This window comes from Coregonus clupeaformis, chromosome 30, assembly GCF_020615455.1.
Source record: "Coregonus clupeaformis isolate EN_2021a chromosome 30, ASM2061545v1, whole genome shotgun sequence".
Classification (NCBI taxonomy): Eukaryota; Metazoa; Chordata; class Actinopteri; order Salmoniformes; family Salmonidae; genus Coregonus; species Coregonus clupeaformis.
In genome coordinates this window covers 9,970,547-10,111,510 of record NC_059221.1, presented here as the reverse complement: position 1 = coordinate 10,111,510, position 140,964 = coordinate 9,970,547, and the positions used below count along the sequence as shown (strand labels likewise).

Below are 140,964 nucleotides of genomic sequence, written 5' to 3'. Positions count from 1 at the left end.
AGGGAGGTTGAAGTCCCCCAGAACTGTGAGGGGTGAGCCATCCTCAGGAAAGGAACTTATCAAGGCATCAAGCTCATTGATGAACTCTCAAGGAACCTGGAGGGCGATAAATGACAAGGATGTTAAGCTTAAATGGGCTAGTGACTGTGACAGCATGGAATTCAAATGAGGAGATAGACAGATGGGTCAGGGGAAAAAATAGAGAATGTCCACTTGGGAGAGATGAGGATTCCTGTGCCACCACCCCGCTGACCAGATGCTCTCGGGTATGCGAGAACACATGGTCAGACGAGGAGAGAGCAGTAGGAGTAGCAGTGTTTTCAGTGGTAATCCATGTTTCCGTCAGCGCCAAGAAGTCGAGGGACTGGAGGGTAGCATAGGCTGAGATGAACTCTGCCTTGTTGGCAGCAGAACGGCAGTTCCAGAGGCTGCCTGAGACCTGGAATCCACGTGGGTGGTGCGTGCAGGGACCACCAGGTTAGAGAGGCAGCAGCCACGCGGTGTGAGGTGTTTGTATAGCCTGTGCGGAGAGGAGAGAACAGGGATAGACAGAGGCATAGTTGACAGGCTACAGAAAATAGCTACAATAATGCAAAGGAGATCGGAATGAAATGAACTAAACATCTGGGAAAGGAGAGCGGGGCCTCCCTCACCACAACACCCAAATATAACTCTCCCAACTTCCACCTCAGAAACTATAATTGTTGTAAACTACAGCAGTTCAATGTTTTCTAGGAATAGACTAACTTAGTTTATTCAGCTAGCTAACTTGGTACAGTTTTCTTCCGTGAAAATCGTCCAGGGCACCTAGCAATAAGACGCCACAGCCAGCTAGCATGCCGGACTCCAACAACACGGTTTAGCACCAATACTCAGCCACAACAAACCACCAGTGTGTCCAGTTGATTTCTTCAAACCAAGCTGCTTACCTATTCCAGATTCAGTCTTCCCAGCCTGGTGCAGGTCTACAATTGTGTTTCTGGTGTCCTTTGACAGCTCTTTGGTCTTGGCCATAGTGGAGTTTGGAGTGTGACTGTTTGAGGTTGTGGACAGGTGTCTTTTATACTGATAACAAGTTCAAACAGGTGCCATTAATACAGGTAACGAGTGGAGGACAGAGGAGCCTCTTAAAGAAGAAGTTACAGGTCTGTGAGAGCCAGAAATCTTGCTTGTTTGTAGGTGACAAAATACATATTTTCCACCATATTTTGCAAATAAATTCATTAAAAATCCTACAATGTGATTTTCTGGAAAAATAATTCTCAATTTGTCTGTCATAGTTGACGTGTACCTATGATGAAATTACAGGCCTCTCTCATCTTTTTAAGTGGGAGAACTTGCACAATTGGTGGCTGACTAAATACTTTTTTTCCCCACTGTAGTCATAAGACGCCACATCCAGCTAGCATGCCGGACTCCATAACACGGTTTAGCACCAATACTCGGCCACAACAAACCACCAGTGTGTCAACACGCCAAGCAGATCATTTGTGTCCGTGTCTAACGTTGTGGGTTAGTCCCGACAGCTTGAGCGAGTCCCAGGAGCTATCATTTGTTGACTTCTGTAACCGTAAAAGCCTTGGTTTTCTGCACGTTAACATCAGAAGTCTACTTCCTAAGTTTGAGTTATTCACTGCGTTAGCACACTCCGCCAACCCTGATGTTCTAGCAGTGTCTGAATCCTGGCTTAGGAAGGCCACCAAAAATTCTGACATTTCCATCCCCAACATTTTCCGTCTAGATAGAACTGCCAAAGGTGGAGTTGCAATCTACTGTATAGATAGCCTGCAGAGCTGTATCATACTATCCAAGTCTGTGCCCAAACAGTTTGAGCTTCTACTTCTAAATATCCACCTTTCCAGAAATAAGTCTCTCACTGTTGCCGCTTGCTACCGACCCCCTTCAGCCCCCAGCTGTGCCCTGGACACCATATGTGAATTGATTGCCCCCCATTTATCCTCAGAGTTCGTACTGCTTGGTGACCTAAATTGGGATATGCTTAACACCCCTGCCATCCTACAATCCAAACTAGATGCCCTCAATCCTACACAAATTATCAACGAATGTACCAGGTACAACCCTAAATCCGTAAACAGAACTACACGGGAGGATCTTGTCAATGATCTCAAAGCAGGGACCATAGTCACCAAGAAAACAATTGGTAACACACTACGCCGTGAAGGACTGAAATCCTGCAGCTCCCGCAAGGTCCCCTGCTCAAGAAAGCACATATACAGGCCCGTCTGAAGTTTGCCAATGAATGATTCAGAGGAGAACTGGGTGAAAGTGTTGTGGTCAGATGAGACCAAAATCGAGCTCTTTGGCATCAACTCAACTCGCCGTCTTTGGAGGAGGAGGAATGCTGCCTATGACCCCAAGAACACCATCCCCACCGTCAAACATGGAGGTGGAAACATTATGCTTTGGGGGTGTTTTTCTGCTAAGGGGACAGGACAACTTCACCGCATCAAAGGGACGATGGACGGGGCCATGTACCTCAAATCTTGGGTGAGAACCTCCTTTCCTCAGCCAGGGCATTGAAAATGGGTCGTAGATGGGTATTCCAGCATGACAATGACCCAAAACACACGGCCAAGGCAACAAAAGAGTGGCTCAAGAAGAAGCACATTAAGGTCCTGGAGTGGCCTAGCCAGTCTCCAGACCTTAATCCCATAGAAAATCTGTGGAGGGAGCTGAAGGTTCGAGTTGCCAAACGTCAGCCTCGAAACCTTAATGCAAAGAGGAGTGGAACAAAAACCCTCCTGAGATGTGTGCAAACCTGGTGGCCAACTACAAGAAACGTCTGACCTCTGTGATTGCCAAAAAGGGTTTTGCCACCAAGTACTAAGTCATGTTTTGCAGAGGGGTCAAATACTTACAGTATTTCCCTCATCAAAATACAACTCAATTTATAACATTTTTGACATGCGTTTTTCTGGATTTTTGTTGTTGTTATTCTGTCTCTCACTGTTCAAATAAACCTACCATGAAAATTAGACTGATCATGTCTTTGTCAGTTGGCAAACGTACAAAATCAGCAGTGGATCAAATACTTTTTTCCCCTCACTGTATTTGTGACACTTAACGCAGCTGCAAGTCCTGCCTCTCCCATCTCCTCATTGGTTTTTCGGAGCATCTACCCATGTGGTTGATTGAAAGATGAACTGAGGTTTATGCTCCAGTCTAGTAAGGTTCGTTGCCAACCGCTATATAAAGTCCAAAGAAGAAGAAGAAGCATGAAGGAGGAGAGATTACTAGAAAACAAACTTTTTACAGTTTTATCTGTGGATTAATTGTCAGAGTAGGTAAAATAACAACCCAATGTTTACATCCCAGGACAAATGAGCTAGCAACAGCAAGCTAGCTAGCTAAATTGCCATAAATGTTTAATGCTTTTCGACCTGTCCCCAAATTAATGTAATTGGTGCAGAGTTTATTTTGATATTTCAACCTGCGTGTCCTAATCGCGTCTGGTGTGGGGGGACAAAAGCAACTTGCAGATGCACGTTATGTAGTATACGGGCCACTCATAACAAAGCCACAGGGTGAGTCCATTTGAGATCGTCACAGGTCGACCCATGTCACTCCCAAGGCACGTTAGATTTGAGAAAGGCAAAAGTACTTCTTAGGTCACAGTTGCGGTCTGCCAATGCAAATGCAGCTGGGTCTGGACTGCTTAGTTTATTGACTGTCTATGAAAGAAACAAGAAAAAAACAAGTGAAACGTCTTGCTTATTGGGTCGTAGTTGTGCTGTGGTGTTAGGTGTGGATGGAATAGGGGTAGATATGCTATGGGTAGGCATAGCTGTAGAGGGAATGGGGTTAGATATGCTATGGATGGATTTAGCTGTAGAGGGAATGGGTGTGGGAACAGCTGTCACAGGGGTGGATGTTGGGTTGGGGTCAACTCCGATCGGATGTGAGTTGAGATTGGGATCAATATTCTCCAAATTCTCACTAAGGTCAGCATGCTTTTTAGATTCACGCCTATTAGTCAAAGAGAGCCTACTGGGTCGTTTAGGAGCCATTTTGAATAATCCCACTATAAACAAAAGCGTTTAGTTAAAGGGGCAATCAGCAGTTGCTACATCCATTTTTGGACTCATAAATTAATGATATGTACCCATTGATTCTTGAAGAATATAACTTAGTTGAGCTTAGTTCAACTGCCATACCCCAAACCCAAAATATAAGCTTATTTTACTCCAATGTTTGTAAAACAAAGCAAATGTAAACAAATACTATATAGCCTCAAAACATGTTTAAAACTATAATGTTGATATTATGGATGGTCAGTTCTTGCATCTATAGCTATGTCTATGCATCCCTCAGCTTTTTACCGAAACTGCTGCTTGCCACTTTAAGTAAAACATAAAATAAGAAGTAAATAGAAAGTCAAAAAAAAAAAAAAAAGACATCAAAGTAAAATACCTCCAAAGAAATGTCCATTAAAAATAACATAATAAAAGCAAACAATAATTGACAATATCAGAAATCAACCAAATGTACAACTATACACCTTGCCCAAATGTAATTTCCATTATCAGTAACCAGGTATTCTTCTCATGGTTATAGCACTAATACCAGTTTCAAATGCTACTGTGGGTGAAACACAGCCACCGGCACATTTGTTCTGGGAGTGGGAGTCGGTAACTCTAACGGCACTTATACTACAGAGGTGTCATTTTCACCAAGAAGACCCGCTATCGGTAGACTTCTGAAATAATAATAATAATATGCCACTTAGCAGACGCTTTTATCCAAAGCGACTTACAGGCATGCGTGCATATATTTTTGTGTATGGGTGGTCCCGGGGATCGAACCCACTACCCTGGCGTTACAAGCGCCGTGCTCTACCAGCTGAGCTACAGAGGACCACTTGAAACTGACATTTCAGAATTTGCTGTTAAAGATGGAATCACAGTCATGTCACTACCAGGCACGTTAGATTTGAGAAAGGCAGACGTGCACTAGTTTTGTCGCATCTAGACTACTGTTCAGTAGTGTGGTCAGGTGCCACAAAGAGGGACTTGGGAAAATTTCAGTTGGCTCAGAACAGGGCAGCACAGCTGGCCCTTAAAAGTACACGGAGAGCTAACATTAATGACATGCATGTCAATCTCTCATGGCTCAAAGTGGAAGAGAGATTGACTTCATCACTACTTGTTTTTGTAAGAGGTGTTTACAAGCTGAATGTACCGAGCAGTCTGTTTAAAATACAAGCACACAGCTCGGACACCCATGCATACCCCACAATACATGCCACCAGAGGTCTCTTCACAGTCCCCAAGTCCAGAACAGACTATGGAAGGTGCACAGTACTACATAGAGCCATGACTACATGGAACTATATTCCACATCAGGTAACTGATGCAAGCAGAATAATCAGATTTAAAAAACGGGTAAAAATACACCTTATGGAACAACGGGGACTGTGAAGAGACACACACAAAGGTACAGACACATGCATATGCACACATTGTGATATTGTTATATGGTGGTATTAAACATTTTATATTGTAGATATGTAGTGGTGTAATAATGTTATATGATGTACTGTTTTATATTTTGTTTTTGTTTGTTTGTAATGTAAGTGCTTTAATATGTTTGGACCCCAGGAAGAGTAGCTGCTGCCATGGCAAATACAAATACAAAAATGAGTGACACAATGCTTAACTATTGCATACAGCTTTCTAATGCAGTAGGGGAAGCAGACAGACAAGTAAAAGAGGCGTGGGGAATAACTCCCGAGGGGGACATGACGTAGTGCCAGGACAGTGGGAGATTGTAAAGAAATACGTAACAGACACATTAGGGGCCAAAATGGGAAGGTCCTTATCAAGTCCAGGGCAAATCACGATGGATACATGTCACTCATTGCAAGGTTGTCCATTTTGATGACAAAGCAAAGCCTGGAAATGAAAAGAACTGATTGATTAGCAGTCGGGGGCTGATCTTGGGTGAAGAAGCATAGTAAGATGATCAGAACCTGATAAGCTTCTATGTTGTACACCGCAGTTATCATATTAGGGCTATCTAGGTAAAATGTCAACTTCTTCCTGAAAATCGGGACCTGCTTACTTAGGGAGATCTAAGTGAAATATCAATTTCTCTTGAAACCAGGACATGTTTACTTTTTTTCCTCCGTTACAGGTTATGAGAAACTACCGTCTGAAGCTGCAGCAATATCCCCTGACCCAAGGCCTGTACCTGAAACGATACAAGATCACCAGTGAAGTGTTCATTAGAGACGTCCTTATCAACCAGTGGAACGGAAGAAGAATTCCTCACTACCGGCAGGCTGTCAGAACATGCTCTCTAATAGTTATCTATGTGGGACCGATACCGGTGTGGAACAGCTGGTCACTCTTAAAGGACTCTGTGAATGATTCCCTTGCCAATAGGACGATTGAATATTATTGTCTTGCAGACAATTCTTTTTCTTGTGAGTTTCCTGCTAATACAGGATGTGGTAGGAATCGTAAGGGTCATCATCATTGTAAACCTGTTAATACCTCTTTTCTATAACTTGTTTGAAATCTATTTCTTATTGCAAAGGCAAGTAAAATATGCCCCTTTGTGTTTTACAGAAATGTGTTTAATGTAAATTATTTTATGCTTACAGCTAATGTTTTTTATACTGACTATGTTTTCATGTTTTCTATTGTTCTCTAAAAATACATTTTAAGTATATTTATTTTTTAAATGGTCTAGGGTGGAGTGTAAGAATATTCTAAGATAAATACACAACGCAGGGAATTAACGATCAATGGAAATAGTGTTTTTTCTGTAATGGGGAACTGAAGATTAATGGGTCACGGACACAGGTTGTTTTTCAGTTCAACATCTGTTTAGAATCTGTGTAGGGGTTCCAGTCCAGGACTCATTGCTACATGTGGCAAGTCTCATTAGTCCAAATTGTCTATACATTGAGCCTGAAACAGGATACTTGGTTTTTGGCCAGTAGCCCAATTTTATTGCAAGGAATTATAATTAGTCAACCACAGGCTAGGCTTGGGTATAAACAACATCCAGTCTATTTGTCCAGTGGAAAAACACTGAGGACATCTACTTTCCAGCATAAAAACTATGATTTGTTCTGTTTGAATAAATATATTTGGAACCAACTAGGCCCAATATTAGATGAAGGGAGTGTATGTCTGGACTTGTAGCTGTAGGGGTGTATGCCTGGACATGTAGCTGTAGAACCTGTTTGTGGGGTCAGGGTTATTTGTTAATGAGGTGTCATGACTTGCCCTCATGGGTTGAGGATCAAACATGCCAGCTAGGCAAAGGTTTGAACACCCCCTTTCCTGGGGGCCAGTTTTTTGACCGGTCATTAATACCGTGCAGACATTCTCTTCCTTGCCATGTTAACAAAGGAAGTCTTCCCGCCAAGACTCCAACATCCAAAAGTGGATAATGAAACAATATTCCTACTTAAAAGAATGTGGGAAATTGTTGGTGGGAACTTAAAGAACAATCATGTCAAATTCGTTACTATATTGTGATGTCATTAAAGACATTGGAACAACATAACTGTATCTCTGGGGGGATACACTTCCCAGTTATGAGGTCTGCATCTAATTGTTGTATAAAACAAATGATTAAGTATAATAATACTTTTGTGAAGATAATGTGATTTTAGCATTCTAGATGAGATGATTGTTTTCCATATTGATTTGTTCTCAGTCAGTGGCCACGCCCAGATGAGCACAAACATGATGGAACGCCCCTTTTACCCCGAGTGCATAAAAAGCCTTGTGACGAAATTTACCTCAGACCTGCAGACGTAACAAGTGAGCTAAACATTGCAAATGGTTGAATTTCTACAAGACCAGCAGACGTGAAGCGTGAGCTAAACGTTGCAAATAGTTGAATTTCTACCAGACCAGGAAGCCCAGAAAAAGTGAGACGTTAGTCTACACGTTTGAAATGGAGAAACTCTGAAATTCTCAACCTCTACACGAGGTGAAGAAGAAGACAATGCACTAGACCTTATCATTTCAGTCTGCAGCTGATATGTACAGTCGTCTAGAGAACTTTCACTAAAGACACGAGAAGAGAGAACAATCCCTCTCAGACAACCGCTGGTACATCTGAAATATTCATTCTAACCACCACTATGACCAGAAACTCTACCAAGGACATTGAGATCTCTGGTGGGCAAACCAGAGTCCTACTGTGATGAGTGTGATGAATGGAGTCAGGCGCAGGAGAGTAATCACAGAATACAGAGTTTATTCCTTTGTTGACACACAAATGCGCTCAAATAGCAATCAACGAAACAGGCACAGGGGAAACTCTCATCCCTGGCAAATAAACTGTAACGGTAGAATCCAATAATGCATAGGCACAGGGGAAAATCTACCATGGCAACAAAATGTATGAGTAGCTCCACCGAGCTATACTACTCTCACAACTAACAATCACCCACAAGAACAAGGGGGCAGAGGGAACACTTATCCACGGACTAATGAGGGGATTAGAACCAGGTGTGTGTGATAAACAAGACAAGAAAAATGTGATGATGATTGGGGCGGCAGTGGTTAGTAAGCCGATGACGAAAACGCCGAAGCTTGCCCAAACAAGGAGGGAGGCAGCCTCGGCCGAAGTCGTGACAGTACCCCCCCTTGACGTGCAGCTCCAGCAGTGCTGGAAATCCCGCAAGAGGGAGGGATTGAGGTTGCCCTCACCGGGACCCAGCACCGTTTCTCCGGACCGTACCCCTCCCACTCCATGAGGTACTGAAGGCCCCCCACCCGACGCCTCGAAACCAGGATGGAGCAGACAGAGTACGCCGGGGGCCTCTCGATGTCTAGAGGAGGTGGAGGAACCTCCCGCACCTCACACTCCTGGAGCGGACCAACCACCACTGGCCTGAGGAGAGACATATGAAATGAGGGGTTAATACGGTAATCAGGGGGAAGTAATAACCTATACGTGACCTTGTTGATTCTCCTCTGGACTTTGAACGGCCCCACAAACCGCGGGCTCAGCTTCCGGCAGGACAGGCGGAGGGGCAGATTCCGGGTCGAGAGCCAGACCCGATCCCCCGGTACAAAGACGGGGGCCTCACTGCGGTGGCGGTCAGCGGTGGCCTTCTGACGACGCACAGCGCGTTGGAGGTGAACGTAGGCAGCGTTCCACGTCTCCTCCGCGTGCCGAAACCAGTCATCCACCGCAGGAGCCTTGGTCAGGCTCTGGTGCAACGGTGCCAGAACCGGTTGGTAACCTAGAATACACTGGAAAGGTGTTAGGTTAGTGGAGGAGTGGCTGAGAGAGTTCTGGGCATATTCTGCCCATGGCAAGAACACTGACCACTCACCCGACCGGTCCTGTCAGTAGGACCGCAGGAACCTACCCACATCCTGATTTACCCGTTCCTGCCCATTTCACTGGGTGGAACCCAGAGGTCAGGCTGACCGAGACCCCCAGACGTTCCATGAACGCCTTCCATGAACGTCTTCCAAACCGTGGACGTGAACTGGGGACCTCGGTTGGACACTATATCCTCTGGCACCCCGCAGTGCTGGAAGACGTGAGTAAACAGGGCCTCCGCAGTCTGCAGAGCCGTGGGGAGACTTGGAGAAGCGATCCACAACGACCAGGGTGGTGGTGTTACCTTGGGAGAAGGGAAGATCAGTCAAAAAATCAATACTAAGGTGAGACCATGGTCGTTGTGGAACTGGTCAAATTTGTCGCTTACCCGCTGGGAGATGCCTAGGTGCCTTACTCTGTGCGCACACCGAGCAGGAGGAGACGTACACCCTCACGTCCTTTGCCAAGGTAGGCCACCAGTACTTTCCAATCAAGCAGCGCACTGTACAACCGATACCTGGGTGACCAGAGGAGGGTGACGTGTGTGCCCAGAAGATCAGACGACCACGGATAAGAGCTGGCACGTACGCAGCCCAGCTGGACACTGCGGTGGAGATGGATCTGTGCGTAATGCCTGCTCTATATCCACGTCCATCGCCCATACTACCAACGCCACAATGCAGGAGGCCGGGAGTATGGGGGTGTTGTCTCTGGGCCTCTCCTCTGTGAGCCGGGACAGTGCGTCTGCCTTCACGTTCTTCGGACCCGGAATGTATGACAGTGTAAAATCAAACCGGGTAAAGAATAGGGCCCACCTGGCCTGGCGAGGATTCAGCCTCCTCACTGCCCGGATGTACTCCAGGTTACGGTGGTCCGTCCAGACGAGGAAAGGGTGTTTTGCCCCTTCGAGCCAATGCCTCCACACGGTCAAAGCTCGGACAACAGCCAACAGCTCCCGATCACCAACGTCATAGTTCTGCTCCGCCGGGCTGAGCTTCTTAGAGAAGAAGGCACAGGGGTGGAGTTTGGGTGGCGTGCCCGAGTGTTGGGACAGGACAGCGCCTATCCCTACCTCGGACGCATCCACCTCCACTACGAACGGTAGTGATGGATCGGGGTGGGCCAGTACCGAGCTGAGGTGAACATATCCCGCAGTCTCCTGAAGGCCAGGTCAGCCTCAGCAGGCCAGCGGAGCCGGGACGGCCCACCCTTCAACAGGGATGTAATGGGAGCTGCAACCTTGCCAAAGCCCCGGATAAACCTCTGATAGTAGTTGGCAAAGCCAAGGAAGCACTGCACCTCCTTAACCGTGGTTGGAGTCGGCCAATTACTCACAGCTGAAATGCGATCTCCCGCCATCTCCACACCTGAGGTGGTAATGCAGTATCTGAGGAAGGAGACGGACTGCTGGAAAAACATACACTTCTCTGCCTTGGCATAAAGGTCATTTTCCAACAGTCGGGCCAGCACTTTGCGAACCAGGGACACATTCTCGGCGCGAGTAGCGGAATACACCAGGATGTCATCGATGTAGACCACCACACCGCGACCAAGCATGTCCCGAATCACATTTCAATTTTAGTCATTTAGCAGACGCTCTTATCCAGAGCGACTTACAGTTAAGTGAGTGCATACATTATAAAAAAAAAAAATTCATACTGGCCCCCCGTGAGAAACGAACCCACAACTCTGGTGTTGCAAAGGCCATGCTCTACCAACATCCCTGCCGGCCATTCCCTCCCCTACCCTGGACGACGCTGGGCCAATTATACGCCGCCCCATGGGTCTCCCGGTCACGGCCGACTATGACAGAGCCTGGATTCGAACCAGGATCTCTAGTGGCACAGCTAGCACTGCAATGCAGTGCCTTAGACCACTGCGCCACTTGGGAGGCTACGCAGACGCCCGTTGACATGAGTGAGCAGTTTGGATTAAATTATTGAATAACATGCGCCACTCGGGAGTACACCTCTTTCACAAAGGACTGGAAGACGGGTGGAGCATTCATCAAACCGTAGGGCATTACCAGGTATTCATAATGCCCCGTGGTTGTGCTGAATGCTGTCTTCCACTCATCCCCCTTCCGAACACGCACCAGGTTGTATGCACTCCTGAGATCTAGCTTAGTGAAGAAGCGCGCCCCATGCATTGACTCAATCATCGAAGGAATGAGGGGGAGAGGATAACTAAATCTAATCGTCTCCTTATTCAGTGATCGATAATCAAGGCACGGGCGCAGACCGCCGTCTTTCTTCTTCACAAAGAAGAAACTTGAGGAGGCGGGTGAATTGGAGGGACGTATATACCCCTGGCCCAGGGACTCGGAGACGTATGTTTCCATAGCCTCCGTTTCAGCCTGCGACAGGAGGTACACATGACTCCTGGGAGGTACAGCGTCTACCCAAAGGTTTATCGCGCAATCCCCGCCTGATGGTGGTAATTTAGTTGCACGCGTGCGCCAAATCGAGGTATTCATGAGGAATGCGCACGGTGTAGGTACCGTCTGGACTTTCCACTGTTGTTGCACCAACGGAAACATCTAGACACCTACCCTGACACTCTCGCGACCACCCCGTGAGAGCCCTCTGCGGCCATGAGAAGGTGGGGTTGTGGAGTGCTAGCCAAGGGATACCTAATACCACAGGGAAAGCAGGAGACTCAATAATCGAAAAAATAACCTGCTCATAATGTGTGATCATGGTGACTGGTATAGTGACTTCCATAACAAGCCCGGACCCTAATGGTCCACTATCGAGTGCTCTGATGGGGAGTGGAATGGATAGGGGAACTCAATGAAATGCCTTGACGGCGCGCGAATGCCCATAAAGTTCCCAGCTGCGCCTGAATCGACTAGCGCCTTACACTGGGGAACTACCATATGATCGGGAAAGTGGATAGGTAGGGTACAGTGCTCAGCAGAGGGCTCTGAACAAGTGTGAGTGTTCGATACCTGGGGTGATGCGTGAGTGCCCTGCCTGCCACCTCCAGGCCCAAAAGAATGTTGACTACGACGTGTGGTGTAATGTTCCTTCGTGCCACCAGAGTGGCACTGTCGCTGTCCTCCTCCGCTCTCTCGACCGGCGGCTCCACCGGCTCAGGATCTGAGTCGTCCGGGGTGGAAACGGGCAGACCCCTACCAGGACGTCCTCTGGCTGCCAGCAGGTTGTCCAAACGAATGGCCATGTCCACCAGTTTATTGAAGGACAACATGGTGTCCCGGCAGGCTAGCTCCCGTCAGACGTCCTCCCGCAGATGGCACCGGAAACGGTCGATCAGGGCCCGCTCGTTCCACCCGGAACACAGGGGAAAATCTACCCTGGCAACAAAATGTACGAGTAGCTCCACCGAGCTATACTACTCTCACAACTAACAATTAGAACCAGGTGTGTGTGATAAACAAGACAAGACAAATGTGATGATGATTGGGGCGGCAGTGGTTAGTAAGCCGGTGACGACGAATGCCGAAAAGCTGCCCTTTTTAAGTGTTTATCTCACTTAAAGATGCCATTACACTAACTTCAAAAGTTGTATAAGATAAATGTATATGTTTTTATATATATTTAACCCCAAACGATATATTATATATATGTATAATCCCTTGAGGACTCTAAACTCTATCTATAGAACAGAAATTATTTCTGCAGGGCCTGGTTACCCCTAAAACTAGTTTTTACTACAAAAGCTTGTACAAAGCTTACATTACCCACACGTGTAAAAAATTGCTACTCAACTAGCAACTCACTTCTATGCAACAAGAAGGTTTTACACCCTTAATCATTTATGGCTTATTTGAACTGATAGGGCTTTAACAAAGGACTCTAACGCCTATACATCACAGATATGTATCACTCATTGCATGCACTTATATTAACCTGATTTGGTCCTTTTAGATGATATAGGTCTAGACTCACCCAGCAACATGCCGTCAATCAGGAGATTAAGAGCTGACTCCCCGAAGTGGGTTGCTCGGAGCCCTCTCTTTCCTCTGGATCAACACACAGTTGATTCGTTTTTTCTTGTTGGTCAAGACCAATTCATCCGGTCATGGTACCATGTGTTAGCAGTTAATGTTATTCTTCAATAACACAGACCCCAAAGCAAATAAGGGGAAGAAAAATATATTTATTCAAAGAGAACAAATCATAGTTGTTATGCTGGAAAGTATATGGTAGATGTTTATTCTCCCCTGTCCTCAGTGTTTTCTCCACTGAACAAAGAGACAGGATGTAGTTTATACCCAAGCTTAGCCTGTGGTTGACCAATTAGAATTCCTTGCAATAAAATTGGGCCAATGGCCAAATACCAAGTATCCTGATTCAGGCTCAATGTATAGACAATTTGGACCAATGAGAACTTGCCACATGTAGCTATGAGTCCTGATTGGAACCCCTACACAGATTCTAAACAGATGTTGAACAGAAAAACAACCTGCGTCCCTGACCCATTCATCTTCAGTTCCCCATTACAGAAAACTACTATTTCCATTGTGCATTGTGTATTTATCTTAGAATATTCTTACAGTACACACTTTCATTGAAATTATTCATACGTAATGGTATGTAGTACAGCATTGTGGGTGTTTTCATATAAACTATGAACTTATAATCTTTTTTCATTCACCCCATTGTTATCAGAACCTATCCTCTAGGTTTTAAAGTTTAATTTGTGCTATAATACTGATGTACAACCGTAATCCAGAAACGTGATTGTTTCACCCTCTACGCTCTAGAACCAATAAATTGTATTCTAAATAGCTTCTAAAGTTTTGAAATTGTGTGTTTGTTAAATGTCTAAAATATGGCATGTTTTCAATTTCCTGAAAAATGTCTGTTTTGAGATAAGAAAAAAGCATCACTATCCATCTACCTACACTCATAGCGTAAAGAGAGGTTACAGTTTCATATCAACAGGCGATATCAAATACGTTTTTTGGAGAGACATGGAAAATGGGGTCTCTAAATATCTCCCCATGAAATGTTAATGTTGGGTTGTTTGCTACCTGTGGTTTGGGGAGGACAGGGATGAGTTGGTATCTGACAGGGAGGCAGCAGTGGTTGAAGTTGCAGAGACAAGCAAGCTGCTACCAAGCCTCAGAGTCACTTTACCTGCTGATAGTTTGACAACTGAGCACCAACTTCTTCCTGCAGCTTTGACAACTAGTATTTTGGGACCCTTCTCTGAAATGAGATAGCAGTAGATTAGTACGGATCACACAAGGAAGGAAACAGCAGAGTATAGACAGCTCCCTTTGACTGAACACTCAATGCAGAGTCCTGTGTTTGAGTCACAATATGCTTCCGAAATGTTCACAGTAACATTACACTTCGGCATTGACAAGGGTGGCCAAACGCCCCAAGGATAAGTTCCATCCCTCCACTGATACAGTATTGTACTTTTTCCTGCCTTATTCTCATTTCCCTCTGGCTGTGTCCCAAATGGCACCCTATTCCCTACACCGTGCACTCCTTTTGACCAGGGCCCATTGGGGTGCCATTTGGGTCACAACCTCTGTCTGTAGGGTAGTGTCAGAGGTTCCTGGCCAGAGCTGCAAGATGAATTGATTTGCATGGCACCACTTTGTCATGTTGTCTTAGGAAGCGCTAATAGCATTGAGAGACTCCCCTAGTTATTTCAAAAGGATCTCAGTCTGCACTCCAATGTAGTCCTTGGAGAATGAGAATAATTTTCTCAAGGACCTTAGCCCCTCTGCTGTTTGCTCCTGTTTTATAAGTGTTTGTGTGTGTGTGTGTGTGTGTGTGTGTGTGTGTAAGCACCTGTGTGTGTGTAAAATCTATCAGCAGCTTCAATCTATCAAGTCTTAACCTTGTGTACCATAGAGTATACCGTTTGTGAGAGTGTGCGGATAGAAACCTACGAGCTAACAATTCAGTGTGATTTGTTTCTATAGATACAGTACATGAAGAGATGTGTTTGGTCTCAAAATCAGTTGATGTAGATAAACTACAGTGGCGTGCGAAAGTATTCACCCCCCTTGGCATTTTTCCTATTTTGTTGCCTTACAACATGGAATTAAAATTGATTTTTGGGGGGTTTGTATCATTTGATTTACACAACATGCCTACCACTTTGAACATGTAAAATATTTTTCATTGTGAAACAAACAAGAAATAAGACAAAAAAACAGAAAACTTGAGCGTGCATAACTATTCACCTCAATACTTTGTAGAGCCACATTTTGCAGCAATTACAGCTGGAAGTCTCTTGGGTATGTCTCTATAAGCTTGGCACATCTAGCCACTGGGATTTTTTCCCATTCTTTAAGGCAAAACTGCTCCAGCGCCTTCAAGTTGGATGGCTTCCGCTGGTGTACAGCAATCTTTAAGTCATACCACAGATTCTCAATTGGTTTGAGGTCTGGGCTTTGACTATTCCAAGACATTTAAATGTTTCCTCTTAAACCACTCGAGTGCTGCTTTAGCAGCATGCTTAAAGTCATTGTCCTGCTGGAAGGTGAACCCCCGTCCCAGTCTTAAATCTCTGGAAGACTGAAACAGGTTTCCCTCAAGAATTTCCCTGTATTTAGCGCCATCCATCATTCCTTCAATTCTGACCAGTTTCCCAGTCCCTTCCGATGAAAAACATGGTGTTCTCGGGGTGATGAGAGGTGTTGGGTTTGCGCCAGACATCGCGTTTTTCTTGATGGCCAAGAAGCTCAATTTTAGTCTCATCTGACCAGAGTACCTCCTTCCATATGTTTGGGGAGTCTCCCACATGGCTTTTGGCGAACACGAAACGTGTTTGCTTATTTTTTTCTTTAAGCAATGGCTTTTTTCTGGCCACTCTTCCGTAAAGCCTAGCTCTCTGGAGTGTACGGCTTAAAGTGGTCCTATGGACAGATTCTCCAATCTCCGCTGTGGAGCTTTGCAGCTCCTTCAGGGTTATCTTTGGTCCCTTTGTTGCCTCTCTGATTAATACCCTCCTTGCCTGGTCCGTGGGTTTTGGTGGGCGGCCCTCTCTTGGCAGGTTTGTTGTGGTGCCATATTATTTAAATTTTTTTAATAATGAATTTAATGGTGCTCCGTGGGATGTTCAAAGTTTCAGATATTTTTTTATAACCCAACCCTGATCTGTACTTCTCCACAACTTTGTCCCTGACCTGTTTGGAGAGCTCCTTGGTCTTCATGGTACCGCTTGCTTGGTGGGGCCCCTTGCTTAGTGGTGTTGCAGACTCTGGGGCCTTTCACAACAGGTGTATATATACTGAGATCATGTGACAGATAATGTGAGACTTAGATTGCACACAGGTAGACTTTATTTAACTAATTATGTGACTTCTGAATGTAATTGGTTGCACCAGATCTAATTAAGGGCTTCATATCAAAGGGGGTGAATACAGATGCACGCACCACTTTTCCGTTATTAATTTTTTTGAATTTTTGAAAGAATTTATTTTTTTCATTCCACTTCACCAATTTTGACTATTTTGTGTATGTCCATTACATGAAATCCAAATAAAAATCCATTAAAATTACAGGTTGTAATGCAACAAAATAGGAAGAACGCCAAGGGGGATGAATACTTTTGCGAGGCACTGTAAGTGCTGTTATTTTGAAGTGGAAACGTCTTGGAGCAAAATTGGCTCAGCCGCAAAGTGGTAGGCCACAGAACAGGACCGCTGAGTACTGAAGCGTGTAGCGCGTAAAAATTGTCTATCCTCGTTTGCAACACTCACTACAGAGTTCCAAACTGCCTTTGGAAGCAACGTCAGCACAACAACTGTTCATCAGGAGCTTCAAGAATTGGTTTTCCATGGCTGAGCAGCCGCACACAAGCCTAAGATCACCATGCGCAATGCCAAGCTTCAGCTGGAGTGGTGTAAAGCTCACCACCATTGGACTCTGGAGCAGTGGAAACGCGTTCTCTGGAGTGATGAATCTCGCTTCACCATCTGGCAGTCCGACGGACAAATCTGGGTTTGGCGGATGCCAGGAGAACGCTACCTCCCCCAATGCATAGTGCCAACTGTAACGTTTGGTGGAGGAGGAATAATGGCTGGGGCTGTTTTTCATGGTTCGGGCTAGGCCCCTTAGTCCCCCATGCTGTACACTCACTCACTCACTCACACACACACCCACACACTTTGCTTTAATAGACTAGCTAGCCAGATCACCAATTCAGGATTTATTTACTGAGCGGTTCTTCATAATTCATACCTTCCTGAATTAACAAATAAACAGATAACGAGATCGCCTGCTAGCTATTGCTAGTGTCCAACATTAGCTAGCTAGCTAGTGTGCTGATGTCGAAAGCACAGACTCGGCGTTGCAGGCCCCAATGGTCGAATTTAACATTAATCTGAAAGTAATTTGTTACTTTTTTTTACATAATTTGTTGAATAAATAAACCTTAGACTCACATTTCATTAAGTTGTTCTTTATTATTCTATCTAGAAAGAGTTCTCCAAAGAAATGGCTGAATGAAACACTTTGCTACTTTCACTCTGCGCATAACATAACACAAAGATTATCCCAATAAATGGAGATAGCCGACTCTCATCTGAAGCCACATGTGTGTATTGTAATTCACAGTGGCGTCAGTTCAGCTAAACCTAGACTATGGAAAACTGGGGGGTGGAACAGCGCATACAGTGCAACGTGAAACAGATGCATAATACATGCTATCAAGTCACAACAAGGCCGACTTCAAATACCGACATCCATAGGCGATGAGTGAGTTTCGAGTTTGGGAAGCTATTTTCCACCATAAAATTGCAACTTTATAATAAAGGATTGCATGCATCTATCATCGCATTTGCAGAATAATGTAAGACAACTACTATTCCTAATGTGATGAGTAGAATGCATAGTCATAATTTAGGCTAATAATATAACTAAACTCAATCACTGTTAGCAAAACAGACAGTTCTGAACAACGAATGCCGGAGCGCGTAGTGACACACAGTAGGCCATATCAGAGATGTTTCTTCTTCTTTCCTTGCACAGGACATTTTTTCCTTTTATAAAAAACATTTCATACAATTCTACTACACTTTATATGACTGGAGACATAAGCAACATAGTTTTTAATATGACACAAATCAAAAGCCTACTCTGCTGATTGACAAACAGATCAGTAAATCTAGGCCTATGAAAATGAGACAAAAAAACAGAAAACTTGAGCGTGCATAACTATTCACCCCCCACCCAAATCAATACTTTGTAGAGCCACCTCTTTCAGCAATTACAGCTGTAAGGCTCTTGGGGTATGTCTCTATAAGCTTGGAACATCTAGCCACTGGGATCTTTGCCCATTCTTCAAGGCAACACAGCTCCAGCTCCTTCAAGTTGGATGGGTTCCGCTGGTGTACAGCAATCTTTACAGTGAGGGAAAAAAGTATTTGATCACCTGCTGATTTTGTATAGTTGCCCACTGACAAATAAATGATCAGTCTATAATTTTAATGGTAGGTTTATTTGAACAGTGAGAGACAGAATAACAACAAAAAAATCCAGAAAAATGCATGTCAAAAATGTTATAAATTGATTTGCATTTTAATGAGGGAAATAAGTATTTGACCCCCTCTCAATCAGAAAGATTTCTGGCTCCCAGGTGTCTTTTATACAGGTAACGAGCTGAGATTAGGAGCACACTCTTAATCAGTTTGTTACCTGTATAAAAGACACCTGTCCACAGAAGCAATCAATCAATCAGATTCCAAACTCTCCACCGTGGCCAAGACCAAAGAGCTCTCTAAGGATGTCAGGGACAAGATTGTAGACCTACACAAGGCTGGAATGGGCTACAAGACCATCGCCAAGCAGCTTGGTGAGAAGGTGACAACAGTTGGTGCGATTATTCGCAAATGGAAGAAACACAAAAGAACTGTCAATCTCCCTCGGCCTGGGGCTCCATGCAAGATCTCACCTTGTGGAGTTGCAATGATCATGATAACTACACGGGAGGATCTTGTCAATGATCTCAAGGCAGCTGGGACCATAGTCACCAAGAAAACAATTGGTAACACACTACGCCGTGAAGGACTGAAATCCTGCAGCGCCCGCAAGGTCCCCCTGCTCAAGAAAGCATATATCCAGGCCCGTCTGAAGTTTGCCAATGAACATCTGAATGATTCAGAGGAGAACTGGGTGAAAGTGTTGTGGTCAGATGAGACCAAAATCGAGCTCTTTGGCATCAACTCAACTCGCCGTGTTTGGAGGAGGAGGAATGCTGCCTATGACCCCAAGAACACCATCCCCACCGTCAAACATGGAGGTGGAAACATTATGCTTTGGGGGGTGTTTTTCTGCTAAGGGGACAGGACAACTTCACTACATCAAAGGGACGAAGGACGTTGCCATGTACCGTCAAATCATGGGGTGAGAAACTTCCTTCCCTCAACCAGGGCATTGAAAATGGGTTGTGGATGGGTATTCCAGATTGACAATGACCCAAAACACACGGCCAGGGCAACAAAGGAGTGGCTCAAGAAGAGGCACATTAAGGTCCTGGAGTGGCCTAGCCAGTCTCCAGACCTTAATCCCATAGAAAATCTGTGGAGGGGAGCTGAAGGTTCGAGTTGCCAAACGTCAGCCTCGAAACCTTAATGACTTGGAGAAGATCTACAAAGAGGAGTGGGACAAAATCCCTCCTGAGATGTGTGCAAACCTGCTGGCCAACTACAAGAAATGTCTGACCTCTGCGATTGCCAACAAGGGTTTTGCCACCAAGTACTAAGTCATGTTTTGCAGAGGGGTCAAATACTTATTTCCCTCATTAAAATGCAAATCAATTTATAACATTTTTGACATGCGTTTTCATGGATTTTTTTGTTGTTATTCTGTCTCTCGCTGTTCAAATAAACCTACCATTAAAATTATAGACTGATCATGTCTTTGTCAGTGGGCAAACGTACAAAATCAGCAGGGGATCAAATACTTTTTTCCCCTCACTGTAAGTCATACCACAGATTCTCAATTGGAATGAGGTCTGGGCTTTGACTAGGCCACTCCAAGACATTTAAATGTTTCCCCTTAAACCACTTGAGTGTTGCTTTAGCAGTATGCTTAGGGTCATTGTCCTGCTGGAAGGTGAACCCCCGTCCCAGTCTCAAATCTCTGGAAGACTGAAACAGGTTTCCCTCAAGAATTTCCCTGCATTTAACGCCATCCATCATTCCTTCAATTCTGACCAGTTTCCCAGTCCCTGCTGATGAAAAACATCCCTACAGCATGATGCTGCCACCACCATGCTTCACTGTGTGGATGGTGTTCTCGGGGTGATGAGAGGTGTTGGGTTTGCGCCAGACGTAGCGTTTTCCTTGATGGCCCAAAAGCTCAATTTTTGTCTGACCAGAGTACCTTCTTCCATATGTTTGGGGAGTCTCCCACATGCCTTTTGGTGAACACCAAACGTGTTTGATTATTTTTTTCTTTAAGCAATGGCCTTTTTCTGGCCACTCTTCCGTAAAGCCCAGCTCTGTGGAGTGTATGGCTTAAAGTGGTCCTATGGACAGATACTCAAATCTCTGCTGTGGAGCTTTGCAGCTCCTTCAGGGTTATCTTTGGTCTCTTTGTTGCCTCTCTGATTAATACCCTCCTTGCCTAGTACGTGAGTTTTGGTGGGCGGCCCTCTCTTGGCAGGTTTGTTGTGGTGCCATATTCTTTCCATTTTTTTATAATGGATTTAAAATGGTGCTCCGTGGGATGTTCAAAGTTCCAGATATTTTTTTATAACCCAACCCTGATCTGTACTTCTCCACAACTTTGTCCCTGACCTGTTTGGAGAGCTCCTTGGTCTTCATGGTGCCGCTTGCTTGGTGGTGCCCCTTGCTTAGTGGTGTTGCAGACTCTGGGGCCTTTCAGAACAGGTGTATATATACTGAGGTCATGTGACAGATCATGTGACACTTAGATTGCACACAGGTAGACTTTATTGAACTAATTATGTGACTTCTGAAGGTAATTGGTTGCACCAGATCTTATTTAAGGGCTTCTTAGCTTTTTTTTGAAAAAAGTTATTTTTTTCATTTCACTTCACCAATTTTGACTATTTTGTGTATGTCCATTACTTGAAATCCAAATAAAAATCCATTTAAATTACAGGTTGTAATGCAACAAAATAGGAAGAACGCCAAGGGGGATGAATACTTTTGCAAGGCACTGTATAGGCACGAGTAATTATATAGCAGATTTTGGCAAATTTAATTCCATTTATTTTAGGGGAAGCAAAGCAAACTGGCACTGTCTTTGTGCTCTGCTTTCTTAAAGTGAGAGAAAGGTGTACAGGCTGGCAGATTCTCTCCCTGGCAGATTCTCTCCGAGCGATGCTCCGCATGGTACTGTCTATCTATCAATTGATACAACCTATCAATACGATAAACAGCCGTTGCATTTGAATCGGGATTGGAATGATTTTAGTCTACTTTATTGTAGCCTACCTTTACATTTTTGTACCCAACTGATGCCCCTGGTAATACATCAACAGGTGGAGAAATGTCTAAAAATTCTGTAAGCACAGAATACAGATCCACAAGCACTTTTTGAATGCACAAATGCATATTCAACAGTTGTAAATGTTAAGGATTTCTGAACATTTGCTCACAAATCATTCTACATTTGTTAAAATTGTAGTTTTATTTGTGAGGTATGTTGAACATATTTACAGATCATGTATTTATTTGTGATTTATGGTGAATTCACAGATTATGGTAAATTCAGGGATGGGCAACTAGCAGCTAGTGGGCCAGTTTTGTAGCCCCGCAGACAGAGAGGTGGAGGAAGAGAGAGGCACAACTTGGCGGAAAATCTGTCTCCCTCCCGCAGGTTGCGTATTTGTTGTTTCGCACACCAAGCAAGGAGTTTTTGTATGGAGGTCAATGAGAGAGCGTTGAATTTGGTCAACAACAAAGATGTATGGCTTATTTGCTACGTGATTTGCTCTAATGTAAGTTTTGTGGCGCAGTGGTCTAAGGCCACTAGAGATTCTGGTTCGAATCCAGGCTCTGTCGCAGCCGGCCGCGACCGGGAGACCCATGGGCGGCGCACAATTGGTCCAGCATCGTCCAAGGTAGGGGAGGGTTTGGCCGGCAGGGATGTGGGTTCGTTTCCCACGGGGGGTAAGTATAGAAAAAAAACTTTTAAAAATACATGTATGCATTCACTAACTGTAAGTCGCTCTGGATAAGAGCGTCTGCTAAATGACTAAAATGTACATGTAAATGTAATGCTTAAGTGGTAATGAGTGTACTGATATAAGTAGGACACGTAAAATCCCAGCAACTTTGAGAAAAAATACTTTATATCGAAGCGGTCTCGAGACGGCTATGCATATTTACGGATGAGGCTAGTAGCATAGCATCTTTCTCCATTGAACGCAGGCAGTTGATGTCAACAACCCTCATCAAATATTCAAAAAAGGATTACAATAATGAGATGTATACACCAATCCAAAGAAAGGATAGGCGGGACCTAGACAGCCTGCCTTGCCGCTTTGTGGACATCGACTCCCATTGTTTGGGCGGAGAAACATGTATCTTGTTAGTATATCCACAATCTTTGCCACTGAGGGGGAACTCAGTCAGGGTCTCAATTTACTGTTGAGAGTTAGAATAGCAGAATCCACAAGGTGCAATTTCGAAATTTGAATGTGCATCAGCAGTTTTCCTCTTTTTATGTCAGTCATTAACAAGGTTTCCATCTTTTATTTTTATGTGTGTAAAGGACGTTTGATAAAAAATGTCATGACAGGCCTGATGGAAACAGAAACATTTTTGGTAAACTTTCAAAATGTCAACAAAACAAAATACGCTAGACAAGGTGGGATCTTTTTGTATCTGGTCAAATGTATTATGTGAGAAATGTCAGTGGAAACGTTTTTATGCACAAATATTGATATAATAACCATCATATCGAGGTAAACTTGGAGTCACGCGATCACATATTGTGTGGTCCTCCCACTACGACTCGTCAGGAAAGCATGCAGTTTATTAGGCTACAGATATAATAAGTTATGATGAACTTCACAGGGTGGTGAAAGTGCAAGGTGATGAGCTTGATGATCATTTCCAATAAATATCGAGGGTCTTATTCTGATGCCATGATCATCGATGCTTGGCTGTCGTTTGACAAAGAAAAATAATCTTGCTATTTTGTCCATAATCATGTAGGCTTTACCCGCACTGTATCTGCGAGCTGTTGGCTAGTGCGCGATGCCAATACCAGTGGGCACACTAACTATAGACTGGTTGGTTGTTTAGCAACAAAACCGACGCGTACGCAACTAGGTGGCAAAACAGACATGTTTGGCCTAGATTGTTGACAACAACTAAACTATATTTCGTCTCCAATGTTTATTTAAAACATAAATACGTTTGCACAATGAGCACTTGCTGTCTCTCAAATACATCGTTACAGTTGTTGGTTAGCTAGCTAGCGGATTTTAGCCATATTAGCGTTGACATGAAATCAGTTAAAACTACTCAAAACAAGACATAGTATCAAGAACAAGATTAAACTAGCTGAAAGGAGTCACTTACGATTCCCCACATGGCAGTTTCTTGTCATTGTTGGTATCTATCTGGCCATCCAGAATCACAACAACTCACAGACTTCTGCCCTATTGAAGAGTGCGCATTGTTTTCGTGACGTTATCAGCTAACCCATCTATATAACACGTTTTTTTACTATGGAAAATAGGATGGAAACCCATTTAACTTGTATTTTTTATTCGAAACATGGGAATTTTACTGCAAAATGTATTTTTATGTGCACTAGGTCATCACACATCCGCAACAAGTGAATTTGATGGAAAAACATCTATTTTTTTAATGTGGATTTTAGCATATTCACATGAAAATCGGTAGGCAAATGGATGGAACCCTAGCTACTGACAGTCAATTAATTAGCCCATGAAGCCTAAAATGTTTCAGATTGGTAAATAGTCTAAGCAACTACAGTTGAAGTCGGAAGTTTACATACACCTTAGCCAAATACATTTAAACTCAGTTTTTCACAATACCTGACATTTAATCCTAGTAAAAATTCCCTGTCTTGGGTCAGTTAGGATCACCACTTTATTTTAAGAATGTGAAATGTCAGAATAATAGTAGAGAGAATGATTTATTTCAGATTTTATTTATTCCATCACATTCCCAGTGGGTCAGAAGTTTGCATACACTCAATTAGTATTTGGTAGCATTGCCTTTAAATTGTTTAACTTGGGTCAAACGTTTTGGGTAGCCTTCCACAAGCTTCCCACAATAAGTTGGGTGAATTTTGGCCCATTCCTCCTGACAGAGCTAGGGTAACTAAGTCAGGTTTGTAGGCCTCCTTGCTCGTACACACTTTTTCAGTTCTGCCCACAAATGTTCTATAGGATTGAGGTCAGGGCTTTGTGATGGCCACTCCAATACCTTGACTTTGTTGTCCTTAAGCCATTTTGCCACAACTTTGGAAGTATGCTTGGGGTCATTGTCCATTTGGAAGACCCATTTGTGACCAAGCTTTAACTTCCTGACTGATGTCTTGAGATGTTGCTTCAATATATCCACATAATTTTCCTTCCTCATGATGCCATCTATTTTGTGAAGTGCACCAGTCCCTCCTGCAGCAAAGCACCCCCACAGCATGATGCTGCCACCCCCATGCTTCACAGTTGGGATGGTGTTCTTCAGCTTGCAAGCAGTCCCCTTTTTCCTCCAAACAAAACAATGGTCATTATGGCCAAACAGTTATATTTTTGTTTCATCAGACCAGAGGACATTTCTCCAAAAACTACGATCTTTGTCCCCATGTGCAGTTGCAAACCGTTGTCTGGCTTTTTTATGGCGGTTTGGGAGCAGTGGCTTCTTCCTTGCTGAGCGGCATTTCAGGTTATGTCGATATAGGAATCGTTTTACTGTGGATAAAGATACTTTTGTACCTGTTTCCTCCAGCATCTTCACAAGGTCCTTTGCTGTTGTTCTGGGACTGATTTGCACTTTTCTCACCAAAGTACGTTCATCTCTAGGAGACAGAATGCGTCTCCTCCTGAGCGGTATGACGGCTGCGTGGTCCCATGGTGTTTATACTTGCGTACTATTGTTTCTACAGATGAACGTGGTACCTTCAGGCGTTTGGAAATTGCTCCCAAGGATGAACCAGACTTGTGGAGGTCTACAATTTTTTCTGAGGTCTTGGCTGATTTCTTTAGATTTTCCCATGATGTCAAACAAAGAGGCACTGAGTTTGAAGGTAGGCCTTGAAATACATCCACAGGTACACCGCCAATTGATTCAAATGATGTCAATTAGCCTATCAGAAGCTTCTAAAGCCATGACATCATTTTCTGGAATTTTCCAAGCTGTTTAAAGGCACAGTCAACTAAGTGTATGTAAACTTCTGACCCTCTGGAATTGTGATACAGTGAATTATAAGTTAAATAATCTGTCTGTAAACAATTGTTAGAAAAATGACTTGTGTCATACACAAAGTAGATGTCCTAACCGACTTGCCAAAACTATAGTTTGTTAACAAGAAATTTGTGGAGTGGTTGAAAAACAAGTTTTAATTACTCCAACCTAAGTGTATGTGTGATGCGTGTGATAGAAGTAGTCAGGCGCAGGAGAGTAATGTGCATCCAAAAAGTTTATTCCGTCGATAAACAGTTGCGCAAGCATGTGACAACAAAACTCAGGCACAGGGGAAATATCTACCCTGGCAACAACAAGGTAAGGGTAGCTCAACTGAGCTACACACATCTCACAACAAACAATCACCCACACAGACAAGGACGCAGAGGGAACACTTATACAATGACTAATTTGGGATAAGGACCAGGTGTGTGTGATTAATTAGACAAGACTAGTGGAGTGATGATAAATGGATCGGCAGCAGCTAGTAAGCCGGTGACGATGAACGCCGAAACCTGCCCGAACAAGGAAGGGAGGCAGCCTCGGCGGAAGTCGTGACAGTATGTAACCTTCCGACTTCAACTGTATATAAACTTGTATTAATCACAATCAAATTAATGACCACGAGGCCCCCATTGATTTTGTTTTCACTCTCACTCAGATATCATAATATGGCATGTCAGAGCAAAATGTGTAGAAATGCAGGAAATTAGCTTAAAAACTGGGGGGCAATAAAATGTCACTTAGGACCCCCAAAAGGCTATTGCCGGCTATGGCTGCATGTGGGTATACAGACCTGCGAGCCACTGAAGCCCCTCATGATGTGTTCAGATTTTTTGTGGCCATCAAAGTTGCCCATCCCATATACTGTAATTTGTGAAATATTTTTTACATATTCTCAGATGATGGTTTAATTTAGGAAATCTTTTTTTTTTTTTTTTTACATATTTATGTATTATGGTAATATATGTAACATACATAATTAATGGAGACCTGTATTTATGTACAGAATATTACGAAACGCTCTGAGACCAGGTTGCAGCGACTCATAGGCTTATAGCTGTTTTTACCATTGGGCAAAAACTGGTTGAATCAATGTTGTTTCCACTTATTTCAACAAAAAAATGTAAATGTGATGAAGTTGAATCAACCTGGAAATGTATTGGATTTGCAAGAACTAATCACCCAACTTCAACCAACTTTTAACATAAATCCAATAACATGGTGATTTTTGTTGGTTTATTTAACGTTGAATTCATGTTAGTTGACAACTCAACCAAACGTAAATCAAAACTAGACGTCGAACTGATGTCTGTGCCCAGTGGGAACACTTCGAAAGAGATGGAGACACCGATAGACTCGTTTTAATTATCAATCTTGGCCAAATAATTATAATAACTGACAAATGCGATATGCTTTTGTGAGTGTATAATACAAAACGAATCCAACAAAACAGCACTTTTATAAGCGGCCTTAACATGTTGATGTTTATTGCAGTCGCTTGCACGTCACAAGTTACCTTGCAGAAATGTATATCCTGTTTTGATTTTCACTAGCCTAACTTTCATTTTTATTGGGCTGAAAGAACAGTCAGTGGGTACAGGTTGCGTCGTCGTAGGCTATTCACGTTCAAGCGCAAAGTTGCTTACGATTCTTGCTGAGATCTTTGTGTTCGCCTCCGCGTCTTGCAGAAGGCTAATCTCTCCATCTGCAGTCCGTGGATGGATAAACCTGACGGTCTATATGGGATAAACCTGTAACCTCCACCGGGATTAATGGTAGGCTATTTCATATCGCTGATGTTTCATTAGAATTTTCTTCTGCATTTGAATGTATTTAGAAACTTGCCAAATTGACATCTCATTTTGATTAAACTTTGGACTATGATGCTTGTATCGGTGTTCCATTCCCTGCAAATCATTGACAGACAGTCACATAAGATGATAAAAGGGGCATTTTAACATAAGGGATCCTGTCAATCATAATATTTTGGATTTTCCTCCACTAATTTACGCCGCAAAATGGATGCCAACGATGGGCTATCACCACCTTAAAACCACATTAAAAGTAGGAATAAGGAGGGATACGTCGAGACTGGGGAGAACGGCTGCGGTCGGGAAAAGGGAATGAAGACGCTCTCAGCAGGTGGAGGAGCGTCACTCTGCTGTCTGCTGCTCCTGTGGGTCATCTACTCCCATCGCCTGAGAGAGGGTAAGTGCATAGCCTACATGATGCATGCCACGGTTACTATACTTACTGTACATTCTAATTAATGCAAGGAGACAGGACAGATGCAAATGGATCATTGTCTTGATACTCCTTGATCTCAGTGTATAATTATAGATACAGAATGTTGTTTTGCTTTGTTTTATTGCTTTTTTACATCAAAAATTACCCTCTGTTAGGGTTGGTATTGTAGCCAATCAGCATTCAGGGCTCGAACCACCCAGTTTATAATGTCTGATAAACCACGGCTTTTAGCCAATCAGCATCCAGGACCCAAACTACCGGGTTTATAATTGTTGTTAGGCTACTCAAAAGATGAATGCGGGAAGCACTGCTACTGTCATGTATGCTTTGGACTATCCCTGGCTGTGATGTAGCCTATTCATTTTGCTATTAGGCCTACTCTATTATTCGTCATCATGTGCCTTATGATTTCATACTGGTTTGTATTCATTCCTTGCTATGTCATGACAGTAGTAGCCTACCCTGTTGAATTATGTATGCGCTAGTGCAACTACACCTTCACTAGTCCACAGAATGGAAAGCAAAACCATGTTTCTCTCCGTTACATCGGCAACGATTTCTGTCTAACAGGGAAGGACACCAAAGCTTAGGAACTTGGTTATTCACTTATTACTACTGTGTTAATTTTCTTCTCTCTGGTTCACAAGGCAAATGCCTAATATGTCCTCCTCGGCTCCTCTTCTCTCAAACCAACAATATTTTATCCTTAAAAAGGATATTAATTTCTTTGACCCAAAATGATTGACAAAAGGATGCTGTGTTTGAGTCTGTTACAATCCTATTATTCATTCATTACCTTGTTACAGGCTGTAGAAACTAGCCGATCAATTGAGTTTCATCTTTCACAACCCACTCCCATGCTGTAAGTAATTGAGGCTACAGATAAAGCCCCTAGGGAATGTCTAAAGGCTTTATAAAACATAGGCCTACATAAAGTATGCATATACACTATTATAATAATATATGCCATTTAGCAGATGCTTTTATCCAAAGCAACTTACAGTCATGCGTGCATACATTTTACTTATGGGTGGCCCCAGCGGTAGTCGAACCCCCTTTGGCATTGCAAGCGTGCTCTATCAACTGAACCACACAAGAACACTACATCCTTCACAAATGATCTATATACTTTAGTCAGACTCTATAAAGCCCTGAACTATGGAATACTATGGCCTGCCCTCACGATGTTGATCAAACCTGCACCTTGACCTTTTCTCTATGTAGCCTACAGTAGTTCAGTTTTGGGATAAATTACTATTATTTTATTCTCAACCAAACAAGAAGGATCCATAGTCACAAAGATGAGGACATCCTTGGGCAGCCATGTTGATCTTTTGGAAACATTGTTGAGAATAAACGTAGACAAACATTTTATCCCCATTGACTTCTCTTTCCTTCGATCCCAAATCGATCACTTGCCCCTACCTCCTGTGCACTTGTGGAGATCTGAAAGGATTAGATATGATATGGTAGTAGCTCCCAGCCTGGCTGATGCTACTCACGTGGTACAGCGAGGAAGAGCTGGTCTGGACAGGAGTCTGTTTGTTGGTGCAATATTCCCACGCTGTTCTCAAACATTAATTTTTTCCTGGGTTGTTGAGACCTCTCGTTGTTTGGATTAGAAAATCCAACAGTTGTATTGGAAGGGGACGGCACTTGGGGGCTGTGTGTGGTTGTCCATGTGGGTGTTTGAATGAGAAAGACACAGAGGAGAATCAATCAGTAAAAAAGCACAGCCCCCTTCATTATTGACGCATTGTGCCTACAACATCAAGGAGCCTTTCCGGACTCTAAAGTCAGGAATACTTAGAGTTTGAAGTCAACCAGACTAAGTAGCTCCACCTTGCCCTCTGATTGACTAGATGGAATTCCATCCATATCGCTTACACCTGTCCAATCCTCTCAGATCTTCACACGTCCATAGAGGCTAGTATATGGCTCGATTTGATTTAGGATTGGGCGCTCCTCCAGCATTTTGAAGTCTTCTCAAGTTTCCCATCACTCAAGTCAGATACCTCTTAGATAGTATGGACATAAATTCACCTCAACTTCCCTATTGTATGAGTGTGCACATACACTACATGACCAAAGGTATGTGGACACCTGCTCGTCGAACATCTCATTCCAAAATCATGTGCATTAATATGGAGTTAGTCCTCCCTTTGCTGCTATAACAGTCTCTTTTGGGAAGGCTTTCCACTAGATGTTGGAACATTGCTGCAGGGACTTGCTTCCATTCAGCCAAAAGAGCATTAGTGAGGTCGGGCACTGATTTTAGGCGATTAGGCCTGGCTTGCAATCGGTGTTCCAATTCATCCCATAGATGTTTGAAGGGGTTGTCAGGGCTCTGTGTAGGCCAGTCAAGTTCTTCCACACGATCTCGACAAACCATTTCTGTATGGACCTCCCTTTGTGCACGGGGGCATTGTCATGCTGAAACAGGAAAGGGCCTTCCCCAAACTGTTGCCACAAAGTTGGAAGCACAGAATCGTCTAGAATGTCATTGTATGCTGTAGCGTTAAGATTTCCCTTCACTGGAACTAAGGGGCCTAGCCCGAACCATGAAAAACAGCCCCAGCCATTATTCCTCCTCCACCAAACTTTACAGTTGGCACTATGCATTGGGGGAGGTAGCGTTCTCCTGGCATCCACCAAACCCAGATTCGTCCGTCGGACTGCCAGATTGTGAAGCGTGATTCATCACTCTAGAGAACGCATTTCCACTGCTCCAGAGTCCGATGGCGGCAAGCTTTACACCACTCCAGCCGACTCTTGGCATTGCGCATGGTAATCTTAGGCTTGTGTGCGGCTGCTCGGCCATGGAATCCCATTTCATAAAGCTCCCGACGAACAGTTCTTGTCATGACGTTGCTTCCAGAGGCAGTTTGGAACTCGGTAGTGAGTGTTGCAACCGAGGACAGACAATTTTTATGCGCTGCATGCCTTAGCACTCGCTGGTCCCATTCTGTGAGCTTGTGTGGCCTACCACTTCGCGGCTGAGCCGTTGTTGCTCCTAGACATTTCCACTTCACAATAACAGCACTTACAGTTGACCAGGGCAGCTCTAGCAGGGCAGACATTTGACTGAAGGTGGCATCCTATGACGGTGCCACGTTGAAAGTCACTGAGCGCTTCAGGAAGCCATTCTACTGCCAATGTTTGTCTATGGAGATTGCATGGCTGTGTGCTCGATTTTATACACCTGTCAGCAATGGGTGTGGCTGAAATATCAGAATCCACTAATTTGAAAGCGTGTCCACATACTTTTGTATGTATAGTGTATCTCAACCACACCAGACCTTACACAGCTACTCAGTTCTCCTAGGGCCCATCTCCACCTCCACCTCCCCCAGAGGCCCCTGGAAGACCCTAGTTGCCTAACAAAAAGAGGTATTGGCGAGCCGGTCGTGAATCCCGCCATGACTGGCTGCATCGCCTCCCCTCTATAGCGGAGCCATCCGTCACAGCGGCAGCGACAGGAAATCAAAGTGCAGTAGCCTGTCCAGTTCACACCATTGGGCCCCAGCCCCACACAGATGGATGGCCTGTCAAGCCCCTCTCTACGCTCAGCAGTTTATTCAACGATAAATTTGGAAATGTCTGTATTTCCCTCCCCGGAGCCAATTCCTCCAGTTGTTCAGTGGACCAGTAGCTCCCCTCTCTTCACTTCAACCTCAGCACCTTTGTTTTGGATGTGGGTCAGAGGAGAGGGTGGAGAGAGAGAAATGTTCTCTTTGATTTATGAGGTGGAGGTAGGTGTTGTTTGGACTATATCGGCATCGTAAGGTGGTGATGATGGAATGGTAAGTTTGTCACTTTAGCTGTAGCCTGCTATGTCCAGCCTACTAAGTCCATTTGAAGCAGTCTTCTCCGGCAGCTCAATTCAGTGGTGACAAGTCACAGTGAGGACGATTTTGATCATAAATTGATGATAAATTGCAAGTAAACCACTACTCCTGTTTCGCAGGTAATGAAGCCATAAAACTATGGGGATGTTTATGGAAAAATGAAAATATTTTTACAGCAAAATCAATGTTGCTGCACTCAAAGGCCCATATTTTACAGCTCCCTGAATAGGAATTATATTTTGCATCAGCAGTTTGACTCACTTGCGGTTGAGTGTGTAGTTATTTTCTCTGTGGAGTGCATTGGAGTTTAAAATGCTTGATGTCAGGGAGAGTGTGGGTGGAAAGTGTAAATATTATCAGTAATTGTCCTAGTCCTTTTCCTTCCAGTCTTTTTAATCATTTTATTCCATGAAAGGTGCTCCTTCCTGCATTTTAAAGGTTTACCCAAATTACTTAATCACAAAAATGCCTCCTTACCTAAGAAAAGTAGTGTATTGCAATCCACAATCTGGGCTTGGACTACTTTTCAGAAACAAGCATTGATGACCAAAAACCAAAGAGAATGAATGGCCCCAGCATACTCTTGGGCATTATGAGTAGAGGTAAATCCCTTTGAATTCAATCACTTTTTGACAGCACCCCTTTTGATTTGAACAAAAACTTCCGTACATATTTGCCAATTGTAGAAGTGCTCAGAAAGTAACTTTTTGGACCTGAATGCCAAAACGTTCAAGAGATAAGTGTTCAAAATGGCTCCCTTTTGCATACCCTTCCATACCATGAGATATCCATGTCTTCTTCACTGGAAAATATTAACATTGAGATTTATATTATTTAAAAGCTTTCAAACAGGGTTGTCAAACTATCTTATAATTTCTTGAAATAAACATAGATGTTTTTCATATTTGCATATGTTGTAGCTTAGATCCTATTTTACATCATCTGAGGTTTTTGTGTTGTGCCCGCCATTGGTTGAGACATAACATGCTCTTGAATAAAGGGTTGGTGTCATGTTTTGGCTGATAAATGGGAATAAAAACATTCAACTTTAAAATGTACAAAGATGGTTGGAAGTCCAGGGAGGAGTAGGCAGGATGCAGTCACAGGTTTAGAACTACTGAATTTATTAAAGCACCATAGCTTAAAGCGGGACGAAACCCACAGTGCAAAATATAAAGTACTCAGGAAATAGTAAGTGCAATACCTCTCAGGAAAACAAGCAACATATACAATGACCGGCAAAGACAAATGACAGAGGGACCATATATACAGTGATAGAGTGGGGATTGGAACCAGGTGTGTGTAATGATGAAGAGACAAGTCCGGGGTTGATGAGTGAAGGGCATTTGCCAGCAGCAGGTTCTTCAGCAGCTAGAAGGCCGGCGACACCGAACGCCTGAGCTGGACAGGAGGGGGAGCCAAAGCGAAGGCTGATGTGACAGTATTACTTTAGTGCCTTGTTGCATACAAGATGCAAATTTTGGAATATTTATATTCTGTATATTTGTATTCTTCTTTTCACTCTGTCATTCATGTCATTATTTTGGAGTCATTACAACATTGATCCATCATCAGTTTTCTACAATCACAGACATAGAACTCTGTAGCTGTTTTAAATCACCAATGGCCTCATGGTAACATCTTCGAGCAGTTTCGTTCCTGTGCTGCAGCTCAGTTCAGAAGGGCGACTATCTTTGATATGTCTAGGTCGTTTAATATATAATCCACAGTACAGTTATTAACTTGACCATGCTTAAAGAGATATTCAATGTATGATTTGTTATTCTTACTCATCTACCAATCACTCCCACATAGAAAATACTACAGTTTACTATAGAATACTATAGTATTCTGTAGTAAACTGTAGTATACAATACTTCACTCACACTTCACTGTAGTGTCCCTCGATCATGTATAGTACTTACTATAGAGGTCTTGTAGTTGACGTAAGACGCCTCCTTGTGGCCATGTTGGAAGACCATCGCATTAATTCTTCTGACAAAAACAGCTGAGTGGCTACCCCAAACTGCATGATAACAGTGCCTAAAACTAGTTGATTCATCACTACTATCATTTTCTGTGGAATATTTGGCTGCTCTAACAAGGCAGGAAAGACAGTGGGAAAAAACATGATTCCCCGCAATCATGAAACACCTTTGTTGATACGAATGAGATAAGACTCAAGAACTGTAAGAAAAGCGAAGAAACCTTTTTGCCGGTCTAGACCTGAACCCAGACAGCTGTCATTACAGGGTATCCTATGATCATTTCATCACTGGTAAATCAAGTTTGATCGATTTCTAATTTAGTTTAGCTGTAACCAGGTGTTAACAACAACACTGTCTACAGTAAGTTAGCCAGAATTAGCTAGCTAGATAGCTTGTAGCTCTTAGCATGTGTCGCATGAGTTTCAAGTTTTGGGGAAGCAATATTTTCACCATAAAAATTCACCTTTATAACAAAGGATTGCATGCCTCTATCATCACATTTTCACACTAATGTAAGCCTACTATTCCTAATGTTATGAGTAGATTGGATAGTGATAATTTAGGGTTTTAATAAGCGCATAGTGGCATAGGCTTATAGGCTATATCAGAGACGTTTCTTTCCTTTGAAAAATGTGGCGTTTGATAAATATTTCATGGAATTCTACTCCACTTTATATGACTGGAGACATTAGCAGAATATGTTATAATACGATGGTAGCCAACTTTCAACAGATCAATAAAAAACAACCTTGTCTTGAATGCAACCATGTAATCTAGGTCGAAATTTGTTCCTGGCTAAAAGGGATCCAGCTTTTGTCAAAATAACTTCAAACATTGTTTTTTTTTTTGCATTTTAGCTAACCCTAACCTTTCTCCTAACCTGCTGCGTAAATTCTCCTAATCTGCAATGAAATGTCAAATATTATGTTAATTTGACAAAAGCTGGATTCCTTCTAGCCATGACCATGGAAATTGTATGATATGACGTCCATATACCCTGGAGGACATTATTGTCCAAAAAACTCCAGTGGTTATAATATATTCATATAATAACCCAATGATAATTTGTTGAGAACTTTATTAATAAGGAGGGAAAATGAATGGACATAGGACAAAGGCCTCAATGGTATAGGACAACTTGCTGTGTTGACTATTGGTTGTTCCAGCCCAACAATATACAGTGTCACGGTTTCGGCCGAGGCTGCCTCTCTCCCTTGTTCGGGCAGGCTTCGGCGTTCGTCGTCTCCGGAATTCTAGCTGCCACCGTTCTATGTTCTGTGTTTCCTGTTTGATTAGTTTTGTCTGTTAGCCACACCTGTTTTGTGTTAGGTCTCATTATGCACCCTATTTAGTTCCCTGTTTGTGTGTATAGTGTTGTGTGTAATTGTCGCTTGTCAGATGGTTGCGTAGCTGTGTTATTTTTCCAGTACGCCAGTATTCGTAGTGTCCTCCTCTGTTTAGGAGAGTTTTGCGCACTGTGTTTTCGTGCGATCGAGTGTTGACGCCTGTGCGCGTCTGTTTGGCCTCCTGCCGCTTGTGGATTATTTTGCTTAGTAAAGTCTTGTTGGACTGTACCTCTGCTTCTGCGCCTGATTCCCCACCACACCATCACTACATCGTTGACAGAATTACACACCTTAAACATGGAATCAGCGGGAGCCGAAGCAGCGCCGACGAGACTGGAGGTCCAGGTTCGGGAGCAACAGGAACAGATCCTCCAGATGGGAACCGCCCTGCAGGAGGTAATCACCACGCTCCGAGGCTGGGGCGCACCTCCAACACCTTCCTCACCGCCAGCCCAGCCAGCACCATCGGCCAGCCTGCCCATTCCAGCGCCAGAACACCGAGGGATCCGACTCGCTCTCCCGAGGGCCTACGACGGAACCGCGGCTGGGTGTCAGGGATTCCTCCTCCAGGTGGAGTTGTACCTGGCCACCGTACACCCGGCACCCTCGGGGCATGAGAGCGTGTCTGCCCTGATATCCTGCCTGTCCGGGAAGGCGTTGGAATGGGCCAACGCGGAGTGGAGGAAGATCGACGCCGCGAGTATCACCTACGACGAGTTCTCCCGCCGCTTTAGGGCGGTGTTCGACCATCCCCCGGAGGGGAAAGCGGCGGGGGAGCGTCTGGTCTTCCTCCGGCAGGGGAGGAGGAGTGCTCAGGAATTCGCGCTGGAATTCCGTACTCTAGCGGCTGATGCAGGGTGGAATGAGCGGGCCCTCGTAGATATATATCGATGTAGCCTAAGAGAGGACGTCCGTAGGGAGCTGGCCTGTAGGGACACCAGTCTCTCTTTCGACCAGCTGGTCGACATGTCAATCAGGTTAGATAACCTATTGGCCTCCCGCGGACGTCCTGAGGGGGGTCCGTCCATTTCACCCTCCAGCGCATCCGAGCCGTGTCCTATGGAGCTCGGGGGCGCTGGCGCTAGAGATAGGAGGAGTCGGCAGGTGAGGGGGTCCATCCACTGCACCAACTGTGGTCGGGGAGGACACACCGCGGCTAGGTGCTGGGGATGGCCTCCTCGGGGAGATGACGACAGGTCCCGCACTGGGGATTCCCTCCAGGTGAGTAGGCGCCCCACTCACCCAGAGCTCACTGTTGCCCATTTTTGTATGCCTGTGCGTTTTCCGCAGGTGGCACCTCATTCCCAGTATAAGGCGCTGGTAGATTCAGGCGCGGCTGGGAATTTTATTGATAAGAAGTTTTGTTTAGAGTTAGGGTTTCCCCTTCTCCCTGTTGATGTTCCTTTTCCCGTTCACGCCCTAGATAGTCGTCCGTTGGGTACGGGCTTAATCAGGGAGGTCACGGCGCCACTTAGGATGTGTGCGCAGGGGAGTCATCAGGAGATAATTCAACTGTTTCTGATTGACTCTCCTGCGTATCCGGTGGTGCTGGGCATGCCCTGGTTAAGTACCCATAACCCCGTTATTTCGTGGCAGGAGAGGGCTCTGATGGAGTGGTCTGCTCAGTGTGTGGGTAGATGTTTGGGCGTTTCCATAGGGGCTACCTCGGTGGAGAGTCCAAACCAGGTGCCCGCATTGCACATTCCACCTGAGTATGGGGATTTGGCTATTGCGTTTAGTAAGGCGAGGGCGACGCGGTTGCCACCCCATAGGCAGGGGGATTGTGCGATAGACCTTCAGGCAGGGAGCTGCGCTCCCACGGAGTCATGTGTATCCTCTGTCTCAGGAGGAGAAGAAAGCTATGGAGGTTTACATAGACGAATCACTGAGACAAGGATACATACGGCCGTCCACTTCCCCGCGTCCTCGAGTTTCTTTTTCGTGAAGAAGAAGGATGGTGGTTTGCGTCCGTGCATCGATTACCGTGGTCTCAATCAGATTACGGTGAAGTATAGTTATCCACTCCCGCTGATTGCGACCATGACTGAGTCGTTGCATGGGGCGCGTTTCTTCACGAAATTAGATCTCAGGAGCGCGTACAACTTGGTGCGCATCAGGAAGGATGATGAATGGAAAACAGCCTTTAGTACCACCTCGGGCCATTACGAGTATCTAGTCATGCCATACGGGTTGATGAATGCTCCGTCAGTTTTCCAATCATTCGTGGATGAGATCTTCAGGGACATGCAGGGACAGGGAGTCGTGGTGTACATAGATGACATTCTCGTGTACTCACCTACCCGTGTCGAGCATGTGGCCCTGGTGCGCAGGGTGTTGCGGAGGCTGGTGGAGCACGACCTGTATGTGAAGGCAGAGAAGTGTCTGTTTTTCCAGGAGTCGATTTCCTTTTTGGGGTATCAGTTGTCTGCGTCAGGGGTGAAGATGGAGGTAGACCGAGTGTCAGCCGTGCGTAATTGGCAAACACCAACTACTGTGAAAGAGGTGCAGCAGTTTTTGGGGTTTGCGAATTACTACCGGAGGTTTATCCGGGGTTTTGGGCAAGTGGCAGCTCCCATCACGTCTCTCTTAAAGGGGGGGCCCGGTGCGTCTGCAGTGGTCAGTCGAGGCGGACAGGGCGTTTGAGAAGCTGAAGGACCTGTTCACCTCGGCTCCGGTGCTGGCGCATCCGGATCCCTCTTTACCATTTCAGGTAGAGGTGGACGCGTCTGAGGCCGGTATTGGCGCCGTGCTTTCACAACGGTCAGGCGCGCCACCTAAACTCCGCCCCTGTGCCTTCTATTCCAAGAAGCTCAGCCCGGCGGAGCGTAATTATGACGTAGGGGACAGGGAGCTGTTAGCTGTGGTACAGGCCCTTAAGGTGTGGAGGCACTGGCTTGAGGGGGCTCAACACCCTTTCCTAATTTTGACGGACCACCGTAACCTGGAGTACATCCGGGCAGCGAGGAGGCTGAACCCTCGACAGGCTAGATGGAGTATGTTTTTGACCCGTTTCTCTTTTAAGATCACCTACATCCCTGGGTCACAAAACGGTAAGGCAGATGCGCTGTCTCGGCGGTATGACGGGGAGGAGAGGTCCGTGGAGCCCACTCCCATACTGCCGGAGTCGTGTCTAGTGGCACCGGTGGTGTGGGAGCTCGATTCTGAGCTCGAGCGGGCATTACGCACCGACCCTAGTCCACCACAATGCCCGGAGGGTCGGAAGTATGTTCCGCTCGAGTGTCGGGATCGATTGATCTATTGGGCTCACACGTCACCCTCCTCTGGACATCCGGGTATCGGCCGGACAGTGCACTGTCTTAGTGCCAAATATTGGTGGCCCACGTTGGCCAGGGATGTGAGGGTTTGTGTTTCCTCCTGCTCGGTGTGCGCCCAGTGTAAGGCGCCTAGACATCTGCCTAGGGGTAAGTTACTGCCCCTGCCCGTTCCACAACGACCATGGTCCCACCTCTCGGTGGATTTTATAACTGACCTTCCCCTCTCTCAAGGGAATACTACACTCCTGGTCGTTGTGGACCGGTTCTCTAAGGCCTGTCGTTTGCTCCCCATGCCGGGTCTTCCTACTGCCCTACAGACCGCCGAAGCACTATTCACTCATGTGTTCCGGCACTACGGGGTGCCCGAGGACATTGTGGCTGACCGGGGTCCCCAATTCACCTCCAGAGTCTGGAGAGCTTTTATGGAGCGGTTGGGGGTCTCGGTGAGCCTCACCTCGGGTTACCACCCGGAGAGTAATGGGCAGGTGGAACGCGTAAACCAGGATGTGGGCAGGTTTCTCAGAACATACTGCCGGGACCGGCCGGAGGAGTGGGCGAGATATGTGCCCTGGGCCGAGATGGCACAGAACTCTCTCCGCCACTCCTCCACCCAACTAACCCCTTTTCAGTGTGTTTTAGGGTACCAGCCGGTTCTGGCACCATGGCATGAGAGCCAGATCGAGGCCCCCGCTGTGGATGAGTGGGTGCGGCGCTCGGAGGAGACGTGGGAACGCTGCACACGTCCATCTGCAGCGTGCCATACGTCGACAGAAGACGAGCGCCGACCTACACCGCAGTGAGGGGCCTGTGTACGCACCTGGAGATCGAGTCTGGCTCTCTACCAGAAACCTGCCCCTCCGCCTGCCCTGTCGGAAACTGGGTCGGCGGTTTGTAGGGCCATTTAAAGTCCTGAGAAGGTTGAACGAGGTATGTTATAGATTACAGTTACCAGTGGAGTATAAGTGTATTAACCCCTCGTTCCATGTGTCCCTTCTCAGGCCGGTGGTAGCGGGCCCACTCCAAGAACATGAGATCTTGGAGACCCCTCCGCCCCCGTTGGACATCGAGGGGGCACCGGCGTACACCGTGAGATCCATCTTGGATTCTAGACGTCGGAGGGGGGGTCTTCAGTATCTAGTGGAGTGGGAGGGGTACGGTCCGGAGGAGCGGTGCTGGGTGCCGAGGAGAGACATTTTGGACCCGTCGCTCCTGACGGAATTCCATCGGGGGTATCCGACGCGCCCTGCGCCGCGGCCTCCGGGTCGTCCCCAAGGCCGGAGTCGGCGCGCGTCTGGAGCCGCGCGTCAAGGGGGGGGGTACTGTCACGGTTTCGGCCGAGGCTGCCTCTCTCCCTTGTTCGGGCAGGCTTCGGCGTTCGTCGTCTCCGGAATTCTAGCTGCCACCGTTCTATGTTCTGTGTTTCCTGTTTGATTAGTTTTGTCTGTTAGCCACACCTGTTTTGTGTTAGGTCTCATTATGCACCCTATTTAGTTCCCTGTTTGTGTGTATAGTGTTGTGTGTAATTGTCGCTTGTCAGATGGTTGCGTAGCTGTGTTATTTTTCCAGTACGCCAGTATTCGTAGTGTCCTCCTCTGTTTAGGAGAGTTTTGCGCACTGTGTTTTCGTGCGATCGAGTGTTGACGCCTGTGCGCGTCTGTTTGGCCTCCTGCCGCTTGTGGATTATTTTGCTTAGTAAAGTCTTGTTGGACTGTACCTCTGCTTCTGCGCCTGATTCCCCACCACACCATCACTACATCGTTGACATATAGTTGAAGTCTGAAGTTTACATACACCTTAGCCAAATACATTTAAACTCAGTTTTTCACAATACCTGACATTTAATCCTAGTAAAAATTCCCTGTCTTAGGTCAGTTAGGATCATCACTTTATTTTAAGAATGTGAAATGTCATAATAATAGTAGAGAGAATGATTTATTTCAGCTTTTATTTCTTTCATCACATTCCCAGTGGGTCTGAAGTTTAAATACAGTCAATTAGTATTTGGTAGCATTGCCTTTAAATTGTTTAACTTGGGTCAAAAGTTTTGGGTAGCCTTCCACAAGCTTCCCACAATAAGTTGGGTGAATTTTGGCCCATTCCTCCTGATAGAGCTGGTGTAACTGAGTCAGGTTTGTAGGCCTCCTTGCTCGCACACACTTTTTTAGTTCTGCCCACAAATGTTCTATTGGATTGAGGTCAGGGCTTTGTGATGGCCACTCCAATACCTTGACTTTGTTGTCCTTAAGCCATTTTGCCACAACTTTGGAAGTATGCTTGGGGTCATTGTCCATTTGGAAGACCCATTTGCAACCAAGCTTTAACTTCCTGACTGATGTCTTGAGATGTTGCTTCAATATATCCACATAGTTTTCCTTCCTCATGATGCCATCTATTTTGTGAAGTGCACCAGTCCCTCCTGCAGCAAAGCACCCCCACAGCATGATGCTGCCACCCCTGTGTTCTTCGGCTTGCAAGCAGTCCCCTTTTTCCTCCAAACATAACGATGGTCATTATGGCCACAGTTCTATTTTTGTTTCATCAGACCAGAGGACATTTCTCCAAAAAGTACGATCTTTGTCCCCATGTGCAGTTGCAAACCGTAGTCTGGCTTTTTTATGGCGGTTTTGGAGCAGTGGCTTCTTCCTTGCTGAGTGGCATTTCAGGTTATGTCGATATAGGACTCGTTTTACTGTGGATATAGATACTTTTGTCCCTGTTTCCAACAGCATCTTCACAAGGTCCTTTGCTGTTGTTCTGGGATTGATTTGCACGTTTCGCACCAAAGTACGTTCATCTCTAGGAGACAGAACGCGTCTCCTTCCTGAGCGGTATGACGGCTGCGTGGTCCCATGGTGTTTATACTTGCATACTATTGTTTGTACAGATGAACGTGGTACCTTCAGGCATTTGGAAATTGCTCCCAAGGATGAACCAGACTTTTAGAGGTTTACAATAATTTTTCTGAGGTCTTGGCTGATTTCTTTTGATTTTCCCATGAGGTCAAGCAAAGAGGCACTGAGTTTGAAGGTAGGCCTTGAAATACATCCACAGGTACACCTCCAATTGACTCAAATGATGTCAATTAGCCTATCAGAAGCTTCTAAAGCCATGACATCATTTTTTGGAATTTTCCAAGCTGTTTAAAGGCACAGTCAACTTAGTGTATGTAAACTTCTGACCCACTGGAATTGTGATACAGTGAATTATAAGTGAAATAATCTGTCTGTAAACAATTGTTGGAAAAATGACTTGTGTCATGCACAAAGTAGATGTCCTAACCGACTTTCCAAAACTGTAGTTTGTTAACAAGACATTTTTGGAGTGGTTGATAAACGAGTTTTAATGACTCCAACCTAAGTGTATGTAAACTTCCGACTTCAACTGTATGTAATCTTTATATTACACTAAAACACCTGACTGAATGAAACACAACCAAACACTTAAGTGCCCTGATGGTATAGGTGACCTGAAAAGTGATATTCTAACATCAGGAGTGCTTTTCATTTGTTTACGTGCTACTGTAGGTTCACCAGCTGACCTTTATCAAGACACCCATGTTGACTGGATTCCCACTGTGAAGATGAGCAATGCTACAGCAGCATCAGTTTCAACTTCTACTTTGTCCTTTTCCAGATATGAAAGGAGACGTCCCTCAGTTATACGAGATGGGTGTCATATGCTGTGCTTTGCCTATCTGAATGATTCTGTTGTGTCATTTTAGTAGAGAGCACCTTCACCTTGTCGTCATGACAAAAGTGCCCCCTTAAACCATATGCATATATAAAATATAATTTGAAAAGTGTAAAAGACTATTGTTAATGATATTGTAAACATACTGTACTTTAATAATAGGCTATATTGTTGTATGGGTGAAATGAAAAGTATTGTCATCTCTGCTTTGCCTAGCCCCATTGAATAAAAAATATTTCTTATAGCCCAACTATTTTCTTTCTTTTATAATTTAAACACATTTAGCATAGCATAGACAATGTAATTGTTTTGGTGGTCTTAGGCAAACCATCTTCATTATCACAGTAGCACCTCCAAGTGCCACTCAGACCTTCTGGGAGAAAAGTATCTGACATTGAACTTGGTGGTAGTAGTTGTGTGTAGGTTTTAATCTAAGGATCCCATCATCTCCTGCTTCCATACATTTCACCACCTAGATTACAAGGGTTGGATTTGCTTACAAGGCATGTACAAAATCCAGTATAATGATTAGCCTCATATATATATTGTCTACTGGTATCATTTTTAAATTGAGAACATAAAGCTGAACAATATGTTAACAATGTGTGAGTTAAGCTATTCTCTGCTTCAGATGCACAATGTCAAGGGCTGCATTGCAAATGCCCATAAGGCTAATGCCATCGTACTGTAGGCCAGTGGTTCCCAACTCCAGTCCTCCAGTACCCCCAACAGTACAATTTATTTTAGCCCCGGACAAACACACCTGATTCAACTAGTCAACTAATCATCAGGCCCTCTGAGTTGAATGAGGTATGTTTGTCCGGGGCTACAACAAAAATGTGTGCTGTTGGATGGTACTCAAGGACTGGAGTTAGGAACCACTGCTGTAGGCCTATGGCTGCATTGGCGTTGCATGCCATCGTCAGCTGCATAATGGTTTCACATGGCTGATATCCTGAAAAAATTGTGACAATCAAATAAAACTAATTGGAGAGCTTATGACTGAACAAAATGGTCATGTTCTTTTGAGAATACAACACAGAAACAGAAATTAGAGACAGATTCCCTTCCCTCTTTATTGCAGGATTCTGATCAACATCAACCCTAGTTCATCTTGAATAATAGTTAAGTTAAGAATGAAAACAAGTTTAAACTTAACTTCAAAGAATCAACACTATTTCATATAATTTCAAAGTGTACAAGTAAGCTAACTCATATGTAAAGGTTAGACATTTTAGTAACAAGTAGGCTATTATTACTAAAACATAATTTCAGGTGAACAACAAAAAGTAAATACCAGAGGTGGCCAACTTCGCTCCACTGATCCATGATCTACGGGGGGAGCAGACTTATGTTCCTGCCTAGCAATAGCACACTTGATTATTAACTCATTAGGTTTGGTACATTAAATCAGATGTGTTAGTGCTGGGCTGGAACAGAAGCCTGCACACCCAGCAGGGTTGGCATGCTCCAGTTGTAATAGGTTTATACATTGTGTGTGACTTTTAAACTGTTCACAAAATGTGCTAACATAGGTACACATATAATCCATGGTATACAAGGATGTACCCTTATTCTCTTGGGACATTCATTGGGACCTCTTCATCTGCAGACAGGGTTTTACGGATCTCTGTATCTGAGGACAGAAAACATCACAAAAGAAACAGGCTGCATTATACTGAAATTAGACAGCCCTGAATATTATGTTGCAATATCTCTCTGTCCTCAGTTTTTCTCACTAGGGACTGGAACTGGAGAATATTTTCATAATGTCCTCCCACAAAGGTACCTGCCCTATCCAGAGTAGCCTACTCTCCCTTCTGACAGATGGAACTGCTACCTAATCCTTTCACCATCTTCCATGGCTGTTAGCTAGCTACCTAGCTACAAATGCATTTAGAGTTACAACAATAAATACGTAAATCGCTAGCTAACTAGCTAATATGAAGTTAGCAAGCTGGTGAGCAGCTCATTTGAGTTAGCCTGTACACTAAGTTTCTGTAGCAAGCTAGCTAATAATACATCATTTTTTATCATTTTCAAAATATATTTACTTACTTGAATAGGTTCTTCCACTGCCTCCATTTTCTGGGTCCTTAGAAATATGAAATAATAGGCAATCTTCCCGACGTTTCCGGTGGTAGCAAAACACAGCCAGCCATGTGGACGATTGGGGAACTTTCAACAGACTGACTTTAGTCTTCCAAAATGGCGCCTGGTGTAGTTGCTAGATGATTTGTGACGCAACTGGAAGCCCTCTATAGAATTGTGTATGCTGTTGAATACTATACTACACACTGCAGTATCCCTCGATTGTGTAGTGCTTACTATGCCCATTCCCCTCCCCACTATCCTAATTTGTGCCACCCATGAGTGAGAAACCTACATGCTAAGTATATACCATATATTGTGTTCCCTACATGTTAGAGAAAAGAGCAGAAGCGCTGAACATAGCCGTTCAGATCCCAGTCCTAACAACTTACAGGTTATGTACAATTTGCGCTTTTAGTATTTGTCCAGTAGGTTTCCTCGATCAGAAAGCCCAACAATTGAACAAAAATATTATAATAAAAAAGATAATGAAACAAAAGATAAAAAAAAAAAAAACTATTAGTAAATACCAAGGGTGAAAGTAGATTTCATTTCTTGTGCACCGTAACATTGTATTGGCCTAATCATAGAATTACATATAGAATCCCTATTAGTTCAATAGGAGCTATGTGGGCCTAGTTTTAAAGATTTGTCATTTAACTTTTAAAATGTATTACTTTTTATTGTGGCATAAACACAATGAGTCATGGTGTTTTTTTATCTGATTGTCAAACAATCACTTCAAAGGCCTCCTTTACTAGGCTACCCATGCACATTCATCCACTCCCAACATATTTCGAGCCTCCAAACAGTGGTCAATGGAAAGAGATATCTGTTACACAAAACACCAAAAAGTGTAATGACATTTGGCAATTGTCATTAGGGCAGAATTGATGCATCCACTGCTGTCTGTGCGCGTCTCGGTGTCGGCCACTCATCTCTGCCTTGGTAAATGTCTGTGTTCTCCTCGACCCACATCGCATTTTGGAGCGTAGGCTATACCACCTGTTTTCAAGTCCTTTTTCAAGTCCGCTCATTTTTCATGCCTCTGACATGTGGTAATGATAAATAATGGTGTAATAGCCTACAGTTTTCTTGACATTTTGTTTTGATTATTGTAATAGGCTCATGTTTTACCGGTACGGCGTACCCCACTGTATATTTTGCCGGGACGCAGTACCAGACCGTATCATCTTACTTTCACCCCTGGTAAATACTAAAGTATATTATAGTAATGTTCGCAAAAACACTACAGTAAACACTACAGTATACTACAGTCATATATGCAAAAATACTACAGTAAATACTACAGTTGTCACGGATCCCCCCGGTACTGCTGCTCACCAGTTCCGGAGGTCTACGTCACCGGCTTTCTAGGCGTCACTGACATGGATCATTACCACCAACCCCGGACTGTCTTATCTCATTACGCACACCTGGTTCCCATTCCCCCTGATTAGTATGTGTATATATGTGCCCTCTGTTCCCCATTGTCCTTGTGTAGAGGTTACACCTCGCTCTTTGTTTGGGTTACATCCCTTTTGTGTGTATATATATATATATATATATATATATATATATATATATCAGTGGGGAGAACAAGTATTTGATACACTGCCGATTTTGCAGGTTTTCCTACTTACAAAGCATGTTGAGGTCTGTAATTTTTATCATAGGTACACTTCAACTGTGAGAGACTGAATCTAAAACAAAAATCCAGTAATTCCAGTAAATAAGTAATTAATTTGTATTTTATTGCATGACATAAGTATTTGATACATCAGAAAAGCTGAACTTAATATTTGGTACAGAAGCCTTTGTTTGCAATTACAGAGATCATACGTTTCCTGTAGGTCTTGACCAGGTTTGCACACACTGCAGCAGGGATTTTGGCCCACTCCTCCATACAGACCTTCTCCAGATCCTTCAGGTTTCGGGGCTGTCGCTGGGCAATACAGACTTTCAGCTCCCTCCAAAGATTTTCTATTGGGTTCAGGTCTGGAGACTGGCTAGGCCACTCCAGGACCTTGACATGCTTCTTACGGAGCCACTCCTTAGTTGCCCTGGCTGTGTGTTGTCATGCTGGAAGACCCAGCCACGACCCATCTTCAATGCTCTTACTGAGGGAAGGTTGTTGGCCAAGATCTCGCGACACATCGCCCCATCCATCCTCCCCTCAATACGGTGCAGTCGTCCTGTCCCCTTTGCAGAAAAGCATCCCTAAAGAATGATGTTTCCACCTCCATGCTTCACGGTTGGGATGGTGTTCTTGGGGTTGTACTCATCCTTCTTCTTCCTCCAAACACGGCGAGTGTTCAAATACTTGTTCTCCCCACTGTGTATTGTATATATATATATATATATATATATATATATATATATATATATATATATATATATATATATATATAACATGTGTTTGTGTTGGGTGGAGAAATAAACCCCTAATACGTATTCCTGCCCCTGTCTTCTAATCATTATACAATGTGACAGAATAATCAACCCATAAAAATGGAGACAGCGGGAAAGGCCCAGCTGGCGACCATTGTAGAGATAGTCCAGCATCACGAGGACTGTCTCTCCAGACTCGGCAGTGCCATGGACAGCGTGCTGGCAACCATCCTGCGGTTGGAGGGGAAAGTGCAGTGTAATCAGGGAAGTTAACGTGGATGGTGAAATGCGCAGCAGAGGGCTCTGAACGGGTGTGGGTTTGCGCTACCTGGGGTGACGTGAGAGTGCCCTGCCTGCCGCCTCCAGAACCAGAAGAACTCTGACGACATCGTGCAGCAGAATGTCCTCTCTTGCCACAAGAGTGACACTGGATCTGTCATCCTCCATTCTCCCGGAACGCTGACCACCCAGCTCCATCGGAACGTGATCCGGGTTGAGTGGGGGTGAAACGGGCTGGCCCCTTCCAGGACGTCCTCTCGAAGCCAGCAGGTTGTCCAACTGGATAGCCATGTCCACCAGTTGGTTGAAGGTCAACGTGGTATCCCGTCAGGCTAGCGCCCTTCGGACGTCCTCACGCAGGCTGCATCGGAAGTGGTCGATGAGGGCCCCCTCTTTCCACCCGGACCCAGCCGCTAGAGTTCTAAACTCCAGGGCAAATTCTTGCGCGGTCCTCGTCCACTGCCTCAGATGGACCAGACGCTCGCCCGCCTCTCTTCTTTGGGGGGGATGATCGAAGACTGCCCGGAAGAGGCGAGCGAACTCTCTGTAGTTATCCAAAGCGTCTCATCCTCCAGGGCTTTCCCCGAGAGGCAGGAGACGAGGGTCGGGCACCTTCTCCCGATCCGATGGAGCAGGGCTGATGGTGTTGAAATAGAGGTCCAGCTGCAGGAGGAAACCCTGGCAGCGGGCCGCTGTCCCGTTATACAGGTGAATACCTCTGGGTGCTGGTGTCAGGGTGGCTGGATCCGGTCGCTCAGCTGGTTCCGCAGGGTCGGGTCCTCTCCTCTCCAGGCGCTGGACGGCCTGAAGAACCCGATCCATCGCTTCGCCCAAGCTGGCTAATATGTTGGAATGCTCCCCGACCTGCTCAAAGACTCCAGGCATATTCCCTGCTCCTGTGCGATTCTGTAGAGGGTGATTTGGACGGAGTCAGGAGCAAGAGGTATAAATCACAGAATAATGGTTTATTCTGCCAATACAGCGGTTCGCAGCAATGCGTAAAACAACTACAGTGCGACTTCATGGCGCACTGGGAAAAACAAAACACACGGGTGAATATCCCGGCGATAAAGTACATAATGCTCCACCGAGCTATCGACACCTCCACATGGAAACAATCACACACAAAGACATGGGGGGCAGACGGAATACTTATACATGGAATGATGAGGGGATATGAACCAGGTGTGTGTAAAAAACTAAATGGTATGATGAGAAGAGGAGCATCAGTGGCCAGAAGGCCTGTGACGATGAATGCCGAAGCCTGCCCGAACAAGGAGAGGCGGCACCTTCGAAGGAAGTCGTGACACTATTGGCCAATGTACAGTCGCTTGATAATAAAGTGGACGAACTAGAAGCACGTATATCCTATCAAAGGGACATTAAAAACGTATGTTTCACCGAGTCATGGCTGAACGACGACATGAATAACATACAGCTGGCGGGTTATACACTGTATCGGCAGGATAGAACAGCAGCCTCTGGTAAGACAAGGGGTGGTGGTCTATGTATATTTGTAAACAACAGCTGGTGCACGATATCTAAGGAAGTCTCAAGGTTTTGCTGATCTGAGGTAGAGTATCTCATGATAAGCTGTAGACCACACTACCTACCAAGAGAGTTTTCATCTATATTCTTCGTAGCTGTCTATTTACCACCACAAATTGATGCTGGCACTAAGACCGCACTCAATGAACTGTATACGGCCATAAGCAAACAGGAAAACGCTCATCCAGAGGCGGCGCTCCTAGTGCCCGGGGACTTTAATGCAGGGAACTTAAATCCGTTTTACCTAATTTCTACCAGCATGTTAAATGTGCAACCAGAGGGAAAAAAACTCTAGACCACCTTTACTCCACACACAGAGACACGTACAAAGCTCTCCCTCGCCCTTCATTTGGCAAATCTGAACATAATTATATCCTCCTGATTCCTGCTTACAAGCAAAAACTAAAGCAGGAAGAACCAGTGACTCGGTCAATAAAACAGTGGTCAGATGATGCAGTTGCTAAACTACAGGACTGTTTTGCTAGCACAGACTGGAATATATTCCGGGATTATTCCGATGGCATTGAGGAGTACACATCAGTCATTGGTTTCATCAATAAGTGCATCGATGATGTCGTCCCCACAGTGACTGTATGTACATACCCCAACCAGAAGCCATGGATTACAGGCAACATCCGCACCGAGCTAAAGGGTAGAGCTGCCGCTTTCAAGGACGGGACTCTAACCCGGAAGCTTATAAGAAATCACTCATGACTGTTTGGCCAGGCACGACTCCAACACCATCATTAAGTTTGCCAATGACACAACAGTGGTTGGCCTGATCACTGACAACGACAAGACAGCCTATAGGGAGGAGGTCAGAGACCTGTCCGTGTGGTGCCAGGACAACAACCTCTCCCTCAACGTGATCAAGACAAAGGAGATCATTGTGGACTACAGGAAAATTAAGAGGACCGTGCACGCCCCCATTCTCATCAACAGGGCTGTAGTGGAGCAGGTTGAGAGCTTCAAGTTCCTTGGTGTCCACATCACCAACAAACTAACATGATCCAAGCACACCAAGACAGTCGTGAAGAGGGCACTACAAAACCTATTCCCCCTAAGGAGACTGAAAATATTTGGCATGGGTCCTCAGATACTCAAAATGTTCTACAGCTGCACCATCGAGAGCATTCTGACTGGTTGTATCACTGCCTGGTGTGGCAACTGCTCGGCCTCCGACCGAAAGGTGCCACAGAGGGTGGTGCGTACGGCCCAGTTCATCACTGGGGCCAAGCTTCCTGCCTTCCAGGACCTCTATACCAGGCGGTGTCAGAGGAAGGACCTAAAAATTGTCAGAGACTGTTCTCTCTGCTACCGCACGTCCAGCGATACCGGAGCGCCAAGTCTTGGTCCAAGAGGCTTCTAAACAGCTTCTACCCCCAAGCTATAAGACTCCTGAACATCTAATCATATGGCTACTCAGACTATTTTGCCACAACTTTGGAAGTATGCTTGGGGTCATTGTCCATTTGGAAGACTCATTTGCGACCAAGCTTTAACTTCCTGACTGATGTCTTGAGATGTTGCTTCAATATATCCAAATAATTTTCCTTCCTCATAATGCCATCTATTTTGTGAAGTGCACCAGTCCCTCCTGCAGCAAAGCACCCCCACAGCATGATGCTGCCACCCCCGTGCTTCACGGTTGGGATGGTGTTCTTCGGCTTGCAAATGACCCTCTTTTTCCTCCAAACATAACGATGGTCATTATGGCCAAACAGTTCTATTTTTGTTTCATCAGACCAGAGGACATTTCTCCAAAAAGTACAATCTTTGTCCACATGTGCAGTTGCAAACCGTAGTCTGACTACGGTTTGCAACTAGTCCGTAGTTTGGAGCAGTGGCTTCTTCCTTGCTGAGCGGCCTTTCAGGTTATGTCGATATAGGAGTTGTTTTACTGTGGATATAGATAATTTTGTACCTGTTTCCTCCAGCATCTTCACAAGGTCCTTTGCTGTTGTTCTGGGATTGATTTGCACTTTTTGCACCAAGGATGAACCAGACTTTTTGAGGTCTACAATTTCTTGGTTGATTTCTTTTGATTTTCCCATGATGTCAAGCAAAGAGGCTATGAGTTTGAAGGTAGGCCTTGAAATACATCCACAGGTACACCTCCAATTGACTCAAATGATGTCAATTAGCCTATCAGAAGCTTCTAAAGCCATTACATAATTTTCTGGAATTTTCCAAGCTGTTTAAAGACACAGTCAACTTAGTGTATGTAAACTTCTGACCCACTGGAATTGTGATACTGTGAATTACAAGTGAAATAATCTGTCTGTAAACAATTGTTGGAAAAATTACTTGTGTCATGCACAAAGTAGATGTCCTAACCGACTTGCCAAAACTATAGTTTGGTAACAAGAAATTTGTGGAGTGGTTGAAAAACGAGTTTTAATGACTCCAACCTAAGTGTATGTAAACTTCCGACTTCAAATGTACATACAGTGGGGAAAAAAAGTATTTAGTCAGCCACCAATTGTGCAAGTTCTCACACTTAAAAAGATGAGAGAGGCCTGTAAAAATCCAGAAAATCACATTGTAGGATTTTTAATGAATTTATTTGCAAATTATGGTGGAAAATAAGTATTTGGTCACCTACAAACAAGCAAGATTTCTGGCTCTCACAGACCTGTAACTTCTTCTTTAAGAGGCTCCTCTGTCCTCCACTCGTTACCTGTATTAATGGCACCTGTTTGAACTTGTTATCAGTATAAAAGACACCTGTCCACAACCTCAAACAGTCACACTCCAAACTCCACTATGGCCAAGACCAAAGAGCTGTCAAAGGACACCAGAAACAAAATTGTAGACCTGCACCAGGCTGGGAAGACTGAATCTGCAATAGGTAAGCAGCTTGGTTTGAAGAAATCAACTGTGGGAGCAATTATTAAGAAATGGAAGACATACAAGACCACTGATAATCTCCCTCGATCTGGGGCTCCACGCAAGATCTCACCCCGTGGGGTCAAAATGATCACAAGAACGGTGAGCAAAAATCCCAGAACCACACGGGGGGACCTAGTGAATGACCTGCAGAGAGCTGGGACCAAAGTAACAAAGCCTACCATCAGTAACACACTACGCCGCCAGGGACTCAAATCCTGCAGTGCCAGACGTGTCCCCCTGCTTAAGCATGTCCAGGCCCGTCTGAAGTTTGCTAGAGTGCATTTGGATGATCCAGAAGAGGATTGGGAGAATGTCAGATGAAACCAAAATAGAACTTTTTGGTCAAAACTCAACTCGTCGTGTTTGGAGGACAAAGAATGCTGAGTTGCATCCAAAGAACACCATACCTACTGTGAAGCATGGGGGTGGAAACATCATGCTTTGGGGCTGCAAAGGGACCAGGACGACTGATCCGTGTAAAGGAAAGAATGAATGGGGCCATGTATCGTGAGATTTTGAGTGAAAACCTCCTTCCATCAGCAAGGGCATTGAAGATGAAACGTAGCTGGGTCTTTCAGCATGACAATGATCCCAAACACACCGCCCGGGCAACGAAGGAGTGGCTTCGTAAGAAGCATTTCAAGGTCCTGGAGTGGCCTAGCCAGTCTCCAGATCTCAACCCCATAGAAAATCTTTGGAGGGAGTTGAAAGTCTGTGTTGCCCAGCGACAGCCCCAAAACATCACTGCTCTAGAGGTGATCTGCATGGAGGAATGGGCCAAAATACCAGCAACAGTGTGTGAAAACCTTGTGAAGACTTACAGAAAACGTTTGACCTGTGTCATTGCCAACAAAGGGTGTATAACAAAGTATTGAGAAACTTTTGTTATTGACCAAATACGTATTTTCCACCATAATTTGCAAATAAATTCATAAAAAATCCTACAATGTGATTTTCTGGATTTTTTTTCCTCATTTTGTTTGTCATAGTTGACGTGTACCTATGATGAAAGTTACAGGCCTCTCTCATCTTTTTAAGTGGGAGAACTTGCACAATTGGTGGCTGACTAAATACTATTTTTCCCCACTGTATTACCTCAATTACCTCGACTAACCTGTGCCCACGCACATTGACTCTGTACTGGTACCCCCTGTGTATAGCCTCGTTATTGTTATTTTACTGATGCTCTTTAAATATTTGTTTGTTTTATTTCTTAATTTTTTTTTGTTTAATGTGTTTTTGTTATTTTTTTGGTATTCTTTCTTAAAATGGCATTGTTGGTTAAGGGCTTGTAAAGTAAGCATTTCACCTGTTGTATTCGGCGCATGTGACAAATACTATTTTATTTTATTTGACAGTAGGTTAAACATTACAGGGACATAAATGTGTGTTAATCTACTGTAGGCGTCAAAGTTTAATGAGAGGTATTTTGAAAACTTACCAGACGACCAACTCCTACTGTTGCTGCCGTGTTAAGTTAGCAGAAAATGTGGAACATTAATAATAATGATAATAATAATATCATAATTTAAGCCATAGTTAAAACATGTTTTTGATCCCATAGCTTTTGCCTGGAGTATACAGTAAATACAGTATACTGAATTATTGAAACTTAAGTCACACATATAACCATAATTTCAATACGTTTACATGAAAATTGCACATTCGAAATCAAACTGCACACTGTGAATTCGCTTTGAGGTTTTGTGTGTGTGCATGTGTTTGCATGTGTGTGTGTGTATGTGTGTGGGTGTGTGTGTGTGTGTATCCATGCATCTCTGTAAATGGGCACGTGTGTGTGTGTGACTCAGTGATAAGATAATTTCCCCAGTGGAGCTAGTCTCTCTACTCGGTAGCGGGTGCCAGCGCCTGTAGATGTCATGTGTGATGGAAACCAGAGCGTGGGTGACCCCCCTGCCATCCCTCACTCTGTGCCCTGCCGTAAGTGCATTTCATAATCTGAAATAGAGGCGAGGCCAAGCGTCTCTGCGCCACCAAGTGACAGAAACACCCTGTCATATGAATTAACTCCTGCTCGGCGTGATGGAGTGGGCTGCAGTGGCTTAGGGCACATTTAGAAGCCTGTAATGTTCTGCACTGTCTCCCTCCATCTCTCTCTCTCTCCCTCCTCCCTCCCTCTCTCCTCTAGGCTTATCGCATGTGGTCCCATTCATCTGGTAGCTGTTGAAACATGGGGAGAGCATTGATATCTGATGGCAGAGCCGTAACCTCCAACAAACTGCCTGACAGAGTGGGGGGAGGGACGGGGATGTGCTGAATATGTAGTGGGGAGGGGGGGTGTGTGAGACTGTGTGAGACTGAGTGTGTGAGACTGGCGGTGTCCGAATACCCATACTTGCGTCCTAAATAGTAGGCCGTTTGAGTATGCAAAAAAAGAAAGTTTGATAGTATGTGACATTTAGAAAATGAAGTATACTTTAAATGCCCGGATGTCATACTCATTTAGGCTTTTCATCTAGTAGAATTCGCAGCAAAATTTCAGGAATTTCACAGCCACAATGCATTGGAAGAGGGGCTGCGAGTTTTGAAAGTTAGATCTCCAAGTAAACAACAAAACAACTTGGAAGATGGTGAATAGCGAAGCTTCTGTGGTGGTGGTGGTGTAAGTCGTTTTTTATTCATAACTATTATTTCTTTATTTTGTACTGTTTTTGGTCAAGTCATTTTTTAAAACCCAAACTGGACTTTTTTTTAAATGATATCGGTACATCTACTGTTGGGTGTTTGTATTTTACGTTCAACATTTTAAAAAATCACTCGCACATCTTGTTGCAGGTGCATGGTAACGATTATATACGTTGAAAGAAAAAAGATACCTGCTCTTGCTAGTATCACTTTTTTATTGAAGCTTACATGTCGGCCTATTGGCCTTCGTCAGTGTGATGAGGTGATGTCGAAGGAGTCAGGCGCAGGAGGGTAAATCACAGAATAACAGGCTTTATTCCGCAAATACAGAGTTACGCGTCAAAAACACTTCAGTATCTAGACCCGATCATCCGGTACCAAGACCGGGGCCTCACGGCAGTGGCGGTCAGCGCTGGCCTTCTGGCGACGCACGGCGCGCTGGAGGTAAACGTGAGCAGCATTCCACATCTCCTCCGCGTGCCGAAACCAGTCATCCACTGCAGGAGCTTCGGTCTGGCTCTGATGCCACGGTGCCAGAACCGGCTGATAACCTAAAACACATTGAAAGGGCGATAGGTTAGTGGAGGAGTGGGGGAGAGAGTTCTGAGCATATTCTGCCCATGGCAAGAAAACCGACCACTCCCCCAGCCGGTCCTGGCAGTAGGACCGCAGGAACCTACCCACATATTGATTTACCCGTTCCACCTGCCCATTACTGTCGGGGTAAAACCCAGAGGTCAGTGCGTCTGCCTTCACGTTCTTCGTACCCGGGATGTAAGATAGTGTAAAATCAAACCGGGTGAAGAATAGGGCCCACCTGGCCTGGCGAGGATTCAGCCTCCTTACTGCCCGGATGTACTCCAGGTTATGATGATCCGTCCAGACGAGGAAAGGGTGTTTCGCCCCTCGAGCCAGTGCCTCCACATGGTCAGGGCTTGGACAACAGCCAACAACGCCCGATCACCAACATTGTAGTTCTGCTCCACCGGGCTGAGCTTCTTGGAGAAGAAGGCACAGGGGCGGAGCTTGGGTGGTGTGCCAGAGCGTTGAGATAGGACAGTGCCTATCCCTACCTCGGACGCATCCACCTACACTACGAACGGTAGGGATGGATCAGGATTGTACAGGGGCTGAGGTGAACAGAACCCTCAGGTTACTGAAGGCCCTGTCAGCCTCAGCAGACCAGCGGAGCCGGGACGGCCCACCCTTCAACAGAGATGTGATGGGAGCTGCGACCTTGCCAAAGCCCCGGATAAACCTCTGATTGTAGTTGGCAAAGCCAATAAAGCACTGCACCTCCTTAACCATGGTTGGAGTCAGCCAATTACGCACGGCTGAAATGCGATCTCCCTCCATCTCCACACCTGAGGTGGTAATGCGGTATCCGAGGAAGGAGAGGACTGTTGGAAAAACAGACACTTTTCTGCCTTGGCATAAAGGTCATGTTCCAACAGTCGGGCCAGCACTTTGCGAACCAGGAACACATGCTCGGCACGCATAGCGAAATACACCACAGCATTCCTCTACTCTCAAGCTTCAGATGACTCTTCAATTGATACATGCTTAGGCCTTCGGTTAACTCAAGTTTACTCCAAATACGTTGTTCCAAATGCTAGCTATTTAGCTCCGCTGTAGTGAAAGGTGGGGCTACAGACGATCCTTTCAGGTTTATAATCGAAGCCGTAACTGATGGTACTTTCAATACAACAGGGAACTCTGAAAAACATACTTGGACAAGGAAAAACCATTTTGAACGGTCATCCAACTCGGAATAACAAGTCGGTATTTCCTAATTGACTTTAACAAGGCAGCTTAATTTTTTAACTTTTCTGCTACATTGGCATCATTCACTAATTGTTATATTTGGTGTTCAGCAGGGAAGACTGATGGAGACTGATTCAACTGTGTGTGATGAGATTATTTATTGACCAGCTACCAACAGTGGTCATACGTTTTGTTTCTGTTTGAATTCAGGGTGTGAAGTAGATTTTATTTATTCCTGGTACAGGACCTCCTACAGTTGAAGTCGGAAGTTTACATACACTTAGGTTGGAGTCATTAAAACTCGTTTTTCAACCACTCCACTAATTTCTTGTTATCAAACTATAGTTTTTGGATGTCGGTTAGGACATCTACTTTGTGCATGACACAAGTAATTTTTCCAACAATTGTTTACAGACAGATTATTTCACTTATAATTCACTGTATCACAATTCCAGTGGGTCAGAAGTTTACATACACTAAGTTGACTGTGCCTTTGAACAGCTTGGAAAATTCAGACCTTTATCCCATATAAATTCTGTGGAGGGAGCTGAAGGTTCGAGCCGCCAAACGTCAGCCTCGAAACCTTAATGACTTGGAGAAGATCTGCAAAGAGGAGTGGAACAAAATCCCTCCTGAGATGTGTGCAAACCTGGTGGCCAACTAAAAGAAACGTCTCTGTGATTGTCAACAAGGGTTTTGCCACCAAGTACTAAGTCATGTTTTGCAGAGGGGTCAAATACTTATTTCCCTCATTAAAATGCAAATCAATTTATAACATTTTTGACATGTGTTTTTATGGATTTTTTTGTTGTTGTAATGATGGCATGTCATAGTATTGTGGGGACAGAGATAGAGTTACTGGATAAGTGATTTGGTTCCACTGAGTCTACATTCCTTGTGTCAAAGTAGATTACTGATGTTTAGGGTAGTGTGATTGATGGACAGGATGTAGGGTAATAATAACAGAGACAGGGAAAGGCCGCTCAGCAAGGAAGAAGCCATTGCTCCAAAACCGCCATAAAAAAGCCAGACTACGGTTTGCAACTGCACATGTGGACAAAGATCTTACTTTTTGGAGAAATGTCCTCTGGTCTGATGAAACAAAAATATAACTTTTTGGCCATAATGACCATCGTTATGTTTGGAGGAAAAAGGGGACTGCTTGCAAGCCGAAGAACACCATCCCAACCGTGAAGCACGGGGGTGGCAGCATCATGCTGTGGGGGTGCTTTGCTGCAGGAGGGACTGGTGCACTTCACAAAATAGATGGCATCATGAGGAAGGAAAATGATGTGGATATATTGAAGCAACATCTCAAGACATCAGTCAGGAAATTAAAGAATGGGTCTTCCAAATGGACAATGACCCCAAGCATACTTCCAAAGTTGTAGCAAAATGGCTTAAGGACAACAAAGTCAAGGTATTGGAGTGGCCATCACAAAGCCCTGACCTCAATCCTATAGAACATTTGTGGGCAGAACTGAAAAAGCGTGTTCGAGCAAGGAGACCTACAAACCAGTTACACCAGCTCAGTGTCGGCCACTCATCTCTGCCTTTGCAAAATGTCTGCGTTCTCCTCGAACCACATTGCATTTTGGAGCGTAGGCTGTACCACCCGTTTTCAAGTCCATTCGCTCATTTTTCATGCCTCTGACATGCGGTATTGATAGATAATGGTGTACAGTTTTCTTGACATTTTGTTTGGCTCATGCTTTACCTGTACTGCGTACAACCACTACTTATTTTGCCGGGACGCCGTACCAGACCTTACTGTCTTATTTTCACCCCTGTTTGAACTGCATTGTGGGAATGAGGTGAAATAATGTCTCAAGCCAGGAAGTAGAGCTGAAAGTTAATTTTCATGGAGCAACCTTGTACGTCTTAATATTTAATTTCTGGCAAAGTCATAAAGAAGCACCTATGACCTAAAATTGAGCAAGGGACTATTCCATTGATTCCACTGTGCCAGGCAGCTCAATCAAGCGCAGCTGAAGCATTAGAAAGAAAATAAATGCTATTTGAATACTGGTCTGGATGAGAGCTTCTGCTGAATGACTGTAATGTAACATAGACTGTGTCTGAAATTGCATCTTATTTCATGTATAGTGCACTACATTTGGTTAAAAGTAGTGCGCTACATAGGGAATATAGGATGCCATTGGAGATACAGACAAAGGAATGGACTCTCCCTTTGTTGTCTCTGCAGGCCAGTTGGCTGTGGGCACCTGTGAGATTGTGATGCTCAACAGAGACAGCAGCGTGCCCAGATGCACCATCGCCCATCAGACTGCCCGCTGTGCCTGCAGGAGAGGCCAGATCGCTGGCACCACGAAGGCCAGGCCTGCCTGCGTCGATGGTGAGTGTCAACAATTTCAGTTAAGTTAAGGCTGTATCTAGTGTTATAAAATTCATCAGAGGATTTCGGATTTCATGCTTATTCCCTCCTGATTCTAGGAATCTTCCAACTGGGATTTCTGGAAAACTTGGGAATTTTCCAACCCAAGCTGTATCTCTCCATGTCACGTTCGTTGAGTAAAGGATGGGACCAAGGTGCAGCGTGGTATGCGTACATAGTCGTTTATTATACAAACACCGACAAAATCACAAAATCCAACAGAACGTGAAGTTCAAGAGGCTAAACATCAAACACACCAAACAGAAACAAGATCCCACAACATACGTAGGCAAAATGGCTACCTAAGTATGATCCCCAATCAGAGACAACGATCGACAGCTGCCTCTGATTGGGAACCACACCCGGCCAACATAGAAATACACATTCTAGATAATCACATAGATATTCACACCCTGACCAAACCAACTAGAGATCTCTATGTCAGGGCGTGACAGTACCCCCCTCCCCCAAAGGTGCGGACTCCGGCCGCAAAACCTGACTCATTAGGGGAGGGTCCAGGTGGGCATTTAGCCTCGGTGGCGGCTCCGGCTCCGGCGCGACGTCAACCTTACTGTCCTCTCCTTTTCTGGCTCCCCGTTGCACACCTGGTCCGGTCTGGACCCCGGCGCGATGCTTCCCCTCTCAGTCCTCCCACGATGCACCAAGCCCTGTCTGGACCCTGGTGTGGGAGGCCCCGACCCTGGAGAGGGGTTGACGTCTGGGCCTGGACCGGGAATCCTCCTGTGATGCACCAAGCCCTGTCTGGACCCTGGTGTGGGAGGCCCCGACCCTGAAGAGGGGTTGACGTCTGGTTCTGGCTCTGCAGTCCTCCCGCGATGTACCAAGTCCTGTCTGGACCCTGGTGTGGGAGAGTAGACGACCGGACCTGGACTAGGCACCGGTGGAGCGGACTGCACTGGCACTGGAGTGGAGCAGCTGACCGGAGCTAGACTAGGCACCGGTGGAGCGGACTGCTCTGGCACTGGAGTGGAGCAGCTGACCAGAGCTGGACTAGGCATCGGTGGAGCGGACTGCTCTGGCACTGGAGTGGAGCAGCTGACCGGAGCTGGACTAGGCACCAGTGGAGCGGACTGCTCTGACCCTGGACTGGACCGTACCGGGCTGGGGACACGCACCACTAGTCTGGTGCGAGGAGCAGGCACGGGCCGTACCTTGTTGCCTTCCTATGTTGTGGGATCTTGTTTCTGTTTGGCGTGTTTGATGTTTAGCCTCTTGAACTTCACGTACGGTCCTGTACGGACTGTACAGGACTGGAGACACGCACCACTGGTTTGGTGCGAGGAGCAGGAACGGGCCGTACCGGGCTGGAGACACGCACCACTGGTTTGGTGCGAGGAGCAGGCATGGAGTGCACCGGTCTGGAGACACGCAACACTGGTTTGGTGCGAGGAGCAGGCATGGGCCATACCGGTCTGTGAAGGCGCACTGGCGGCACAGTGCGTAAAGCCGGCGCATAGCCTGGTGCCTGCACGGTCACACGCTCCTCAAAGCGAGTGCGGGGAGTTGGCTCTGCTAAACCTGGCTCCGCCAGCCTCTGCTCTAAGGCCCGAGCTCTCTGCTGCTGGAGGGTTAACTCCTCTCTCAGCTCCTCATGTTGCCTGGCCAGCTCCTCTCTCCATGCATCCACTGACTCCTTCTCCCTGTGGGCCTCCTGCAGCGCCTCCTTCTGAAGGGAGAAAACCTGCTCCCTCTTCTCTATCAGCCCCCGTAAGGTGGTGGTCTCCTCTCTCAGAGTGCTGAGCTGCAGGTCTTCCAGGGCCTCCTGCTGCGTCGCCCACCACCCTGTGTGCCCTCCCCCCAAAATATTATTGGGGCTGCCTCTCTGGCTTCCTTAGCGGTCGGTACCGTCGGCGTCGCCGTTGATCCTCTCCTGCATGGGCTTCCTCCTTCGCCCAGGGTCCTTTACAGGCTAATATCTTCTCCAATGTCCAAAATGTCTTCTCCACCTGTGTCCAGGGTGTCTGCTCCTCCTGGCCATGCTGCTTGGTCCGTTGGTGGTGGGATCTTCTGTCACGTTTGTTGAGTAAAGGATCGGACCAAGGTGCAGCGTGGTATGCGTACATAGTCGTTTATTATACAAACACGGACAAAATAACAAAATCCAACAGAATGTGAAGTTCAAGAGGCTAAACATCAAACACGCCAAACAGAAACAAAATCCCACAACATAGGTAGGCAAAATGGCTACCTAAGTATGATCCCCAATCAGAGACAACGATCGACAGCTGCCTCTGATTGGGAACCACACCCGGCCAACATAGAAATACACATTCTAGATAATCACATAGATATTCACACCCTGACCAAACTAACTAGATATCTCTATGTCAGGGCGTGACACTCCTTGATCATCTTTATCTGACATGGAGATCAACCAAACTTGACTACCCCTGGCCCGCACTGCTCTGCAGTACATAAACAACAGGCCATATCTGGCGTAACGTGTGCCTATCTGGTACCACGCAGTCTTTGTAATACTGTCTCTGCAGACAGCTCCCCATATCGATCCGGCAATGCTAATTAAGTAAGAGAGAACTATGATTACAGCAGCAGGAAATTGATTATTATTGGCTGATAGGGTTGTAAGGGTTCCCCAAACCCACGGTTTGGTACGTATTGCGGTTTAGGGGTCACGGTTCGGTTTCAGTACAGCGGGAAAATGTAATTCCAATGTTCAGCATTCACAACGTTCCTTGCATTGTCTGTTGTGACCGGATTGTTATGTTGGGTCTCACAAGTTTCCACTCTGATGCTGCATTTGTAACAATGTGGGAGGTGGGAATTGACCAGTTGTGAAGTCTTAAATACCAGCGTGGCCACGCAGTCGTGGGCGAACAGGGAGTACAGGAGGGGACTAAGCACCCACCCCTATGGGGCCCCTGTGTTGAGCGTCCGAGTGGCCTCTCAAAGCACTTCATGATTACAGAAGTGAGTGCTACAGGGCGGTAGTCATTGTGCCATGAAGCCTTGGGGACAGGAATGATGGTGGTCATTTTGAAACGTGGGGATTACAGACTGGGAAAGGAGAGTTTTAAAATCACCATGAATATGCCTGCAAGCTGTTCTGCGCATGCTCTGAGAACGCGCCCTGGAATACCGTCGGGCCCCGCGGCCTTGCGGGTGTTGACCTGATTAAAGACCTTTCTCACGTCGGCCTCGGAGAGCGAGATCACCCAATCCTCTGGGTCGGTGACAGCCCTCACACCCGGCACAATGTTGTGGTTGTCAAAGCGTGCATAAAATGTGTTGAGTGCATCTGGTTGAGAGGCATTGTTGTGCAGATCACGGTTGGATCTTCCTTTGTAATCCATAATGGACTGTAGCCCCTGCCACATACAGGGTTTCTCACTGATAATTACCAGTTTTAGGACCATTCAAGGGGATTTTTCCCAGTCGTATGTGGTAAATTCCCACGTCCCACTTGGTTATGAACGCACCATGACACTGCCTCCTTTAGTGCCAGATGCTCACTTATGACTCTCATAAAGGGGGTGTGTCTGTAGAACGGTACATCTCCCACTCCGTTGTAATGTGATAGTCAGTGATTTCTGGGATCCTTGGGACATTCCTACCCTAACCCTAACCTTAACCATAACCCTTACGTAACCCTAACCCTTACATTAACCATTTTACATTTCAAGTTCAGTGGGGTAGGGACGTCCCAAGGAACCCGGATAGCACGGACCATAATGTGATGGGCTGTCACTGTTATTGAAAACTTCGGCTTTGGTTTGCTTATGTAAAGTGGGTACTACCTGTTTGCTGAAATGGATGCAAGAGGGAAGTTCCTAACGTGGCTCAAGCACTTTCGGGAGGTGCTGAAACCCCCTATTCTCAACCCCCGAGAATGGCCGCATTTCTTTGGCCCAGTCAGAATCAGCTGCCATCGTACAGAACTAGTTCCGGTTGCGCCTCACAAAAGGACAGTTTGAATTGAGGCTATTAAGATTAGAATGTGCGCATAATCTCTAGTTGTTTTAATGGAATAGCCTGAAAAAACAAAATTCAGCTCAGATTTACTCAAGAGGCATAGGCCTACAACACAGCATAGGGTTTTTATCTGGTAAATATTTATTTTATGTATTCCTTCAGGTTCCCAGTGCAGACTGAACCGAGGTCCCTGCACCGGACGGTTCGGTACAAATACTTATACTGTTACACCCCTACTGGCTGCCCGTCGCGGAACTCGCGCTCCGTTAATAGTCAGTCCATTAAAGACGGACCTGTTGCTCACTGGCTGCCACTATGGAGAATGGGAACGCTTTCTGTCATTACATCTCTTAATGGAATTACAGCATAGAGACATAGTGAAGACATTGGTGGTCAGTTGATTTGATTTGTGGCAACTGCAATTGATCACTACTTACCATAGTGGGTTTGGGAACTTTGCCTGTAAATATAACTGTGGAGGTAAATGGAAATGTAGAGGTCTTGATGGTTATTCAGCTTCTCTTTCTATCTTTTTCTCCCCCCCACAAGAGTGGCCATCATTACGTTACGTCTAGACTGATGACATTCAAAGGATCTAATCAAGAACCACTGATTGTGAAGTACCTCTCTTTCACTCTCTCTCTCTCTATCTAGATATATATCATCTCTCTCCCCCGTCTCTCTCCCCCCTCTCTCTCTCTCCTCGCTCTCTCACACTCTCCTTGCTCTCTGGTTTTTATTACTGTTGAAATGCACTAAAGTATGACTTAAAAGGTTGATACACAGTAGCTAAATCGAGCTTGGTTCTAACTCTTGGTCCCCCCCCTCTCTTTCTCTGTCTCTCTGTCTCTCTCTCTCTCTCTTCTCTCCCTTATTTCTGTCCCCTCAGTGCGTATTGTGAGGAGCAGACAGTGGTGTGAGATGGCGCCTTGCTTGGAGGGAGAGGTGTGTGGCCTCCTCTTCAACCGCTCTGGCTGGACCTGTACCAAAGGCAGTGGCCACATCAAGACAGTCACGGTAAGATGTAGCCTCAGAGAGTCATGTATGGAGTACATATTGAAACATGCAACTGCCATTAGCATTGTAACAGGGATGGAGAAAGGGGAATTTATATGGATTTTGAATAATGTGGATCTGTAACTGTGCAGTTATCATTGGTTGTACATTACTTTGATACACAATTATGATACACCAAGTGAGAGACATAGAGAAAGAGAGAGAGTGTGTGTGAGTAAGTGTGTATGTGCGTGTGCAATTGTGTGTGTGTGTGTGGGGGGGGGGTGACAGAGAGAGAGAGAGAGAGCTGGCATTTTTGTGGCCAGCCCAACAGCTTGCCAGGGTTGAGGACCTGAGGCGGCCCGGCAGCTGGAATGCCTTGGCCAACCATCGGCTTTGTGTTTCACCACGTTGGATTGTGCATACAATGTGTGTGTTAGTGGTGCGCGGGTAAGCTGTTTGTTCACCCGCACCTGCCCGCAATTGCTAATAACCCATCCGCAACTGCACGACAATATGTGATAAAGTGAAAATCTGAGGCCCGCACCCAACCCTAACCCGCAAATATAGAAAATGCGCTATAGGCTACAGTCAAAGACTGCAGAATGATTTTTTTGACAGTGGGTGTAGGATTTGGTTTTCCCTGATTTAGATATGTTTCTGCTTATAATTTACGACATCTTTGTAGGCTATTTGTTAGTCAACTTGCCTATAATTAGATAGTGTTTGTGTGCGTGTGTGTGTATTATAATTTCCCATCATAAGAATGTATCCCCATTTCCCAATCAAATATCTTCATCGATACCACAAAATCTGTCAACACTCATAAAACTCGACACAGGCTTGTATAAAATGCATCATTAAAGAAATGGTGTAATGTACACGAAAAAGTGGAGCCGTGTATTAAATGCATTATGAAGAACATTTTGTAATGTAGGCTCCACGAAATATTAAATGAGTTATGAAGAAAATTGTGTAGGCCTACTGTTGCCTACACGAAAAAAGGGCCTTTCTGACTACAAGTGCACCAGTATCCCAAAGTATTAAGCGAGTATTGTATTGGCATAAAACATTTTTTTTTAAACAACGTAATGCTACTATTATAAATATTTCGGTGACAACCTGATTGATTAACGATATTGGGTTGTTAACACGTTGTTGTTTTTTATATAAATACATGTGGGACACATAACAAATGCAGTAAGAGAAGATGGCTGCCGTTTTACAGCCCTCTAACCAATTGGACTATTATGTGTGTTTTTCCGCGTTATTTGTAATTTATTTTGTACATAATGTTTCTGCCATCGTCTCTTATAACCAAAAAGAGCTTCTGGATATCAGGACAGCGATTACTCACCTCGTATTGGACGAATAATTTTTCTTAAACGAGGTGGCCGCGAAGGATATCCTACAGACACCCGACAAGGCCCAAATCCCCGTCATTCGCATGAGGAAGAGACGGAGATATCGTGGACGCAGGTCGGGATGCCTTGTAAGGATCCGACGGCGAGCGAGTAAACTGCCGCTCACATCAATCCTATTAGCCAATCTTCAATCATTGGAAAATAAATTGGATGACCTAAGATTACGGTTATCCTACCAACGGGACATTAAAAACTGTAATATCTTAAGTTTCACCGAGTCGTGGCTGAACGACGACATGGATAACATACAGCTAGCGGGCTATGCGCTACATCGGCAGGATAGAACGGCTGAGTGCCAAGTCTAGGTCCAAAAGACTTCTCAACAGCTTCTACCCCCAAGCCATAAGACTCCTGAACAGCTAATCATGGCTACCCGGACTATTTGCACTACCCCCCCAACCCATCTTTTTACGCTGCTGCTACTCTGTTAATTATTTATGCATAGTCACTTTAACTCTACCCACATGTACATATTACTTCAACTACCTCAACTAGCCGGTGCCCCCGCACATTGACTCTGCACCGGTACCCCCCTGTATATATAGCCTCCCTACTGTTATTTTATTTTACTTCTGCTCTTTTTTTCTCAACACTTTTTTGTTGTTGTTTTATTTTACTTTTTTATTAAAAATAAATGCACTGTTGGTTAAGGGCTGTAAGTAAGCATTTCACTGTAATGTCTGCACCTGTTGTATTCGGCGCATGTGGCCAATAACATTTGATTTGATTTGATTTAGAACACCATTGCCCATCATGCATTGCTCTAATGACTTTCAAAAGATTGTTCCGAAGTTTGCCCCCCAAAAATGTATTTTCCTATGAATTAAGTCACACAAAAATTTTCCACCTGCCGGAATTCAGCCGACTTGGCCGGCATCTTACCAGAATCCCCCCAGCGGCCCGAAGTGGCCCGATGCAAATGTTTAGAAATGTATACAAAATTTCCCAATTTAGTAATTTTTTATATTGCTATTATACATTTTATACATACAAATTATACCCATCCATAAAGTTTTTAATTCTGATCAATTGCCTTACACAAAGTATCAAAATACTAAAATACTACTTAAACAGGAAAGACTGAAAGAATTTAATTTAAATGTTTATTTTATTTTCTGATCACAGAAACAATGAGAAGTAGTTTGATTTTGTCTATTTAAGCTTTCTTTCTATTTAAGCTCTGGTAGGCAAACAGTTTTCTCCATCACTCGTCCAAGGTCCGGTCACTTCTCACTTGCTCTCTCCTTTTTCTCCCTCCATCCATCGTTTTATGTATTTTTTATCTCCACATCAGGAACTCCAGAATGGCTGTGACGCACAAAAATATCAGAAAGAGAGAAAATAGAACACTTATTGAAATACTCCCTGAAATATGACTCATAGTTTATGCAAGTCCCCTATCCATACAAAATAGTTTTATCAACGGCTTTTTGTAAAATATTTCCAGTTCATTATATTCTTCCTGCCTTGAAAACTGTGTTGTAATAATGAACTTCCCTGCTGACAATCAAATTGACATGATGGCCTGTTTTATTTAATGAATCACTTCTGTGACAGTATGCCTCTCTGCCCAATGCAGTGGCCTTGAAAGCAAACTTACAGATAACAACACTTTTTAAGGCAAGAGGTTCAAAAGCCTGTTTCCCATTGGCCCCTCTCCAATTCATTTTCATGGCCAAACCATTTGTAAGGAGTTTTGAGAGGATTCTCCACACATTCTCCTTGGTGGTCATCCCTCCAGACAGTTCCAAATATATGGTCTGAAAAACAATGATTAATATAATACTAATTTGAAGAAAGCTGGAATGGTCCTCTGGGTCAGATTGTCACTTGGTTGATTACTTTTCAGCAATACATGTAATGATATAATGATATCTTGTCATACCAGGTTCTTTTTTAAGTCTGAAAGTTTACCCTCAACTCTCCTCAAGTCTTCCAGCGAGGACATTGGAAGTCGAAGGTCTGTCAAATCTGGAACCTCATCCAGGGTTGATCTGTTCGCCTGGAGCTTTTGCAGCTGCAGCAAAATCAGCTTTAGCTGTTGCTTAATCATTTCTATGGAGGTTAAGATCTCACGAAGAATTGCTGCAAAAATACAAAACAGAATACAGTTGTGTTTTATCCCTCACATAACATTTACATTTACATTTTACATTTACGTCATTTAGCAGACGCTCTTATCCAGAGCAACTTACAAATTGGTGCATTCACCTTATAGCCAGTGGGATTACCACTTTACAATATGTTGTTTTTTTTTTGTGGGGGGGTAGAAGGATTACTTTATCCTATCCCAGGAATTCCTTAAAGAGGTGGGGTTTCAAGTGTCTCCGGAAGGTGGTGAGTGACTCCGCTGTCCTGGCGTCGTGAGGGAGCTTGTTCCACCATTGGGGTGCCAGAGCAGCGAACAGTTTTGACTGGGCTGAGCGGGAACTGTGCTTCCGCAGAGGTAGGGGGGCCAGCAGGCCAGAGGTGGATGAACGCAATGCCCTCGTTTGGGTGTAGGGACTGATCAGAGCCTGAAGGTACGGAGGTGCCGTTCCCCTCACAGCTCTGTAGGCAAGCACCATGGTCTTGTAGCAGATGCGAGCTTCAACTGGAAGCCAGTGGAGTGTGCGGAGGAGTAGGGTGACGTGAGAGAACTTGGGAAGGTTGAACACCAGACGGGCTGCGACATTCTGGATGAGTTGTAGGGGTTTAATGGCACAGGCAGGGAGCCCAGCCAACAGCGAGTTGCAGTAATCCAGACGGGAGATGACAAGGGCCTGGATTAGGACCTGTGCCGCTTCCTGTGTAAGGCAGGGTCGTACTCTCCGAATGTTGTAGAGCATGAACCTACAGGATCGGGTCACCGCCTTGATGTTAGCGGAGAACGACAGGGTGTTGTCCAGGGTCACGCCAAGGCTCTTCGCACTCTGGGAGGAGGACACAATGAAGTTGTCAACCGTGATGGTGAGATCATGGAACGGGCAGTCCTTCCCCGGGAGGAAGAGCAGCTCCGTCTTGCCGAGGTTCAGCTTGAGGTGGTGATCCGTCATCCACACTGATATGTCTACCAGACATGCATAGATGCGATTCGCCACCTGGTTATCAGAAGGGGGAAAGGAGAAGATTAGTTGTGTGTCGTCTGCGTAGCAATGATAGGAGAGGCCATGTGAGGATATGACAGAGCCAAGTGACTTGGTGTATAGCAATAATAGGAGAGGACCTAGAACTGAGCCCTGGGGGACACCAGTGGTGAGAGCACGTGGTGCGGAGACAGATTCTCGCCACGCCACTTGGTAGGAGCGACCGGTCAGGTAGGACGCAATCCAAGAGTGAGCCGCGCCGGAGATGCCCAACTCGGAGAGGGTGGAGAGGAGGATCTGATGGTTCACAGTATCAAAGGCAGCAGACAGGTCTAGAAGGACAAGAGCAGAGGAGAGAGAGTTAGCTTTAGCAGTGCATAGAGCCTCCGTGACACAGAGAAGAGCAGTCTCAGTTGAATGACCAGTCTTGAAACCTGACTGGTTTGGATCAAGAAGGTCATTCTGAGAGAGATAGCAAGAGACGGCACGCTCAAGAGTTTTGGAGAGAAAAGAAAGAAGGGATACTGGTCTGTAGTTGTTGACATCAGAGGGATCGAGTGTTGGTTTTTCGAGAAGGGGTGCAACTCTCGAAGAGATGATAGGATGGAAGAGGAGAGAGTAGCGGGAGAGAGAGCGAAGGTTGCGACGGCGCATTACCGTCTGAGTAGGGGCAGAGTGAGTAGTGTTGGAGGAGAGCGAGAGAGAAAAGGATACAAAGTAGTGGTCGGAGACATGGAGGGGAGTTGCAGTGAGATTAGTAGAAGAACAGCATCTAGTAAAGATGAGGTCAAGCGTATTGCCTGCCTTGTGAGTAGGGGGGACGGTGAGAGGGTGAGGTCAAAAGAGGAGAGGAGTGGAAAGAAGGAGGCAGAGAGAAATTAGTCAAAGGTAGACGTAGGGAGGTTGAAGTCACCCAGAACTGTGAGGGGTGAGCCATCCTCAGGAAAGGAACTTATGAAGGCGTCAAGCTCATTGATGAACTCTCCAAGGGAACCTGGAGGGCGATAAATGACAAGGATGTTAAGCTTGAATGGGCTAATGACTGTGACAGCATGGAATTCAAATGAGGAGATAGACAGATGGGTCAGGGGAAAAAGAGAGAATGTCCACTTGGGAGAGATGAGGATTCCTGTGCCACCACCCCGCTGACCAGATGCTCTCGGGGTATGCGAGAACACATGGTCTGACGAGGAGAGAGCAGTAGGAGTAGCAGTGTTTTCAGTGGTAATCCATGTTTCCGTCAGCGCCAAGAAGTCGAGGGACTGGAGGGTAGCATAGGCTGAGATGAATTCTTTCAGTAGTTAAAGTTATAAAGGATAATAAAGATAACTATAAACAACATAATCAACGCAATCACATTATAGATCAGGGGTGGGCAACTTTGATGTTGGTGGGGGCCACAATATGTACCTTACATGTAACACTTACTATCACACACTGGCTGCTACGGTTGTTGAATGTTTGGCTCAAACCTTGTTGGCCTATCAGAATTCCCTTCTGTCCTCTGGAGGTCTGATAACTGGTGCAGGTGGCAAATCTTTAGAGGTGTTTAACTGGCCCTTGCGTGGAAACTTTTCCTTTGGCTCGTCATCCTCACTTTCAGTGGCACTAAATATTTGTGTATTTAAGGTTATATAAGGTTATTAAACTCATAAGAACGACCAGTGAAGTAAACATATGTTGGATATTTAGGCCATCCACTGAGAAATGTTTTTTTTTTTTTATCGTATGTGTTATAGTTGTTATACCTTCTTTTTCTCTTCATATATGCGGGGCGGTCATCCTCCTCCTCAGTCTAAAGATCAGATTGGACCACAGCCATAGGAAGCTTATGGCGAGCCTCTTCACATTTGTCTGTAAGGGAATATTAATGTATTGTGTTTAGATTGCAGAAACAGTGGCTTGCGAAAGTATTCACCCCCCTTGCCATTTTTCCTATTTTGTTGCCTTACAACCTGGAATTAAAATTGATATTCTTTTTAGGGTTTGTATCATTTCATTTACACAGCATGCCTATTACATTTACATCATTTACATTTACGTCATTTAGCAGACGCTCTTATCCAGAGCGACTTACAAATAGGTGCATTCACCTTATAGCCAGTGGGATAACCACTTTACATTATTTTTTTATATTTTTTGGGGGGGGGGTGGGGGTTGGAGTAAGGGGGGGTAGAAGGATTACTTTATCCTTTACTCCTATCACTTTGAAGATGCAAAATATATTTTTTTGTGAAACAAACAAGAAATATGACAAAAAAACAGAACTTGAGCGTGTATAACTATTCACCCCCCAAAGTCAATACTTTGTAGAGCCACCTTTTGCAGCAATTATAGCTGCAAGTCTCTTGGGGTATGTCTCTATAAGCTTGGCACATCTAGCCACTGGGAATTTTGCCCATTCTTCAAGGCAAAACTGCTCCAGCAGTTGGATGGGTTCCGCTGGTGTACAGCAATCTTTAAGTCATACCACAGATTCTCAATTGGATTGAGGTCTGGGCTTTGACTAGGCCATTCCAAGACATTTAAATGTTTCCCCTTAAACCACTCGAGCGTTGCTTTAGCAGTATGCTTAGGGTCATTGTCCTGCTGGAAGGTGAACCACCGTCCCAGTCGCAAATCTCTGGAAGACTGAAACAGGTTTCCCTCAAGAATTTCCCTGTATTTAGCGCCATCCATCATTCCTTCAATTCTGTCCAGTTTCTCAGTCCCTGATGATGAAAAACATCCCCACAGCATGATGCTGCCACCACCATGCTTCACTGTGGGGATGGTATTCTCGGGTTGATGAGAGGTGTTGGGTTTGCGCCAGACATAGCGTTTTCCTTGATGGCCAAAAAGCTCAATTTTAGACTGACCAGAGTACCTTCTTCCATATGTTTGGGGAGTCTCCCACATGCCTTTTGGTGAATTTCCTGAAACAAGTGATTTTTTTCATTTCACTTCACCAATTTTGACTATTTTGTGTATGTCCATTACATGAAATCCAAATAAAAATCCATTAAATTACAGGTTGTAATGCAACAAAATAGGAAAGACGCTAAGGGTGATGAATACTTTTGCAAGGCACTGTTCATATTGTTGTCTCAGGAGGTTGATGTCAGTTATAAATAGTTGACTGCAAATATAACATTAACTCACCTCTAGTGTACCTGATGTTAACATCAAACAAACCCCATGTTTCGTCAGGTGCTTCTTAACGTTTCACTGCCCTTGTGCAGCGTTCTGTGGATGTATAAGGGGGCCAGTAGCTCATGCCATCCTGGACCCATGATGAAGGCTCAACTTTGGTCTCCTTCTTCTTGTTATTTCATATTCAAGAGCCCAATTCACCAAGTAGCCTTTGAAACGGTCCGTTGGACTTTCGACCTCATCGTCAACCATCTCCTTTGACATCATTACCCTCATCATCAACGTTCTCCTCAGCATCAACAACCTCACCCTGACCTCCACCTTCTCCTACACCTGCAGTGTCCATCAAAGCATCCACAAACAGTTCATCCTCAAAGTCCTGACCACTGAACAACATTTCCTCAGCGGCCTCATTGGACATATAAAATGTCTGAGGAACAGCAGCATTTTCTACATTAAGTGTAGACTGCTCTTGTTGGATAGATGTCAGAAATCTTGACACGTTTGCAGTACACCTTCGCCGGTTGTTTGAAGTCACACTATACCCTGAATACTTCTCAGTCATTTCTGAAGGTGCCGGAGCTCTAAAACACACACTGATTAACTGAATTATTAAAGGGCATATATAGCGACTAGCATTAATTCTTAGGAACCGTAATCACCTTTGTTGGCTGAATGGCTGGCTGCAAGAGGAAGCTATTTTGTTTCCACCTTAACAAAAGGGGTCTACATACCATCTTGATGGTCGAGCTCTAGTGACAGTTTATGACAGTTGGAATAGCAAGCTCCTCATTAACTCGTGCGCTGGTAGACAGGAAGTATATCTGCTCGAGCACAGGTGGTGGTCCACCATGGATGTTTAAACTCAACGAGTAGCCATACTGAATATGGCAGCGCAAAATGACTTTCAAAGCAGAAATCAAATTTTTGTTTGTCTTCTGTATCAATTCTATTTGAACTACCATTTGATGGAAAAATAAATAAACATTGAAATGTTAATTATATAAAGCAGCCCGGGTAATCATCTGCCAGAGAGTAGCCACAATCGGCCTGAGCCCCAAGTAATACATTTGGGCCAGATGACTCACACTGGAATCGGCCCGAGCTCAGTCCCCGCATCCTAGCCATAAGTAATACTGCCGAAGGCGGCCCAGACTCGGGCCACATGACGTCGGCGGAGTCTGACTCTCAACCGAGTGCCCCCACTCTCAGCCGGAATCGGCCAAATCCACTGTGCTAGCTGGGACAGCACCTCTACAGATCGTATCTAACTGAGCATTGCATTCTCTCAAGATGCAGAAATAAATAAATCATATTTCTCCACTACTGTTCCCAAGTCCACATTTTTCCTACATTTGGTGTATAATTTTACTGCAAGAAATGCTTAATTCTGCAGGAGTCCAGGCGATAACAGGCTACACTGATAACTTGAGCTTGTTTCCCAAGTTTCTTAACCATAGCAAACTGTCTTTGGCATAATGTCGCCATAATATTTGAATTGAGAAAGTGTGATCATAATCATTAGGATATTTTAGCGATCCGCAGTAGAAGACGTCCTAAATGCCCCCCAACCTTCAGATGTGAGCTAAACAGCAAACTTGTAACTGATATGCGTTTTTAGGCTATGGATGAGAAAGTGAACTTGTTCCAAACGTTTAGCTCAGTTGTATGCTGCTTTGCGATCTATTGACAGCAAGGGTTGCATTAAATAGGCGCAATATTATTTGATGATGCATTTGGCGATATTCAATTCATTCGCACAAAACGTATAAACAAAAGCATTCACTGTTAACGTTGACACATGTAGGCCATTGTCAGGGTTGAGTGTAGAGGTAACGTGGAATCACACGCAGGACACACAGAGGTTCGAAACAGATGTCTTTAGTGAAGTCCAAGGAAACAAGCCAACCACGGCAACAGGCCACAGGCGAACAATTACGCACACTGGTAAGTACCAAAAATAAAAGCGCACAACGTGCGGGACTCTCTCTAACAAAACGAATACAGAGAGAACAGAACAGCGAACTAATACAACACGTGACATCGAACAATTACACACAACACCTGACCAAACACAAGAGAACTAAATAGGACGCATAATGAACACTAACAAGGAACAGGTGTAACAAACAGACAAAACCAATCAAACATAGAAACATAGAACGGTGGCAGCTAGTACTCCGGAGACGACGACCGCCGAACGAAACCGTGACAGTACCCCCCCCTTGACGCGCGGCTCCAGCCGTGCGCCGACCCCGGCCTCGGGGACGACCAGGAAGACGCGGAGCAGGGCGCGTAGGATGACCACGATGGAACTCGGTCAGAAGAGACGGGTCTAGGATGTCCCTCCTCGGCACCCAGCACCGCTCCTCCGGGCCGTACCCCTCCCACTCCACGAGATATTGGAGACCCCCCATCCGGCGTCTCGAATCTAGGATGGACCGAACAGTGTACGCCGGAGCCCCCTCGATGTCCAATGGGGGCGGAGGAGTCTCTTCTATCTCATAGTCCTGGAGTGGACCATCTACCACCGGCCTGAGGAGAGACACATGGAATGAGGGATTAATATTCCTGTAATCAATGGGCAATTGTAACCTGTAACACACCTCGTTCAATCTCCTCAGGACTTTAAAAGGCCCCACAAACCGCCGACCCAGCTTCCGGCAGGGCAGGCGGAGGGGCAGGTTTCTGGTTGAGAGCCAGACTCGATCTCCAGGTGCGTACACTGGCCCCTCACTGCGGTGGAGATCGGCGCTCGTCTTATGTCGACGGATGGCTCGCTGCAGATGGATGTGTGCAGCGTTCCACGTCTCCTCCGAGTGCCGCACCCACTCATCCACCGCAGGGGCCTCGATCTGGCTCTCATGCCAAGGTGCCAGAACCGGCTGGTACCCCAACACACACTGGAAAGGGGTTAGTTTAGTGGCGGAGAGAGTTCTGTGCCATCTCGGCCCAGGGAACATATCTCGCCCACTCCTCCGGCCGGCCCTGGCAATACGACCTCAGAAACCTACCCACATCCTGGTTGACACGTTCGACCTGACCATTACTCTCCGGGTGGTAACCCGAGGTAAGGCTCACCGAAACCCCCAATCGTTCCATAAACGCTCTCCAGACTCTGGAGGTAAACTGGGGGCCTCGATCAGACACTATATCCTCGGGTACCCCGTAATGCCGGAAGACGTGGGTAAATAAAGCCTCAGCGGTCTGTAGGGCAGTAGGCAGACCCGGCATGGGAAGGAGACGACAGGCCTTCGAGAACCGATCCACAACGACCAGGATGGTGGTATTCCCCTGTGAGGGGGGAAGGTCTGTAACAAAATCCACCGAGAGGTGAGACCAGGGTCGTTGTGGAATGGGCAGGGGTTGTAACTTACCCCTGGGCAAGTGTCTGGGCGCCTTACACTGGGCACACACCGAGCAGGAGGAGACATAAATCCTCACATCCCTGGCTAACGTTGGCCACCAGTACTTTGTGCTAAGGCAGTGCACTGTCCGGCCAATACCTGGATGCCCAGAGGAGGGTGACGTGTGAGCCCAATAAATGAGTCGATCCCGGACCTCGAGCGGGACGTACGTCCGACCCACCGGACACTGTGGAGGGCTAGGGTCGGTGCGTAACGCCCGCTCGATCTCCGTATCGACCTCCCATACCACCGGTGCAACCAGACAAGACTTAGGTAGTATGGGAGTGGGCTCAACGGACCTCTCCTCCGTGTCATACCGCCGAGACAGGGCATCTGCCTTCCCGTTCTGGGACCCAGGGATGTAAGTGATCTTAAACACGAACCGGGCTAGAAACATAGTCCACCGAGCCTGGCGAGGATTCAGTCTCCTAGCTGCCCGAATGTATTCCAGGTTACGGTGGTCAGTCAAAATGAGAAAAGGGTGTTGAGCCCCCTCAAGCCAATGCCTCCACACCTTTAGGGCTTGTACCACGGCTAACAGCTCCCTGTCCCCTACGTCATAATTACGCTCCGCCGGACTGGAGCTTTTTCGAATAAAAAGCACAGGGGCGGAGTTTAGGTGGTGTGCCGGACCGTTGTGAGAGAACGGCCCCGATACCGGCTTCAGACGCGTCCACCTCTACTTGGAATGGTAAAGCGGGATCCGGATGCGCCAGCACTGGAGCCGAGGTAAACAGGTCCTTCAGTCTCCCAAAAGCCCTGTCCGCCTCAGCTGACCACCGCAAGCGCACCGGACCCCCCTTCAGAAGGGACGTTATGGGAGCTGCCACCTGTCCAAAACCCCGGATAAACCTCCGGTAGTAATTCGCAAAACCCAAGAACTGCTGCACCTCTTTAACCGTGGTTGGGGTTTGCCAATTACGCACGGCTGATACACGGTCAACCTCCATCCTCACCCCTGACGCAGACAACTGATAACCCAAAAAGGAGACCGACTCCTGGAAGAACAGACATTTCTCTGCTTTGACATACAGGTCATGCTCCAACAGCCTCCTCAATACTCGGCGCACCAGGGCTACATGTTCGGCTCGGGTAGAACTGTACACCAGAATATCGTCTATGTACACGACTACTCCCTGCCCCTGCATGTCCCGGAAAATCTCATCTACAAAGGATTGGAAGACTGATGGAGCATTCATTAACCCGTATGGCATGACGAGATACTCGTAATGACCGGAGGTAGTACTAAATGCTGTCTTCCATTCATCGCCCTCTCTAATGCGCACCAAGTTATATGCGCTCCTGAGGTCCAATTTTGTGAAGAACCGTGCCCCGTGTAATGACTCCGTCATAGTCGCAATCAGAGGGAGTGGATAACTATATTTCACAGTAATCTGATTGAGACCGCGGTAATCAATACACGGGCGCAAACCTCCATCCTTTTTCTTCACAAAAAAGAAGCTCGAGGACGCGGGTGAAGTGGAGGGCCGTATGTATCCCTGTCTCAGAGACTCGGCAATGTATGTCTCCATCGCCCTCTTCTCCTCCTGTGACAAAGGATACACATGGCTCCGCAGGAGCGCAGCTCCTGCCTGGAGGTCTATCGCACAATCCCCCTGTCTATGAGGTGGCAACCGCGCCGCTCTCGTCTTGCTAAACACGAGTGCCAAATCCTCATACTCGGGGGGAATGTGCAGTTTGGTTCGGACTCTCCACCGAGGTCGCCCCTACGGAAACACCCAGACATAGCCCCTCACACTGAGCAGACCACACCTTAAGAGCCCTCTCTCGCCACGAAATAGTAGGATCATGTGTAATCAACCAGGGAAGCCCCAGCACCACCGGATACGCAGGAGAGTCGATCAGATAGAGCTGAATCGTCTCCTCATGACCCCCCTGCGTCTCCATCCTAAGTGGCACTGTGACCTCCCTAATCAACCCGGATCCTAATGGACGGCTATCTAGGGCATGTACAGGGAAAGGATTATTTACCGGAAGGAGGGGAATCCCTAACTCTACACAGAATTTGCGATCTACAAAATTCCCAGCTGCGCCTGAATCGACTAGCGCCTTATGCTGGGAACGAGGTGCAACCTGTGGAAAACAAACAGGTATAGTTATGTGAACGACAGAAAGCTCTGGGTAAGTGGGGCGCCTACTCACCTGGGAGGACTCCCCAATGTGTGGCCTGCCCTCTCCTCCACCAGGAGACCCTCCCCAGCACCTAGCCGCGGTGTGCCCTCCACGGCCACAGTTGGTGCAGGGGACGGCCCCCCTCGGGCTCCTTCTCCTCCTTCCTCTAGCGCCAGCACCTCCGAGCTCCAGAGGGCTCGGCTCGGAGTTGCTGGAGGGTGGAATGGGCGACCCCCATCTGGGACGCCCATGGGTAGCGAGCAAGGTGTCCAGCCGAATGGCCATGTCAACCAATTGGTCAAATGAAAGCGTGGTATCCCTGCACGCCAACTCTCTGCGGACGTCCTCCCGGAGGCTGCAGCAGAAGTGGTCTATGAGTGCCCGCTCATTCCACCCTGCATCTGCCGCTAGAGTCCGGAACTCCAGTGCAAACTCCTGAGCGCTCCTCATCCCCTGCCGGAGGTAGAATAGACGCTCCCCCGCCGCCTTCCCCTCTGGTGGATGGTCAAACACTGCACGGAAGCGGCGGGAGAACTCCGCATAGGTGATAGTTGCGGCGTCTATTCTCCTCCATTCGGGCGTTGGCCCACTCCAACGCCTTGCCGGTGAGACAGGAGATGAGGCGGAAACGCTCGTGTCCCGAGGGCGCCGGGTGTACGGTGGCGAGGTAGAGTTCGACTTGCAACAGGAACCCCTGACACCCGGCAGCGGTGCCGTCGTACGCCCTCGGGAGCGAGAGCCGAATCCCACTGGGTTCCGGAAGTTGGACAGGCGGGCTGACCGACGGTGAGGGTGTGGTAGGTGGGAGTGTGGGCACTCCGCTGGTCTCCCATCGATGGAGGGTGTTTATCACTCTGTCTAGGGCGTGCCCGATTTGGTTAATCCTGTCCTCCTGTCCACGAAGGCGCTCCTCGATGATCTCCGTGGGTGTGGTTGCTCCTGCTAATTCCATTGAGATGGTGTGTAATTATGTCAGGGTTGAGTGTAGAGGTAACGTGGAATCACACGCAGGACACACAGAGGTTCGAAACAGATGTCTTTAGTGAAGTCCAAGGAAACAAGCCAACCACGGCAACAGGCCACAGGCGAACAATTACGCACACTGGTAAGTACCAAAAATAAAAGCGCACAACGTGCGGGACTCTCTCTAACAAAACGAATACAGAGAGAACAGAACAGCGAACTAATACAACACGTGACATCGAACAATTACACACAACACCTGACCAAACACAAGAGAACTAAATAGGACGCATAATGAACACTAACAAGGAACAGGTGTAACAAACAGACAAAACCAATCAAACATAGAAACATAGAACGGTGGCAGCTAGTACTCCGGAGACGACGACCGCCGAAGCCTGCCCGAACAAGGAGAAGGAGCAGCCTCGGCCGAAACCGTGACAGCCATTCATATCTAGTTTATGCACAGCACTTAGTTCAATTTATCCAATCAGTTATTGTTTTCTTGCTCAAACCGTGAGCAACACCTGTAAAACTCAAGACATTTCCCTCAAAACATAGGGATGTTGATTCACACGGGACAAGTATTATCAGAGGTTTTGGAGTTGTCCAAAAAACAGTAGGTTTATTCTGGTTAGTTAGATTTCAGTTTCCATTTAACCCATCTAAACAGTAGGCTACAGTTATAGGCTCTAGGCCTATTTGAAGTCCCGTCTTGTGACTGTCGAATTTGTATGGCGCCTCACAATCATCACACATAACATAGCCGCAGTGGCGACCCCTCATTCAGTGCGACCCATCATGTTTTGAGCCCCACCTGTTTAGCTAAAAAAAATTGGGCATTAATATGTGTCACATATCAGTTTGCAAACAATGTTAAAAAAGTATTCAGTTAATAAAGCCGCATACAAACATGGTTTCTTTTTTGCTTTCTTGAGTAAGGCAGCTCCAAAATGCAGGTGTTTCAGCCTAGCTCAGTGCTTTCTGTGGTGGTGGGGAAGCCAGCGGAATATATGGAGGGTAGGGGTTGGTAATGTTCTCTAGTTGCGCCGTGATTGGCTCAGTGTTCTGTCACTCATGGGGACACTACATCACCGCAAAATCTACGGGGAGAGATCGAAAATTCAAGCCCCTTGGGTGCTGCCATAGAGTTACATTAGAAGTGCCCATCCAAGAAGGCTCAAGGTCATTGGCCACAGATAAAATGACGTCAAATCACGTTATATCCACCATAGCTTTGATTGGACTGATCATGTCAACATCATACTTTTAAAATCTTATCTAGCAAGCCAGCAGGCCCTTCTGCTCTTTTTTTTCTCAACACTTTTTTTTGTTGTTGTTTTATTTTATTTTTTTGTTTAAAATAAATGCACTGTTGGTTAAGGGCTGTAAGTAAGCATTTCACTGTAATGTCTGCACCTGTTGTATTCGGCGCATGTGACCAATAAATAAATTTGATTTGATTTGATGAAGAGAAATTATGAAGAGAAATTATAGATAAAACCTTTCGGTGCTCATCGACCATTGGACATAAACGTTACACAACAAGTTGGAAATGGAAAATTCAACAATGAGTGGTTTGGAAGGAATCAGTGGCTAACTGCAAGCATTGCAAAGCAATCACTAGCCTGCTTTCCAAGCTTAAAAGGATAAACATTCAACATTGGGGCCATGCTGTCAATCCAGCATGACTTCTTCCGCGTTCAAAACAACTTGAAACTCAGAACTGGGAAATCTCCGACTTCAGTGAGTTCAAGACAACAGGGAACTGAAAAAAAACGGTCATCCAACTCGCAATTCCAAGTCAGGAACTCTGGCCTCTTTCTAGAGCTCCGACCTGAAGACCACTGACGTCATGATTTGACGTTCCCAGTTGTCTTGAAAGCACCATAAATCCAGAGAATGCCAGACTGTGATGACAAAGTTTGATGACAAACTGCCGCGCCACCTTCCTGTTCATGTGAGCACAGCACAACAAGGTGAGTCCAAAAATGTATTGTATGCTGCTGCATAAATGTGACCGACCGGCTCGATTCGGTCTTATGCAAAATTTGAAATTGTGTTTTTTTTATTGGATAAAAGTAGAGACTCAGAGCTAGACATTTGTATATCATACACTACAGTTGAGGAACAATGGGTAAGTAATTCTGCTTTAAAAGTTGATAAACTTGTAACCTCAATTTTGAGAAAATGGCCTCAATGTTTTGGTACCTACTGGAGAGCTCTTCTTTGTCTACACCCATTCAGCATCGTTCACACCCTCTTAAGCTTTAGCCCCTCCCATCTCTTTAAGGGTTGATCCGAGCGCTCTGTCCTAACATCAGCAGTCAAGCACTCAAGCTAACTGGCTAACGTTGGCTAGCTACTTCCAGACACAAATGAGAGAACAGCTCACTGACCATTTTACTCGCCCTAGCAGAGCTGGTTAGGCAGTTTTTATGTTATCCAGAGCGTTGGTGACTGCAACTGTGCTGCTGGCAACAATTTAATTACGCTCTTTTTGCCAACGTTTACTGACATCGGCCATATTCAATCGTTCGTAAATGTGTCAGTTATTCTGCGTTCTGGCACACTCATACTCAGATTTCAGAGCACTCTCGTCTATAACCAGAGGGAATTTACCAGCTACATCTATCAACAGTTGTCACAGTGAATTTCTATTGAAATGGTTACTTGCATAGTGGCTAGCTAGCTAGCTAGGTAAACAATTAACCATAATCCCAACTCATGACGTTACTACCCTGCATGAATCTGCAGGTAGCTAACCAACCAAGTTCAATGTTAGCTAGCTAACATTAGGCTATAACTAGCAAAGCATATGGCTCTGAGATACGAATAATATTACTACACAAATCATACACGTGACGTTAGCTAGCGCGCCAGCCAGCTAACATTAGATAGCTAGCTAACAGTACACTTTAACTTTCTGACAAAATTAGAAAAGTGTAATATCTATAAATAAAATAAAATTGTATTTGCCACATGCGCCGAATACAACAGGTGTAGACATTACAGTGAAATGTTTACTTACAAGCCCTTAACCAACAAAATAAAAATAACAAATAATTAAAGAGCCGCAGTAAAATAAAATAACAGTAGGGAGGTTATATACAGGGGGTACCGGTACAGAGTCAATGTGCGGGGGCACCGGTTAGTCGAGGTAATTGAGGTAAAGTGACTATGCATAAATAATAAACAGAGTAACAGCAGCGTAAAAGAGGGGGTTGGGGGGGGGGAAATGCAAATAGTCCGGGTAGCCATGATTAGCTGTTCAGGAGTCTTATGGCTTGGGGGTAGAAACTGTTAAGAAGCCTTTTGGACCTAGACTTGGCGCTCCGGTACCGCTTGCCATGCGGTAGCAGAGAGCACAGTCTATGACTAGGGTTGCTGGAGTCTTTGATCATTTTTAGGGCCTTCCTCTGACACCGCCTGGTATAGAGGTCCAGGATGGCAGGAAGCTTGGCCCCAGTGATGTGCTGTGCCGTACGCACTACCCTCTGTAGTGCCTTGCGGTCGGAGGCCGAGCAGTTGCCATACCAGGCAGGGATGTAACCAGTCAGGATGCTCTCGATGGTGCAGTTGTAAAACGTTTTGAGGTCTGAGGACCCATGCCAAATCTTTTCAGTCTCCTGAGGGGGAATAGGCTTTGTCGTGCCCTCTTCACGACTGTATTGGTGTGTTTGGACCATAATAGTTTTTTGGTATGTGGACACCAAGGAACTTGAAGCTCTCAACCTGTTCCACTACAGCCCTGTAGATGAGAATGGGGGCGTGCTCAGTCCTCTTTTTTTCCCTGTAGTCCACAATCATCTCCTTTGTCTTGATCACGTTGAGGGAAAGGTTGTTATCCTGGCACCACATGGCCAGGTCTCTGACCTCCTCCCTATAGGCTGTCTCATAATTGTCGGTGATCAGGCCTACCACTGTTGTGTCGTCGGCAAACTTAATGATGGTGTTGGAGTCGTGCCTGGCCATGCAGTCATGGGTGAACAGGGAGTACAGGAGGGGACTGAGTTCACACCCCTGAGGGGCCCCCGTGTAGTAGCTAGCTAGACTATCTTACCCGTATACATGGATGGACGCTTCTTCCTCTCTGTCATAGATGCCATGGTTGCCCTTAGTTTGAAGAGACAGGTAATCCGGAGACAGGTGTTTTCTCCATCTCCTTAGCTATCATACTCTAATTCCACTGATTTCAAAGCTCGGTCCTCCAGAAAGTGGAGAGCAACACTTATGAAGTTCAACTACGCAATATATATATTTTTTTAAAGCTGCGTTAGACAGGATTACCTACACATACTGACCAGCTCAAATAGACATAAGCGTGCTACATGGCAGATCAATCCGAACTCATCACTCGGCATGTCCAGCCCACTCATTATCTCAGCCAATCATGGCTAGCGGGAAGGTTGCTGTCTTTTTCTGTGACTAAACCAACTAGGCTCGTAATTGAACCATTTTGTTCGTATATACAGATGGCATACAAGTTTGTTATTAAGGCACATGAAAGTTCACATGTTCCAGAAGACATTTCTGCCAAAAAAAAACGCATTTTGATCAAATATAGAAGTTTACGTTCAAATGGCTCTCCTGTGAAGTAGTGAAGCGCGACATATGCCTAGTTTCCTGAAACGAGTCACAAATGATGTAATATACCAGGGAGATATGTATACTGTAGCTAAGAAAGTAATACTAAGTGTATGTTGTATGATAAGCTGTTAGTAACCCATGTGTCTCACCCTAATAATTTGGTCCCTTTTCCCCTCATAACTTAGCCTACTGTTCTTACTTGGTGGTGCACATTTAGCCTATAGCCTGTTTTAGAGAAATGTCATCATCGAATATTGTAAGAGCTTTCATTGTCTGCTTATATGCCCCTTTATTTATCCTATGGTTCTGACTTGGTGTACAGAGAGAATACTGTAAGAATGGCCCATGTTCTGAATTCTGTCGCTGTACATTTCAAAAGTGCTGAACAAATAGTTATATTGAATATGTCCGTCCTAGCTCGCTCATTAATGTCTTAATCGAAATTATGGATTGCCTCTTGTCCGCTCATGGTCCCCTTATGCCATAGTTTGTACATCTCAATTGTCAGTAGAAACCACATTTGTTTAAGCAAGTCAGCCATATCAGCTATGTTTTTTTTAAAGGCAGTAAACTGTTTCGCTGCCAGACAAGGCTCCGCTGATAGCCAGGTGTAGCAGTGGTAAGGTGTTGGGACTGCTGTTGGAACTCTGCTGTTCGGACAGCTTTATGCAGGTCCAAAAAGTTTGTGGGCACAGTTTGTCACCATTATAGTGAAATTAATGTATTGTTTAGTGTTGTGTTGTGTAGTGGCTTTGCTGGCATGCATCCCCATCTTTTGGTTTCGTTTGCCCTACCAAGATTTACATGCTAAAATCTCCACTGCATAGCCGGCACTGCTATCATCCTCTTTTACCACTTCACCAAATATTTTCCAAACATGACTTTTCTGAAGCTTTTGTCTTATTAAATTAAACTTTGACAATGTCCTTTTTGCTTCCGTGGATTGATATTTAAAATGTTCTGCCCATTCACAGAAGCATTATTTGGCGATTGGCTGTGTAGGCAATTTGGCGTGCATACAGTTAAGCCCTAAAGCTTAGGTTTATGCACTAATACCAGATAGCCTAAAATAGTGGGAAAAAAAACTCAATGTAGACTATATAAATTGCACAATAATTATACATTTAATAATTGTTTAAGGTATTGTTTCTCTTTATTCAACCCGCCCTTCAGCCACACAATATTTAATGATCCTAAACCCATCCGCGGTGTCACGACTTCCTCCGAAGCTGCCTCCTTGTTCGGGTAGGCTTCGGCGTTCGTCGTCACCGGCCTTCTAGCCACTGCCGCTCCTCTTTTCATCATTCCATTTGTTTTGTCTTGTTTTTCACACACACCTGGTTCATATCCCCTCATCAGTCTCTGTATAAGTATTCCCTCTGCTCCCCCATGTCTTTGTGTGTTATTGTTCCATGTGGAGGTGTCGCTAGCTCGGTTGAGCATTATGTACTTTTATCGGCGGGATATTCACCCGTGTGTTTTCGTTTTCCTAGTACGCATTGAAGGCGCACTGTATTTGGTTTACGCATTGCTGCTAACTGCTGTATTGGACGAATAAACCATTTTCTGTGATTCACACCTCCTGCGCCTGACTCCGTCCGAATCACCCGCTACACGCGGGGACTGCAGGTTATGAGTCAACCTGCACATCAATAGGGTGTGTGTGTTCCTGTGTTTGCCTGTGCCTGCCTGCCTGTGTGCTTGTGCCTGTCAGAGAGACTGAGAGATGTAAGGTCATCCAGAGACTGCATCATGCATGCCTGATGGGTTTCAGTGTGTGTTATAGTCTCCTGTCAGGGAGCCACAGGCAGCTGCTGCACATTTCATGGTTCTGCACTCATCCCTACATCATTCACTCTGACAGATGAGCTGTGCTTGACTGTTTACTGTTTTTCATTGGCTGAAAATGCAGATTACATATAGCATGGTTTGTCAATTAGCTGTTGAAGGACCTTTTGGGGTTTTTGGGGTAAGAATATTGTGTATTGATGATGCCTTTGATGAAGAGCAGAGCCACTGACTGATAGACCACAATATGGAGGAAAGAATGTTCAAGATGGATGGAAATTAGAAATATGCTTAACGAGGGCTGAACAGACTAGGATGGAGAAAGAGGGACGAGAGAGCTAAGGAAATAGATGGAGTGACACAGACTGCAGTTGGGCATGCAGCCAGGCATAGTGTGTGTGTGTCTGCCAGTGTGCTAGTGTGTGTGTGTGTGTGTGTGTCTTTATATGTATGTAAATGTGTGTGTATCTCTGTGTGTGTGCGTGCCTGCGTGCATACTTGTGTGTGTACGTGTGTGTATGTGTGTTCTTACTTATGTGTGTGTTTCGGCTGTAGCATACACAACCCCTTGCACCTGCAACACTTTCTAAATGCAGCCTTCCCCCCTCTCCACCCCACCCCCAGAACCTGTAGCAGAGGCATTGTCAGGTCATACTCTCTGTTATAACCGACTAATGGAGTTTGCATATGCCGCATGCTCCACGCCAGCCAGCTATTAATATGAATCACTCACGAGGGGCCCGAAACAAGCTGGCAATTTGTCTCACTATCGAGCTGCTGAAAGGTTCAAATATGTTATTCTCTGGAGGGGATGCCCAGACATTGGTTGGGAAGAATATGCGGTGAACGTCGTGGCATGACAGCCGGGAGGTCTTGTCTAGCCATTCAGACAGGTGCTATGCATCAAGGAAGTATTTGAGTGTAACTGTCCAAGTCGCTGTTTATTAGCTGATGTTTTGAATCTGGGTCGTATTCATTAGTGCAAACAGTAGCAAAACATTTAGCAACGGATACATTTTGCAATGACAACGAGAGAGGACGGGAAAGGCAGGAGGGAAGAACTGTTAGCTGTCTTCTGTTGTATGAATGTAGCAGAGTGAGGTCACTTGCTAGCTAGTGATGACTGAGCTCTTTGTGCGTAGGCTACTGTACAGTATTTGAGGCCACTGTAATGTAATAAGCAATAAATCCAGGCTCTGCTGTAGCCGGCTGCAACCGGGAGACCAATGGGGCGGCGCACAATTGTCCCAGCGTCGTCCAGGGTAGGGGAGGGAATGGCCGGCAGGGAGGTAGCTCAGTTGGTAGAGCATGGCGTTTGCAACGCCAGGGTTGTGGGTTCGATTCCCACGGGGGGCCAGTATGAAAAAGAAAAAAGAATAATGTATGCACTCACTAACTGTAAGTCGCTCTGGATAAGAGCGTCTGCTAAATAATAAATAAAAAAAATAAAATAAAAAAAGTGTTATTTCATTTAAGGGAGAATATAAGAATGGATGCTGTATGAAATGTGTTTTGTGATGTTGCAAGGGCTAGAGGAAGCTGCAGTCATGCATTTTGGCTGAAATAGTTAGTGCTCTATAAACGGAACAGCACACGCAGGATGACCCAATGGGTCACAAAAATTGCATCACATCTTGAACATTTTTCTCCTGATGCCCTGATGGCTTTCTGCCAACTGTTCCCTCTCCCTCAAGTTGTTAGCCAACATTAAATTATTGTAGACTCTAAGGACCCATTTCCTGGACCCTGGAGTAAAAAGCACTTTCAATGAAGAATCTCCATTGAGCATGTTTTTTCGTCCAGCAGTTGACTTCATCTGGGTCTGCAAAACCCTGCCCTATTATGACAAACCTATGCATTGAAAAGCGTTGCTTTTGAATTTTGGCCTTCGATCAATTCGTCTGATTAATCTGACCAACTAAAATATGGAAGTGTTGATAACTCCATCTTGTAAAATGTATTTTAATGTCAGTATTACGAAACCAGAATGCATCATTTCTTAATGCCCAAAGTTCTTTTGATATCCCCTGCTCAATATTGGAGGAGACAGACTTCAAACGAGCCCAGTTCTCAAAGGAAGGAAAAAGCCCCTGGATATCCCTTTGGTTTTCATACAGGCTGTAATTTATGCTGTAGTGTATTGATTGTAATGTATTGATTGCCCCCCCCCCCAGTTGTATAATGGGGTAACTAATTATTTCATTATATATATTTTTTTAAGTATGCTTGAATGACACACAGAGAGCAGAGGAATATTGTGTGTTAACAAGAGGAAAGAGGGATATGTCACGGTTTCGGCCGAGGCTGCTCCTCCTCCTTGTTCGGGCAGGCTTCGGCGGTCGTCGTCCCCGGAGTACTAGCTGCCACCGTTCAATGTTTCATGTTTGTTTGGTTTTGTCTGTTTGTACACCTGTCCCTTGTTAGTGTTTGATTTGGTTGCCTATTTAGTTTTCGTGTGTGGGGGCAGGTGTTATGTGGTATTGTTTATTGTCAAGCTGTTGCTCTTTTGTATTACTCTCGTGTTTGTTGTTTTCCGAGAGTCCGCACTGTGTGCGCTATCTTCATTTTACGCACTGTGTGTGTTGTGCGTAATTTGTATTTTGCCTCCCGGTTCGGTTGGCTGTTCGCCTGTTTGGTGCTGCATTTTGTTAACTAAAGTCTGTTGACGAACGCCCGTGTTTCCTGCGCTTGATTTCCTCACCGCATCTACACTCAGCTACTGACAGGATAGGTGTGTAAAGTATGAAACAGTATGGATAGACGGAAACATATGTAGAAAGAAAGATTACATGTAGAAAGAAAGATGACTTAAAACCAAAGAATGAAAGCTGACTGCTGAAATATTTCAATATGATTCCCCTATTTGTTCCCTCTTCTCTTTGACGTTCCAATGGCCTTGATGTTTTAGCTCCATTTTAAGAGCCAGTGAATTTCATGACTTTATCCACAGCCCCTTGTAGGTATAAATAAAGTGGCTTCCAGTCTTTTTTTTTAACTTCTCTTGTGCTGCCACACTCTATTAATTCATCTATTTTTTTCCTTTTATTTTCTCCTCGGCGTATGTTACTCCTCTCTTGTTCCTGTCAGAGTCCCTGTCTGAACACAGTCCTTTCCCCTGTCACTTAGAGCACTTTTAGCCCGCTTCCCATGTCAACTTATGTCATTGCCTACTTTTTGAACTGACATTTTTGTTTTACTCAGCTCTGTTTTCTTTTCCACAGACTTTTGTCTGGTGTAAAAAAAGACCTGTGTTCTGTTGAGGTGTAACGTTCAGAATGCAGCAGATAGAAATTAAATGTAGAATGGCTCTGGTTGCTCTTGATTCCATGTGATGTAAAATAAGGTCTCTTCTATACACCTCATTTCTATCGGCCATGGTCTGGATTGTGCTCCCTACTAAATATGAAAGGATGCACATCAATTAGTTAATTAGTACGACCCAATGGTACGTCAATCATAGGTGGGTAACCGTCCAATCTACCCCGTTCATAGACACTGTCATGACTTGCCATCATGGGCTGAGGATCAAAGATGCCGGCTAGGCAAAGGTCTGAACACCCCCTTTCCTGGGGGACAGTTTTATGACCGGTCGTAACTTCCTTGCAGAAACGTACTTTTCCGTGCCATGCAGTATTGGGAGAGGGAATTTCCCTGTGAGACAAAGGAAGTCTTCCCGCCAAGACTCCAACATCCAAAAGTGGATAATGAAACAATATTCCTACTTAAAAGATTGTGGGAAATGGTTGGTGGGAACTTAAATAACAATCATGTCAAATGTGTTACTATGTTGTGATGTCATTAAAGACAGTGTAAAAACATAACTGTATCTCAGGGGGGGTACACTTGCAGCTGGCATGTATAGTCGTCTAGAGAACTTCACTAAAGACACGAGAGGAGAGGACAATCCCTCTCAGACAACCGCTGGTACAGCTGAAGTATCAATTATAACCACTACTACGACCAGAAACTCTACCTAGGACATTGGGATCTCTGGTGGGCAATCCAGAGTCCTACATCATCAACTCAACTATCGAGGACAGCTACACGTAAATACATGTTGCATTTCTAATCCGAATTAGCGTTATTAGGGTGCATAAGTATTCTGATTTTTGTGAGCGTAGTTTCCAAAGTAACCACGATAGTTTGAATCTCTGTCTCTCCCTTCCACTCTGACCCTTCTTCTACTCAAGCATTCATGCTATTGTTAGTCCAGTCCACTAGGTACCTGTTTTCATTGTATTATGTTAGTAATCAATAACCTATGTATGTGTTTGTATTGTGTTATTATTTAGTTAGTTAGTCAATAAATAATTAAGCCAATTTGTGTATTGCTGATTCATCAATAAGGTTAGGGTTCTTGCAGGTTAAGGATTATGTGACGTTCAGAATAAGACTGATAAGAGGTAATTATTTAATAATTGACTGTTATCGATATATATAACATATACAGTTGAAGTCGGAAGTTTACATACACTTAGGTTGGAGTCATTAAAACTCGTTTTTCAACCACTCCACAAATTTCTTGTTAACAAACTATAGTTATAGTTTTTGCATGACAAGTAATTTTTCCAACAATTGTTTACAGACAGATTATTTCACTTATAATTCACTGTATCACAATTCCAGTGGGTCAGAAGTTTACATACACTAAGTTGACTGTGCCTTTAAACAGCTTGGAAAATTCCAGAAAATGATGTCATGGCTTTAGAAGCTTCTGATAGGCTAATTGACATAATTTGAGTCAATTGGAGATGTATTTCAAGGCCTACCTTCAAACTCAGTGCCTCTTTGCTTGACATCATGGGAAAATCAAATGAAAGCAGCCAAGACCTCAGAAAATAAATTGTAGACGTCCACAAGTCTGGTTCATCCTTGAGAGCAATTTCCAAACACCTGAAGGTACCATGTTCATCTGTACAAACAATAGTACGCAAGTATTAACACTATGGGACCACGCAGCCGTCATACCGCTCAGGAAGGAGACGCGTTCTGTCACCTAGAGATGAACATACCTTGGTGAGAAAAGTGCAAATCAATCCCAGAACAACAGCAAAGGACCTTGTGAAGATGCTGGAGGAAACAGGGACAAAAGTATCTATATCCACAGTAAAACGAGTCCTATATCGACATAACCTGAAAGGCCGCTAAGCAAGGAAGAAGCCACTGCTCCAAAACCGCCATAAAAAAGCCAGACTATGGTTTGCAACTGCACATGGGGACAAAGATCGTACGTTTTGGAGAAATGTCCTCTTGTCTGATGAAACAAAAATAGAACCGCTTGGCCATAATGACCATCGTTATGTTTGGAGGAAAAAGGGGAACGCTTGCAAGCCGAAGAACACCATCCCAACCGTGAAGTACGGGGGTGGCATTATCATGCTGTGGTGGTGCTTTGCTGCAGGAGGTACTGGTGCACTTCACAAAATAGATGGCATCATGAGGAAGGCAAATATTGAAGCAACATCTCAAGACATCAGTCAGGAAGTTAAAGCTTGGTCGCAAATGGGTCTTCAACTTATTGTGGGAAGCTTGTGGAAGGCTACCTGAAACGTTTGACCCAAGTTAAACAATTTAAAGGCAAAGCTACCAAATACTAATTGAGAATATGTAAACTTCTGACCCACTGGGAATGTGGTGAAATAAATAAAAGCTGAATTAAATTATTCTCTCTACTATTATTCTGACATTTCACATTCTTAAAATAAAGTGGTGATCCTAACTGAACTAAGACAGGGAATTTTTTATAGGATTAAATGTCAGGAAGTGTGAAAAACTGAGTTTAAATGTATTTGGCTAAGGTGTATGTAAACTTCTGTATTCAGCTTGGGGATTGGAACTAGCGACCTTTCGGTTACTGGCCCAACGCTCTTTAATGCTAGGCTGTGTGACACAACCCCAATACACAACAACTCCTCCCCTCCTACATGAACTGTCGGGAGATTAAGTCTGTTTTCACAAGTCCAAGCATCTAGGTGCCCACCTATCTCTCGTAGGGTAACGGCGGTCAAGCTGACTCTCAACAATGTCTTTAGACTGTGGCGTTTGCACAGGTTTAGGCATGTGAGTAGCCTGTGTCAAAGTCTTTTCATACACTTGTGTCGGTGCGGCTGAGTTGGTGGCCTGAGAAGATGACTGTGAGCCCCTAGATGACGACTGCTGGGTCAGAGTGTCACCCAGTAACAGTTCTGGACCACTGACGACTGGTGGTTCTGTCGGTGTTGCTTTTCTCAACAGTAACTGATCTGTGTGCCCTTTCCAGATGACATCTTATGCAGTCTGGACAATGTAAAACAGGACCAGTCTGAGCTATGTCTGTAGTAGGAACCCACTTTGGTCTTTTGAGGTAGTTCCTAGCTAAGACAGTTTCTCCAGGATTGAAAGCTCTGTCCTTTGCTCTTAGTTCACAACATTTGACTTGGCTCTCTTGTTGACGTCTCCTTTGCGTTCGGAGGTTTGAGTAGGTCGAAGCTTGTGCGTAGCACTCGCTTCATGAGTGGCGATGCAGGCGATGCCTTGGTTGTTGCGTGAGAGGCGTGTTCTTGTAGGATAGCAGGAAGCTTTTTCAAGCGTGGTGTTGTGTCCCTTGACCTTGAGACGCTTCTAAGGCATGTTTCATGGTCTGTAAAAACCTCTCCGCCAGCCCGTTGGTTGATGGATGATATGGTGCAGACCTGATGTGCTCTACACCATTCACCTGTAGGAACGTGGTCATTTCCTGGGACACTAGTTGTCGTCCGTTGTTGCTAACGAGTTGGAGTGGCGATCCGAACTGACTAAACACTTCTCCAAGCTTCTCGATGGTCTTCTCTGCATTAGTAGAACTCATGATGGCAACCTCTAGCCAATTTCTATGAGTATCCATGACAACAAGAAACATTCTGTATTCGAATTGACCTGCGAAGTCGATATGTATGCGTTGCCATGCCGCCTCCGGGCAATCCCACGTAGGAAGAGGTGCAAGTTGAGGTGCAAGTTGAGAACCTTATGACATGAGGAACATGTTTTTGCTTTCCACCAGAAGTAGCTTTGTGCGATTTCCTTCATGCGAACCATTCCACAATGACCTGAGTTTAGCTGTTGCAATACTGGTTTCCTCAGTGAAGGCTGAATGATAACTCTCCTCCCCACAGCAGACAACCGGACTGTACTGGCAGCTCAGTTCTCCTGGAAATGTAAGGTTTCATTTCCGGATCATCTCCTGCGACTTTACATTTGATGACAATGCCCATCACTTCAGATCACTGGGTCGTTTCTGGTGTTTCTCCGCAATTGTGTTGAAGTGACTGGTGCGTTTTCCACTCGTCTGAAGTAGAAGATCTCAACTTGGCGTGACTCCGGCTTGACCACAATTAGTGACAACCTGGAAAGTCCATCTGTGTTGCAGTGCAGTTCTGACTTGTGGTACTTGATTTCATAAGTGTGTGCTGAAAATGCAATTGACGGAATCCCCCCCCCCCCCAAAAAAAAAAGAATCCCAGTATGCAGTCCAAAGATGCTCATCAGCGGACGTTGATCTGTAAGAAGGGTGAACTTCCTCCCGTACAGATACTGGTGAAACTTACGCACACCAAAAACGATGCCTATGGCTTCTCGTTCTATCTGTGCGTAGTTACTTTCTGCTTTGTTCAATATCCTCAATGTGAAAGTAATCGGCTTCTTTGCCTGGAAGCAATGATATGGGACACGACTGTTCCCACACCATAAAGAAGCATCACAAGCTAGTTGGATGAGCAATGACGATGATTTCAGGAGTTTCCTTGGTTTTCACGAATGCTTCCTCACATTATTCTGTTCATTTCCATGTTTTTTCCTGACAAAGCAACTGATGTAGCGGTTTCAGCTTCATTGCTAAGCACGGGATTAAGTGTCCATAGTAATTCAATAACCACAGGAAAGAACGTAGTTTGCTCACGTTCTGAGGAGCTTGGGCGTCCAAGATAGCCTTAACACTAGAACGGCTGGGTGTCAATGGACCCCCCTTTAAGCTAGTGAGCAGTAATTCTGACTGCAACATTCTAACAGTGTAATTCATATATTTAATATATGCTATAGCAAAAATAATCATTTGGTTGTGTTTATAAAGGCCTTGGGTAACATTAGAATACAATTTGTATTTTATTTCAAATAACACAATAACATTTTCATTAGTTTATGTTACTGTAGGCCAGGGTTCTTCAATTCCGGTCCTGGAGGGCCGAAACACTTCTGTTTTTTATTTCTACCTGGTAGTTAATTGCACTCACCTGGTGTCCCAGGTCTGAATTAGCCCCTGATTAGAAGGAGAGGATGAAAAACAGAGGTGTTTCGGCCCTCCAGGACCTGAATTGAAGAACCCTGCTGTAGGCTATATGGAAAAACAAAAAAAATGCCAAAATTCTAGTGTTCAATCAATTTTATTCATTGAGTGTCTTTGTTACAACTATGAAACAGAAAGCATGTGTTGGAACATGGTAACAGCTTATTTTTTTTATTTTTTAAATACCCTAACCACCAAGAATCACGGTCAAAAGAGGCACAGTCAAATTATGAAAACATTAGTAGCCTAAACATCATTATAAGCGCCAAGTGGCCTTGATAAATAGTAAACTCTGCACAAAAGCAATAATGGCATTATAATGAATATACTGTAAGTGTCGATATGACAGCAGTCAAAAATAGTCAATTATTGTCAGCTTGTGTGCATTTTCACGCACTGGCATCAGTTGGATTTAATTTAGCTCTTATCCCTTGTCCTAACAGTTTACAACATTTTTGTAGCTTGACACACTTTGAAATCCCATCTCACTTTGTTCATGGTGCCAGCCAGACTTGTTTTCTTTGCAAGCAACTTGTTCGCCAGTGATGTGAAGAAATTGTCCATGGTGACATTGCTCCCCTTGCCAAACGTGAAGTTCCACAAGCCTCATCATCACTGCAGTTTTACAGCCCTCTAACCAATTATACATTTATGTGTGTTTTTTCGCGTTATTTGTAATTTATTCTGTACATAATGTTTCTGCCACTGTCTCTTATGACCAAAAAGAGCTTCTGGATATCAGGACAGTGATTACTCAACTCGTATTGGATGAAGATTTTTTCTTCAACGAGTCGGATGCAAAGGATATTCTACAGACACCCGACAATGCCCAAATCCCCGTCATTCACATGAGAAAGAGACAGAGATATCGTGGACGTAGGATCCAACGGCGTGTGAGTAAACTGCCTCTTCCATCATTCCTATTAGCCAATGTTAAATCATTTGAAAATGAATTAGATGACCTAAGATTAAGGTTATCCTACCAATGGGACATTAATAACTGTAATATCTTATGTTTCACCGAGTCATGGCTGAACGACGACATGGATAACATACAGCTGGCGGGTTATACGCTACATCGGCAGGATAGAACGGCTGACTCCGGTAAGACAAGGGGTGGCGGTCTGTGTGTATTTGTAAACAACAGCTGGTGCATAAAGTCTAATACTAAGGAAGTCTCAAGGTTTTGCTCGCCCGAGGTAGAGTATCTCATGATAAGCTGTAGACCACACTATTTACCAAGAGAGTTTTCATCTATATTTTTCATAGCTGTCCATTTACCACCACAAACCAATGCTGGCACTAAGATTGCACTCAATGAGCTGTATAAGGCCATAAGTAAACAGAAAAAACGGTCATCCAGAGGCAGCGCTCCTAGTGGCTGGGGACTTTAATGCAGGGAAACTTAAATCGGTTCTACCTCATTTCTACCAGCATGTTAAACGTGCAACTAGAGGGAAAAAAACTCTAGACCACCTTTACTCCACACACAGAGACACGTACAAAGCTCTCGCTCGCCCTCCATTTGGCAAATCTGACCATAACTCTATCCACCTGATTCCTGCATATAAGCAAAAACTAAAGCAGGAAGCACCAGTGACTCGGTTAAAAAGGAAGTGGTCAGATGACGCAGATGTTAAGCTACCGGACTGTTTTGCTAGCACAGACTGGAAAATGTTCCGGGATTCTTCCAATAGCATTGAGGAGTACACCACATCAGTCACTGGCTTCATCAATAAGTAAATCGATGACGTCGTCCCCACAGTGACCGTACGTACCCCAACCAGAAGCCATGGATTACCGGCAACATCCGCACTGAGCTTATCGGTAGAGCTGCCGCTTTCAAGGAGCGAGACTCTAACCCGGATGCTTATACAGTGAGGGGAAAAAAGTATTTGATCCCCTGCTGATTTGTACGTTTTCCCACTGACAAAGACATGATCAGTCTATAATTTGAATGGTAGGTTTATTTGAAGAGTGAGAGACAGAATAACAACAACAAAAAATCCAGAAAAACGCATGTCAAAAATGTTATAAATTGATTTGCATTTTAATGAGGGAAATAAGTATTTGACCCCTCTGCAAAACATTACTTAGTACTTGGTGGCAAAACCCTTGTTGGCAAAGTTCTGGGCTGATTCCTCACCGTTCTCATGATCATTGCAACTCCACGAGGTGAGATCTTGCATGGAGCCCCAGGCCGAGGGAGATTAACAGTTATTTTGTGTTTCTTCCATTTGCAAATAATCGCACCAACAGTTGTCACCTTCTCACCAAGCTGCTTGGCGATGGTCTTGTAGCCTATTCCAGCCTTGTGTAGGTCTACAATCTTGTCCCTGACAGCCTTGGAGATCTCTTTGGTCTTGGCCATTGTGGAGAGTTTGGAATCTGATTGATTGATTGCTTCTGTGGACAGGTGTCTTTTAACAGGTAACAAGCTGAGATTAGGAGCACTCCCTTTATGAGTGTGCTCCTAATCTCAGCTCATTACCTGTATAAAAGACACCTGGGAGCCAGAAATCTTTCTGATTTAGAGGGGGTCAAATACTTATTTCCCTCATTAAAATGCAAATCAATTTATAACATTTTGACATGCGTTTTTCTGGATTTTTTGTTGTTGTTATTCTGTCTCTCACTGTTCAAATAAACCTACCATTAAAATTATAGACTGATAATTTCTTTGTCAGTGGGCAAACGTACAAAATCAGCAGGGGATCAAATACTTTTTTCCCTCACTGTAAGAAATCCCACTATGCCATCTGACGAACCATCAAATGGGCAAACAGTCAATACAGGACTAAGATTGAATCGTACTATACCGGCTCTGACGCTCGTCGGATGTGACAGGGCTTGAACACTATTACAGACTACAAAGGGAAGCACAGCCGCGAGCTGCCCAGTGACACAAGCCTACCAGACGAGCTAAATCACTTCTATGCTAAATCACTTCTATGCCCCCATAGCCAGACGGATTACCAGGACGTGTACTCCGAGAAGGACGTGTACGTCTTCACTGACATTTTCAACATGTCCCTGACTGAGTCTGTAATACCAACAAGTTTCAAGCAGAACACCACAGTCCCTGTGCCCAAGAACACTAAGATAACCTGCCTAAATGACTACCGATCTGTAGCACTCACGTCTGTAGCCATAAAGTGCTTTGAAAGGCTGGTCATGGCTCACATCAACACCATTATCTCAGAAACCCTAGACCCACTCCAATTTGCATACTGCCTCAACAGATCCACAGATGATGCAATCTCTATTGCACTCCACACTGCCCTTTCCCACCTGGACAAGAGGAACACCTACGTGAGAATGCTATTCATTGACTACAGCTCAGCGTTCAACATCATAGTGCCCTCAAAGCTCATCACTATGCTAAGGACCTGGGACTAAACACCTCCCTCTGCAACTGGATCCTGAACTTCCTGACAGGCCGCCCCCAGGTGGTAAGGGTAGGTAACAACACATCTGCCACGCTGATCCTCAACACGGGGGCCCCTCAGGGGTGCGTGCTCAGTCCCCTCCTGTACTCCCTGTTCATCCATGACTGCATAGCCAGGCATGACTCCAACACCATCATTAAGTTTGCCTACGACACAACAGTGGTAGGCCTGATCACCGACAACGATAAGACAGCCTATAGTGAGGAAGTCAGAGATATGGCTGTGTGGTGCCAGGATAACAACATCTCCCTCAACGTGAGATGATTGTGGACTACAGGATAAAAACAGAGGACTGTGCACGCCCCCATTCTCATTGACGGGGCTGTAGTGGAACAGGTTGAGAGCTTCAAGTTCCTTGGTGTCCACATCACCAACGAACTATCATGGTCCAAACACACCAAGACAGTCGTGAAGAGGGCACGACAAAGCCTATTCCCCCTCAGGAGACTAAAAAGATTTGGCATGGGTCCTCAGATCCTCAAAAAATTCTAAAGCTGCACCATCGAGAGCATCCTGACTGGTTGCATCACCGCCTGGTATGGCAACTGCTTGGCCTCCGACCGCAAGGCACTACAGAGGGTAGTGCGTACGGCCCAGTACATCACTGGGGCCAAGCTTCCTGCCATCCAGGACCTCTATACCAGGCGGTGTCATAGGAAGGCCCTAAAAACTGTCAAAGACTCCAGCCACCTTAGTCATAGACTGTTCTCTCTGCTACCGCACGGCAAGCGGCGCCGGAGCACCAAGTCGAGGTCCAAGTGGCTTCTAAACAGCTTCTACCCCCAAGCCATAAGACTCCTGAACAGCTAATCATGGCTACCCGGACTATTTGCATTGCCCCCCCCCCCCCCCCCCTCTTTTACGCTGCTGCCACTCTGTTTATTATTTATGCATAGTCACTTTATCTCTACCCACATGTACATATTACCTCAATTACCTCGACTAACCAGTGCCCCTGCACATTGACTCTGTACCGGTACCCCCTGTATATAGCCTTCCTACTGTTATTTTATTTTACTGCTGCTTTAATTATTTGCTATTTTCTATTTTTTACTTATATATTTGTTTATTTTTTATTTTCTTAAAAAACTGCATTGTTGGTTAAGGGCTTGTAAGCATTTCACTGTAAGTATTCGACACGTGGCAAATACAATTTTATTTTATTTTATTTGACACTCCCGCCTGCTGCCCGATGTGGATATTTTCCCAGAGATTGAAAGCCGTTCAGCATGTACAATTACTCACGCTCTCGCTGTGTAGCCTACTCCAAGTAGGTCAGAGTAGACTGATAAGACTGCTTTGATTTGGTGAACTGATATAGGGTACATAGCATTTTAAGATTAGGCCTATAATTAATATGGATCATTACAATAAAAGGGCCTGCCCTGTTCTTCATTCACAATTGGTGATTACATAATTATGCTTATTTTGCTTCCCGTCGCTCATCAACTCACCCATTCTCCCCCATCATACTTTACTTCATTTATTTCATCTGTTGTTATATGTGTGAAATTAGTTTCGGTCTAGTTTAGGTTCAGTTTGGAGGCAATTGCTAGGGGGATTATCAGCTGGGCACTGCACTTTCAACTGTTGGAAAAAGGAGCGGAGCAGGCCCTACTGTTTTTTTTATGACCTCCTAAAACTGGTTATAACTCCAGTTCTGTTTGTGATATTAAGACTCTAACAATGGCAGTGTGTTATATAGACTTAGGAACGGAGGGGGGCATGAGTTTAAAAAAGTCAGAGTAATAAAATAAATAAATCATGAGCAGTCAAGATGACTGCTTTAGCAGTTCTAGTGTTAACCTTGGACGGAGCCTTGTGAAGACCCGGGGCGTCGATGACGTGCCCGAGGTATTCAACCGATGATTGGAAGAATAATGCAATTGGCATGCTGACTGCAGGAATGTCCACCAGAGCGGTTGGCAGAGAATTACATTTTAATTTATCTACCTTAAGCCACCTCCTACGTAATTTTAGAGAATTTGGCAGTATGTCCAACCGGCCTCACAACTGCAGACCACGTGTGACCACGCCTACCCAGGACCTCCACATCTGGCTTCTTCACTTGCGGGATCGTCTGAACCAGCCACCCGGACAGCTGATGAAACTGTTAGTTTGCACAACCAAATAATTTCTGCACAAACCGTCACAGGGAAGCTCATCTACGTGCTCGTCGTCCTCACCAGGGTCTTGACCTGACTGCAGTTCGGCATCGTAACTGACTTCAGTGGGCAAATGCTCACCTTCGATGGACACTGTCACGCTGGAGAAGTGTGCTCTTCATGGATGAATCCCAGTTTCAACTGTACCGGGCAGATGGCAGACAGCGTGTATGGTGTCGTGTGGGCGAATGGTTTGCTGATGTCAACGTTGTGAACAGAGTGCCCTATGGTGGCGCTGGGGTAATGGTATTGGCAGGCATAAGCTAAGGACAACAAACACAATTGCATTTTATCGATGGAAATTTGAATGTACAGAGATACCGTGACGAGATCTTGAGGCCCATTGTCGTGCCATTCATCTGCTGCCATCACCTCATGTTTCAGCATGATAATGCACGGCCCCATGTCGCAAGGATCTGTACATAATTCTTGGAAGCTGAAAATGTCCTTCTACAATAGCCTGCATACTCACCAAACATGTCACCCATTGAGCGTGTTTGGGATGCTCTTGATCGACGTGTGCGACAGCGTGTTCCAGTACCCGCCAATATCCAGCAACTTCGCACAGCCATTGAAGAGGAGTGGGACAACATTCCACAGGCCACAATCAACAGCCTGATCATCTCTATGCGAAGGATATGTGTTGTGCTGCATGAGCAAATGGTGGTCAAAAGAGATACTGACTGATTTTCTGATCCACGCCCCTACCTTTTTTTTAAAGGTATCTGTGACCAACAGATGCATATCTGTATTCCCAGTCATGTGAAATCCATAGATTAGGGCCTAAGATTGTACACATTGATGGCCAGTTCAATGTGATTTTATCCAACCATGAATGTCCCAGTAGTGATGGATAGTCTCCTTTCACGATGTGGAGTGGCAGCTTTTCAATGTGTCCGTTTAACTGAACTGTGACCTCAGGGATGCCTCTCACGGCGACAGATTCACCTGTGTAAGTCTTTAACACGATGTGTGCTGGCTGAAGTGGAAGGTGTTGCAGTGTCTTTTTGTAGACTGTGTCTGACACGAGATACAGCTGCCCCTGTGTCAATCTCCATACGCACCGGCTGCTCTTCTAGCAAGGGAGAGACATAGTAGCCGTGCGGCTCCCTGTCACGGTTTCGGCCGAGGCTGCCTCTCTTCCTTGCTCGGGCAGGCTTCGGCGGTGGTCGTCTCCGGAGTACTAGCTGCCACCGTTGTATGTTTCGATGTTCGTTTGGTTTTGTCTTGATGTTGTACACCTGTTTTCGTTTAGCGTTCATTAGTGTCCTATAAGTTCTCGTTGTGTTTTGTCAGGTGTTGTGTGTGATTGTACTTGCTGTCGTGTTTGTGCGCTACTGTTGGTTGTCTGTGCTTCGTTGTTTTCCTCCTCTGTTAGGGAGGGTTCTCGCACATGTTAGTGCACATTTTGTTTTACGCCTGTGTGCGTATTTTCTCGCCTCCGGGCTTTTGGCTCGTGTTATGAGTGAGTGTTCACTAAAGTCTTTTGGACTAAGTTTCTGCGCCTGATTCCTGCACCACACCCACCTACAGCACCCGCTGACACTCCCCAGCAACAGTCAGTATATTCAGTGTGACTTCCTCGTCTGATGAGTCACTCACCTCAGTGTTCTCCTGCTCAACAGTGTGAACATCTCTTTTTCTTTCGTTGGAATGTCTCTTTCTTGTTTTCAGTCTTTAACATTTTCTCTGAGCTCTTTTTGTTTCTGCGGGCTTGTTTGATGTGGCCCTTTTTACCACAGGCTCAGCAATCCATGTCCTTACACCAGCATGTAGACACCTAATGTCCCGCCTTGCCACAGAGGAGCATGTGCCTTGATATCCCTGTCTCTGATTTTCAGTTGCAACTCTGCACTTGTCCTGATGAACTCAACTGCTGAGCCTTTTTAGTAGCTAGTTCCATGGACACACTGACTTCAATGGCCTTTGCCAAGGTCAGATTACTTTCAGTCAATAGTCTCTTTTGTGTAGCTTCACTCCGTAGCCCATGTCATCTAGAGCATCATTAAACTCAAAGTGCTCTGATAGTGTCTTTAATGCAGCAGCAAACATTGTCACTGATTCTCCCTCTTCCTGACATCCGTTTCGAATCCTTTTCTGCCGCCCATGACGATGCTAACTATCTCTCTTAGCTAGCTCGACAATGCACTTGCCTCTGCTAACAATACACTGTGCTAATATTAGCCTAGACTGTACCACGGAAAATAACATTTTAAAACGACTTCTTCAGGACAGAATAGTTCCTGTAGTTTCAGACTTACTTGTCGCCAATCTTTTGTTATGTCTCGTGGGTTTCATAACCAAGTCTTTATAACAATTCAATAATGATGAGACGGGAGACAGGAATCAGTTCAACCATTTATCTATATCATGCAACCCCCATGATGCTCTTGCGGCACAACCCCAATACACAACAGTAGCAATTCTAGCAATAGTCCTAAAGATAGAAGGTGCTATGGTATGTTTTGCTGCAGATCTCATCCAACAAATAATGTACAGAGAAATGGGACCAGCCCAGCTGTTAGATAGTGACTGTTTTTCATCTTCGTTAGCCATTAAAATGAATGACAATGTGTGTTGCCTGGATGAGTACACAAACTCCCCGCCCTGGTCTGATAGCATGCACTCTGGCATGTTGTGTATTTGGGGCTCTGACTGGAGGCAGAATAATAGCAATTCTAATGGTTGTTTGTGGCTCTGAGCTTGAGATGTTAACCCCACCCGGCAAAGGCCGGAAGCGAAGCCGTTAGCAGCACGGTGAAGCCGGTTACATAGAGACACATTCTCTTTTAGGGTTAGGTCAGCACTCCTACTCTGAGAAGCTTGACACATACAGTCCCTGGAGCTCAGAGTCAGGGTTTATGCCTTTCAATAAAACAAAGAATAGCTAATTAGTGTAACACTCATTACCTTTGTTGTATCCCTCTCTTTCTCCATCCCTCTCCCATTCTTTTTTTTCTGTCTTTCTCTTGGTAGCCTAAGGAGAGGACATAGTCTGCGATGTCCTTAGGTTTCTTTTCCTGTGAACACTAGGCATTGCCCAGCTGTTTGTTTGACTGGCAGTGGTACAGGCCACTATGTCTCTCCCACACCTCCTCTCCTGGACCCAACTCACCTTGTTAGCCTTTTAATTAGATTCTATTGTGGTCATATAAGCTTTTTTCCCCTCTCACTCTTTTCTTATTTTGATTTAAAGATGCAGTAGAAGTACTTAGCATTTAGATTACATGTTGTCGGAGAGGTGCGGTGGATCAGCGCTGCTCTGAGGAGTGTTTCTCTGATAGCGCTAGGTAGGGCACTCAGACAGACAGACTGACAGACAGACAGACAGACAGACAGACAGACAGACAGACAGACAGACAGACAGACACGACTGATCTATTGACTGAACTACCGACTGACCAACAGATGGGTGGGAAGTGGAATACCAACTGTGGCCGTTGTTGCTGCAGGAGCCCCGCACAGCAGAGAAGAGGCTCCTGGGAAAGCCAATGTGTTTACCACTCCCCACTGCACCATGGCCTCGATTGGCTCCACAGACCATTAGCTTCCTGATTATGATCAGCTTAGACATTAGCTCCTTGGAAGTATGTCATTCATTCCCCACAGCTAGAAAGCACTAGCAGTTGTTTCCGTCCCTCTGGGCAAAAGGCAAACAGTTGTTTTCGATGCCTTACCAGTTTAAATGCCCTCATGAGTTTCTTCGAAAATGTGAGGGAAACAACAGAAAGTGCTCTGGGAAATGAATGAGACACACAAAAATATTAGTGCTTATTCACAGAGAATAGATAATGAAGTGGAAAGAAAGAACTATTCCTTTACTATTAAACAACATGCAGCAAGCATGTAGTTTGATTTTCACTGGACACACAGCATATTCGAATTGTTCTATTGTGACACTGGAAGGTAATGCCTCAGGAACCATGGCTCAGGCGTCCATCTGGACCCATCTTACCTGCTAGTATTTCCTGGTAGTGTGTAGTTCAAAGGTCAGAAAAAGTGCAACATTTGACAAGTAAACCTAACCTTAAGTTTCCATCATCTAGCCTTAAATATAATTGAATGTCTTGCCATCTGTGCTTCGAAAGGGACATCTGTTATATGCTTCATGCTCCTTGCCATTTGGCAGGAATAAAGTATGATCGTGTACTTTGATAGAAGAGAGCTGTGGTGTGTCCTGAAGTTTCTCTGCCTTTCAATCTTTTATTTTATCTTCTTTCTAGCCTTTGCCTAAGGAGCCATCGTAAGGAGTTTAGAACACAGTGGGTAGGTGAGTCTGGCTCAATCGATTCTCTCAAAGTGTATGTTGTTTCTTTTATGCACTGCCAGCTATCTGGTCTGTAAGACGAGCAGAAGTGCAGATCTGAGACCATCTTACCGTCTACCAATGCTAACTTTAATCGTTGGAGTTTTAAAGGTAAAACTGGCCTCGGCACTTATATATAGTAAGGGCAACATCCACCTAATCATAGCAACGTTTTTGTCTTTTACACAGAAAATACATAATTGGTGGCTGCATTTTCCTCTGCGAAAATGGCTTTGATGCATGTAAAAAAAAGGGCAAAAGAAAAATCTAAGGGCGCTATAGTGCTAGAAAATAACCTAATGCAGAGGGTTACAAATTAATAAAGCCCAACGAGGCTACTTCAAAGGACCAGGCTACTTCAAATGGCTGCGTTGTTTAAGAAGACTAAGAGATTGCATTATTTTTGGACTGAGAAGGATATTTTTGGGCTGAGAAGGAAAGAAAACTAATAACCGTATTAAGTTAAACCCGGACCGCAGAAAATGCTGAACTGGGCAAAAATCCATAAACTCCTTTTTTGTTTAACCCGGTAAACATTGGCTACTGCAGTTTATCCAATTGCTTATTTAGTTAATTTATTCCATGTAAATACCTTTTATGTGAAGCAATAGGAATATTATTTGTCCATAGTGCAGGGCTGTGTGAATCCCAGCCTAGAAAAAGACTGACTGTCAAATTGGGCGATTTGCAGAATCTCAATGCCTATATGTCTCACAGCCAATAGTGTAAGATTGATTTTCCTTCTTCCACAGAGAAAACAAAATGAATCACAGACAATTACCAGAGACCGGGAGAAAAAGGGGGATTGAGGGTGTCGTAAATATTTATTTTCCGGGTGGCCTCAAATTCATGAATTTCTTTCCAGATTTGCAGACTCATATTTCAATGTATGAAAGATTCATATGGGCTGTCTAGGGTGTCTAATTTGACCATTGCTCATGGTGAATCATTTATATATGTAGACATTTTTTATATGGTTTTATTATTTTTGAACTCAATGAAATGTTAATAAAAAGTAGCTTTAGAATAGTACATAAAGTATGCAGAAAAATATATGGAGGATGAAAATAGTATGTTTTATTTAACCTTTATTTATACAGGTTATTCTCATTGTGATCAAATCTCTTTTACAAGAGAGACCTGTTCAAAGTAAGCTACAGTGGGGAAAAAAAGTATTTAGTCAGCCACCAATTGTGCAAGTTCTCCCACTTAAAAAGATGAGAGAGGCCTGTAATTTTCATCATAGGTACACGTGCCATTAATACAGGTAACGAGTGGAGGACAGAGGAGCCTCTTAAAGAAGAAGTTACAGGTCTGTGAGAGCCTTGCTTGTTTGTAGGTGACCAAATACTTATTTTCCACCATCATTTGCAAATAAATTCATTAAAAATCCTACAATGTGATTTTCTGGAAAGAAATGTCTCAATTTGTCTGTCATAGTTGACGTGTACCTATGATGAAAATTACAGGCCTCTCTCATCTTTTTAAGTGGGAGAACTTGCACAATTGGTGGCTGACTAAATACTTTTTTCCCCCACTGTACATCATCCTTAAGCCGTCATTATACACCACTTGTTGGAATATTATAAGTGTTTGTAAAGTCAGCTTACTTGGGAAGTTGATTTCTTTTTTTCCTATTAAAAAGTCCATTGTTCGCTCAAGATTAAGTCCCCAGTAGCTCAGTTGGTAGAGCATGGCGCTTGCAACGCCAGGGTTGTGGGTTCGTTTCCCACGGGGATGCCAGTATGAAAATGTATGCACTCACTAACTGTAAGTCGCTCTGGATAAGAGTGTCTGCTAAATATGTAAAATGTAATCCTGTATAAATGACAGTGAACAACCATGAGTAATGAAATACCTTTTTTTCTCAATTCTATTGTTTACCCCTCTTTCTCCCTCTCTCCAACACCCTACCCCCATTCCAGGTTTTTTATTGCCAATCATGGCAGAAGGGGAACCGAGGCCAATCACCAGGCAAACACATTTTGTGTCCATTCGCCAATTTTTTGCTCAAACCACTACACACCCCCACTCCACAAATCAGAGGAGCCCTACTATGTGACAGTGCACAGAGGTCTGGACCAGCCAATGAAAGCAACACACCACAGCATCGTCATTGGGACCCACATGCCACGTCACAAACTGAAATACAAAAACTACTGTATATAACCTGGGTTGTTTCAGCACGGCAAGCAGGATATCATTGGGAGTCTATGCATGTGTAAGGAAACAACCATTTCGCCACCTATCCCTATGGAAACAAATCTGAAGGCATTTTTTGTGTGTGTGTGTGTGTGTGGGAGGGGGGGGACTTTGCTTAGACTAGTCAAAAGATCCTTTGCCCCCCTTTTAGGATGAGTACCGATACAAGAACCATTCATGGACATTTCACCCAAGGAAATAGTCTGTTTGGTCAAGGTGTTGGTTTGTCCTGCTGAAGAGCCATGATGAGTTTGGTGGACACAGGAGTTTGTGGAAGTAGGATATGATACTAAATGGGTGCCAGTCTGAGGGTTGGGTCCCAAGAGAATTTGTGATGAAAATAAGAAAATCCTATGAGAGCATCATACTCTTCTGTTTTTGTCAACTTCTACAGTGAAAAAAGGATCAACTAACTATATGCTCTACATTTACAGCTTGGAGGAGAAACTCTTGGATGGATTTGTCAGTGACTATTTAACTTGACATTGACAAAGCATTGTTTATCTGGTGCATAGGACTGATGGGACTGTTGCGAGTAAGGATTCCCCAATACTGTCTGTCAATAAACCACCCACTTCACTGAGCTATAGGAGAGCTTCATGCGACACTTACTGATGTACTACACCTGCCTGGCCCTTTATCCTGTGTTCTAATTATTTGGTGTGTATGTGCGTGAGCATCTGGGTGTGTGTGTGTGCATGCCTCCTGATATACACTGTAAAATGGTAAACAGTTGACATAATCTTGTTCTTAAGTTTGACACATCCAGTACTGTACTTATGTCAGAACCTTGTCACTTTACATGAAGCTCACTTTCTTGCAAACTTGTATAATCATGTTTTAGGGGATGATCATTGATTTAAAGCATCATTACAACCGAATCAATGTTTTCAATACAGAAATAAATATATAGAAAGATCTATGTCACATAAGTTAAAAACAGTAAGTATGTCCATCAATGTGTAGTATCAATTCATTATTTCAAAGTTATGGTTTAAATTGCCTATGTTTTTATATGAAACACATTGATGTAGTATGGAGTTATGACACTTGCAAAGTGATGCTGTTTAAATTGGATATAATGTGTACATTCACCGTGTATACTGTACCGTGAATATTATTAACTTATTATTAAGTTAACCTTTATTTTACCTTTATTTTACTAGGCAAGTCAACTTGAATTTATGTTACAAGAATATGAGAGAGTGAGCGTTACAAAAGAGTGAGATCATAAGGATATTGTACGCATATCACTGAAATTGAGGTATTTTCCTTTGAGAAACATGAGGATAAAAAGACAGCCTCTCATCCCTGGGGCTAATTGAATTGCCTTCTTGTGTGTGTGTGTTTGTGTGTGTGTCTGTGTGTGTGCGTTTTCAGTGTGGCCGTGTGTGCGTTTGTGAATGTAGTTGTGTGCTTGATGCTTGCTTCATAGCGACAACGTTTACATGTGCAAAGTATTCCGGATAATAGCTCATATCCCGGTTAAGGTCTTATTCAGGATAAGATGTTTACGTGCACCTTTGATATCCCGCTCACGAGTATCCCTGTAACATGAATAAACAAAATATTAGTAATTTGTTTTTTTTGGTGGTTGCCTCATTTAGATATTTTTCTGCAAATAATTTCTGACATTAAGTAGGCTATTTGTTAGTCAACTTCTCCATAATTAGCTTCTCTTTTGTCATTACTTGATAATCTAGAATAATGTCATAATGTCATAAATCGATAGAATGATCATCAACAATCTAGTTGACATCTGTAAAGTATTCTCTTTCATTTCTGCTTCTCTTGCGGAGCGAAGACATTTGGGGAACGGGGAGATTTTCCTTGCAAAATGTCCAAATTACATCAGTTTGTTGACAGGTTTTAAAGGACATATTGTACATATTCATGAATTGGGTGTGGAAATTTCCACATGGAGTTCATAAACATCAACAAATAGGGCACTGACAACTGTCAGTGTAGCTAGCTAGTATACTAACCTTACTAGCCTGCAGAGCTCTATCATACTATCCAGGTCTGTGCCCAAACAGTTTGAGCTTCTACTTCTAAAAATCCACCTTTCCAGAAATAAGTCTCTCACTGTTGCCGCTTGCTACAGACCCCCCTCAGCCCCAGCTGTGCCCTGGACACCATATGTGAATTGATTGCCCCCCATTTATCCTCAGAGTTTGTACTGCTTGGTGACCTAAATTGGGATATGCTTAACACCCCGGTCATCCTACAATCCAAACTAGATGCCCTCAATCTCACACAAATTATCAACGAACCTACCAGGTACAACCCTAAATCCGTAAGCATGGGCACCCTCATAGATATCATCCTGACTAACTTACCCTCTAAATACACCTCCGCTGTCTTCAACCAGGATCTCAGCGATCACTGCCTTATTGCCTGCGTCCGTAACGGGTCCGTGGTCAAACGACCACCCCTCATCACTGTCAAACGCTCCCTAAAACACTTTAGCGAGCAGGCCTTCCTAATTGACCTGGCCCAGATATCCTGGATGGATATCGATCTCATTCCGTCAGTAGAGGATGCCTGGTTGTTCTTTAAAAGTAATTTCCTCTCAATCTTAAATAAATATGCCCCATTCAAAAAATACAGAACTAAGAACAGATATAGCCCCTGGTTCTCCTCAGACTTGACTGCCCTTGACCAGCACAAAAACATCCTGTGGTGTACTGCATTAGCATCAAATAGCCCCCGCGATATGCAACTTTTCAGGGAAGTTAGGAACCAGCAAGCATTTAGGAAAGCAAAGGCTACCTTTTTCAAACAGAAATCTGCATCCTTTTGGGACACTGTAAAGTCCATGGAGAATAAGAGCACCTCCTCCCAGCTGCCCACTGCACTGAGGCAAGGAAACACTATCACCACCGATAAATCTACAATAATCGAGAATTTCAACAAGCATTTTGCTACGGCTGGCCATGCTTTCCACCTGGCTACCACTACCCTGGCCACCAGCTCTGCACCCTCCGCTGCAACTTCCCCCCCGCTTCTCCTTCACACAAATTCAGACAGCTGATGTTCTGAAAAAGCTGCAAAGTCTGGACCCCTACAAATCATCTGGGCTAGTCAATCTGGACCCTTTCTTTCTAAAACTAGCCGCCGAAATTGTCGCAACCCTATTACTAGCCTGTTCAACCTCTCTTTCGTAACGTCTGAGATCCCCAGAGATTGGAAAGCTGCCGCGGTCATCCCCCTCTTCAAAGGGGGTGACACTCTAGATCCAAACTGTTACAGACCTATATCCATCCTGCCCTGCCTTTCAAAAGTTTTTGAAAGCCAAGTTAACAAACAGATCACCGACCATTTCGAATCCCACCGTACCTTCTCCGCTATGCAATCCGGTTTCCGAGCTGGTCATGGGTGCACCTCAGCCACGCTCAAGGTCCTAAACGATATTATAACCGCGATCGATAATAGACAGTACTGTGCAGCCGTCTTCATTGACCTGGCCAAGGCTTTCGACTCTGTCAACCACCGCATTCTTATTGGCAGACTAAATAGCCTTGGTTTCTCAAATGACTGCCTCGCCTGGTTCACCAACTACTTCTCAGATAGAGTTCAATGTGTCAAATCGGAGGGCCTGTTGTCTGGACCTATGGCAGTCTCTATGGGGGTGCCACAGGGTTCAATTCTTGGGCCGACTCTTTTCTCCGTGTATATCAATGATGTCGCTCTTCCTGCTGGTGACTCTCGGATCCACCTCTACGCAGACGACACCATTTTGTATACATCTGGCCCTTCATTGGACACTGTGTTAACAAACCTCCAAACGAGCTTCAATGCCATACAACACTCCTTCAGTAGCCTCCAACTGCTCTTAAACACTAGTAAAACTAAATGCATGCTCTTCAATCGAACGCTGCTGGCACCCGCCCACCCGACTAGAATCACCACTCTCGACGGGTCTGACCTAGAATATGTGGACAACTACAAATACCTAGGTGTCTGGTTAGACCATAAACTCTCCTTCCAGACTCACATTAAGCATCTCAAATCCAAAGTTAAATCTAGAATCGGCTTCCTATTTCGCAACAAAGCCTCCTTCGCTCATGCTGCCAAACATGCCCTCGTAAAACTGACTATCCTACCGATCCTTGACTTCGGCGATGTCATTAACAAAATAGCCTCCAACACTCTACTCAGCAAATTGGATGTAGTCTATCACAGTGCCATCCGTTTTGTCACCAAAGCCCCATATACTACCCACCACTGTGACCTGTACGCTCTTGTTGGCTGGTCCTCACTACATATTCGTCGCCAAACCCACTGGCTCCAGGCCACATATAAATCACTGCTAGGCAAATCCCCGCCTTATCTTAGCTCATTGGTCACCATAGCAACACCCACCCGTAGTATGCGCTCCAGCAGGTATATCTCACTGGTCATCCCCAAAGCCTACACCTCCTTTGGCCGCCATTCCTTCCAGTTCTCTGCTGCCAATGACTGGAACGAATTGCAAAAATCTCTGAAGCTGGAGACTCTTATCTCCCTCACTAACTTTAAGCATCAGTTGTCAGAGCACCTTACCGATCACTGCACCTGTACACAGCCCATCTGAAATTAGCCCACCCAACTACCTCATCCCCATATTGTTATTTATTTACCTCCATAACTTGCTACATTTGAACACACTGTATATATATTCTCTGTTGTTTATTAGACTTTATGTTTTGTTTTATCCCATATGTAACTCTGTGTTGTTGTTTTTATCGCGCTGCTTTTCTTTATCTTGGCCAGGTCCCAGTTATAAATGAGAACTTGTTCTCAACTGGCTTACCTGGTTAAATAAAGGTTAAATAAAAAATAAAAAATAAAAAAATACCTTATCTAACTAGCTAGCTAATAGTATATGTTGTTGCTGTTGATGCTGTTTTTTTTAAAACTACACCTTATTCAAAAGATTAGCCAGCTGGCTCGGTGGCTGGTTCTGGATCTGGATTTGTCATAAGCATTGATTTAGGGGAAAACAACCCCATAGATGGAAACCACTTTGACTTCGCCATCTATTGTTATCTCCAAAGTTTTGGCATCTTCCATAAATTGTGGCCGCGAATCCGCCATACAAATAGTTAGAAAGAATAAGATGAAGCTCCGGTAATATGGATAACTATTGAAATAAAACTATACGTTTCTTGATTTTTTTTCTGCAGGTGCCTTTTAATTATCTGGATAGACACTTGTGGTTTCTAGCTAACGTTACACCAATCAAAGCAGTGGAACGTGTAGCGAAGCTAAACTTGGGGCGACGGGGTGAGCAGGTATGCAAAATGCTATCATATCACACAATTATACCATTTATATAATGGTCATATATATACAATATATATATATATATATATATACATACTAGCTAAAAAAATAAGTGAACATTTACAAATTATCCAATGGATTATGAGAATCTTCAAAAAAATACAAATAAAGTGGAGGTGTCAGGCATCTTATTTGGATTTTTCAAAACCGGGATACAAGCTTATTCATGTTATTGTAAATGGGATATGATGTTTATATGAGTCAACTCAAAAACAGAATACTTGAGTATCCCGAATAATAATGGAATATTGGTTTGCATGTAAATGTCGTCAGTGGTATGTGTGAAAAGAACACCACAATTCTCACCTGATCACACTTAACTTTGATTACTCCCAGCTGTACCCATGTCATTTTCTTTCACTCCATTGTCTTGGTTTTTTTACCCAACACAAATAAAATGCTCTTGATTTAATCTAATTCCATGGATGAAGTTATGAATCCACATCAGACGTATGATAAAAGAAAAGTTCTATGTCGTCTTTGAAGAGAAGATATGAATGGTAGCAATCAAAGTTAGAGAACAAAGAAATGTAAGGAAGTCTTCAGTTTCTCTTTATATGTGGTCCTCTCTGTTATCATACTTTTAAAGGATTGCACTTTGAACAATACAATGGAAAAGGGGCATAAATGTCACGATCGTTGATGAACGGGTCAGACCAAGGCGCAGCGTGAAATGCATCCATGTTTATTGTACTGAATAAACATACAAAAACAACAAAAGGCAACGACACGTGACGTCGGAAGGCTAATCACTAACAAGCACAAACTCACCGAACACAAACAAGATCCCACAACACAGGCAGGAAAACTGGCTGCCTAAGTATGATCCCCAATCAGAGACAACGAGCAACAGCTGCCTCTGATTGGGAATCACACCCGGCCAAACATAGAAATAGAAACATAGAATATACAACATAGAAAAAGCACAACAAGGAATATACACACCCTGACTCAACATATAAGCGTCCCCTGAGTCAGGGCGTGACAATAAAGATGACATTCCCCATGTACTTGCCACTAATGGCTCGTTTGCTAAGTTCATCGCATTGCTCATTGCTCTGCGTTACTCCTTTTTTTGTATCAGCATTAGCGCAGTATACATGATCCCAATTCTAGCTCCAAGATGGCGGCAATTTGAAAACACTAAAAAGTATATTGTGCTGATTTACTGGCACATTGAACCATGTTGCACGCCGTAGTTTAAGAACTGTGTGGGTAGTGCTAAAAAACAATGACACAATATCTGAATTCCTTTATCTTTATGCATCTTCGCCATTGGGAAAACATTTAAAGTAAATACATTTGTATGTGGTCGAACTGTGACCTTTTGACTCAAATGCATATTTTTCCTGTGACTCTTCAAATAGCAAAACAGCTTTTTGAAGAGCTGAACATCTACAATCAGTGTGAGGTAAATGTTAGGTCACATTGGCCCCATTATCTTTAATGGCTGAATCCTGCCACAACACAGCTAATACGACAAACTGTTAGGCCTACTGCTGCTAGGTAGCTCTCTCTCTGCTCTCTCCCTCCCCTCTGTCTGTCCTTGATTGCAGGAGTGAAGTCTGGTGTGCGGGAGTCAGGGTTCCAGCTGCAGCTCATTCACCATAATCACCTCAGCCTTTAAGACCCGGTCAAACTTTCCACTCATCGTCAGATCATAGTCAAGACGACCATATATTTGGAACCTGACTCCTGCCTCCGCTTCACTCCTGCCACCACCATCCTGCTCTCCACTACCGGACCTCTCTTTTGGACTCACCACGGACACTAGGACATTACGGTACCACACCTGCCCTGACCTGGATCTGTTACCCTCCCTGTAACCTGGACTTGCTCTTCCCCTATTATTGGAAACCTGGACTATTGAACATTTTAAATAAACCTGTTAAACCTTCTCTGGCTTGGTGTACTTGTCTGCATTTGGGTTCTAATACTGGTAAATCATAACAGTATGATCTGACCATCATGAACCCAGCAGACAGTAGCTTGGATACCACCCCAGAGTGCACTCAAATTTGGACTGCCATAGCCAATCAGGGCATTTTACTTGGCCAACATGATACCCTGTTTAAGACGATTGCTGAGGACAGTCAGGTGCTGCTTAATCAGGTTCAATTACTCACCAATCAAGTGTCTGCCCTTACTACCCCTTCAGCCCAGATCAGAGAGCCTTTTGTTCCTGCTCCAGAGCGCTATGACGGGAACATGGGAACCTGTGGCGATTTTTTGACTCAATGCTCGTTAGTGTTTGAACAACAGCCCCTCACCTACGCCTCAGAAAGAGCCCGTATTGCCTACCTTATCAACTCTACTAGCGGTTCCGCTCGTGCCTGGGGATCCGCGGTCTGGGAGAGTCAGTCGGACATTTGCAACGCTTACGTTGCCTTCACCACTGAGATGAGGAAGGTTTTTGACCACCCCGTACGAGGCAAGGAGGCTGCGAAACGGTTGTTTTCTCTTCGGCAGGGGGCTCGCAGTGTGGCGGAGATGGCAGTGGAGTTTCGGACTTTAGCAGCAGTGAGTGGTTGGAATGACGAGGCATTACAAGGAGTGTTCATCAATGCTTTGTCTGAGACTTTAAAAGATGAATTGGTGTCATATGATGAATCGCCTACGCTGGATAATCTTATTTCACTCACCATCAGGTTGGATAATCGGATTCGGGAGCGCCGCCGGGAGAGGAGTGTTAGTTCCAAGCAACCTGTCTGTCATCAACAAACTCCTCCCGCATCTTCCCTACGGAGAAAGCCGTGTCTTCCCGAGTCGATACGAGGAGCACTGAACCCGAAGCCATGGAGGTGGGTCGTGCACGGTTGTCCTCAGAGGAGCGTGCACGTCGCATTCAGGCTCGGGTCTGCCTGTATTGTGGAGAAGCTGGTCATTTCGTTCCTTCCTGCCCAGTTCGTCCGGGAAAAGGGCCGGCTCATCATTAATGGGAGAAGTTTTGGTGAGCCGAGCAGCGGATTCTTCCTCTTCTCCCCGCATTCTGCTCCAGGCATCCCTCCAGTGGCAGTTCCAGAATCTCTCTGTTAGTGCGCTGATTGACTCTGGTGCAGACGAAAGCTTTTTGGATAGAGAGTGGGCTCAACAAATGGATTTGGAGACTGTTCCTATGGACTGTCCGCTGCAGGCTAAGGGTCTGAATGGACAATTGTTGACCCATATTACCCATCAGACTGTTCCTGTTTGTCTTAGAGTGTCGGGAAATCATCAGGAGAACATTCAATTCCATATTATCGACTGCCCACAGACCCCTCTGGTCCTTGGTATCCCCTGGCTCATAAGACACAATCCACACATTGATTGGGTGACAGGTAGAATTGTTTCATGGAGCACATTTTGTCATGTGAATTGTTTGTGTTCTGCTCTGACTCCTGCCAGTACTGTGCCTCGACCTCCACTGGAGTCCATGGATCTTTCTAATGTTCCTGACGTGTATCATGACCTGGCATCCGTTTTCTGCAAACACAGAGCTACTTCTCTTCCTCCTCACCGGCCTTACGACTGTGCCATTGACCTCCAGCCAGGAGCCCCGCTCCCCAGCAGTCGCCTGTACAATCTCTCCCGGCCGGAGACGGAGGCTATGGAGAACTACATTCGGGACTCCTTGGCGGCAGGTATTATGCGTCCTTCCTCGTCACCTGTAGGAGCGGGATTCTTTTTTTGTTGCTAAGAAGGATAAGACCCTCAGACCCTGTATTGATTACCGTGGACTTAACAACATCACCATTAAGAACAAGTATTCTCTGCCTTTGATTAATTCTGCTTTTCCCCTCCTTCATGGTGCTACCATCTTTACGAAACTGGATCTACGAAATGCGTATCACCTGGTGCGCATTCGTAAAGGTGATGAATGGAAGACTGCCTTCAACACACCCTTGGGACATTTTGAGTATCTGGTTATGCCTTTTGGGTTGTCTAATGCCCCTGCTGTTTTTCAGGCACTAGTCAATGATGTCCTTCGGGACATGTTGAATCGGTTTGTTTTTGTCTATCTGGATGATATCTTGATTTTCTCAGAGTCCTCCCAGGAACATGAACTGCATGTGCGCCAGGTGTTGCAAAGGTTGTTGGAGAACAAACTGTTTGTGAAGATGGAGAAATGTGAATTTCATGTGTCTGAGACCTCTTTTTGGGTTACATCATCGCTCAGGGGGAGTTGCGGATGGACCCAGCTAAGATCTCTGCTGTCACGGACTGGCCAGCCCCCTCTACCCGCAAACAACTTCAACGATTTCTGGGGTTTGCGAACTTCTATAGGAGGTTCATCAAGGACTACAGCCGCATTGCGGCGCCACTCACCGCTCTCACCTCCATCTCACGACCGTTCGCTTGGAATGAAGGGGCCGAATCAGCGTTCGAAGAACTGAAACATCGCTTCGCCTCGGCTCCCATTCTGATGCAGCCGGACCCCGACCGCCAGTTTGTCGTGGAGGTGGATGCATCCGACACTGGGGTAGGTGCGGTGTTGTCACAGCGTTCTCCTGAAGATAACAAACTGCATCCCTGTGCTTTTCTCTCAAGGAAACTTTCTCAGGCAGAGAGGAATTATGATGTTGGCAATCGTGAACTGCTTGCCGTTAAGCTGGCTCTCGAGGAGTGGCGACATTGGTTGGAGGGGGCGGAACAACCCTTCATCGTTTGGACGGATCATAAGAATCTGGCTTACCTCCAGTCAGCGAAGCAGCTCAACCCCCGTCAAGCCAGGTGGGCACTATTTTTTGGGAGATTCAATTTTTCTCTGTCATACCGTCCTGGGTCACGCAACGTCAAGCCTGACGCCCTGTCTCGTGTTCATTCGGCTGTTGATACTGGTAGTAACCCTGAACCCATTTTGCCTCCTACCTGCAGTATTGCGGTCGTCACATGTGACATCGAGGGGATTGTTAGACAGGCTCAACATCATCAAGCTGACCCTGGGAGGGGTCCTCCTAACCGGATGTTTGTCCCTGAGTCTGCTCGCTCCCAGGTACTTCAGTGGGCTCACTCGTCTCCCCCTTACCTGTCACCCTGGAGTTTCGCGGACCCTTGACTTTGTGCGACGGAAGTTCTGGTGGGCCACGATGGAGGCGGACACTCGAGCCTTCATTGCTGCTTGTACGGTATGTGCACGAAGTAAGAACTCCACCCAGGCCAGCGCTGGTCATCTACGACCTCTACCTATACCCAGCCGGCCCTGGTCGCATATCGCTATGGATTTTGTCACTGGACTTCCCCCTCGTCTGGAAAGACTGTAATTCTTACGGTGATTGATCGTTTTTCTAAGTTCGCTCATTTTTTGGCCCTACCTAAACTGCCCACTGCCAGAGAGACGGCTGATATTTTGGTTGAACATGTGTTCCGCTCTCATGGTCTACCCACGGATATTGTCTCTGACAGGGGTCCCCAGTTTGTCTCCCAGGTGTGGAAAGCTTTCTGTAAAGCTTTGGGCATTACATCCAGCCTGTCCTCTGGATATCACCCCCCAGACCAACGGGCAAGCCGAGAGAGCGAACCAGGAGATGGAGACCGCTCTTCGCTGTGTCACAGGGTCTAACCCTGGGTCATGGAGCTCCATGCTCCCCTGGGTGGAATATGCTCATAACACCTTGACTAACGCTTCCTCTGGTTTGTCTCCTTTTCTGTGTGCTCTGGGTTATCAACCTCCCCTGTTCCCTTCTCAAGAGAGGGAACTGGCGGTACCCTCGGTGCAGTCCCACATGCGCCGCTGCTTCAAGGTCTGGAGGAAGGCCAGGGTAGCTCTGTCCCGAGCTTCGGCGTACATGCAGAGGCAAGCCAACCGTCACCGGTCCCAGGCTCCCGGTTACTCTCCTGGTCAAGAGGTATGGCTGAAGTCACGGGACCTTCCATTGAAGGTGGAGTCTAAGAAGATGGCGCCTCGTTTTATAGGACCGTTCAAGATACTGTCTATTGTTAACCCCTGCGCGGTTAAGCTACAGCTTCCTGCCTCCCCTACGGGTTCATTCCACCTTTCATGTTTCCCAGATTAAGCCTGTGTCGGTTAGCCCTCTGTGCCCGCCCTCTCGTCCCCCTCCTCCGCCCAGGATCGTGGGTGGGGTCCGGTCTACACTGTCCGGCGACTTCTGGATGTTCGCCGCCGGGGTCGTGGTTTCCAGTACCTGGTGGATTGGGAGGGTTATGGTCCTGAGGAACGTTCCTGGGTGCCCAGGAGCTTCATTGTGGATCCTGCTCTGGTCCGAGAGTTTCATAGGTTACATCCCGATAAACCCCGTCGGCCGCCAGGTGGCGTCCGTAGAGGGGGGTACTGTTAGGCCTACTGCTGCTAGGTAGCTCTCTCTCTGCTCTCTCCCTCCCCTCTGTCTGTCCTTGATTGCAGGAGTGAAGTCTGGTGTGCGGGAGTCAGGGTTCCAGCTGCAGCTCATTCACCATAATCACCTCAGCCTTTAAGACCCGGTCAAACATTCCACTCATCGTCAGATCATAGTCAAGACGACCATATATTTGGAACCTGACTCCTGCCTCCGCTTCACTCCTGCCACCACCATCCTGCTCTCCACTACCGGACCTCTCTTTTGGACTCACCACGGACACTAGGACATTACGGTACCACACCTGCCCTGACCTGGATCTGTTACCCTCCCTGTAACCTGGACTTGCTCTTCCCCTATTATTGGAAACCTGGACTATTGAACATTTTAAATAAACCTGTTAAACCTTCTCTGGCTTGGTGTACTTGTCTGCATTTGGGTTCTAATACTGGTAAATCATAACACAAACACACTCCAGAGGCCTTGGACTCTCTAAACACAGCATCGTTAAAGAGTGCTGTGGCATAGCAAATTAACTTTATGCCTGCATAAAATACCATTTACTTACCCATTTATCTTAGCATTGCGCTAATGAGAAGCCAATGACGCGCTAGGGGCTTTAGCTAGCGCATCGTCATTATGGGCAGACACTTATGGGGCAACAGGCGTGTGTGTGTGTGTGTGTCTCTGCATGTGTCTCTGTGTGTGTCTGTGTGTGTGAGGAATGAAGAGCAGTGGTCTCGGTCTCATCTGATCCCCTGTGCCCCCACAGTCGAGTTGTGCTTTATTCGCTCTGATGCGGCACTGTGCAGTCACAGAGACTAAGCATTTAGTTCCCCTGCTCTCAGGCCAAACTGTTTTCTGCATGACGGGCCACATATCGCACACTCGCTCTCCCAGTCTCATTAATGTGCACTTGTTTCAAAAGATACAACGAACTGGTAAAAAAAGGCAATTAAGCCAACTGGGCATCAGTGACGCCTAAGGTCCACCACCAGCCTGTTCTAATGGGAAAGAAAGTAGAACCATTTGATTGAAGCAACGTCAGCGTTTCGTCACTTCAAAACATACAACCAGCCCCATTATAGCTATATAGCGGACTTTTCGGTGTGCAGTGAGACTGGGGGAATAGAGAGAAGATAACGGTCTGAAATTGTCGTTTGGCTTGAGCAACGCGGCTAATTTATAATTCTCCAGGGGTCAGGCGACACTCCTTGAGTTGTGAATTTTAATGGTGTTTTTTTATAGGTCTTAATAAAGTGCTGCGAGCATTTATGCATAGCACAACATCCTTCACTCCCCTCACTTAGTGAGGCAAGGAGGGGCTGAATTTAGCCATTGTACTGCAGCATCGCTGTCCTTTTGAGCATGACACACACACAAACACACACATTATGTAACTTTAAATTCAAAAACATGAACACACACACAAATTAATGATATGAGAATGGGATTAAAAAAGGTTCTCAACCAGAAGCGCTAGTCTAAAGTCCCACACACCAGTCATTTCAAGAATGAAAAGACCATATGTTCTCTTTCTGTTTGTAGGTTGCTCTCCATGTTCATCCATCCATTCTGTTGGTATACGTACCTCTGCCATCCCTGTTCCTCTAATGGTAAGTGTCTCATGCCACCAGAAGGATTTCCCCGCAGCAGTTTCAAGCTGTAACATATTGTAACATATTGGCAGATGTGCACCCATTCTCATTTCTTGGTTGTGTTGGGGGACCTTAAAGGGGCAATCCTGGATTGGTAGATCCAGTTTGGGACCCAAATCGGTTGCAGGATGACTGCTTTGTTATTCTTCGAATCCCGGATTGCTCAATGGAAAATCTCCAATGAAAGTGCTTTTTAAGTCCAGGACTAGGCATTCCTGTCCCTGTGGCCCAGACTGTAAAGGAACGCAGTGACATTGGCTTATGGAAGTGACTCTGATGATGTCTGAATCTCTGTGTTTGACTATTGACATCCGTATTGGATTTTAAATGTTGAGTGGCACCATTTAAAACTCAGGTCAAATGACATGGTTGTTTCTTCGTGTGTCTATCCATCAATCTTTCACAGACACCGACTGAACTGTTGTGAGTTTTTAAAATGATTAATAGACATCTTATTCCCTCAAGGTTGTCTTAAAGGTCCTGCACAGTCATCCTATTTCCCAAGTAAAAATAGCCTTTGAATTACCAAAACATGACCTATAATATTTTTACGCTATTAAAATGCTCTGAATTTCAGAAATTGTACCCTTTCTCTCAACTCTAACTATCAGGAACATGAAAGAACAGGCTGAGTGGGCGGGGAGCTTATATTAATGAGCTCGCCTTGACTGACAGCTCTTTGAAACACCCTTGTTGTCATTGCCAGGTAACAAGGTAAACAATGGGCCACATGTCATTCCGAGCCAAAATAGTATGCCTCAACCCATTTTCTCTGCAAAATGCTCTCATGGTCAACAGATCAGATCATGGACTGTTGGATATCAGACAAACAGCAGCAATACACAATTGCATTTCTATTGTTTTGTAACTAATTACAGAATACAGTTCACAGATACACTTCTTCACAATAATTAGTAACACCTGAGCGACATTAGAAGCTTAGACATAAGGGAATGTACATGACAACATCATGCAATAAGTGTACAGGACAATTTATTGGTGCCAAAATATTGATCAACATTAACACTCATGAGAAATAAAAGTGAGAAATAATGGTGAGAAAAAAAAACATATTAGCCATAAGCCTAATATAGGCACCCGGCCGCCTTACAGTGTGCAGGACCCATTGATGTGTACAATTTGTAACACTGGTCTCCCGTCCGAATGCTTGAAAAAAACAATACCAAATAAGTAACAAAATGTGATATCATAATTCATGACTTAAGCTTTAGGAAACCAACTACAGAGATTGATCCGGAGGTGAGTGGGAGAGGAGGGGCACCCATGTACCCCGCTTCAATCAAGCAGGCCAGTCACCCACTTGGCTTCAGTCACCCCCAAGATTGAAGTGGGAGATGAATCCAGCTATGGCCTTCTCCTTGTCAGGGCTCTGTCACTGGGCACGTGTGCACTTTTGTGAAACTTTTCAATGTTTGTATTTAGAATTTGTGTGTGCTTGAAATGCACAACTGATGCAGATTTGAAATGAATAACTATGACTATGACAGCAGGGGCGCAACTTTGGTTTTAGAAGTGGGGGGGCCATATATATATATATATATATATATATATATATATATATATTTCAGTGGGGAGAACAAGTATTTGATACACTGCCGATTTTGCAGGTATTCCTACTTACAAAGCATGTAGAGGTCTGTAATTTGTATCACAGGTACACTTCAACTGTGAGAGACGGAATCTAAAACAAAAATCCAGAAAATCACATTGTATGATTTTTAAGTAATTAACTTGCATTTTATTGCATGACATAAGTATTTGATACATCAGAAAAGCAGAACTTAATATTTGGTACAGAAACCTTTGTTTGCAATTACAGAGATCATACGTTTCCTGTAGGTCTTGACCAGGTTTGCACACACTGCAGCAGGGATTTAGGCCCACTCCTCCATACAGACCTTCTCCAGATCCTTCAGGTTTCGGGGCTGTCGCTGGGCAATACGGACTTTCAGCTCCCTCCAAAGATTTTATATTGGGTTCAGGTCTGGAGACTGGCTAGGCCACTCCAGGACCTTGAGATGTTTCTTACGGAGCCACTCCTTAGTTGCCCTGGCTGTGTGTTTTGGGTCGTTGTCATGCTGGAAGACCCAGCCACGACCCATCTTCAATGCTCTTACTGAGGGAAGGAGGTTGTTGGCCAAGATCTCGCGATACATGGCCCCATCCATCCTCCCCTCAATACGGTGCAGTCGTCCTGTCCCCTTTGCAGAAAAGCATCCCCAAAGAATGATGTTTCCACCTCCATGCTTCACGGTTGGGATGGTGTTCTTGGGGTTGTACTCATCCTTCTTCTTCCTCCAAACACGGCGAGTGGAGTTTAGACCAAAAAGCTCTATTTTTGTCTCATCAGACCACATGACCTTCTCCCATTCCTCCTCTGGATCATCCAGATGGTCATTGGCAAACTTCAGACAGGCCTGGACATGCTTGAGCAGGGGGACCTCGCGTGCGCTGCAGGATTTTAATCCATGACGGCGTAGTGTGTTACTAATTGTTTTCTTTGAGACTGTGGTCCCAGCTCTCTTCAGCCAAGACCTCAGAAAACAATTTGTAGACCCTGACTTACAGTATGTTGGGTCGTTCTTCACAGGCTTCACAGCATATCCCTGTTCTTTGCCTTATGAAAGCTGATTTTGTATCATAGCATTCCTACTGCGGTGGTTGCCTGGGAAGCCCCCCCTCCCCCCAACAACTGTAAGCTGTGTGCTGGCAGTTATAAGACTCAATGTAAGGGGGCTTAGGGATGGGAGAACAAAAACCAAATAGTGACTATCAGGTGTGTTACAGAAAATATACTGTTCACAAGTTAAAGCAGCCACAGCCACAGTTGCATTATCTAACGTTACCCCCACGATCCCCCCAAAATGTTGGCTACCGTGTCAGACTCATCAAACTCTGATACTTACATTATGGGCAGCACTTGCAAGATCCACTGTCAGTAATCATACAGCATCTGTCTTCATGATTAGCTTCCTGGCAAGACCCATCTAATGTTCTCCCCAATTGATAAAGCAACTTCACTCGAAATGTGCACTGCACACATGTGACATGATCGTAATTTCTGGTGCAGCCTGTCCACCCAAAATTAAAAGCAGCCACTGCTGTCGGATGTCTTCATTCTTCCGAAAATAGTGTAAGGTTAATTTTACACTATGGCATCCAGTCACAACACAGAATGCTTTTGCTGGCATGCTGGTAAGTAGCTTGCTAACTAACAGTCACACCACAGATGAAAGGTTACCAGTATCTTTGGTCGTACGTTCTGCTTGAGATACAGTGGGGAAAAAAAGTATTTAGTCAGTCACCAATTGTGCAAGTTCTCCCACTTAAAAAGATGAGAGAGGCCTGTAATTTTCATCATAGGTACACGTCAACTATGACAGACAAATTGAGAGAAAAAAAATCCAGAAAATCACATTGTAGGATTTTTAATTAATTAATTTGCAAATTATGGTGGAAAATAAGTATTTGGTCACCTACAAACAAGCAAGATTTCTGGCTCTCACAGACCTGTAACTTCTTCTTTAAGAGGCTCCTCTGTCCTCCACTCGTTACCTGTATTAATGGCACCTGTTTGAACTTGTTATTAGTATAAAAGACACCTGTCCACAACCTCAAACAGTCACACTCCAAACTCCACTATGGCCAAGATCAAAGAGCTGTCAAAGGACACCAGAAACAAAATTGTAGACCTGCACCAGGCTGGGAAGACTGAATCTGCAATAGGTAAGCAGCTTGGTTTGAAGAAATCAACTGTGGGAGCAATTATTAGGAAATGGAAGACATACAAGACCACTGATAATCTCCCTTGATCTGGGGCTCCACGCAAGATCTCAGCCCGTGGGGTCAAAATGATCACAAGAACGGTGAGCAAAAATCCCAGAACCACACGGGGGGACCTAGTGAATGACCTGCAGAGAGCTGGGACCAAAGTAACAAAGCCTACCATCAGTAACACACTACACCGCCAGGGACCCAAATCCTGCAGTGCCAGACGTGTCCCCCTGCTTAAGCCAGTATATGTCCAGGCCCATCTGAAGTTTGCTAGAGTGCATTTGGATGATCGAGAAGAGGATTGGGAGAATGTCATATGGTCAGATGAAACCAAAATATAACTTTTTGGTAAAAACTCAACTCGTCGTGTTTGGAGGACAAAGAATGCTGAGTTGCATCCAAAGAACACCATACCTACTGTGAAGCATGGGGGTGGAAACATCATGCTATGGGGCTGTTTTTCTGCAAAAGGACCAGGACGACTGATCCGTGTAAAGGAAAGAAGGAATGGGGCCATGTATCGTGAGATTTTGAGTGAAAACCTCCTTCCATCAGCAAGGGCATTGAAGATGAAACGTGGCTGGGTCTTTCAGCATGACAATGATCCCAAACACACCGCCCGGGCAACGAAGGAGTGGCTTCGTAAGAAGCATTTCAAGGTCCTGGAGTGGCCTATCCAGTCTCCAGATCTCAACCCCATAGAAAATCTTTGGAGGGAGTTGAAAGTCCGTGTTGCCCAGCGACAGCCCCAAAACATCACTGCTCTAGAGGAGATCTGCATGGAGGAATGGGCCAAAATACCAGCAACAGTGTGTGAAAACCTTGTGAAGACTTACAGAAAACGTTTGACCTGTGTCATTGCCAACAAAGGGTATATAACAAAGTATTGAGAAACTTTTGTTATTGACCAAATACCTATTTTCCACCATAATTTGCAAATAAATTCATTAAAAATCCTACAATGTGATTTTCTGGATTTTTTTCCCTAATTTTGTCTGTCATAGTTGACGTGTACCTATGATGAAAATTACAGGCCTCTCTCATCTTTTCAAGTGGGAGAACTTGCACAATTGGTGGCTGACTAAATACTTTTTTTCCCCACTGTAGATACTAGTAGCTAGTTTATGATTTGTAAACTAAGCCAAAGCAAGGTGTAGGTACACATGTGATGACAGTTTTAAGGCAGTACATCTTTAAATTAGTTAAGATGATAAGATGTTGTATAAAGCCAGAAGTAAATCCTTGGTAATGCCTGCCTCCTGAATCCAAATGTTTGACAATGGGCGAAGGGGACCAGTAACTTTATGATCAAACTTTACCAATGTACCAGCTACAGTCATTGTTCATACTTGGTTCACCTACTTTGAACTGGTATTATCCAAATATAATCACATTTGACGAAATACATTATTTTCACTGTTTGGGACTTTTAACACTCAGGGTCAGAATTCAAACAGAAAACCCACATATTTGTTTAAGCATTTATTAGATGACTAGAAAAATAGATGACCATACGACTAGAAAATGGATGACAATACAGAAGGCCTTGGTTGGCTCTGCTAATTCAGGGGAGCTCACTGCCAGAGCAATGTGTCAATTATTACCATTATTATTTAACTACAGGCATTGAGCGAGATATAACCCCCTGACAGGAACAAAAAGCAGAACCAAATAGGTGGAGGCTGGGGTAATAGTGGGGCTAGCAGAAAACAGACAATGCAGCAGCGATGTTACAGCAGCAGCAATAATAAGCAGCAAAGAAAAGCCAATTGCATAGCAGAGGATGTGTGTACAGAAATCAAATCAAAGTTTATTACACAGATTTTATTTTTACATTAAGCAAATGCTCTTAACCAGAGTGACTTAAAGGAGCAATTAGGGTTAAGTGCCCTGCTCAAAGGCACATTGACAGAGTTTTCACCTAGTCAGCTCGGGGATTCAAACCAGCAACCTTTTGGTCACTGGCCAAATGCTCTTAACCGCTATGCTACCTGGCACAGCTGCAGCCAAATGCTTGTGTTTCTAGCTCCAACAGTGCACTAATAATGCCTAGCAATACAAAACAATACGCACATAATTCAAAAAGTAAAAAGAAAGAAATTAAGATATATCAGAATGATATCAGAACGAGTCCAGAATAGTGTGTGTGTTTGTATGGACAGTATATGAATAGAAAAGGTGTGTACAGCAGTAGTTATATAGGATGAGCCATCACTAGAATACAGTATATACATATAAAGTGGGTAAAACAGTATGTAAACATTAATAATATAAATGTATTACATTTCTAAAGCGCTTTTCATTACAGAATAATCTCAAAGTGCATAAATAAAAACCAAATAGAAAAACAAAATAATGCACATAACTAGACAGGGCAACTGACATAAAGAACACAGCTGACGCTATAAGGAACAAGGACACCAAGGAGCACAGCTATCAACAGAAAGCTTTCCTAAAGAGAAAGGTCTTTAGGCCTGTTTTAAAAGAACCCAGAGTCTGTAATGCCTTCAGAAGGTCCGGGAGGGCATTCCAGAGGCTGGGGACGGTCGAGCTGAAAGCCTTATTCCCTCAAGAGCGGAGCTAGGTCCTGGGGGTGTGGGGGAGCAGGCTATCGCTTGACCTGAGTGGGGTTATGAAGGGAGAGCAGTTCTTTGAAATAAGGAAGGTCATTGCCATGAAAACACTGGAAAGCCAGCAGGACGGTTTTGAATTCAATCCAGAATGAGATGGGAAGCCAGTACAGAGTTGCCAGGATGGGGTTGATGTGATGGTGTTTCCGCACTCTCATCAGGATCCTGGCAGCGCTTTACTGGATGTATTGGAGCTTCTGGAGACTCCTGCCAGGGATCCGATGAAGAGTGTGTTGCAGTAATCCAGCCATAAGGAGATAAAGGCAGGGACAAGCTTCTCTGCATCAGACTGAGTGAGGGCGGGACGGAGTTTGGAAATGTTCTTGAGGTGATAGAATGACGATTTACACAGTTGTTTGATGTGGCTGTCAAAGGTCAGGGAGGAATCGAGCTTTACTCCCAGATTGGAAACTGAGAGAGGGATGTTCTGTCCTGCAATGGTGAGGTGTGTTATTGGTGAGTGCTGGACCTGGTAGGGGGTGCCAACAAGTAGGGCCTCGGTTTTGTTGCTGTTCAGTTGAAGGACGTTTTGCTTCATCCATGCCCTTATCTCCTCAAGGAAGGTTTTCAGACGGGCACATGAATCAGAGGGATTTGGGGCAGTTTTTACATACAGCTGGGTGTCATCAGCATAGCAGTGGAATGAGATTCCATGCTGTCTAATGACACGACCGAGGGGGAGCATGTACAGGATGAACAGGATGGGTCCAACAACAGATCCTTGTGGTACACCGCAAGAGACGTGGTAGGTCCGGGACCTGGACCTACCAAATGACACATACTCAGTCCTGTCTGAAAGGTAAGAGTGGAACCAGCTCAGAGCTGGTTCAGACAGTCTGATGGTGTCCCGGAGGCGTTCCAGGAGGATGAGGTGGTGAACACAACAGTGTCTAACGCTGCACTCAAGTCCAGGAGGATCAGGAGACAGGGGGAGCATGCATCAGCCGCCATCAGTAGGTCATTGGTGACCCTGAGTAGGGCCGTTTCAGTGCTGTGGGCCGGCCAGATACCAGACTGGAAGTTCTCAAATAGGTTGTTCTGATTGAGATGGTCCTGGAGCTGTACAGCAACATCTTTTTTCCAACACCTTGGTGAGGAAGGGGAGGTTCGATATTGGCCTGTAATTGGCCAGCACTTTCAGGTCCAGGGTGGGCTTCTTCAGAAGGGTCTGATGACAGCGGTCTTAAATGCAGGTGGGACACTGCCAGATTGGAGGGGGTGGATTAAACATCTGGGTCGTCAGAGGGCTGAGTGCATGGGTGCATGATTTGAGCAGGACTGTTGGAATATGATCCAAGGTACAGGAGGAGGTTTTCATTATGGACATAGTTTTCTCAATACCTCCCTGTGTGACTTCAAGGAAGTAGGAGAGAGGCTGAGGTGGCGTTGGTGGATGGTTGAGGGCGGGTGGAGACAGAGTAGTAGAGCTAGAGATGAGAGATCCGATGTTGCTGACCTTTTGTTTTAAAAAAGTAAATGAAGCTGTTACACTGCTCGTCCTTTGTCTCGATCTGGGACTGGGGTTTCAAAATATGGTTTATGGTGGAAAACGGGTGCTTTGATTTTCCAGGATTTCTATTGATGCAATATCCCATGTTCTTAAGGGGGCATGGAGGTAAAGCACACTGCTCAGGGATTTGTTGTAGAACTCCAGTTTCATCCACTGACGAGAAAACTGGAAGTATTCAATTATGGAATTATTGACAGGGCAGCAGTCTCTAAGGTGCAGGTGGTAACAGTGACCAAGGTTCAGGGCAGGGTACTGGGCAGAGGCCGGCTAGTGGTAACTGTTCAACCTGTAAAAGGCTAAGGCAACATACACTACCGGTCAAAAGTTTTAGAAAACCTACTCATTCAAGGGTTTTTCTTTATTTTTACTATTTTCTACATTGTAGAATAATAGTGAAGACATGAAAACTATGAAATAACAAATATGGAATCATGTAGTAACCAAAAAAGTGTTAAACAAATAAAAAAATATTTTATATTTGAGATTCTTCAAATAGCCACCCTTTGCCTTGATGAAAGCTTTGCACACCCTTGGCATTCTCTCAACCAGCTTCATGAGGTAGTCACCTGGAATGTATTTCAATTAACAGGTGTGCCTTCTTAAAAGTTAATTTCTGGAATTTGTTTATGCGTTTGAGCCAATCAGTTGTGTTGTGACAAGGTAGAGGGGGTATAAAGAAGATAGCCATATTTGGTAAAAGACCAAGTCCATATTACAGCAAGAACAGCTCAAATAAGCAAAGAGAAACAACAGCCCATCATTACTTTAAGACTTGAAGGTCAGTCAATACGGAACATTTCAAGAACTTTGAAAGTTTCTTCAAGTGCAGCCGCAAAAACCATCAAGCGCTATGATGAAACCGGCTCTCATGAGGACCGCCACAGGAATGGAAGACCCAGAGTTACCTCTGCTGCAGAGGATAAGTTCATTAGAGTTACCAGCCTCAGAAATTGCAGCCCAAATAAATGCTTCACAGAGTTCAAGTAACAGACACATCTCAACATCAACTGTTCTGAGGAGACTGTGTGATTCAGGCCTTCATGGTCGAATTGCTGCAAAGAAACCACTACTAAAGGACACCAATAATAAGAAGAGACTTGCTTGGGCCAAGAAACACGAGCAATGGACATTAGACAGGTGGACATTTGTCCTTTGGTCTGGAGTCCAAATTGGAGATTTATGGTTCCAACCTCCTTGTCTTTATGAGACGCGGTGTGGGTGAACGGATGATCTCCGCATGTGTATTTCCCACTGTAAAACAGGAGGAGGTGTAATGGTGTGGGGGTGCTTTGCTGGTGACACTGTCTGTAATTTGTTTAGAATTCAAGGCACACTTAACCAGCATGGCTTCCACAGCATTCTGCACCGATATGCCATCCCATCTGGTTTGGGTTTAGTGGGACTATCCTGTGTTTTTCAACAGGACAATGACCCAACACACCTCCAGGCTGTGTAAGGGCTATTTTACCAAGAAGGAGAGTGATGGAGTGCTGCATCAGGTATTGTAAAACTTTTGACCGGTAGCGTATGGAATTGTTTTAAGATGGTCATACCATGGATCATTTAGCTATTTTATTTATAATTTTAGGACCCCTTCATGTATAAAAAAGGTCTACTATAGCCCATAGAAACGCACTAAATAACACATACATGTAAAAAAAGACAGTAAAATAAATTATCATAAGGAATAATGTTTTGAAGTGTCTGTCTTATATCTAGGAGATATTCAGTATTCACATCTAGGAGATATAAGAAAGCTCAGGAAATATTTTAGTTTTTTGGACACCGACAGACATGGAAGTTCTGCTTCTAGTTCCTAAGCAACTTTGCCGTATTTAGTTTTTTTTGTGTGTTATTTCTTACATTATTAGCCCAGAATGTTTTTTGTGTTATTACGTACAGACGGAAATAACTTTTGGGTATCAGAGCGACGGTAACTCACCAGCATTACGTCCAGAAATATGACTTTCCCGAATTGGATCCTTTGTTCGTACCCCCCAGGGCAATTGAACTTATTCCAGAGGCCGCTCCAAGATGCTGCCTGTGGAGAAGAGGTATTCGGAGTAGACTTCTAGTCTGACTCAGGAGGCGTGCACACCATCCACCGCTTCTGAGTATATTACTCGCTAATGTTCAGTCCCTGGAAAAAAAGTAGACGAGCTCAGGGCGAGGATCTCCTTCCAGAGAGACATCAGGGACTGTAACATACTCTGTTTCACGGAATCATGGCTCTCTCCGGATTTACTGTTCTCGCCAATACAGCCAGCTGGGTTCTCAGTACATCGAATAAGACAGGAATAAAGAACTCTCCAGGAAGAGGAAAGGCGGTGGTGTATGTTTCATGATTAACTACTCATGGTTTGATCGTGATAACGTACAGGAACTCAAGTCCTTTTGTTCACCCGACCTAGAATACCTCAAAATCAAATGCCTACCGTATTACCTCTCAAGAGAATTCTCTTCGGTTATAGTCACAGCTGTGTATATTCCCCCTCAAGCCAATACCACAACGGCCCTCAAGGAACTACACTGGACTTTGTGCAAACTGGAAACCACATATCCTGAGGCTGCATTTATTGTAGCTGGGGATTTTAACAAAGCAAATATGAGAAAAACGCTACCAGAATTCTATCAACATATTGCCTGTAGTACTCGCGCTTCAAAAACTCTCAACCGTTGCTACTCTCCCTTCCGGGATGGCTACAGGGCCCTCCCCCGCCCTCCCTTTGGCAAATCAGATCACAACTCCATTCTGCTCCTCCCTTCCGATAGGCAGAAACTCAAACAGGAAGTACCCATGCTAAGGTCTAATCAATGCTGGTCTGACCAATCGGAATGCATGCTTCAAGATTGTTTTGATCAGGCGGACTGGGATATGTTCCGGGTTGCCTCTGAGAATAACATTGATGTAGACACGGACACAGTGAATGAGTTAATCAGAAGGTGTATAGGGGATGTTGTTCTCACTGTGACTATTAAAACCTACCCAAACCAAAAACCATAGATAGATGGCAGCATTCGCGCAATACTAAAAGTGCAAACCACAGCATTTAACCACGGCAAGGTGACTGGGAATATGGTTGACTACAAACAGTGTAGTTATTCCCTCCGTAATGCAATCAAATAGGCATAACGTCAATACAGAGACAAAGTGGAGTCAGAATTCAACGGCTAAGACACGAGACGTATGTGGCAGGGTTTACAGACAATCACGGATTACCAAGGGAAAACCAGCCACGTCACGGACACTGACGTCTTGCTCCCGGACAAGCGAAACACCTTCTTCATCCGCATTGAGGATAACACAGTGCCACCGACGCTGCCCGCTCCCAAGGACTGTGGTTTCTCATTCTCCGTGGCCGACGTGAGTAAGACATTTAAGCGAGTTAACCCTCACAAGGCTGTCGGCACAGAAGGCATCCCTACCCGCGTCCTCACAGTATGCACAGACCAGCTGGCTGGAGTGTTTACGGACATATTCAATCTCTCCCTATCCCAGTCTGCTGTCCACCATTGTTCCTGTACCCAAGAAAGCAAAGGTAACTGAACTAAATGACTATCGCCCCGTAGCACTCACTTCTGTCATCATGAAGTCCTTTGAGAGGCTAGTTAAGGATCATATCACCTCCACCTTACCTGACACGCTAGACCCACTTCAATTTGCTTACCGCCCCAACAGATCCACAGATGATGCAATCGCCATCGCACTGCACACTGCCCTATCCCATCTGGACAAGAGGAATACTTATGTAAGAATGTTGTTAATTGACTATAGCTCAGCCCTCAACACCATAGTACCCTCCAAGCTCATCATTAAGCTCGGGGCCCTGGGTCTGAACCCTGACCTGTGCAATTGGGACCTGGACTTCCTGACGGGCCGCCCCCAGGTGGTGAAGGTAGGAAACAACACCTCCACTACGCTGATTCTCAACACAGGGGCCCCACAAGGGTGCGGGCTCAGCCCCCTCCTGTACTCCCTGTTCACGTACACCTCCAACTCAATCATCAAGTTTGCAGACGACACAACAGTATTAGGCCTGATTACCAACAATGATGAGACAGCCTACAGGGAGCAGGTGATGGTGCTGGCGGAGTAGTGCCAGGAAAATAACTTCTCCCTCAACATCAACAAAACGAAGGAGCTGATTGTGGACTTCCGGAGACAGCAGAGGGAGCACGCCCCTATCCACATCGACCGGACTGCAGTGGAGAAGGTGAAAAACGTCAAGTTCCTCTGCGTACACATCACTGGCAATCTGAAATGGTCCACCCACACAGACAATGTGGCGAAGAAGGTGCAACAGCGCCTCTTCAACCTCAGGAGAAAGTTGGCTTGGCCCCTAAGACACTCACAAACTTTTACAGATGCACAATTGAGAGCATCCTGTCTGGATGTATCAACGCCTGGTATGGCAACTGCACCACCCGCAACAGCAGGGCTCTCCAGGGGTGGTGTGGTCTGCCCAACGCATCCCTGGGGGCACACTGCCTGCCGTCCAGGACATCTACAGCACCCGATGTCACAGGAAGGCCAAAAAGATCATGAAGGACATCAACCACCCAATCCATGGCCTGTTCACCCCGCTATCATCCAGAAGGCGAGGGGTGCATGACGCCCCTGCTTGCCCTCTAGGACATCGTTTCTTCCTGTGCCCAAATAAAATAGATATCCTCGGCTTTAAAATGTCTGAAAAGTAAACAAAGTCGGTATTCCAGGCGATTTGTCATTGCCAATCTCGATTAGCTCAACTCTCAGCTCCATGCATTGTTAAACTGTCCCAGCAGTCTGAGGCGCTGGTCCCTTGGGTTTCGACTGTGACAGATTGAAGGTGTCAGGAGTGTGGATGGGGGGACTCACTGAATACTGAGGCGGGAGCCAGTCTGCAAATCTCAAGTCCCCCACCGCTCCTATCAAAACCCTAAAGGGCCCCAACAGCCCCACAATTGACCAAGAGGGGGAGGGAGAGAGATCCAACATGAGTTGCCCTCTGTCCCCAGGGTGGGCTCTGTCCACAAGGCTCACTGGAAAGCGGTACTCATCTCATCCAGCAGAAAGCTGAATCTCCATGCACCATTGAGGATTTCTTAGACGACAGAGCTGTCTGCTCATTGGTCTGGAGATGGATGACAGTTTTTGGTCTCTAATGGACTAATGGTGGTTATGTGTTAGACTGGCATGCCAATAGGGTTTGGAATGGGGGTTTTCCCTAGTTGTGGTAGAATTAAGATTATATAGGAATGACATAAACATGATTTTGTACAATGGATTAAAGTGAGCTAAAATAAATACATCTCTGCTTTTTTTATTGTTGAGTGCTCAAACTCCTCGAATTAGTCCTTTTGGAAGATTTTCTTGGTAAGGCCTTCTTATGACTTTGTTCTTCTCAACTTTGAGAAGCTGAAGTAATACAACAAAGGGCTGTGCTATTGGATACATTTTCTTGTTAGATGTCCCCAACGAATAAAATGACTGACACACTCGTAATGATACCTTTACTGTCACCTTATAGAAAACAAACATATAAAACATGTTCTAACCTATACCTTATCAAGAAACAAAAAGAGCAGGTGCAAAATTATTAGCTGTAGTCATCAGAGGTAGGCCTACTTGTTACTTATCATACCTTTCATTGAGATATTTCCTCCGTGAAGTGGCAAAATAAAGCAAAATCCATTCTTGTTATAGCGTTAATTTTATATATTATTTTCACTGAAAAAGTTCATTCAGCATTACAGCCTTCTCTGAGTTCTCATAGGGCAATTATTCAACATCCAAATGAACGCTAAAAAAAGTATGGATAGCAATTTCCCATGTGTGAATGTTAGATCAGAAATGCACAAAGATCCATGCCACAAGTCGATCAGTGTAATTGACTATGAAATATCCCCTTTATGCCTCTGTGGTCGCATCTGGCTCAGTGATTCATTTTGTTTAGCCACTCCAATGTAGCAATCAAAACAAATTAGCATGACAATTTTATCTCTGAAAAGCCTCACAGACCAAAGGAGGAGTCAGCGGTAGACATAACAAAATAAACTTAAATCCGGGATACTCGAATTAGTTTGATATGTTACGTTTTGTATGTTATGTATTAATTTGTGGATGTCCATCATCCATTTCATATGATAGAATTACAATTCTCTCTTTCTCTCCCCTCTCTTTACACCTCGCCCTCTCTCCCTCTCCCTTGTTCTCTCTCTCCCCCCTCTGTGTCTCGGTGAAAAGCGTGTAGCTCATTAGTGTGCTTGCCGCACTCCCGTCAGTCCGTCCTTCACATCTCGCTGCACTCCTAAGAAGTAATTTATGCCTCCCCATCTCCATATGGTTTCATCACCATTCTACAACAGCAGCCCCGGTGCTCATATTTTTTTTTTTAAACAAAATAAAACAAAAACCTCTGAGGCTGTCAACTTTGTAAAAATGGCATTATCTCGTGTAATGATGCAGCACTTTGATAGCAGAAGAAGAAGAGAAAGCGCGTAATAAAGCAGGTCGCGTCTGGAATCTTGTAAATGCGAGATAATAAAATGACTATTTGTCATTCATGGGAGTGAATGGGATATCAGTGGATAATCTTGACTGGGTTCTGCCTGCTGCTCACATGTTATTGCAGGGGACTGGGTTTTTTAAGTTGCTACTGTGGTGGCACTAAAAGGTCTATAGATATGTGTTGTGTTTGTGCTTGTTATTTACATTTACATTTTACATTTTAGTCATTTAGCAGACGCTCTTATTCAGAGCGACTTACGGTTAGTGAGTGCATACATAAATATATATATATATATATATATTTTTTTCATACTGGCCCCCCGTTATTGTTATTGATTTGGAGCAATGTGAGGGTGTGCTACATGTGTATCATTTGTTGATACATTGTTGTCTAGATCAGTACAATGAGATATTTGCATACCTTAATTAATGATTTTCTATCATTTACAAATGTAATGTGATTTGTATGGTTTAGTTTATTTTCTGTATTTCAATTATTAGTCTACCTTTCACATGAGTTTGAGGAAACCCGGTACATAATATCTATATACTACGACGACAGCAGTAAATAGGCTATATCATAAAGACATTCCCTTAACCATGATAAATGATGACAGTTGGCTCCCTCTTTATGCCATTCAAAATGAGTGTGTGTGTGTGCGCTTGTGTGTCACGCCCTGGCTCTGGGGACTATGTTATGTTGAGCCAGGGTGTGTAAGTCTATGTTTTGTATATCTATGTTGGTCTGATTGGGAGCCATATTTAACTATCGGTCTTTTCACTTTGTGTTGTGGTTTCTTGTTCCTTTTGGTTTGTGTGTATCGAAGGACTTCACGTTTCGTTCGTTGTTTTGATCGGGTGATCTGTTTAATAAATAATATGTACGCATTCAACGCTGCGCATTGGTCCTCCTCCTTAAGCGAACGTGACAGAAGAAACCACCAAAAATGGACCAAGCAGCGTGAAGAGGAGAGAGGAAGGACCTGGGATCAGGGGAGTAGGAGTTTCGGCTGGGCCACGCTAAGTGAAGAGGAGAGAGGCTGGTCTATGAAGCAATGGATCGAGAGTCTGGCGAGAGCTAGGGAGGCCTGGTCCACGGGGAGGAGAGAACCCCAGAAAATTTTTTAGGGGGGCTCACGACGTGGACGACGGGGCAGCCGGAGGCCGCGATGGAGCGGTCCAGCGGGTGTGCAGAGGAGGCCGCCAGGTTAAGGGGGCCACTGGTCACAGAGGAGAGGGAAAGTGTGGAGGCACGGCGAGAGGTACTGGGGTGTATTACCAGTCCGGTCCGGCCCGTTCCTGATCCCTGCATAGGGCCAGTGGCGTGTGTCCCCAGTGCGGTGCGGCCTGTTCCTGCCTCTCGCACCGAGCCTGTGGTGCGCGTCGTCAGCCCTGTCCGGCCCGTTCCTGCTCTCCGTACCAAGTCGGTGGTGCGCGTCGCCAGCCCGGTCCGGCCCATTCCTGCTCTCCGCACCAAGTCTGTGGTGCGCGTCGCCAGCCCAGTCCGGCCCATCCAAGCTTCCCGCACCAAGCCAGTGGTGTGCGTCGTCAGTCCGGCACGGCCCGTTCCTGCTCTCCGCACCAAGTCTGTGGTGCGCGTCCGCCAGCCCAGTCCGGCCCATCCAAGCTTCCCGCACCAAGCCAGTGGTGTGCGTCGTCCAGTCGGCACGGCCCGTGCCTGCTCTCCGCACCAAGTCTATGGTGCGTTTCATCAGCCCTGTCCGGCCCGTTCCTGCTCTCCGCACCAAGTCTGTGGTGCGCGTCGCCAGCCCAGTCCGGCCCATCCAAGCTCCCCGCACCAGGTCAGTGGTGCGCGTCGTCAGCCCGGTCCGGCTCATTCCTGCTCCCCGCACCAAGTCAGGGGTGCGCTTCGTCAGCCCGGTCCGGCCCGTTCCTCCTCCACGCATCAAGCCAGGGGTGTGCGTCGTCAGTCCAGCACAACCCGTGCCTGGGTCATGTCCGGAGCCGGATCCGCCGCCGAGGCGGAGTGCCCACCCGGTCCCTCCCCTGTTGTGGTTGTTTGGCGCGGCCAGAGTCCGCGCCTGTGGGGGGGGGTACTGTCACGCCCTGGCTCTGGGGACTATGTTATGCTGAGCCAGGGTGTGTAAGTCTATGTTTTGTATATCTATGTTGGTCTGATTGGGAGCCATATTTAACTATCGGTCTTTTCACTTTGTGTTGTGGTTTCTTGTTCCTTTTGGTTTGTGTGTATCGAAGGACTTCACGTTTCGTTCGTTGTTTTGATCGGGTGATCTGTTTAATAAATAATATGTACGCATTCAACGCTGCGCATTGGTCCTCCTCCTTAAGCGAACGTGACATTGTGTGGGTTTGCGTGTGCATGTGTGTGTTTCCGTGTGCATGTGAGTGAGAGACAGAGAGAGATGAGTGGTGAAGAAAAGACAAAGAAAATCAGAGGGTGATAGAAAAAGATATAGGACTGACAACAAAAAGTGAAAATTAATGATATATTGTATGTCATTCCGAACCTCTCCATCACCAGCACCAATCAGCTGTGTTGTTGTCAACATGGAGGAAACAGAGGTGTCCGTTCTGTCACTGAGAGAGGCAGATAGTTCAGACTAATTGCAGCAGTAGGAAATCGCTGTCAGTCCTCTGTTTATGTGTAACCCACTTTACGCAAACTACGCAAATGCAGTGACAGAGCGTTGTTTTCTACATAGTTATATGTAGGTTCAAATTCTGTGATGGACCATATATGACGCTCTGTCGCTCTGTTTGCGTAGGGTGTGCATAAGGAGGAATAGGCATCATTAATCAGATACATGTCTGCTGCATTCGAGCAGACTGTCTGTCTCTTACTTTCTCTTCGTCTCGCTCTCTCACTCATTCACTCACTCACACACACACACAGACACCCATCCGTCATTGTTTTATTTGACGTGAATACGGCTTTATCTATAACTACAGGCTGTTATCTAACTGTATGTCTAGAATTAAAATTCTAAAAGTTGGCCCACTCTCCAAATATATGGCTCTGGGCTATAAGGGTCTAGAGTTTTTCCTGGGCAGGTCACAAGGTCAGGTCAAACTCCGGGCCCTTCTCTTAAGAGAGACGAAGAGGAGAGAGAGAGGGGAGAGAGACCGAGAGAGGGGAGAGAGAGTCCGAGAGAGGGGAGAAAGACCGAGAGAGGGGAGAGAGAGAGTCCGAGAGAGGGGAGAGAGACCGAGAGAGGGGACCGAGACCGAGAGAGGGGAGAGAGAGAGAGGGGGGGACAGATATGGAAAAGCAAGGGAGGGCAAGAGTAGAGTCCAGAGTAGTAGAACTACCAGTGGTGGCTGGCTGTCCAGGGTGGTTAGTACTACTTCCTCCAGGTGACAGGGCTTCTGGGTCAGGGAGCCGGACACGTTGCATCACTGTCACCTCACACCTGACAGCGGACGAGGGGGTATGACAGAAGTAAGTAACACGTTTTCTCCCTAGGACGCTAACACACTGTGACATATGCTCACCAACACACCCACATGTACACACACACAAACCAGTTTAAGATTAGGGAGGACGATTGTTTTTCTTATGAACATGGCCTTATTTTTATTACAGCATATTGGATGGCATTGATAGGTTAGGTCAGAGGTTCCCAAACTGTGGGGCAGGAGTCGGCGGGGGGGGGGGGGAATCACCCCCCCCAAAAAAAGAAGATTTGTATATACGACTCCTGCCCCACTCTGACCTAACCTATCAATGCCATCCAATAGTGCATTTGGATGCTGAGTGCATAGGGTCTTCCTTCGAGACCCCGAGGAATAGATTTTCGGTGACACAGCCGAGGCTGTAGGAAAAGTCACTTCATTAATCAGAACTAAATGCCACTGTCACCCTGACAGTGTCTCAAATGGCATTCCCTATATAGTGTACTACTTTTGACCAAAGCCCCCCGGGCCCTTAGGGGTATACTACAAAGCAGAATCAATGAGTATGCCAGATTTCTTGCCTAAATATTCTGAAATAAAGTATTTTTTTAATAAAGATAAGCTTGAAATGGGCATGGTCTAATTGACTCATCAACCAAAAACACAGTATCTAAGTTTGGCTTTCTTATTGAACCAGAAAAATATATATATAGCTGGCTAACACATTGATCCTGCTTTGTAGTATACACCTCAGGTCAAAAGTAGTGCACTACATAGGAAATAGGGTGCCATTTGGGACTCCATCCCTGTCTTCCCCTGCCTTAACCAAAACACACTGAGAGATATCATCATAGATTAATACCAATAATTAATTATCTTTTGCGCCTTTCAGATGACACCTTTAGATGACACCAAATCCGTTTTACCTCCAGCATGTTAAATGTGCAACCAGAGGGAAAAAAACTGTAGACCACCTTTACTCCACACACAGAGACGCGTACAAAGCTCTCCCTCGCCATCCATTTGGCAAATCTGACCATAATTCTATCCTCCTGATTCCTGCTTACAAGTAAAAACGAAAGCAGGAAGCACCAGTGACTCGTTCAATAAAACAGTGGTCAGATGAAGCAGATGCTAAGCTACAGGACTGTTTTGCTAGCACAGACTGGAATATGTTCCGGGATTCTTCCGATGGCATTGAGGAGTACACCACATCAGTCACTGGCTTCATCAATAAGTGCATTGATAACGTCGTCCCCACAGTGACTGTACGTACATACCCCAACCAGAAGCCATGGATTACAGGCAACATCCACACTGAGCTAAAGGTTAGAGCTGCCGCTTTCAAGGAGCGGGACTCTAACCCGGAAGCTTATAAGAAATCCCGGTATGCACTCTGACAAACAATTAAACATGCAAAGCATCAAGGACTACGATCGAATCATGCTACACCGGCTCCGACGCTCGTCGAATGTGGCAGGGCTTGCAAACTATGACAGACTACAAAGGGAAGCACAGCCACGAGCTTCCCAGTGACACGAGCCTACCAGACGAGCTAAATTAGTTATATGCTCGCTTCGAGGCAAGTAACAATGAAACATGCATGAGAGCATCAGCCGTTCCGAAAGACTGTGTGATCACACTAGCCGATGTGAGTAAGACCTTTAAACAGGTCAACATTCACAAGGCTGCAAGGCCAGACGGATTACCAGGACGTGTACTCAGAGCATGCACTAACCAACTGGCAAGTGTCTTCACTGACATTTTCAACCTCTCCCTGTCTGAGTCTGTAATACCAACATGTTTCAAGCAGACCACCATAGTCCCTGTGCCCAAGAACACTAAGGTAACCTGCCTAAATGACTACCGACCCGTAGCACTCACGTCTATAGCCATGAAGTGCTTTGAAAGGCTGGTTATGGCTCACATCAACACCATTATCGCAGAAACCCTAGACCCACACCAATTTGCATACCGCCCTAACAGATCCACAGATGATGCAATCTCTATTGCGCTCCACACTGCCCTTTCACACCTGGACAAAAGGAACACCTATGTGAGAATGCTATTCACTGACTACAGCTCAGCGTTCGACACCATAGTGCCTTCAAAGCTCATCACTAAGCTAAGGACCCTGGGACTAAACACCTCCCTCTGCAACTGGATCCTGGACTTCCTGACGGGCCACCTCCAGGTGGTAAGCGTAGGTAACAACACATCCGCCACGCTGATCCTCAACACAGGGGCCCCTCAGGGGTGCATGCTCAGTACCCCCTGTACTCCCTGTTCACTCATGACTCATGACAACAGTGGTCGGACTGATCACCGACAATGACAAGACTGCCTATAGGGAGGAGGTCAGAGACCTGTCCGTATGCTGCCATGACAACAACCTCTTCCTCAACGTGATCAAGACAAAGGAGATGATTGTGGACTACAGGAAAAAGAAGAGAACCGAGCACGCCCCTATTCTCATCAGCGGTTGCTGTAGTGGAGCAGGTTGAGAGCTTCAAGTTCCTTGGTGTCCACATCATCAACAAACTAACATGGTCCAAGCACACCAAGACAGTCGTGAAGAGGGCACGACAAAACCTATTCCCCCTAAGGACACTGAAAAGATTTGGCATGGGTCCTCAGAGCCTCAAAAGGTTCTACAGCTGCACCATCGAGAGCATCCTGACTGGTTGCGTCACTGCCTGGTATGGTAACTGCTCGGCCTCCAACCGAAAGGCACTACAGAGGGTGGTGCGTACGGCCCAGTACATCACTGGGGCCAAACTTCCTGCCATCCTGGACCTATATACCAGGCGGTGTCAGAGGAAGGCCCTAAAAATTGCCAAAATCTCCAGCTACCCTAGTCATAGACTGTTCTCTCTGCTACCGCATGGCAAGCGGCGCCGGAGCGCCAAGTCTAGGTCCAAGTGGCTTCTAAACAGCTTCTACCCCCAAGCCATAAGACTCCTGAACATCTAATCAAATGGCCTCTTTTACGCTGCTGCTACTCTCTGTTTATAATCTACGCACAGTCACTTTAATAACTCTACCTACATGCACATATTACCTAAATTACCTCGACTAACCGGTGCCCCCCGCACATTGACTCCGTACCGGTACACCCTGTATATACAGTTGAAGTCGGAAGTTTACATACACCTTAGCCAAATACATTTAAACTCAGTTTTTCACAATAACTGACATTTAATCCTCGTAAAGATTCCCTGTCTTAGGTCAATTAGGATCACCGCTTTATTTTAAGAATTTGAAATGTCAGAATTATAGTAGAGAGAATTATTTATTTCAGCTTTTATTTCTTTCATCACATTCCCAGTGGGTCAGAAGTTTACATACACTCAATTAGTACTTGGTAGCATTGCCTTTAGATTGTTTAACTTGGGTCAAACAAGCTTCCCACAATAAGTTGGGTGAATTTTGGCCCATTCCTCCTGACAGAGCTGGTGTAACTGAGTCAGGTTTGTAGGCCTCCTTGCTCGCACACGCTTTTCAGTTCTGCCCACAAATTTTCTACAGGATTGAGGTCAGGGCTTTGTGATGGCCACTCCAATACCTTGACTTTGTTGTCCTTAAGCCATTTTGCCACAACTTTGGAATTATGCTTTGGGTCATTGTCCATTTGGAAGACCCATTTGCGACCAAGCTTTAACTTCCTGACTGATGTCTTGAGATGTTGCTTCAATATATCCACATAATTTTCCTTCCTCATGATGCCATCTATTTTGTGAAGTGCACCAGTCCCTCCTGCAGCAAAGCACCCCCACAGCATGATGCTGCCACCCCCGTGCTTCATGGTTGGGATGGTGTTCTTCGGCTTCTAAGCCCCCCTTTTTCCTCCAAACTTAACGATGGTCATTATGTTTGTTTAATCAGACCAGAGGACATTTCTCCAAAAAGTACGATCTTTGTCCCCATGTGCAGTTGCAAACCGTAGTCTAACTTTTTTATGGCGGTTTTGGAGCAGTGGCTTCTTCCTTGCTGAGCGGCCTTTCAGGTTATGTCGATATAGGACGGCTGCGTGGTCCGATGGTGTTTATACTTGCGTACTATTGTTTGCACAGATGAACGTGGTACCTTCAGGCATTTGGAAATTGGTCTTGTCTGATTTCTTTTGATTTTCCCATGATGTCGAGCGAAGAGGCACTGAGTTTGAAGGTAGGCCTTGAAATACATCCACAGGTACACCTCCAACTGACTCAAATTATGTTAATTAGCCTATCAGAAGCTTCTAAAGCCATGACATCATTTTCTGGAATTTTCCAAGCTGTTTAAAGGCACAGTCAACTTAGTGTATGTAAACTTCTGACCCACTGGAATTGTGATACAGTGAATTATAAGTGAAATAATCTGTCTGTAACCAATTGTTGGAAGAATTACTTGTGTCATGTACAAAGTAGATGTCCTAACCGACTTGCCAAACTATAGTTTGTTAACAAGAAATTTGTGGAGTGGTTGAAAAATGTGTTTTAATGACTCCAACCAAAGTATATGTAAACTTCCGACTTCAACTATAGCCTCGCTATTGTTATTTAACTGCTGCTCTTTAATTATTTGTTACTTTTATTTCTTATTTTTTTTAGGTATTCTTTCTTAAAACTGCATTGTTGGTTAAGGTATTGTTGGTAAGCATTTCACTGTAAGGTTGTTGTATTTGGCGCATGTGACAAATAAAAATGTATTTGATTTGTTTGGGAAGACTAATTAGAGGCCGTAGCCCCATGGCATGTAGAGAATGGATGTCTTCCTCACGCCGTGCCCTTTCATGAAAGGGTGGGCTACCTTCTCACTCTCCCTCTATCTCTCCCTCTCCCTCTCCCTCTCCCTCTCCCTCTCCCTCTCCCTCTCCCTCCCTCTCTCTCTCTCTCTCTCCTCTCTCTCTCTCTCTCTCTCTCTCTCTCTCTCTCTCTCTCTCTCTCTCTCTCTCTCTCTCTCTCTCTCTCTCTCTCTCTCTCTCTCTCTCTCTCTCTCTCTCTCTCTCTCTCTCTCTCTCTCTCTCTCTCTCTCTCTCTCTCTCTCTCTCTCTCTCTCTCTCTCTCTCTCTCTCTTTTGCTCTTTCTCTCAGTGCTTGGCCACAATTCTCATTCAATATCAGTTGTTTTATCAAAAAATCTGGAATCTGCCTATGTAGCAGAATAGCTAGCTCCACTTGCACTGCAGAATTGTTAGGTTTTCAATTGCACAAGTGGGTAAGATGCTTCAGGAGGTCGGACATGTGTGTCCTGGGTTTGAGCTTCGGTATGAGCCGAATGAGGAGGAAGCGATACTGGCTATGCAAGCAGTGTGGCGTCTTTTACAATGGTGCCAACTGATTCAAATCTGCAGTTGCGCTCAGCTCAAAGCTGGGGTCACTTTGGAGTGGGTTTTGGGTGTGAATGTATCAGACGGGGATCTTTTTCAGCCATAAATGTCTCCACTTGCGCTGCCGAATAACTAGCTTATCGATGGCGTGTGTGATTTCAAGGCAGGGTTCGAGCCTCAGAATGAGCCAAATCAGGAGGAAGTGATACTCGCTAAGCAATCAGTGTGACCTCCTTTACACCTAGCAGCATCGAGGCAGCATTAGACGGGTTGTGATAACAACGTTGTCTGTCCATCCAATTAAATTGTCCAGATGGGAATTTTGGCCTGCATTAAAGATAGAATCCTTAGTTGCTACATTCATTTTTGGTGCAGTGGCTTCGGAAAGTATTCAGACCCCTTTACTTTTTCCACATTCTGTTACGTTACAATCTTATTTTAAAATAAATTACATTGTTTTTTACCGTCATCTGTTTACACACAATACCCCATAATGACAAAGCAAAAACAGTTTTTTTTGACATTTTTGCTAATTTATAAAAAAGAAATAACTGAAATATTACATTCACATAACTATTCAGATCTTTTACTCAGTACATTGTTGAAGCAGCTTTGACAGCGATTACAGCATCGAGTCTTCTTGGGTATGATGCTACA

General features: G+C 45.1%; 1 protein-coding gene and 1 non-coding gene across 3 annotated transcripts; both read left to right on the top strand.

The window, feature by feature from the left end:
* The first annotated feature begins 27,101 nt into the window (after positions 1 to 27,101).
* Positions 27,102 to 104,022, top strand: LOC121545987 (chemokine-like protein TAFA-5). 2 transcript variants are annotated; one of them, XM_045209305.1, is made up of 6 exons: positions 27,102 to 27,447; positions 27,741 to 27,880; positions 57,884 to 58,033; positions 62,913 to 63,040; positions 101,655 to 101,701; positions 103,663 to 104,022. In XM_045209305.1, the coding sequence occupies exons 2-5, from the start codon at positions 27,796 to 27,798 to the stop codon at positions 101,676 to 101,678; spliced, it is 387 nt and encodes a 128-aa protein (XP_045065240.1). In that variant the 5' UTR covers positions 27,102 to 27,447; positions 27,741 to 27,795; the 3' UTR covers positions 101,679 to 101,701; positions 103,663 to 104,022. The 2 variants fall into 2 exon arrangements, with proteins under 2 accessions (XP_045065240.1, XP_045065239.1); XM_045209304.1 differs by having other exon boundaries at positions 27,738 to 27,880.
* Positions 44,558 to 44,612, top strand: LOC121546855. Its single transcript, XR_005996445.1, has one exon. It is a non-coding gene; the product is annotated as a U7 small nuclear RNA (small nuclear RNA).
* Positions 104,023 to 140,964: the final 36,942 nt, after the last annotated feature.

Excerpts from the sequence above, each read along its gene's own strand:
- LOC121545987 (XM_045209305.1), top strand. The coding sequence starts at position 27,796 with ATGAAGACGCTCTCAGCAGGTGGAGGAGCGTCACTCTGCTGTCTGCTG. Across the intron at positions 27,881-57,883 it reads CTCCCATCGCCTGAGAGAGG|GCCAGTTGGCTGTGGGCACC; the intron begins GTAAGTGCATAG and ends TTGTCTCTGCAG. Across the intron at positions 63,041-101,654 it reads GCCACATCAAGACAGTCACG|CCTTTGCCTAAGGAGCCATC; the intron begins GTAAGATGTAGC and ends TCTTCTTTCTAG.